A 119,137-nucleotide genomic window follows, 5' to 3' on the forward strand; every position below is an offset into this window, starting at 1 on the left:
CGGTTTGGGGAAGGACCACCGAGCCTGTGAGGACTCAGACCTCATTATTAAAACCATTCTTTGAATCCTTCAAAGCACTAAATCACTGCAGTTACAGAGAATATTTAAATTAAGTTTGAGAATGTTTCTGCAGTCATTTATTTATTTGTTTGTTGGCTTGATTATTGACAGTATTAGCCAATGCCACATGAAATTAATTCCTCTGAATACAGACAGTCTACACCCAACGGCTCAGGGAGGACACAGTGTAATCATTTATATACTAAGGTCTATTTATTTTTGGGGATGAATGAAGGCAAATTAAATATTGGGGGGGGGGTTCATGCCAACCCCTGTCTGCTAGTGAGGAGGTTACTCTTAAAAGAGCTTTTGATCTATAAGCATTTATCCAGCCAGTTCCAATGCCGTTGTGTACAATTTCACCTTTAATGACACATACCTTAGATCTACTCTGTATATTTATTTTTCCTTGTATTTAACTCATTACCTTACCCTATCCATTCATTATTACCTCTATCCTGTCAATTTCCCTGTTCCTTAATTCCTTTCAATCCTATTTTTCTCTCCACCTCATTTAGTCCTCACTCTCAATTCTTATCTCTGTTTCTGTCTGTCTCGTTCTTTCCGCCGAGTTCACTCGCTCCCCCCTCGCCCGCTTTCCCTTTCCACCTGCCGTTTCTGTTTTTAGTCGCGGGGAGTGCCCCTCCGGAGGCGGAGCTAAGGGAGCGGGGAGAGCTGTCTGCCGCGGTCGACACGGCGCGACGGGAAGTGCTAGCCCTGAAAGCGATCAGGGATTCACACAGCAGAGAGGCTGCGGGCCCAATCTGGCCGGAGAGAGAAGAACCGTGTGCCAACAGAAGTCTCATTAAGCCTGAATAAGTACATTCGCAATAAGCCTCTCTCATAACAACAGCTCATATGTGTACAAAGCAAAATTGTAGCTTGCAGTCATTCATTATACAATGCTAATATGGCAGACCCACTATTATGACCCTGATTATAGTCAGGATTAACGTGAATTATGTGACGAATATATAATTGCAGTGTTGATGTTTCTGTGGTGTGAAAATCGATCTATTGTCGAATGAAATAGCCTAATAAAGCTGGGAATTACCTCGGGACCCAAACACTGCAGGCAGAAGCTCAACGTGGTACGTCGATTCAAAACTGTCAGCTGCCCTCAATACGAGTCGTACAAAAACCGCGTTGAGGCAAGCATTCGACAGCCTTTCCCTTCCCCTTTCCTCAAACATAAAGGACACTCCAGAAACACACAGGAGTCCATTTCCCAAAACCACTAAGGTGCTCTTTGCAAACAAACCTTGGTATAGACGAGGTGAGGATTTCCACTTGAAGGGCGATGCACCCATCGCTCACTGAGAGCAGGGGAACAGATGGGGAATGGAAATGCGTATGCTGCAAGCCTAAGCGCCATTTAGAGCGATAGTGAGGGAATGCAGATGCACCTGCAAGAATGCAGCACCCAGACAACACCAGATCCTCCCAGCCAAGTCCTACGGAAGAATGCAGTGTGACAGAGAAAGGGGAGGGAGAGATGAAAGCAAGAAGAAAAGGAAGAAACCCTTCAGAAGAAGGAAGGGGAAGTGAGAAAGAGCAGATAGACATCAGACAAGAACCAGATCAAAAAGAAAACACCCAGGCAAGCAGGAGCAGCACTACTGCAGTGTTTGATCAACTTTTTTCGCTCCTTGATGCAGTGGTCCAAGCAAACAGATACAGGGGATGTAGCAAGAAAGACAGAGAGCGACCCTGTCTACAAGCTGCATGCAATAGGTGACAGAAGAAAGAAGACAGTAGGCTTGCTTTGGCTGACATCTTTGCATACAGGCAATCATCCAGGAAACACTTGTGTCCAACTGCACTCAAGTGACTCATTCTTTTCTCTAACAAGTGCATGCAAAGCCATGTGAAAAGCTGAATAAAAACAGCTCTATCATTAAGATTGAGGGTTCCAGCCTTTACACTTCCCCGATTAACTCCTTGGTTCTCCGCTGTTTCCCTCTCATTCCATCTTGGCATATGGCAGCATTATCCGAGCACAGCTCTATGACTATATTACACCAGTACAACATTGGGTTTGTTTATGTTTGTTCTAGTTATGTTTGTGTTTGTTCCAGTTATGTTCATGTTTGTTCCAGTTATGTTCGTGTTTGTTCCAGTTATGTTTGTGTTTGTTCCAGTTATGTTTGTGTTTTTTCCAGTTATGTTTGTGTTTGTTCTTTGGCAGAGCCAGTGCATTTAGGGTGTGTCATGTCTTGCTGTGCATTTTAAAAGAAAATGGTTCGGCATGAGGAAAACACAGTAGTGTGCATTTAAGAGCAAGGTAAAGGGTTATTGCAACAATTTCTGCTGTCAGTTCACCCATGATCAGTTTGTTTGTTGTTCTTACACAACACTGATCCACAAGGGCGGGCTGTTCCTGTGGACAACGTAAAGCTGTGCTCTAAAGCAATCTATTAAGAAATTGCCTGGCTTTCAGGCGTCATCTAGTAATTCTGTTCATATTGAGGAAACAAACTTCTGTCTGTCACTGTCAAAAAATATCTCTGATGCTCCTCAATGTTTAGCCTAGAAAAAGCAGAGTTTTTTTTTTCTCCTCACAAACACTTGTTACCACTGTGAAGATTAATTTTTTTCTCAATATGGCAAAACACAGAGCAAGACACTCATGCTCTTTGGAAAACCACATTCTCCAGACATCCTTAGTAGAATATGGACCCAATAAAAAGCCCATACTCAGTGTTACTCCACCCCCACATTTAATGCAAAGCATGCTGGGGTGAGGGTCAAGGGTCACGGTGGGTCCAATGGGGTGCACAGTAAAGGGGGGGGGGGGGGAATGTTAAAACCACTCTGAGGGAGAACCATTGAAATCAACTGAACTCTCTCATGTCTCATAACTCTGCAGATTTTACTCATCTTTAATGAGATCTAAAAGACACTAAATGATATCTTCACCTGTAAAGCTTCCCTGTCTGCTATTGAGGAAGTTACTCTTAAAAGAGCTTTTGATCTATAAGCATTTATCCAGCCAATTCAATCAGCTCTGACAATATGGTTAGACTAGCCCCCAGTCTCCATGCGGGTGGCCATAACTGCTGATCTTACCCATAAACCTTCATCTGTAGCAGTGACTCAATCTCTGCTGGTCCATTCGCCTCCCTCCAATGGTCAGGCTATAAATACCCTGATGATTTTAGAAGCAACGCCAGAGCAAAAAAAAAACATTTTGTTTTTTTTGTTTTTTTTCTTTTGTAAAGCCAAAGATTAATACCAGAATGATAATGAGAAACCCCGCAGCTGTCACTGGCTCAGAACCTTTTTATACTCGCTTTGTGCCACCACAGTGAGGTAGAAAGGTGCATATGTGTATGTGTCAGTATTTTGAGGGGTGCAGCTACGTGGAGCTTTACGGCACAGTCTGAGCTTGAAATCCCATTAGCCGTCCTGTCAGAGTCCGATGCCTCCAAGTCATGAAACATAGAAAATTAATCCTCTAATATCCTTTCATACCTTTTTAAACCTGAAACAAGGGGTTGGAAGCTGAGCGGGGAAACCAGATGAGGCGTAAATAAGGGGAAGAAAATAGATAAAGGCTGTTGATGAAGAATATGGAGATTGATGGCACAGAAAGGGAAGTATCTCAGGTGACAAAGGGGTGGGGGGCGTGTCATATCAGAGGGGGGGGGGGTAGGGAGCAGGAGGTGATTAACAATGGATGAAGGGAGGAGGGTGAAAGGGGGGAAAGAGGACTGGGAGAAAGGGAGGAGACAATGGTGGCGTGAAAGACAAGAGAGAGGATAAGATGAGAGGTAGAGAGACAGATGAGAGAAGAAGAGAGAAACACGACAGATGTAGTGTGAGGGGCAGAGAGGGGAAAGGACAAACCAGCAGGTCCTCGCCCACTGGTTCCAGTATATAGGGATTCCAGCTAAACCACACCAATGTGTATAGAACAGAACCCCTCTGCAGTGCTGTGCAAAAGTCATAGGCAATCAAAATAAATGTTTAAAGTGAATTATCTGGGTGGTAAGTCCACATTTGCTCAGATCAGAAAACAATATAGCATTAGAATATATGCAGATTAAGAATAGCACAGTAAAAACTAGCAGGAATTTCTTCTGTTCTCCAAAAAGTTACAGACACCTAGCTGGCTGGATGGAAACTGCTCCAGTTCCCAAAACCACACTCCAAGGTGCCCTTGGAGTGTGGTTTTGGGAACTGGAGCAGTGTCCATCCAGCAGTCATTCCGTGTATATATTACATTTCACCACTTAACTCACTTAATTAATTGATTAATGTAATTAGTCCAAAAAAAAGTAAGTGCGATAAGAACTAGCTATTCAAGGTGTGCTAGTGGTCAGGTTAAAAAGTACATGGGTGTATTGATGGTTGCTGCAAGTACTGGAGTGATTTTAGCAGACGTTTTGAAATGGTTAAGCTGACACACTTTGACAGGCATAATAGCAGTTTTGCACCAACATGAAAAATCATTTAAACAACATTTTCTTTGCATATCTATGACTTTTGCAGAGTACCGTACATCTGTGCTGAACTGCGCTATGCTGTATGTATGTATGTATGTATATATGTCAGCTACATTTATTATTGCCCCAAGTCCACTCCAATTCCACTGGGAACACTGGAAGGGTGCAGCCTCTTTGACTGGTTCCAACATGACCACAAACACTTCATGCAGCTTATTTCTGACTCTTGCCTATAGTCTGACACAACTAAATTACCAGTTTTTAGAGTAAAGCTGAATCAATATATATAAAAATCAATATTTAATGGTGTCTGTACTATAGCACTGAAAAATGTTTTAAACATCAAAGAAGAATATAAACAGACTGATTTAAGCCAAACAATAAAAAGGAATACAGAGCAGTTATATCATGTGCAAGAACGAAAACAATAAAAACTTGACCCTAGAACTGATCTTATGGCGCCGTTTGAACTGTTGCCAAGCAGCCTATCAAAAGAAGCACGGAAAATTCTAGCTGAATATTGTTTACTCCATCAGAACTCTGTGTTTCCATGGGTTCATTAAGAGCTGTTTTATAGCCCCAAGCAAAGCAAACAGAGCAGGACAGGGACACCATGGAAACAAGATAGGGGTGGTGGTGTGGTGAGGGAAGGGGAGGGCAGGGGTGGAATAGAGCAGATTAGGGTCCCGGTAGGTTGTAAAGTGGACCCGTAACAGCGTTAGGGCATGCAGCTCGCCAGAGTATATCACACGATAAATACCTGGAGCAGATGGAATGTGCAAACATGGTGACAAGATGTGGACACTGGCAGAAGGACTGGGGAGTGTACATTGGCGGGGGGAGGGGCACAATATTCATATCGGATCTCCTTTAGATTTGCAAAGGAAAGATGGCAGAAGAGGATGTGAGCCGAATGATCAGAGAGACCATTAAGGTGTAAACTAACCAAGCGTTAATGGTACGTTTGATCCCAATTGACTCATATGATATTCTCTGTTAGAGTGACATCACAGGACAAATCGGGGCTCTCTACAGAGGGTCTGTGCTAATAACCATGTGCACCTGGCCCCACTCCCATCAGCGCTACCCCTTCGCTCTCAGGAAGTGGTCACATTAAATTATTTTCTAAATGGAACCTTGGTTTTGCTCTCAGATACACAGGATGAGGGCCCGGTATTAACCAGAAACTACAGACGAGTCAGGCAGTCTCATCAGACACCAATATCATCGAGGTGTCATGAAAACCAGCCAATGAGCATCCAGCTTTCATGCACAAAAATGGATAGCATACCAGAAAACTTATACTTAAAAAAAAAGACCAACGTCTACCTATCATTTGTTGTTTGTTGTTAAGCATTACAGGGCATATTTTAAAAAATGAGTCACATAAGTCCATTTAAAACAAACTGTTTGCTGACTTCTGTATAAAGATACATTTCTCATTACGTTGTTTTAGGGTTATTTTGTTTCTGTAGTAGATTCTGAGGAAATGTGTTTTTTTTTCGTAGCCCTGAAATAATGGATTTTTGCAAATATGTGTTTTTCGCTGGACAGAGACAATGTAAAGATCGGGGGGGAAGAAACGGTTGAAGCTACTGAGTGGGCTGGTTACCTAACCTTGCCCTTGACCCAAGATGCCCCTGCTGTCCAGCTTCTGACGCTGGTATTGACCAAAGAGAACGATCTGGCACAATGCAGGGAACATTCAAATCATTATTTATCAGCATCTTTATTCCCGCCCCCACCCCGCCCCCACAGACCCAGCATGGGGCATTCTGGGTAAAACCTGATTGTGTCCCAGGTGGAGCCCTACTGTGGTTGGCACTTAATCTGAACAGGCTTTTAAATGGGCAAGAAACGTAAATTACTTTTCATAAAAACACCAGCTAATCAAAAGTATAATAACTTGTCTATGCTTATTTTAAGGGGACGTACCACATGTCATTGGAGACAATGAAGGTCCAGTGTTAAAATTAAAAACAAAACGCAATGCACACAACTATGATCTTCGCGGCTGCCGCCTTCAAAACGGAAAGCAGGATTGTGTGTTCACGTTTGAGCGTGATTGCCTGTCCCCACACTGCACCGGTCCCCTTGGCTATTACAGCTGGTGTAGCTGTTTATTTGAGCTCTGCGGATTCCGCAATTTCAAAAAAGCAATTTTATGGAATGTTATGAGGGTGTTACACTCTCATTGACAGAGTCCTCTAATTTGACATTTTTTTAAGTGGCGTCAAAACAAAAGGACTTTGAAGGTGATTGACTTGGCATGTAATGGTGAGAAAGGGCACAACAAATTAAGCTTGTTAACAATTCTGCTTTGGTTTGACTCTTTTTATACTCACCTTTTAGACGGGGGTCTCCGTAAGAGGTCCGGCCCACTCCAGAACCAAGCGCAGGAGTAGGCGAAGAAAGGAGCTAAAACGGGTCATTTTCCGTGTGATATTGCGAGAGAAAAAGATTTTTTTAATCTAGCGTTCAGGGGTGCTGGGAGAGACACAAAATGCTCACATGGGGCAGAGAAGGAGGACATCTGTGTTTTTCAGGAATATTTCTGTGTAATGTGTTCCAGCAGGGCTGGGCGATGGGGGGGGGGGGCAGCAGGCTCCATTTAAAAACCATTAGGAAATGTCTTGCTGAGCATGTGACCAAAACACAAATGTAATATCGCATGGCAGACATTCTCATAGAGAGCAGAGAGTTCAGAGTAATCTGAAACTGTACACTAGGACAGAGTGGGCAGTGTGGGCTGGGTTGGGGGGGGGGCTGGGGAGCGGATTGTTCCCCTGCATCTGAACGTCAGCCACCCGAAGCAATTTAGCCTCCCCTTATAATATGAAGTGAGGACACATTTGCCCCATTATCGGAAAGTAACTTGGGGTCCTTGTGCGGATTGTAGACACATGCACTGAAACGGAGAGCAAGCCATTGACAGAAACAGAAAAGGGTGATGGGAGAGCTTCTGAGAAAGAAAACGTTCCCAAACGTTTTTCTCAGGACTGTGCGCTACGATGAGTCAGGAACAGACTATGAAGAATAAAACAGACCGCCAGAAATTAAAGAGGACATTCAGAAGCACCATGGAAAGACTAACTGAGGGCTGAGTGCAATACAGACTGTAATAGATGATGGAATCTAATGGGTGAGGATGGTCAAACTCCGGACGTACAGCCAGACCAATTTGGCTGTGACTCCCAACAGCAAGAAAATCAAAAGGCTGCAAGGTCCATTCCAATGGATGGATAAGACAGTTCGTTCTAATTGTGGAGCCTGAAGAATGGCGTTTCTCATCCATTTGGCATCATCTGCTTCCACTCAGGTGGATCCGAACTTGTGCCAGTTGCAAATGTTGGCATAAAATCAAAGATTGTAGCTTTATATCCATGTAGCATGTCATTGTACTGAGCACCAATCACGTACATCTTCAAAACAGAGATTATTTTTCAAATCTTTCTCCTAGTTAAAATATTTGACGACACTTGCCTATTTTCTTATAAGATAGAGGCATGGCCTCAATGGGGAAATAATTCCCTTTGATTTGACGGGAACAGCACTGTTAATCAAAGGCTAAGGTAACGGCGCGCATTCGGCTTGATGCTTTTGTCTCTGGTTCTAATTAAAGCCCTGATGCTAATTCACAGGTGTTCTCCACTGCTGGTCTCCATAGCTACACCAAGGAATCCCATTTCGCTCTGTGTCTGTTTACAGGGCACTTGCTAATTTGGACAACAGCAGCAAGAACAGTGACAGGAACAACAGCATATGAGCTATTGTATACGTTAAACCCTCCATTTTCTGTGGCTACAGTGAGCTGCAATTAGTGATGGAAGATCCCATCCATCTGGAGGTTTCCCAAAGACCCCACTCACGTTGTCAGGTCAGAGCTGCAGATACCCCCCCTCTGGCAGGATGTTGTTGGCAGGATCATGACACCAGGGTAACATTGCATTGTTATTTACTGGTTATTGATCCGATTAGGTAGTATGTTGCAGTGAAGCAATTCAGGTCAAGGATTTCATTCAACTTGGGTGTTTCTCAGGACCAAAAATGCAAAGATCATTCTTGTGATACTTGTGAGCGTTCTTGCTAATTTGTCTCCCAAGAAGGAACTCGGGACACAATGAATCATGGGATTGTTCTCGTTTGCCGAGGATGCATCTGACGCATCCTTGATATTTGGGGATGGGCAAGAACAACATCCAGGGCCTCTGTACTTTTGTTCTTGAGTATGGGAACGGTACTTCGGCAATGGAAGATGCAAGAACAAGTGTGGTCAAGAACACATGTTGAGAAAATCCTTTATGAAAGCAGTGGCCAAGGGTCCTTTGAAGAACAGGAAAAGTTAGAGTAAAGGGGTGTGTTAGGATGCGTCAGTAGCAACCATCCTTTTACAGGAAGCACAGTACATGGTGCATACAGTGTTCAGCATCTATACCAAATGAAATAAATAAATAACAAAATGGCTATAAAAGGATAGTGAATGACTTATTGAACCAAAGTCATTACAATATGGATGGCTTCAACCAAGGACCTTGAATGTAAGTATTTTGCCATCTTTTACTGGACCAAAATGTAATCAATAATAAGCACAATTTATGATATCCATCCATCCATACATACATATATACATACCTACATTCATCATCCATCCATCCATCTACATTTATCATCCATCCATCCAATCATCCATCCATCCATCCATCCATTTATCTATCTTCCAACTGATTATTCAGTACAGGGTTGCAGTAAGCTTGGTCTCCCAGGAAACCAAGGATGCAGGGGATTCCCTAGTCAGGATGCCAGTTCATCACAGGGCATAAAGTCACACACTAGGGGCAACTTAGAAAAACGTAGGAGAAAAGCAACACGGACATGCAGAGAACATGCAAATCCACTCACACAGAAGTGGGCGGAAATGGAACCAAACTCACAACCGTGTAGGTGAGAGAGGCCAGCATGCCGGCTATGTTTTTGAAATGAAAAACAAAATCCAGTATTTGTTTTGTTTTGGGTATTCTACAAATCAAACCACTGCACTGATTTACAGTGTTGCAGTTTGAAGTCGTGTCACAGCAATGCACGGTGACAGGGCTTGGGGACGATGTAAGAAAAACAGCACCTTCACTCACACGATGCAGACAAGGGGGAAGTTACAGCTGGCTCAATTTTTACATGACATTCAGGGTAAAAAAGATCAAAAGTGATTTGAAGTAGAAGAGGTATCGTGATCAGGTTATATGAGTTTGCACGGGAACCAGAATATCAGAGTAAATATTCCGTGCTTCACATATATTCACTCAACTCATTGAGTGACAGGAATAAACAGTAAGTTGGTTTTATTTAAAAATGGAAAGATATATATAACAACCATTGCAAAGAGCAGGTCTCCTTAGATTTCAGCAATCAAAATCGGACATGAAAGGACTCCAAAGCCACCACAGAGCAGGTCTGAATAAAGGTTGCCTCAGTCAACATTTGTCTCAGAAATGGCGTATTTGTCTGTGGCAGAGCAAACACTCCGGGGTGTATGTTCACTTAACAAGTGTGTCGCAGTTTCTCGGTCACCGCAAAACAGACGCACACACTGATAAGGGCCACTAACATGCACCATAATTGGACATTGAAGATGCATCATTTGAACCAGAACCAGGACAAGAATAAAAAGCAGACATATCTATCCAATTAAAATCAAGACAGAACACTCCTTCTACTATTTTCTCACAAATTAAACTTGCCGCATGTGTTAAGATGGTTCACCTCAGGGAGTGGTGAAATTTCTGTTGGTTTCACAAAACACTCTCTGCACTCGTCCTCAGCTAATTAAAGACATCTTTGTTTAAATCCTCCTTTTTATCTTGGAGACTTAATCATACACATTCTGTGTCATTTTCCTGATAGCTCTCTCACTATATTTTCTTTGACAGAAGCTAACGGTAACCAGTGGGAAGAAACCGCTTTATGGATATGAAATTATCAGCAATAGTGTACATGCTAATGTAACAGAGTATTCCAAATCATCACTGTTATTGTTGTTGGAGGGCAGCTTGTATTTTCATGCAATTCCATGCCTCTTAATTCCCAGATCGAGCCTTTCGAATTCCAAGCAAACTGTTTATTTTTCATGAGTGTGATTTCTTTGACTGTTTTTCTTCATTTGACATGAGAAGATACCGCCAGGCTGGAGAAAAGCCTGTTGATGCTGATTGTATCATTTGTTGCATTTGTCTTTGGTTTTACACACCCTGCAATCATCAATACTCCCAGACCCGCCTTCATCTCTGTTTTCAAAGACCCCCGGACAGATGAAGAAGTCTCAATCAGTGAGAGGCCCCATGTCAACCTGCTGCTGTTCCCCCCACTCCCCCTTCAGTGACATACAGACAGCAAATTACTACCCTCCAATTTTCATCAGCACCACTGGTGTAAATTTAGCAAACTAATAGAAGAGTGCACCATAGCTTTGATAGAAAAATATATCCTGAAGATTGCAACCTGGCACATCCTGCACGCCATGTCCACCTGACCCTCCTCTCTACATAACCCTAACAAGCCATGCCTATTACTCATTTGCCCATACATATCTGTTACTCTTGTCCCTTGTGTTAATCACTCCCAGCTGCCTCTCATTAGCTCCCTTGTTAGTGCAGTATATATGTGCTTCCCAGTCCTGTGTTCCCCAGTCCAGTCATTGACATTTTACCTTTTTGTTGCCCGTGCCCTGCCTTGTTCCCTCACAATCCTCTTTTTTTCCCAGCCTTCGTTCATTGAGTTCAATAAAACCCCTTTTTGTGTCTCCACCACACCTACCCTCGAGTCCTTCGTCCTGTCGTTCATGATAGGACCAGCGATGACCCTACCCCTTACAATGATTCAAGCACCTGAAGTTATACAGTTTCTCATCCATTTCGTGAACATTTAATTTTTCTCACTGTCATGACACCTGTTCCAGTTGTACCTTTAACTTTCCTCTGTGTACTTAGGAATATTTTTCACCAGAATTAACTCTGCTAAATTTGTCTTATTTTATTTGAAAATCAACTGTTATAAACCTATAATTTGTAACAGGAACTACTATGTGGAGAATCGTGACTGAAAAGTGCATTCACAGCATGTGTGCTATACTTTTTCACTTACCAGAATAAAAAAATACCTTTCAGACAGAGCAAAATCCTTTACTTCTATCTAATGCAGTGCACAAAGGTATGAGACCTCCTACTTCTCTAGAATTATACTGACAGCAAACCGTTTAAGCTGCCACTGAAGTGAACCTTTAACTACAAATTTCCTGGGGGAAATTATTTTTCCGTTCTCCTGCATCTGTTGAAGTCCCCAAAGAAACTGTCAGGGAATTTCATCCCTACTAATGAAAAGTAATGGTGATCTAGAAGTTTGCTCGGACTTTCTAAATGCAGGATTTATTTAAACATGTGTATGTTCTGCAAGTGGTCAACTACTCTGATTTGCCCTCTCACGCAGTCTACCAGAAGGCAACAGCCCTTTGGTTGTCATGGTAACATCTGCCACTCTGAGATGTAGCTCAATATAGTGGCTTGATGCTACTACTGCCTCTGGGGTCAATAAAGTTTGATCTTTGGCAATCTTTTCTATGGCAGGGAAAGATAGGTTGATCTCACAGGCCAGTAAGAAGCATCTACGTCTAGAACAAAACAATGAGATACGCTTGGTAAAGGGGAACATTAAGCAGAATTATTATCCCAAAGCTTAGCTACAGTACATCTCAGTTTTTATTGTGTCTGTAAGGTCATTTCTGTGAACCAGTGAATTGGGACATTCAACAGTTACAAAAAATAGAGAACCATTGTGTTTAGTTCCATTTATCCTTCGCAAAATCCTGCACAGCAACAGAGATGAATGCAAATGTCTAACATGGAAGTTAAGTAATCTGTAAGGTTGTAAGGCAGGCGTGTCTAAGTGGACCCATCCCCAGTAAGTGCCACCCTGGGTCTCAGCACCTTTTTGGGAACCTTGTTGATGTGCTTTAAGACATACAAAGCGATGGAACAGCTCAATTGCTGGTTCATGATGTAGCGGAATTGCAGTATTTCTTTGGCACAGAGAATGGGTCATGAGTGATAGTGGCCATCCTTGTGGGGGTGGGGACAGGTTAGTGTGATTAGGTGTCCCTAGCAAGAAGTACATCCTTGTCCAGAAAAAAAAGGCTAAATAGCTGATAGCTGGCAACAGTCTGTAGAGATAAAAGGTGTGGGTTTGTCGAGCCAGGGTTTGGTGTAAATTTCATTTGTGATCTCCCCCTCCAATTGTGTAGCACCCAAGATGGATAATCGTGTGTTCCATTTCAACTGGGAAGTCGGAATGAAGTTGGAGTTCCGACTCGGAAAGTTGGAGGAACCTCTACAACCCTGACCCCAGAATTCAAGATGGCTGCACCCTTCATCAACAGGAGTGAGACCTGTAGTTATATACTGTTTATTAGCATTTCTGTACACACAGCAGTGGTGGAATGTAACAAAGTATTTGTACTTCGTTACTGTACTTAAGTACATTTTTACGTATCTGTACTTTACTTAAGTAAAAATAATAATGCATACTTTTTATTTTACTCCATTACATTTTGCGGCAATTATCTGTACTTTCTACTCCACTACATTTCTACAATTTATGCCGTTAGTCGTTACATTTTATGAACACAATTTCCTCAAAATCTTGCATGAAAAAATAGCCTATTGCGTTCTGGCGTTGTTTGCCATTTCCTACCAATCAGGTGGCTTTATTAGCTCCAATGATTGCAGAGCGCGCGTCAATTGGCAGCACGAGCTGGTAGACTGGCTTGATTTCAAGAAGACGACATTCAACATGGCGCCACCCCACCACTAGTGTTTGGTTACTGTTGTGTTTCCCTTTTACTGCTCTTAACAGATGTGTTGAATAGTTTTGCAAGTACATAAATGATTTAAAGATATATCATGTCCTGATTGGTTTATCTTAATGGTATATTAGTGGGTAATACCTAGTAGATAACTTGTCATCCACATAATTCTAAGTTAGGGTACACACAGTATTGCAGAGTGCATGCACAATAAGCACACAAAACCTTACAATACACATATACTGTATAGTTGCTTGTAATTATTACGAGCAATGACATCGGTAGAGGCGTAAGTCAATATATCTACTATTCTTTTACAAAATGGCACACCCCAGACGTTGAGACAAACCATTGTGTGAGTACTTTTACTTAAAAAAATACTTTAAAGTAAATTTTAAAGTAAGTACTTAGTACTTTCACTTAAGTAAGATTGTTGATGTAGCACTTCTACTTTTACTTGAGTACATATTTTGTGGGATACTTGTACTTTTACTTAAGTACTAAGCTTCAGTACTTCCTCCACCACTGACACACAGTATTGTCTAACTTTGTTCTGTGCACATGTTGCTATGGTGTTTGTATGTGCTAAATACCACGTAATGCAATGTTATCGTATTGCTAACAATGGCGAACAATGAAGCTGGTTAGAACAGCCATTGCTGCGGGTTAAATCGGGCGTGATGTTATTCCTAGCTCCGACTCGCAAGGAAAATGGCACGCAAGGGCAGGGGAGCACTGTGACGATTGGGTGGCTTTAAATATGAACAGAAGGTGGAGATTCCTCTGGCGCTAGTGCTCAATCCCCTCTGACAATGTTTCATTCTAGGAATGTTTGCTGAACGTTACAATCCAGCTATGGAAATGTTCAAAATGTCCAGTTTTCTTGATGTTCCCAGAACATTATCCCATTACTACAACTAATAATATCAAAACCAAGGAAGGGTATGGAGGAGCAGATGGGCTGACATGGTGGTCCACTGATTAGCACCATCACCTCATGCATCTGGGACCAGGATTCAAGTCTCCACTAGGGTTCCGCGTGTGCTTGCTTGTTCTCCCCATGTTCTCAGGGGATGTCCTTTGGGTACTCTGGTTTCCCCCCACAAAAACATGCAGAGGTTTATTGGAGTTACCAAATTGCCTATAGGTGTGCATGTATGAGTAAATGGTGAGTATCCTGCATAGGGTTGGTGTCCCATCCTGGGTTGTTCCCTGCCTTGTGACAAAAGGCTCCAGACCTTACAGTGGTTACAGAAAATGGATGGATGGTAGAGCAATAGCTAACACTGTTGCTTTGTGCCTCAAAAGTCATTGGATCAAGAGTGGATGCTGTTTGCAGTATATACATATAGCCATTACGTAAAATCATATTTCATTATAAAGCAATTTTTTTCGACGTTAATTGCATTGAAAGAATGTAAATACGGAAATAACGTTCCACTAACATCACAGTAAGAATGCCTTCTGTCACCTTCGAGAAGAACCTCTACATTGTGTCTGCTGAAGTCCTGGGGACGTTCCCAATTAGGTGGGACGACGATGCTCTATTAAGGTTTCCGTGCCAACTGGCATGCAAATGGAACCGTACGAACGAATGGGTTTAACTAACCACGCCAACAGGACAACAGACATTTTTCCAAACAGGTAAGCGATCAGCTGCTCGAGGCTCTGAATTTTTGTAAGTGGGCGGTTTAGAAAGACCATTTTTTTCTGCGCTGAGTAGGATAGCAATCCGATTTGTTTAGTTCTTCTCGTTTTTCCACAGTTATGTTCAGGAAAATACAACAAAATGACAGTTATCTGGTGGCATTCCATTTCTTTGCAATGATTACATTAAACTGGTTTCTCTGGGTGGGCTGTCACAGACAAACACACACAGGTAACAGGGGGAAGTGAGAACAGAATAGGGCAGTGAAGTAACAAAATAGTTTGCAGAAGTGACACTAAAAAAAAAACTTTTTTATGTTTGGGGAAAACAACAACTCAGTCTTATGTGATTGATACTAAGGCAAATGTGAAGCAGTGAAGCAGTGTTTGTATATAAAGATCCAGTGACTTAAATAAGGTAGGAAGATTTTTTTAGCTCCTAAAAATCAACCATCCAGATGCGAACAACCCTTGGCAAGTGAGTGGCTGGAGGGTGGGGGGGTGATTTAAGTGCTCCACCCCCAGAAAACCAACTTGAAGATGACTTTCCGGAAAAAGAAAACTGTTAACAGTGCTGGAGAGTGCAGGATGGTGGAAGAAAGGAAGGAAGGAATTAAGAAAGGTGAGAAACGTGGGCATCCTCTTGGAGCGGCAGTGTTCTCACGCACCTGCATGTGTAATCCGTCACTCTACATGCAAATGCAGAGGTAGGGTTAGTGTTAGTGGTGTTCCAGTGAATGTCCATCATGCAGGACACATCGGAAAACCCTCGGAAATTACAGTCCCACAGAGTGAGGACCTGACAGAATAAAGCACATTGAAAAGAATGGGATATTGTGATGATTTATTTAGTATGGATTCTTATGGCAACTAGTCACTGACTGTCATTAATTGTCACTTTGATAGATGAATGCAATACGCCTCAGATTTCTGAAGAATCACCAACCACTTTGGTTTTTAATTACATGTTTAGATAGAGAGCGTGACCTGCAAAACACAGGTGGCCTAATCTGTGCAATAGATTTAGGTATATTCTAATATCTCTTGTTAAATGTCTCATGAATTTTAAGTTGCCTTAGATAGGGATGCTTGGCAAACTATTTCAGTTCATTATCAAATCATCTATCAGCCTTATGTTTCCTGTCAGCGACGATCTCGCCTCTTTAAAATATGCCAACTGAACGGGGGCATGGAAGTCTATGTGGACCATGCAAAACCACACCCACGTGGAAATTGATAAAATACCACTCATCCTACATCACATAATGATCCCTTGCTAAGTAGACAAACACCTCCATTTATTTTCTAGCTCTCTGGTTGCCATAGCAATCTCTCAGCCAATCACATCTTACAATTTTCACCCTGTGCTCCCTGTACCCAGAAAAAAAAAAGAGATGAAAATGTTACCCCCTTTCTCCAATTGACTCTGCCATATGAAATCATTTTTCAGCTGTGAGCCCCTCAGGCATTCAACTGGAAATCTCTACAGAACCTAGAAGGTGCTTCATAGCACATTTCGGTAAATATCTGAAATCTGTAATGACTTGGGCTAAATGACTGAGAATTAAATTACCCACTGAGGGATGTGGTCCATAGCCAAGGCATGTTAGCCATGTCAGAGTAAATGTCCAGTCTGATAGATTTCCACATTGCTATGCTAAAACATAGGGTTAAAAGACTACCGGTAGATTGCTCTTTCATGCCTTGTAATTAACCTTGTAATTCCTTGCAAAAAATACAGAGATGAAATACAGTATCTTGTTCCACGACATGAGCTTCAGATATATGGTGATGGTCAACCAACAATGATATCATGGAGGAAAAAGAGTGAGGGATGTATATTAAAAAAAAACAACACCCCAGTGAGTGAAATATGGATCATCGAAGCACCAAGTTATTGGGAATGACCCCAAGGAATGTCAAGCCAGGCTTTATACTGGCATTTCCTTTGACTCGCCCTAGAAGGCGTTAATTCCAAGCCTGAACCTGAGAAGATCAACAACGGGCTTCAATACTTCCCACCAGTCTCGGAGTTTCTCAAAATTATGATCTCAGTGGTTAAGATACAAGTAAAATACAAATTACAAATAGCTTTCAGTTACAATATATAAGTAAAGTTATTTTATTTTACACCTGGATCTGGTTTACAGTCTATGCCAGTAATATTAAGACATAAGAAACCTTTATCGTCATTGTACAAAACAGAAAATAAAATTCTGTGTGGCAAAAAGGCTCATTGGGTGAGAATGTATCTAAAATGCATAGATAATAGTGAGTAGAAATGAATTACAATGACTGAAATGGATAGTAGCAGTATTCAATAGTTAGCAGAAATGGGTATTATAGCTGGTTAGGATAATTTGGAGGTACTTCAGTCTGTCAGTGCTGTTCCGAAGGTGCACAGCAAACCATAGTAAATATGAGGATTATTCTATCATACTGCATTGTATCAAATAGCGTAACACAAAGGGAGATTAAAGTAATTTGCTACATTTTATTGGAATTATCATATCAGTGGTACTCTGCGAAGCATTTTGCTGTAAAAGACAAGCATCAATACACACCATCCTCACTAAGAGGTGGGATCTTTTCTGACTTTGTTTGCTTTCTTGTATTTTTGGAAATATTTTCTGTCAATCGGCTGTATGTATATTTGAAGATACCAAAGCTAATGCTGATGCTCTGGGAAGCAGAGGCTATGAGATTTGAGCAAGCATAGAACATGTCTATACATTCCGAGTAACTCTTTAACGAAGCCAGCCACAGGGCTTCAGGTATGAATTTAGATGAGTATTTCTAGATCGAGGAGCAACTCTCAACACTCCTGGAAAAAAATGGTGTCTTAGTTTATTTTGAGATGCATAGCAAGTATCTCAGAGATAGTTAAAAATCTTAAACCAAGAGCATGCCTAGTTGCCTTTAAATAGTCTCTTGTACTGCTTTAAAGCTTATTGTAAAGTATCCTGCCAAGTTCACTTTCTCTGAAAATAAAGGAACTTCTTTATTCTACCTTACAATCCGGCTGTCTGCCCTTCTAAGGTGGTGTTTCCCAGTCTGGTCCTCAGGGACAGACAGATGGTCCGTGCTCCCTCCCAGCTCCCAGAAAAGGGCAGAAACATGGACTGCGTGGAGTGCCAAGGACCGGATGGGGAAAACAGTTCTAAGGGAACTACTATGGATTTAATAGTGTAACGAAAATTTAGTGGAAAAATGCAAGTTCTTGTCATTGTCAGCTGAGTCCTACCAGGTTGTAAACAGCTTAGTAATGATGTCTAACACTTATTGTTTCAAATACATGCTCAGGACTTGAACCTGATCCCCTCTACAGATGTATTTGTATGTGTAAGGTATAGGGACGGCTAAGGGTATCATGACTTTGCAGTTTACATTTATACTGGGTACGTCTTGATTGCTCTTTGATTTGGTAAACGATCATAAATGAACAAGACAAACGCAAGAGCTGTTTATCTATGTTTCTATCGATTAATATGATGATTATTCATTACATTTAAATTTATCTGAGGCTTTTATTTTTATCTCTTTAAACAGATATTTTATCAGAGCTGGAGACAGGATATTCCTAGAACCAACAACCTTTTGGCTTTGTGAGTTCATTTCTGCAGCCACCGTCCCACCTGCAGCTGTGCTGTCTGATATATGTATCAGTCACAGACACTGTGTTTCTTTGACTGCAATGATCTGGTACCAGCAGGTTCCATTTCATCACCTCCATCTTCTAAGTGTTCTGCCTCGAGCCAAGTAGCCCCCTATCATCATGGTAAGGTAGACCTGAGTCATACAGGGGCACAAGCATCAAATTATTCATGTGGCTAACTCTGGGAAGCCATATTTAAAATATGTATCAACCAGGAAAGCAGAGGGTTCTCATGCCACTGGTATTACGGTCGGTTCACAGAACTTTTTTCACAGAATCTTTCACAGAACTCTTTCACAGAATCTTTCACGGAACTTTTACTTTCCACACATCCATATTCAATTCATTTGCACAGCAAAGAGTAATACGCAGAAGTGTTGACACCATCTCTTATACTTGATCTAACATCATGGAAAGGCGCTCTCGGGGGTTTTTCGGTGAACAGGCACTTCAGTGCTCTTAACATTTAGCGCGATCAATAATCCGAAAAAAGATTCCGTTAAAAGTAAAGATTTTTTTTTAATGATCCATCCACAGCTGTTCTGAGCAAGTGATTCACATTCAGGTGAAAGTGCAAAGGCCTCTGAAATTCTATTTACGGTATTAATTTTATAGTATGTTTTTCTTACAGGACCTACAAAGTGGCATCAGTGTGGGGTCGAACGTTGCGGAATTTTATTTCGATTTTATTTATATTTCGGTGTTTAGACTGGATGTATCAAGCTTTCTCTTCTGAAGCAGCTGACAAGTCAAAAGCAGCAAGTAGACTTTTTATGGCACTGAGATTGCGTGAGTCCTGTCTGTGTCATTTAACATGTGATGCAATCCTTGTCAATCTGACGAACATCTATACCTGAACAACACTCAGTCCTTGTGCAAAAACAAGTGTCAGTGAGATATCTAACAATGAAGTAAAACACAAACCCAGTGGTTTAGATTTGACAAGCAAGTAAACAAAAGAAAAGGCAATGTAACCAAATGAACACCATAAAAACAACTTCCATCCAGCCATCCATTGTCCAACCCGCTTATCCTAGTGGGTCGCGGGGGGTCCGGAGCCTATCTCGGAAGCAATGGGCACGAGGCAGGGAACAACCCTGGATGGGGGGCCAGCTAAAACACAACTTGACGTTCAAAAATAAATATATTTTGTTAGAGTAGTGCCTCTGTGATATCTGCTCACCTGCCGCTCCAGCCACCTGATAAGAGGCTTCACACCAAGTGCAGCAGCAAAATAATTGGTAGTTGGATTCAAGCTCCACCCCTAATCAACAACGACCTAAAGGTAACTGATTAGGAAGGCCAAGAACATAAGGTGGAGGGTCAGAATGAAGGCCAGCAGCCTCAGAAGGAGAAGAAAAAAGCCTGTCCGATGTTAGGGTGCACTCACACTAGGTGATTGGTACCATGTACGAGCATGTATGATGAGGCATGACGTGATGTCAATGATGTGACTCGCACACACATGCACATATGTACACTGCACATGAACTGGACCCAGAAGGAATGGTTTGCGAAGGCTGTACAGATGGGGAAGCAACAAATATTCAACAAACATTGCAGCAAAGGGATCACTTTGATCTATGGCAGAGGTGCAGTGTTTGCTTAAAATGTGGGCTGATGAGAGTATCCAGGAGCAACTAGATGCAACATACAAACACCCGTAGATATTTGGTAGAATACAGCACTATCTTCTTATACGTGCAGCACGATAAAACGAATACCATTGCATTGCATATTCAGTGAATCCATAAGAGGACCATGTGTCATCGTGCCCAAAATGACTCCAAATAAACCACAAAAGAAGGACATTGATCATGAATTCCATCATGATGTTTTCTTCAACACAAAAAGTTGCACAGTGATGATGAAAGCATGTTCCGGGCCTGGAACGTTAATTGCAATGCGAGCGCAGACCAGTGGGGGAGTGAGGAATAGCTGCTTGTCCTATTTGAGGGCACGGAGGGCCCAGAGCCTGTCCTGGAAGCTTTGGGCAAAAGGCAGGGAACAACCCAGGATGGGGCACCAACCCATTGCAGGGCACACACACACCATTCACTAACACACCATTCACTCACACACCAGTCGCTCACACATGCACACCTACGGCTTTTCTTTATTTTCTGGGTTCTGATTGACAGAGCTATAGACCAATAAAGGGCCGAGACCCATTTTACTGGTTCTGGGTAAACGGCGCCATGTTTGTAGTCCCCAAGCGGCTTCACTGAGGGCAAAATGTCAGCATGAACCAATCATGGAATAGGACTCCTCTGACAGAAACGCTTATATCTGGCAAATGGAAGACCATTGAAAGAAAATTTAGTCCAGAGACTCCAACCTTCCCCAGTTGGGTAAGTCCTAAACATCCCCACATAATCACTCCGTTACACTACATGGACAAAAGTATTGGGACACACCTCTCAGTAATTGAATTCTGTTGTTTGATTCAAACCCATTGTTACAGGTGTATAAAATCAAACCCCTAGCCATGCAGTCAGGTTTATAAACATTTGTGAAAGAATGGGTTGTTCTGAAGAGCTCAATGAATTCAAGCATGGTGCTGTCATAGGATGCCACCTTTGCGAAAAGTCAGTTTGTTGAAATTTCTTCCCTGCTAGATATTCCACAGTCAACTGTAAGTGGTATTATTGGAAAGTGGGAGCATTTAGGAGCAACTGAAACTGAGCCAGGAAGTGGCAGGACACGTGAAGTAGCAGAGTGGGGTTGACGAGTGATGAGGCACATAGTTCATAAAGGTCACTGTTGACTCAATAACTGTTCCAAACTTCCTCCAGCATTAACCCCAACACAAGAGCTGTGGCCCGGGATCATCATGGAATGGGCTCACATCACCAAGCCCAATGCCAAGCGTTGGATGGAGTGGTGTAAAACACGCCGCTACTGGACTCTGGAGCAGTGGAAACGTGTTCTGTGGAGTGACGACTCACGCTTCTCTGACTGGCAGTCTGATGGACGAGTCTCGGTTTGGCAGATGCCAGGGGAACGTTACCTGCCTGACTGCACTGAGCCAACTGTGAAGTTTGGTGGAGGAGGGATATTGGTATGGGGTTGTTTTTCAGGGGTTGGGCTGGGCCACCAAGGCCCAGTGAAGGGAACTCTTTTGGACAATTCTATTCTTCCAACTTCGTGAGAATGGTAATTGGGAAAATCCTTTTCTGTTCCAGCGTGACTGTGCCCCAGCACACAAAGCAAGGTCCATAAAGACATGGTTGGGTGAGTTTGGTGTGGAAGATCTTGATTGGTCTGCACAGAGCCCTGACCTCAACCCCATCAAACACCTTTGAGATGAACTAGAATGAGGATTGCAAGCCAGGCCTTCATATCCAACATCAAGTCCTGACCTCACAAAGGGTCTTCTGGAAGAATGAGCAAAAATTCCCACAAACCCCCCAAAATCTTGTGGAAAGCCTTCCCATAGGCTTCAGTGGCTCTTGTTAAGGTAAATGATGATAATGAATTATGTATCTTGATAATTTATTCCTGTTAGTCAGAAGGTAGTGTGGCTTGGCGGGCTAAGCATCGTGGCCTGTATCCAGAAGGTGGTTAGTTTGAGGCTGGCTTTCGGCAGATTAGTCACATGTCTGAAGGCCCTCAAGCAAGGCCCTAACCCCCCCCCCCCCCCCCCCAGTTCCCTGGGTGCTCCATATTGACTACCCACTGTAACTCCCACGATTGCTCTCACCTGCATGAAGGGCAAGATGGGACAAAGAGAATTTTCCCATGGGGATTAATAAAGTATCTCTATTCCATTCTATCACAAACCCAGTTTTCTACAGCTCAGAGGCTGAAACTTGGCTATAGACTGATCTTTCAGTAAGACAAAGATCCCAAAAATATGTCAAAATCGGCATAGAAATTGCTGTATAGGAACACAAATTCAAAGTTTTGCAATAGCAGTCTCAGCCTCCAAGCATGAATGTTATTGAAAACCTGTGGTCTGATTTGAAAAAGGAAGCCCGCTAGCACAAGTCAAAGAAAAATGAATTTTCATAGAAAATGTTCTGTATAGAGGAGTGGGGAACGCTTGATATACTGTTATCCTGTCCGGGGAGAGCGGAGCTTCGGTAAATATTAAGTGGAGGGGGCTCAACAGCTGTCTTAGTACAAAAATAATGTACTATGCAATAAATGTTCGGCATTTGAAAAATAGTACTGATACACACACACACACACACACACACACACAGTACTATGCATAAGTCTTTGGCAGTCAAAGAAAATGATGCTTAAATGATCTTCATCTTGATTAAGTCTTCGATATTATGCTTGTCAAAGTGTGTCAGTTTAACAATATCAAGACCTACCCTAAAGTCACCCCTGTATTTGCAACAATCATCCAATACACCCATGATTTTTTTTTACTTAATCACTACCTTACCTTATTAGGCTAATAAAAAAGTCATCAAGTCACTTAACTAATTAAGTTAATTAATTAATTGAGCTGGAGGTGAAATTTAGCAAATACGTGGAATGGCTGAGGTGCCCCTGAGGAGAGGTTTGGGAACTGAAGCGGTGTTCATCTAGCCATCCAACAGGATATCAGTAACTTTTTGGAGAACAGAAGACTGTCTTCTTAGCATTTGTTGTGTTACTGGTAATTTGTATATGTTCTAATGTTAAATTCTGGTTTTTACGAGCAAAAATACACTTACTACCCAGATGAATAGCTTTAAACATTTCATTTGGCTGATATTAACATATTTAATTCCATACTGACATGTTTCTAAACATATGATAATCAGTGTTCTCATGATTGACTGACGGAGCTGAGTTAACCAGCCTTTTGACAAGAAAAGCTCATGAATCAGGACCGCTAAGGTGGTCCTCGTGATGTTGAAGCAGCATGAATAATAATCCATAACCAAATGTAAACATGAACCAAATGAAGCTCTTGTGCTTACTGGGATAGTCTGCAGGCTCCTGGTGAACTGGGAGTGCGTGAGCAGATAAATGACGGGCAGATGCAGCATAGCATATCACTTGTGTTAAAGTGTATTTTGATAATGTTTACTTATGTTGGTCTTACCCAGAGCAAGTTGTTATTTTGTGCATTTATGTGTATCGCTATTGTGCTGAAGAAATTCAGCTACACCATGATTTTGAGAAACATGATAAGTCATGGACACAGTAGGGGTGTGTATATCTTGTTTTTTTTTTGGGGGGGTGGGGGGGGGGGCAAGGTGATGTTTTGTCATGAGGCTTGGATTTCATGCTATGCCTCTGATGACAGAAATGACAGAAAAAACCACCCTGGGACTTTACGTCTGTCCTTAACCACCATGCATGTGCTGAAAACTTACCCAAATATCTCACTTGAAGCCAGTATGTCTGCATTGTTGCCCAGTTTGTAATATGCAGGCCAAGCTTTCAAAGGCAATGTTTTATTGATCTGCATAATTTTCAGTAAATGACAACATACCGTTAATAATCTTTTAGCACACATCAAACCCACTAATAAACTCGGTTTTAATCAAAGCATCTCTTCCAAAATACAAACACGTACATGACTCAAACACACTATCCAATCCATCGTTTTCGACAACACAGAATTAAAAGTGTTATAGATGAAAAAAAAAAAATGTAACCCATCACTGATAAACACAAAAGGAAATCCGGCATCAAAGAAGAACTGACACTTCGTTTTTAATAACCTGCCTGAACTTCAACACGTCAGTACGGCATGATTAATCTGTTCCGGTGAAATATCATCATCGGAAACCGTATCAAACCACCCCCCTTCCCCCACAACGAGCCGCTCTATCTCAGTCCGTAATCCGAAGGATTTCTGCCAATCAAGGCCTCTCACCCCTCGGCGTAATTAAACCGCCGTACGACTTGGACTAGCGATGGCAAATTAATGGGAAATTTAATACCTGCAATTTGACAGTAGTTTAATGAACGCTAGAAATAGAAATTGTAATACCTTAATTAATGCTCGCAGTAGAGGGGAAAAATCATGTTGGAGAGGCTCCCGTATGAGATGTCTGAAACAGAGACACCACTGGTTAGCGGTCTGCCCTTTCATTCATCTCTCGGATAAGAAGGCTTCTGTTCTGAGAGGCAGTTTTGCCATGAAAAAATAACTTGATTTAAAATTACCGAAACAGTGGCTGCTTAATTCCCCATCTTGATATAAAACTGCGAATTACACTGCCTGATTACTTGTTTGGTTGATGATGCTGAGAAGAGGAAGACCTTTCGTTTGGACACCGTGTCAAACGTTACATTCTGGGTATTAAAATGTGCAATTTTGAACAGGTCAGCGAACAGTGTTTGCATCGATAAAATATTCAGTGCATATTATTGTAAAGCTGATGTTTGAAAATGACGGGGAATACTAGATGAAGAGGACCGTAAGTACCTTCAACCTAAAACAACAAAGAGCACTTAAAACAATTTCGCTGTCCTACATATCTACTGCTAAAATAATTCACGATATTTGGTAGGTCTACTCTGGCGATTAAAATGGAACACAATATTTATACCACTTCACGTAGCCTACTTAAAAATCTGTTAAAAATGTCAAACATGAAGTAAACGTTTTTCTCCATTCAGATGGACAAACTGTATTAGCCAATGATGGAGGGGGGGGGGATTTCTCGTCCCCGTTAAATGAGCAGCACTTATAAAAACCAGTAATATTTTAAATGTATTACAGTGCACTTCAAGAAAACTTCTGATGTACATCTGAAACATCGGGGTGGTGACAGTCATAAAAAGATGATAATACATAATATAATATAATAATATAATACGCAGATGGAGCCCATAATTGAAAACGTCAAGTGAAGCGCTAAATGGGCGATGGGATCTTCTGTTGGGGAGTTTCGGATCCCCGGACACCGCGCGAATACATAAGTGCAATTACACACCGAAACACACTTGGTTTCTGTTTGTCGTGAACCGGAAAATCCTGAGCACAACAGCGCGGTCTGTACAACAATATCATGCAGCTTCAGTTTTTTTAACACAACATAGTATATCTTGTGCAGACATGCAGAACCTGCAACGGATGCACAAAAAGAACACTAATATATATGTATAAACACTGTTATACTTGACAATTTTGCGAGTTTGGGACCCCTACTTCAATAACGCTTATAAATCTTTTACAAAGGGCTCTAACGTCAGCCATTCCGCACGCGCGACAATACTCCTCCAACGTTTTAGCAAGTGAAGCCACTCTTTGTGAAACTTTAAGTGTCATAAATTGCTTAATAAGGCTTGTGGGTGTCCTTTTATGAAGTCATTCGCTACACAAAGTAAAAGCTCATTATAGGACCGGAATAAAGGCAGCGGTTTTGAATAAACACCAAGAGCAAGCGTCAGTGCAGCGTATCAAGATTCGGCTGGCGCTGACAGATTCGCGGAACGTTATAAGCAATCTCTGAGGAGAGCAATTCTGCAGCCAGGGCATCCTCTCAGTTGTGTTCATTTGCATTTCAGATTATTAAATAATACAAAACTGGCACTGCAGGGATGATTAAGTGGTTGATACCCAAATAAACTGCATTCATAATATAAAGTCATACGTGGAAGCACGCATGTACACACATCGGCTAAATCTGTTGACCTGAATCAAGGTGAATTTAAAGTTCGTCCAACTGGAAGTTGAGTTCACGGGCCTGTGAGATACAGTGGGGACCAGTAACAGAGACAGCAATGGCCACCAGGACAAGAGAACTCTACTTTGTGGACCTGGAGAACATAGTGAATAACTGCTGTTGGGTCATGACACCCTCTTTGCCAATGCTGATATCTCCTTCCACGAAACAGGAAGTGACCTAAAGCCCAGTGATCAGCTCCCTGAGAGGGATCTCTCTCTCTCCCAGCAGCACGTCTCTCTTCAGGCTGGTCCCTTTGTTAACCACCTTCATCTTCACGGCCATCTTCTTCGCCTGCACAGAGGGCAACGAGTCGAAGAAGAAGTCCTCATTGAAGATGGGGTTGCGGCTGTTCTTGACGATGGTGCTCCTCTGTTTCTGCACCTTGCCGGGGTTCAGGTACAGGACCACGCAGCAGTTGGTGCTCTTGAGATCATAGGCCAGGTCGTACAGGTCCTCGGCAGCTAGCACACGGATGCGCAGGCGGGAGGAATCCGCGTCGTAGTGCACGCGCAGCCGCAAGGTGCCCCTGCGGTGCAGGTTGACAGTGTGCTCACGCTGCAGCCGGTCCGCAGTCCCGGCCCCACTACCGGCGCCGCCGGCTAAGCTATGGGGACAGCGGAGCCGACGCTGCAGGCTGGGACTGGTGTCCGCTGAGCTGCACTCATCCGTGGAGAGAGAGCTGTGACGCGCAAAACTTCTCTTGGCCTTCACTACCTTGGCCTGAGTCTCGCTGGTGAACATCTTGAGGAGGGAGGCAGAGCGGGAGAGCAGCGGCGAGCTGAAGGGCGACGACTCGGCCGAGGAGCAGGTGTCGCTCTCGCCGCCGCTGAAGTAGCGGTACGGGTTCATGTGTGAGGCAGTGCAGTCAGCCGGGTTCAGGTGGTTGCCCTCGGTCTTTTTGCGTTGGGTGTTGGGCGACGTGATGGGACTGGTGTGCTCGCTGTGGAACAACGACTCCTTGCGGCGAGTGTGGGGGCTCTCCATGAGCGTGGCGAAGCCGTAGGACGTCTGGGCTTTGGGTACGTACGGCAGCGACATGGCCGTCTGCGACTGCGGGTCGGCGTTGGTGGCCGCGAGCTCCCCGATTTCTCCCACCGTCAGCTCGTCGGCGCTCTCGATCTGGATTATGTGCCGGTTAGCAGCCTTCAGGAGGTTCTTGGTGTCTCCACTCAGCCGGCCTATGAGCCGGGGGCTGCGGGGGCTACGGGGGCTGCCCGAGGGCTTCTTGCTGCCGATGGCCTGGTCGGAGCTGGAAGCTCGGATCACCGCCTGAGGCTGAACATCAGGGGGCTCCCCCTCCGGGGGGCAGCACACCAGCTTGGGGGGGATGAAGAAGTCAGGGATTTTGTCCGGAGTGAGGACATTGCTGTAGGTGGGGGCCTTTCCCTGCTTCTCCCCGGCCTCTGCCTGCCGAGACGAGCTGCTATCAATTGACCCGCGGATCTTCTCCAGGAGCCACATGGTTCATCTGGACGTGTCCAGTGCAGCAAGAGGATGTTACTGTGAGTTAAAAGGGGAAACACTAGTCACTGTCATAATGTCACAATATTGGGTACCACTTTACAATAAGGCTCCCTTTTGCCACTTGTAAATGGTAGTAACTCATTAATAAAAAGGAAACTGTATTATAACGTTTAAAATTGTCTATTAATAATTTACAAAGTGTTACAACCTAATTAATAATCAGATTATAAACCATTAATATGTGGGTAGCCTTATTGGCGCTGAATTAGCTGCCCACTGCTATATCACGATATCACATATGGGTTAAATGCAGAGGACACATTTTGTTGTTGTGCACTGTGTGCTGTGGTGTGTCAACAATGACCACTGATCACTAAATTTATGTTAGAGGCTGATGTTCAACAATTAGGCTCCATTTCCCACTGCCACTAAGTGGTATTCAGACCTGGAGTATCGCTGCCGTAATGTAGTTATGTCTGAAACTTTGATAAATGGCGTGTTCTTGGTGTCAGACGATGACGGACTGGCTAACTGGGGTTCCACGACGAAAATGCAGGTCACGTAGATGGTGATGTGACGAGATTCAATCATGAAAAATGTGGTCCAAAGATAACTGGTGTTTATGATGCATGGAGATTCAATAATGCAATTAAATATAGACAGATTAGCCCATAAACATTCGATTTGCTAATGCATTCATCTGGGAAGCTTGTTACGGCAGGTTGACTGGCAGGTGTATAATTCCATGTTCACCTCTTATTAATATTTCAGTGCGTCTGTGCCTGTGATCTGAAAGTCGCCGGTTCGAGCGCAGCCACGCCAAGTCTGCGGGTCCTTGAGCAAGGCCCTTAGCGCCCAGTTCCCTGGGCACCGCAACAGGTGGCTGCAATTCGCTTCCAGTTTGCTCTCACCTACAAAGTGCAATGCAAGTTGTGGGAGGCGTAAAGAGAATTACCCCTCGGGGATTAATAAAGTATATATTTTTATTATTATTATTATTATTATTATTATTATTATTATTATTATTATTATTATTATTATTATTTTCCCAACAGCATCGCTTCACTGTGCCAAAATAAATAACCGACCTTTCGAATGTGAAAAATCGAATGGAGCACTGATTTCCGTTTCGAACCATGAGTAAAACAATCAGTTATTTCATTACCCGTTACCACAGAACTCGTAAATTTCAATGGCATTGGAGAACTCAAATAAAAACTGTGATTTTAAAATAAAATGGTAATTAATGAATATATAAAGTAACTTACAGAACATATTCCGAGCAGAAATTAGAGATGACACAATCTATAGATCTATATCGGTCAGTTTGTAAAGGGAGCTGCGTTATGTTTTCGTATTTATGGGGAACAAGTTACACGGCCAGATAAACGCGGTTTCAGACAGAAGATGCGAGAGGCGCAAGTCGACTGCCTAGCTAGCTGTGCAACTTAATGAAAATGTGAGCGAATATTTCTCATATGGTGTTTTATGGTTTCTTCCATGACCATTAAAGCTTTTTGGTACTGCGATATAAAAGGTTTAAAATTTGCAAAGAAATTGTTTTATTTACTCGTTTAACAGTTAAAGTTTATTGCAATCAGGTATCAAAGTGATTTTAAGCTCTGTATATACTTCGTAAAAGGATCGACGATGTAGCCGGATATTTGAAGCCAGCCGGTAAGACAAACGCATTCATCTTCCATTCATCCGCAACGACTAATTTTGCCTTATCCTCCTTCCCAGTCGGTAGCACATTTGCACATTTTCCGGCTAAATAAATAGAGCAGTCAAGTAACTCTTCGTTAATAAATATTATTATACTGACTACATTTTACTACAGTTTACATTAATGTGTATAGGCTATTACATTCTCCACCTAAATCCCAATTTACCCCAAATATTTGGATAAAGTAATTATTAAAACCACTTGAGGTCCGCAAAGTATTTGCTGTGCCGTGCACCTGTTGAATTTAATAAACTTACCGGTGGATTGATGGGTTGCTGGTCGGCTCCAGTAGGAGAGTAGCGTGAAAATTTGTCAACAAACGTCTTCTGCCCGTCTTGGCTTTTCGCGTGATGCCTCTTTCATACCAACTTTTCCAGTCTGAACTGTGAGCCGACGGTGCCTCTACCTGCTGCTCATTTATACGGGCACCGCGGTCGCCTTCACTTCAATCAGCCAATGGGGGAGTCGCCTTACTGGACCATCCAAGCTTTTTTTAAGCTCCGCTGTCACTATTGACAATTAACGGTTTGCAATCCTGCTTCGAAGCAACCTTCGATTCATCTTTTGATATTCGTTTTGCTTGGATAAAAAGACGGATCTGTGTCCCGAAAGTGCAACGAAATCAATTATTTTCTTCATCTAAATTCTTCACTATACCTCCCTTAGCGGTTCAGATTAAAAAGAAGTTTAAAAAGGTCAAAGTGTAGCATATTCCTACAATATTCGTGCAGCTGAAAAACTTAACCTTGTGTGTTCACCTGTTGCTTGAATGTCATTAAAGCACGTATTTATGTTGTCAAGCAAAATTTTAGTATGTTTAATTTTAGTATGTTTAATATTAAAATGTTAGTATCGAAATGTTTCGCCCAACAAATCTCACTTTTAAATCGGTTTAATGAGGGCATTATCGGGTTTTGTTAGCCTAAACTATTCACACGACCTCAGTAACAAAACCTAATGAGGATGTTTCACATGAATGCTAAAGTTTACCGTGTAAAGCCTATTTAATTGCCGTTGGCTGGAATAATGTAATATAATTTCGCTCTTTGGGTCTATTCTGACCCTCGGTTTCCCTGGAAACCAGGAGCTAAGGCAACAAGTATATTTATTTCGCGATGAAAAAGAGGGGGTCTTGGAATGGTGATGTGATACCAAAGAGATGGGAAACATCATATAAACATATCGCGCATGAGTAACAGTGACAACCGAAGTGTTGCTGAAGTCAGTTAGCTTGTAACAGTTTATTATGAAATATTATGACAGTCATGTTATTTGCTATTACAATGCAGTTTCTATACTTGATATACATGAAATTTTAATTGGGAACATTCAAGCAAACCGGAAAGAAACAATATGCTACATGATGGAACGATAGCGTCGGCATAATCATTGAAAAATAGAAGCAAACTGCAAGCGACGTTTGTTTATCTGCAGATCGTGTATTTTCCCCTCTATATGCTCCAAGCATGAAGCACAAATTTATTTTAAATACCCGAAATATTACATTAGTAGTGGGTTTGCCTCACCAGTCTGGTCGTATTTTATTCAGCTAAGAGAAATGGACTATAACATAGCCTCTTTTCCTGCGAACATTAAAATGCAATTAACTAATTGCCAGGAGAGGAACTGCACATTACAATGGTTGCAGTGCCCTGGTGAGCACATCTAGTCTAATTTCCCTGGCTTCCGGTAAGTCACGGTTGACTGGCACGCTCGCTAATGTATCAGTCCCTCGCTTATTGTTGCGGTGAATGACGACTGCAACCAATCCCAACTAAAATACTAAATAAAATGAAATTTATTCAGATTGTTTGCGCGGTAACAAATAACTTAACCTCTACCAGGAATGTAATAAGGATTGAATATCCAAATCGAACGGGACAGGAGACATCTTTGAAATTCTTGATACCAAGGCTACCAGGTAGGATGGATATATTGTTCTTGATTACTCACTCACTCACTCACTCTCAATCTTTCTCTCCCCCCCCCCCTTCTCTCTCTCTCTCTCTCTCTCTCTCACACACACACACACACACACACACACACACAGACAGACACGTATGTATGTCTTTGTGGGGACCGTCCATTTGTTTTTGTTTTGTTTTTTTGTATCGGAAGAACCCAAATGTCGACAACCTGAGCCCCTATCCAGCCCAAGCTTAACCATAAGTAACCAAACGAAATACAAGACTTATGGCTTTTTTTAGGTTTTTTTTTATTGCATTCACAAATTTTTATAAAATTGAAGTTATCCTTGTGAGGACCGAAAAAATGTCCCTACAAGGTAAAAGGTTACAGGTTTTTGTTACACTATGGGGACATTTGGTGCCCACAATGTAATATATACAAGACCCCTACAACACACACACCCAAAAACATACACACACACACAAACGCGCGCGCACAGTGCCGCTTTCCACAACGTCAGGGTTTACAAACTTCTCGGAGGAGAGTGGTCACTTTCTACTGCTGAATGCAAAAAAACAGACACTATGGTTTGTCCACCGCCAGCTGGCGACACTGTCTACTGCAGTTTCCAATTGATTGCCGGCATCGGACCTTGCCTCATGCTTCCAGATGGACACGTAAGCGTGGTGTGCCCGGGGGAAAACTACTTGGCCTCGATTCTTCGCTATCGAGAAAATATCCACTTCGGCTAAGTAGAAAACTGTTGGTGTGATTATGGAACATTGTGCGATTTTCCTTTTAAATGTTACAAAGGCTGACAAAAAAAATACCACAAATAAAAGTACATCTGTTTGACATTTCAAGTCCTACATAGTGAAATAAAAGCAGGCTTACGCAAAATTACCCAACAGATGACTATATCTGTGAAGTGAAAAAAGCAATGCATAAAAACAATACACATTGAAATCGATTAGTGTAGATAACTGACTAGGAGGTGCTATGCAATAACGTACATGTATTTTTAAACAAGTCTTTAAACAAGCGAACGCACATTGAATAAAGTATTGTCATAAGCTTGCAGGGCTTTCTGAACTATTCCACGCGCTGAGACTCCCCACTTGGAGCGCGCGGGGCGTCCGCGCGCCTTCCTGACATCCCCCGTAAGTTGCGGGCCGGGATGGAGCAGACGTGTGACAAACGCTGCGCCATTCTCCTCACTTGTCTCTTTCCAATCGGTTTCCATAGCGACGAAGCCACAGTTTTCTGACATTTGGCAAGAAGTTTCCCCCACCCTCCCCTCCTTCTCCACCTCATTCCCAGCGTGAGGGCGCCGGCAGAACTCGCTGCCCGCCGCACGCCGCTAGATGCACCCCGCTCCCCGCTGCGTCCGAGGCCAGGGCGAAGACTCTTTTTCACCAGACGGCAGTGCCATTTCCCTCCATAAAGATGGAACACACCCCCACTTGTCCCAGGAACTAAGCCAACCCCCTACGTATAATGAGCAACGCAACTTGAACAGAAAAACTCCGTAAAAAAAAAACAGTGAACATAACTTAGGGGCGAGGAGCCCAGCTGGCGTTGGAGCACAATTACAGTGCAAGTGTGCCAGTAAAGCAATGTGGCCAGTCCCCCGAAGATTGTAACAAATAGGCTAAACGAATGTCGCAATTTACCCCCAATCTGGTAATTCCGAAACATACGACCAACCCTAGATTAACTCTCAGTTCGTACACAGGCTAAGCACAGAGAGACTCTAATATCTCATGTGACAGGGTCTGCACAATGGTCAATAAATGTGTCCCATGACACTAACCAGAGAATGAAGGCTCATAATGTGGGGTTTAAACCATTTTCACCAGTATGATAACAAACTTATATATAGGATATTGGGTTGCTTAACAATCACTGGTAGTCACAGGACTTTCTATAGTTTTATATATTTGTCTGATTAAGCTTATTGTGACCATTCTTTCCGGTCCAATAGGACTGAAACTGGAAGCCTTCATTTTATAAGTCTACTTCCATATCCAGCGAGCCGCAAAATCCACTACCATGATGCACAGAGGTAGGACCTTGCTGGATTTCAAACACACAAATGTCATTTTCGATTGGACCACACACCAGGCAACGGTAAGAAGCGCTATGGTGTGGCTGCTTATTAACTTAAAAATAAAAAAAATCCCACACTGGATGGTAAATTTCATAATCTGCACTTATATTAACAAACGTCCAGGCTGACTGTCATCTGCCTGTACATAGACCTAACAGGACTGTGGATGCGGGCAGCGGACTGCCTCTGCTCATGGCGATTGGCCCGCTTGCCTGGTGGGTTTAATGAAATTTCAGGTAACGAATGAGTGGCGCGGTAATTAAAAGCAGCAGAAGCTTCACTGCCATCGATTGGCTAAAGGGTCAAATTCCCAATCTGGGAGACTCCAAAACATATGACGGTAGGAGGTAGGGGGGCGAAGAGTAACAATTGTTCATCTTAGATGAGTAAACCAATTCCCCTGAACTGAGTAGGCGAGGAAGGCATCAGGAAATCCTTTACTCGGTCCCCTTGATCGGGTGCCTACAGAGTACAGATCTCCTCACGCGCCTCCTGTACCCAACAAAGCACCCCACATGTATTTAGCTGTACTTAGACCAAGACTAGGACTGGTACTTTTAGTGTAAGTACATCGTTACGGCAAGTAACTGACTAAGGTGATGTGGGACAGATGCTTGGCAATCATAAAATGTCCACAAGACAGGAACGACCTGGAAGAGAACAGAGTATGGTTTGAGTAATAATACCCATGAATAATTCTGAGCGCTATGCGCCAGGCCTAAGGCATCGTCGATATGTACACGGGTTTTTTTTTTAAAAACATAGCTTTTTCTATGCGTTTCAGCCTTTCGTCCACAAGCAAACAGTGTTTCAAGTCACTGAGAACAGAGCTCTCGCAAAAACCCGTCCGGGGTGAAGATTTTCAGAAACTCACAATGTGTAGACAGGGAAAACGGACCTTTTGGCATGTAACGTCAGATTGTGCGCCATTGTCTACTTTGAATGTTAGCGCGCGCACTGTTCACATTAGCCGTTTTTAGCCCAGCAGAACTGGTAACAAAGCCTCTGATTGGCCAACGCGGCTTCACGGATAGTTTCATCACTGCCTGTTGGTTTGGCATGCTCTTGGCGGCGCAATTTAGCATTTCAAGTGGACAGATCTTTTTTTTTTTTTAGTAATGGGAGGGAAAAAATCACCATTTTTGAAAAACACCCATGAACATGAGGACAAGGCCCAAGACTCAACACAGAGCACATAGAGCCTTGTGTACACTGGCCTTAAACTCCCCGGGGCAGTAAAATAGCCTCATTAGGAACCTGACATTCATGTTTGCGTTTACCTTTAAATCCGTTTTAGCTCTCAGAGCTAATGAAGCGAACATGACAGTATAATTTAGCATGTTAGAAACCAACATAGAGCAAAAACCAGGATGTGGATGGGTTTCTTTGAGAAGACAGTCATGATTCAGATCGAGATAAGCAACACCGAGTGCGATATGCACGCCCAGCCCTACAAGGTCACGTGTACCGGTCTCAGGCATGCAGAGCTTGGGAAAGGATTTAACTGTCCTTCGCAGCTGCGATACGCTCATCAAATATCTTCAAAAACAGGCAGGTCTTACAAGAACTTCACAAAAATTGGACACAGCGATGCTACCATTTAATTCACAAAAACCTATTAAAAGGTTATTTATTTCAGTTTTAAATACATTTACAAACCATAAGAAAAGTGATCGTCAGCATTTCAATGTGTGCATAAAGATTGTAAACAGTCTGCAAGCAGAGCCTTGGAGGACCTTCACAGCTGCCAGCAGACTCTGTGATACTTGGGAGAGAAAAGGGGGAGAAGAAGAATCCATTTTCCTTTATTCATCCTGAGATTGTTTTTAAGCTTTCAAAATGCTCGAGTGTCCTTGCTGATGCTTTCACCCAATTAGACTGAGGGGGGATAACATGATCATGAATCACGACATTAAACCCATTCACCCGAACAGAACACGATATCCTTACATTTTATATTTAAAACCAAGACGAAACCAGAGCAATTTGGACAACCTTTTAAAGAAATCCTTGAAAAGAAAAGGGCCTAAAGGAAAGATATGAGATGCACAAAATACAAGTACATTCCATAACATGGGTGATCTTACCAGCTGGTTCACCTACAGCTGTACAGACAGCAGAGTCCTACTGTATCAGCACGTGCCTGGAAGGCTAACAGGCCTCGGCTGGTTTGCATCGACACCCAATTCAGATGGATGACAGCAGGTGGAGCCCTGTTTCTATCAGGAGCTTTACCTCTTGTGCACAATTAGCATTTCAGTTGTTCTCAACTTATTCCTTGAAGGTCAGGAGCCATAGTACAGTGGGGCTGCATACAAAGAGCTGGCTGTCACTGGCATCTAAGAAAACTTGGAGGCTGAATCGGGAGTACAGAAGAGGCCTGGCACACAAAGGCGAAACAAAGACCGATTTTTCACCAGGATGTACAAAGGATCACATGGCGGGTGGTATGAGCTACTAGCTACAAGGTAGCCTGTGCCTAAAAAAAAAGGGGGGGGTAACATTTACATGCCAACCATGACTATGAAACCTCACACACACATTTATTGCTAAGCTGGTTGATCTCTTCCTTCCCATGTTCTCAAAACCCAGGGAGTAAAGAGAAGGGGTGGGGGGGTCACTAGGGCTTTGGCGATTTCATTCAGAAAGGAGGGGCTTGAAAGACCAGAAGCCAGAGCCACGGCCTGTTTAATGCGGAGAAGTCTGGGGGCCATGAGCTGGGGGGGGGGGGGGTCACTTGGTATAACTTGATCTGGGTTAATGAACATACACATCCGACAATGAACACAAATCTAAAACGTTTGTAGTGCTTCCAAAAACTGATTTGTATTTAAAAGGGGGGGGGGGGATGCAGCCGGGCACTCTGAGCTGATCTGTGAAGGGCTGAGATGGGGAAGGGAAACGAGTTTAGCGTCCGTCGGGCAGGAAGGGCGTCACGAATCCTCCGTTCCAGAGTCATCCTCGTCGTAGCAACAATCTTCGTCGGCCTCATCCTCCAGCTCCTCGTCATCATAATAGTCATCGTAGAAAAGGTCCGATCCCTCGTCGGGGGGCGGCGCGCGCGTCCGGACGCAGTACTCCGCCAGCGTGGTGGGCACCTTCACGCCATCGCGCTCTGCCTCTGCTTTGGTAGCCTGCACCTGTTTCCTACACACAGAGATGCACAGACGAGTCACAACCCCCAGGAGCAAATGCCACCAATGCTCACAATCCACCCCCATCAGCACCGTCCAAGGACGAGCGACGCGGGCACCTGATGATCTCGGTGTACTCCCGGTCCTTGCCCTTGCTGTCCCGCCACTTGCGGTACATGACAGAAGCGTCTACGTTGGCTGGTGATGAGGTGTTGGGCTCATTCAGCAGAGAGATAACGCTCAGAAGAATGGTCCTTCAAGTGAGAGAGAGAGAGCGTCATCTTCTGTGCAGGCAAACCAACATCGATTTGTCAAATTCAGTTAAGAAATAACACTGGGCCAGCCAAGGAACATATTTGCAACCACAAAAACCCAAATATAGCCCTGGCGATACGAAGCACCACCGGTACTGGACTTATTCAAATTTACAGCAAATAATTCGAGAAGCAGCAAGATCAAATAATCTGAGACAAGGGATCCACAATGAGGGGAAATGCAGATCCTGACAATCTGAGGTAAGGGTTTTGTTTAAGGGGTATAGAATGATAATGGGGGGGGGGGGGAGAGACAACAAGCCACACAAATCACATTCCTATGCAGAAATAACCTGTTTTCACCTATTCTGAAGGTGGATGTTAACTTGAACACTAGTGACCAACAGCAGAGAAGCAAACTCCAAGATGACCATACGGCCATAACTCCGTCTCTTATGCCAGCATGGGGCGCTACCTGACATTCTGCGTGGGGTTCCATCGCTCCGAGGGCAGCTCCCCGCTCTGGGGGTCGTCCACTGGAGGGTGCAGGATGGAGATGCAGACGTCACCGTTCTGGAAAACATTCATAGCGTCAGGGCCGCCTATGCCTGCAGCCACATAAGCTCTTAGAGACTGCCTGTTTGGCGAAGTAGGCAGAGTGAAAGCTTCCTACCTCATAGATGTTTGGGTGCCACATCTTGGTAAGAAAGCGAAAGGCCGGTGGGGAGTATGGGTAATCGATGGGGAACTTGATACGAGCCTGGAAACACAAATGAGAAAGTTGTTAACAGGTCTACTCAAGATCACTCAAAGATTTAAAAAGAAAACAAAAAACAAATACTCATTGCTCAAGATAAGGTATGTACTTTCAGGTTAAAAATAAATCCAACCCCATTAGAAAGACCTAGAATATTAAGAGATGCCTTCAGCTGTCACCATGACAGACCGACACTCCTCCCCTAACATACCGCTCTTGCTCACAGATCACCTGCCCATGCCTGACCGTCATGTACACCATCTGTTCCAAGTTCATCAAACCTCAGTAACAGTGCCCTCCCCCCATGGATCAGGAGAATCTGATCAAAGGGGGGGGTACATTGTTAACCCCCAAGTCAGCACCCACAACTGGAAGTCAAGTCTGCACATTGAAAGTTAGCATGGTGAAATGTGTGTATGGATCCGAGTACCTGCTCGCCATATACAATACCTTTAATTCCACTTAACACACTCACCTCATGTGTGCCTGCATCCTACTACTGCAAATAAAATTAAGCTCACCTGACAAGACAGCCCGTTTTTTTCCCTCCTCATACAAGTGGCTTCATTAAAGTCACCAAAAAAAATCCCTAACAGTAGTATTATTGCTCTTCCACCTACATACTACAAAAGCATTAAACTACAACTAGGCTGGGTCTATAAAAAAATAAAACAGATGGGGTTAAGGAGTCATACTGAGTAAAGATTCCTAACAAGGCTCTTTGCAAACTAAGTACCGACCCTACATATCATATATAGAGATTTCTGAATCTCGAGAGATCCATATAGAAGCCATACAAATTTCACACACTGTCCATGCTTCCTAATAGCTCCTCAAGCACTAAGGGCCAATCAAAAACCACAGAACCAAAGAAAGACGGCACATCTGGCCGCATGTTTACACCCGTCACAGGAACGGGTGCCAGCACATCAAGTGGCAGTGCTTCTCTCTGAAAGCACACGTCTCCCTTTTCACATCACACACATTCCACTTCTGCCTCTCTAATACTATAACAACCCCTCTTCAACCAAGAGAGGGAGTTCCCCCCTATTCCATAACACCCTAAGCAAATAAGCGACAGAAGAAAGATGAGGATCCACATCAGTAAATACTGAGTGGAGTGGAAGACAAAGTCTGTTTATGGTAAAGATGCTTTTGAAAAGTTCTGCTTAAAATGTCTCATGGATAATGTAAGTGTTATATCTGGGACGCCAACTGCCTGCCAATCAGAAGTGTCCAATGATTGTGACCCAAAATCATCTGCAGCAGTGCTGGATGGCAGAACACAGAGCAAATGTGGACTATGGGCACTGGATAATACCAGACCAGCCAAAACAGCAAAATTCAAAATGTCCTCCATCTTAGAGGGAGAGGGCACCAACAAACACTTGACAGAAAGTAAGAGTCCAAGAATCTCCAGATCACCTGATTAGTGACACTTCTAGAGCAGAGGGCAGGCTGTAATCTGACACTGGGTGGCTCTGGGTCAGTACAAGTGCCTCTGCACCCCTCCAAATCTGTCTAGCAGAGAGTGGGATGTTTTCTCCCCATCCCACTGGACAGCATTGCTCTGGGACCTGGAAAACAGCCTCTAATTTATCCGGATTCTCTTGTATATCCTGCAGGTTTCACACTCCAGCTGCAAGCCTGTGTGTACAAGCACAGGGCCCTAGATACCACTGTGCAAAGCGAAAAAAACAAAAAAACAGCAATTCTGGAGATCCCACCCACTGGGCACTGTCTCTATGCACTGCAGTTCCATTGCAGTAACAGGAGACAGTAGTGAAACTCCTGGCTTAGTAGGCCGCAAAATACAATGGCCCAGAAATAGTAAAAATGTACTTTGGATAATTTTAAATAAATTAGAAGTATACCTGGAATAAGACCAAAAGGCCACTGTATCCAACCCAGAGACATGAGGCACCCAAGGTGTAAAAAAAAAACAAAACAAAAAAAGTAGTGTATCTGTGTAAGGTCACTGGTGCGTAAATGGACTGCTCCATAAAGATAGGAAGTGTTCACTGACGCATGACATAACCGGAGTCTGATGGGATTCGTTAAGCAAAGCAACAGCCTCAGTGTTGCTTGCCGGTCTGTTGGGCTGCCACTAGCAACCACCCAATGGCAGCACAGAACCCAGGGCCATCTCAAAGCTCAGCTAAAGTACACCACAAGGCCTAAAGATCTAAACAACGCTTCTACAAATCTAAGGCAAACAGTCAGACGCTAGGTGCTTAACCCTTTTACAGCCAGACATCACTGCTCGCAATCCTGTGCTATTATTGTTCCTGTGTACGACTCGAAGCACCTCTATTTACAGCCACGATCCCAGCAGGATCATACCGTCCTGGGAGTAAATGAGGGAACCACTGAGGAACGAAAGCTCCAGCTCTACCATTGAAGCTGTGTGTTCATACAAATTCTACCTCGCAGGTAATAAAATTATGAGTTTAGTAATACATTAGGCTACCAGATAGGCTTCGTCACGAAAGTGTGCGCTCTTTGGATATACAAGCTGCCAAGAGGACTGCTTTCTTTACACACTCCAATATACCTACACAGAAGCAACTACAGATTCTTCGTTTAATAAACACATCGACTACAAAGCAGACGTCAACTTGATCTTTCGCGTGCCGTTTCCAGCAATCTCGAGCTGATGCACACGACACACGTTTGTTTGGGACGTGATTTATTAACGTCATCGCTCCACCAACAACCCCGCCTCACTGACAACTTGATCTGCGATTTTTTCTTTTGAAGCAGATCAAGACTTCATGACAACCAGTAATCAAGATCACCAATCCAACAAATAAAACAACACAGCTATTTAAAAGAAACTGGAAACTGGAAAGAGCTGATGGGCTTTGTAGAGCAGAGAGGACATAACAAAAGACAATGCAGCGATGAGTAAGGCAAGCCGAAAAGGAAATTCAACATTCAAGAGAAAAACCACAAAGTACAGGTTAAAAAAAACTTCCCAAAAGTTAGAAATAACCAGCCATGTCACCACACTGTCGTTTTTAACAAATCTGCGAATAAATCCACCAGCCCTTTCGATTATAGGGTAAGTACAAACACATAATCGATAAACCAGTTCATCAAAAAAACCAACAGAAAAGCGACACTCAACGTGTATAATATATATATGAATTATGCGGTGGTATTTAGTTAATCAAGTAAAAATATGCATGCCTGTTTTAGTCATGAGGTGACACTGAGGGGGGGTGTGGGTATATTGTCACTGACAGACGAAACAAAAAAAAGAACAAAAGACCACGGAGAAATGCGTTTCCACGTCTTACACATTATAAAATGTAACTACATACCAACGACGTATTGATGTTCCGACAATTTTTTCCCTCGATTGTACGGAATATTAACGACAACAAAGGAGAAATGCGACGGTAAATACACCATCGATGTCGAGGACACTGAACAAAGCAACGATACTGGTTATCGGAGGGGCCGAAAGCGGATCCGAACATAAAGAAGCTACGGGCTACGGGAACACATTTTAACTTTAAATATTCAAATAATCACAGACGACACTAGGCAGAAACCGGAATGGTTCCCAGTCGCGGAAACGGACGTCGGCTCCCCTCACCTTAAAATATCCGCCTTCGTAGTGGGTGTTCGGGGGTCCGAAAATCGCAACTTCCCAGTTGTACAGGTCGGCTTCGTCCACCAAAGTTATCTTAAAGCCCTCGACCGGCTCCTCCTGGAGACTCTTCATCTCTAACATTAACGCCTTTTGGGAGCTCGCTACATGTTGTCCATGCTGAGCCATATTCCGCCGCAACCCGTTTAGCTTCCCCCCGGCTAACCAGTTAACCAGCTAAATAGCTCTCCGAACCCCCCCTCCCAAAAAAAAACGGACAGAAACTAGCTATCGAGTCGCCCAAGTTATCGAGAAAGGGTCCTCCTTTTGTTTAACCTCGATAACAACACTTGTTCCGTCGTAAATTATTAGCTTTAGCTGCTATTTCGACAAGCCTCCCACACAAACAAAAACAAAAACGTCGGGCTAGCTAACGGCGTTCTAACTGGCCGAACAAGTAACCGGCTCTCCCGTATCTGTGTAACTGGAACACTAACCCACTCACAGCTTAAAAAGTCGGACTATTTCGACCGAAACCAACGCAGTCACCCTCCTTTGTTTGTTTCTTTCCTCTTTAGTTCTTCACTACCAAACTATCAACCATTAGCCGTTTCATCTACCTAGCTAAACGCACCCCCACCCGATGAGCTAATGTTAAATCAACGTCGGAACAGGCGCAATACAAATAAAACACTGACCAAACTGATGCTTTTCTATACCAAAAAATAACTAACTTATCCAACATTCAACCGCTCGAGCAATTCTATCCCCCTTCGATAACTCGCAGCTGTTTGCTAAAATGTGTCGTTCTAAGGCGGTCTCTAAAGTAAAGGCCAATCAGCGGGGACTGACGCAAGGTTCTCTGGGAAATGAAGTACTTGGGAAAGGCCAAAATTGTAAGAAGCAAACACTCTAGTGAAATGAAGTACTTGGAAAAGGCCAAAATTGTAAGAAGCAAACACTCTAGTGACATGTACGTTAGCGTTGAGTAACTATGTTGTCTTTGTATGTGTCATTCGACCTCGTTAGATATATATTCCTGTTGAAACGGAGTATCAGCTCATTTTCCATTCGAAAGTGCATTCGTAAAACTTCACTTCCCATATTCCCGGAGGTCACGCTTGAGCACGCGTTACGATGTCAAAATGGTAATATAGTCTGGGCTGTTTTTGAACATTTGCGTAATATTATGTCATATGCGTCATTTAAACGGAATATGTTTTGTTTGTTTACACGACGTTTTCCATTTGTTTCCTTAATTTGCTTGTATACAAATCAAACGAAATGCAAATTATATAGCAGTGCGGTCATGATCACCTACCAACGACAGGGAGTGCTGTCTGTTCAGTATTGAAATTTGGTATAAACCTCTGAAATAAAGCCCGTCAGCGCGGGCCTGGGTTTGGTTATAACATTGCCAGGGGCCAACCCCCCCGTAAACACCCATGTTACTCCCACAGTATCGGTAGCAATATATCCATACCATGCATACCCAAATCTACACCCTTGCCTTCCCGTGTGGGTAATAATATAAATTCCTTGGTGCTAGAAGAACCAAAAACTGGTTTTAATTTGAAACTGCTAGTGAAGTGTATATACCTTTAACATATCTGTGAGCTTGTTGATTAAAATTTACAAACAACAAACACTTTGATTTTTTGTTTTTCTCCTTTGGAATGTATATAGCAAATATTTTTCTCATTTATTGATCAGTTTCACTTAAAATCTTTACATCATATTACATCATACAGCTGAAAAACAGGAAGTAATCATACCAGATTTTCTGAATTGACATATCCAACAGGTTCAACAGCCTAAAATGCACCAAGAAAGAAATTTACTATAAGTCGACTAGAATAAAACTTGCCGCATCTCTGGTAAGTTTGTTTCAATTGCACTAAACAGCACATTTCGAGTGAAGTCGATCCTGTGGTACCTTCACAAACATCTCAAAAGCACAATGGAACCCCCATTATTGAAAAATGGTGCACATTTTAAAAATGACATTCCAGGAAACAATTTGATTTGTTCATCTTCATAACAAACATTGTATGATCAAAAGTACTCAAACGCACGCAAAAATCCTATAGATAAAGGAGATGAAAAAAAAAAAATCATGGAATGACTGAAGGAATTTGTGTGCCTGCATTGTAGGTCCATGGGGAAGTTCAACCATGTGCATTCCTTCTCATGCACAGTACAATTTATTTCCCCCCAAATACTCAATATATTTAGGATTCTTAAAAACTCATTCCTGTAGTCTTGCATTAGTCATATCCCAACAGGACAGGATTTAATACTCAGAAAAGTAACAACTTTAATTACTTCAAATGTAGTGCTGACGCATGGTTAAAAAGACACTGCATGACTCAAAACACTCTGAGAGGTACAGAAACAATTACAAGAAAACCAGGACATTCAAGCAAGTAAAACAACAATGCCAGCTGAAACATACGCCTAGATGTGGCAGATCCAGATTCCGGGATTTATTTATTCGTTGTCATTTAAAACAGGCGGATTATGTCAGCGATGATGGGATGGATGAAGGCAGGAGTGGAAGCAACACACCTTTTCAGACTCACGCTCAGTGTTGAGAGGCTCAGTACTTTGAGTACTTGGATGAGGTGAGTACAGACAACAAGCCACAAACATAAGCAAACTAATAGTAGATCAGAGCAACAGTGTCGACACACGCCAGTTTATCAAAGGCCTCCATCCCCTTGCCAGTATCTTAACAGGTCTGTGAAACTTTCAACGTCATACTCTGAGCGGTATGAGTGATTCTGAGCGCCAGATATGAAACCTAGGAGTAACACTGTACCCAGAGATATTTGAAATAGAGACAGGAGATCAAAAGGGTGTCAACATATGGGCAAAAAACCACGCTGCATAATCTCTTTTGCCTCCTCCTGCTCCATTCTAGAACTATGGAGCTACAGCAGCGCTTCCCCGGAATGAATCGGCTTGCCACCTCCAGTAAAATCCAGTGCAGATGTCACTGCAGCTGGCCTGTATAGTGTAGGCAGTGGCACTGCCCAGGCTGCTTGTTCCAGTCCATAACTGGAGGTTTTCCATGGACATCCCAGACCCAAGAGGAAACGGGTCTTTTTCTGTCATATACCAAATTACAATGTAAAGTTCCTGAAGATTTCAGTATCTGGTGCCCCTTGAACTTTTAAGGCTCACTCTCACTGTCGGTGTGGATGTTTTTCCAAACAACATTAGTGTCTTTGATTCCCAGCATTACGGCATGTGTCACATGGGAGGGGCTGGGCTACGCTTAAACACGAAACAGTGTGAGTGTGACGAATCATGGGAGCATCACGAAGAGCAAGGCCAGTGAAATGTCGCAGACCATCAGACATTCACAGTGAAACAGAACATAAAGGTGCAGACAGCCTTAAACAAACCCCTAAGTGTAACGAAATAAAAACAAATGAAACAAAACAACATACAAGTCAAACAAACTGCAAATTCCAGTTTTAGGGGTTGGTTTAAAAAAAAAAAACATGGAGTTAAATAACGAAACACAAATAAAACAGGAGACCTAACACGACCGGAGGTTATAAAATGAATTTTTGGAGCCGGACAGACCATTGCATCAGGACTACAAATAAGTCAAAGGCAGTTCAGTACATTTAGTACAGAGAATTGGATAGACAACTTTTCCTGTTTAGAAACAAACAACACGTGGGCAAGGGATAGGAGGAGGTTAGGGGGTACCAGCCTATGTATTGTACCTAATGATTTATTGAAGAATGTATGTCAGTGTTTCGTTGGGGGGGGGGGGGGGGGGGGCTCAGGACTCAGTCAGGACTGAGAGAAAGTGAGCTTAATCTCATCCAGCAGGTTCCCCAGCAAAGACGACTCGTCACACTTGGCGTCGATCGTCACAGTCTGATCGGTCTGGAAGAGGGAGGAAATGAAAGGGTGTGGGGAATTTACACTTTGCCACATTCATTTACTCTTTTCCGATGCTGCAATTTATATTCAATTTCACTTTAAGACATGGCTCTTCTAATCTGGCCCTTGACTCTAAAAATTCAGGCCTTGTTTTCAGTTCTCCAAGGCAATGAGAATTTCTACTCATTCTGATTGGCCAGAGGCTTCACACCTGGCTCACGGGTAAAGGAAGGCTGGAAAACCAGCAGTGCTCAGACCTTGGAGGAATAGCCCTGCTTTAAGGAGACAACACATTGTAGCATCTCCTTGACTTCCATTTTGGGTAAACCAGGTTTGATACATCGGATGTGAACAGCCACATCAGTATCCGGATGGGTGGTACTCAACACGGGAACCAAGTTCAGATCAGGACTGTAGACGTCAAATCAGGACAAAATCTTGCCTTGGCCAGAACTATTAGGCAACAAATGATTGGCTGTATACATGCTGCATGAAATGCAAGTGAAGCCAGAACTTACATATTTAACCAGCAGGCAGATATGATGACCCTGGATTGATCTGCTATACAAGGAGGCGCAGGAGTTGATTTTCTCTACAACTGGGGGGGGGAAGAGGACAAAAACAGACATATTCATTAACAACAGTCATCATTTGGCTCATCCAGGCTAACAATCTACCCTGGCCACTAGAGGGCGCCGCTCCCCACCAGCATCCCATCTCCCCCCACAGCATACCTGAGAAGTGGTGGTGGAAGCAGATCTTGGCCAACAGGTGCTGGAAGGGCAAGCCGACGCCCTGCAGCCGCGCGGAGCTGCCCTTCATGTCAGCCGACTCCAGCAGCTTGGCGTAAGCGTCGCTGCGAAGGGGACGACAGCAGTGACCATAAGGCCGACGAGCACCGACCTCCCTACCTGGCTTTTCTTGTAACCATGGTAATTTCCTCCTAACGATGTACACTAATTGGCCAAATCTTGTACGGGGTTAAAGTTTTTAAAACAATATATTACAGTGGTTCCATTACAATAGCTCAGACAGGCGGTGTGTAGAGTCATAGTCATAGTCATAGTATAGTATAGTATAGTATAGTATAGTACAGTACCTTTACGGTAATCCCTGCTTGGCATGTGTGTGTGTATATATGTGTGTGTATGTCTCTCTCTCTCTCTGGGCACACACTTCTGCAGCAGAAGCTCAGGTAGCCCAGGCGTAGAATGGAAACTTGCCAGATATTCTATACGGTGCCGAGAGAGCACCCAAGTGCGTCACGCGGTTACTATAGATAGAGCGGCTCCGGTGGGTGCCATTCCGGTGTCTTTTTGCAGCTGTGCACCGACCTGTAGCAGGGCGTGGTGGTCAGATACGACGTGCAGGTGAAGTGCAGCTTGAAGTCCAGCTTCTCGTGACTGGAGCCGTCGTCCGACTGGGGGAGAAACAGAAGAGAGACGGGGGTCTTGACCAACGGCGGGTCTACGTTTCCGGGCAGCTATGCTTTACCTTTAAACTGGGCGCAGAATGCAGCCTGCGGATGGCGCAGCAGTAAGGGAATGGCATGCAACTCGAATGCCGTGTGACCGAAACTGGGATCAGGTATTAGAGTGAATATTAAATACGCAAGTTGATTAAGTCTGTGCCTCTCTTCAGCTCAGATCCGCAACCAGCAAATTATACATGTATTTTTGTACACATGGCTGGGCACAGCAGGCAGCTGGGCTCACCCACCTTGACGATGAAGGTGAGAGTCCCCTTTAGCTTCTGTGGCATAACGATGCTTTGAACGGAGAAGACAAACCGCGCCTCGTTGGAGACCCCTGTAGACAAGCGTGAATGTTAGAAAGGCAGACAAAAAAATTTAAAAGATGCATGGTGAAACAAGACACTGGGCTTCCTCTTCCACTGGAGAGATCATCCAGATCACCCTGTCGGTGCCTCACCGGGGGGCAGCTGGAAGGGCACGCTGAGGCTGTCGTGAGGGCCCGCCCCCTCTGGCCGCTGCAGCTTGGCGTTGAGCGAGTCCAGCACGTTGAACTCCATGGACTTGAGGAAGCTGCTGCTTTTATTCTCGAAGATGACCGAGACCACGACCCGGCTGGAATCCTGCAGGTTTCCCTGGACGTCACACACCTGAGCGAGACAGAGATACATAGGTGACGGTTAGAAGGAGAAAGTGCATAGAAAATAAAATATTATGCTCCACCACATAAAACACAAGCATTCAACTCCACCACAGTTCCCCTCTCGACCCCACACACCCTGGGGGGAGGTGTGTGGCTCAGCGAGTTAGGGCTCTGCACCCATGATCAGAAGGTTGCTGGTTCAAATCCCAGGACCAGCAGCCTAATGCCACCGGTGGGCCCCTGAGCGCAGCCCTTAACCCCCAGATCCAGGGGGGCTGCACACTGGCTGACCCTGCGCTGTGACCCTCCCCCCCACCACCCCAAGCTTGCTCTCACCTGTATACATCTGTGAGAGTCTCATGGAGAGACAGATGGAGTAAGTGAAAAGACAATCTCCCCATGGGGATTAATAAAGGATCAATATTATCATCTCACAGCCTGGAGGTTGGGATTCGACCACAATCACTGGTGTGGTGACCAGTGCTACAGGGAAAAAAAAAAAAAACTAGGAACAGGTGCAGTGCATTTTTGCCCCATTTTCAAGGGAAGGCTGGTCTTTTCCCACCCACAGCACAGCAAAGCACCCCCAGACCTACCTGATCCACATCCTCCTTCATCTTCAAAGCGGAGGAGAAACAAATACAGACATGTGAGGTGAAGGCTAAAGGCCGCGCAGAACCACAAAGACGGCAGAGCGGCCATTTCCAACCCTGCCAGTTCCGTCAGGTTATAACCACCAGCAACCATTACAGTTACAGCGCTCAGGCCACTGGTCAGAGGAGTCACACCCAGCACGGTCACCGCGCTTACAGTAAGTTCAATGCTCAGCTGCCTATCCGTGTAGCAAGGACAACACCCTCAGTGCGATCTGGTATCGTTTTAATTGCAGGGTTTTGTGCAGTATTGGGTGTTTTGTAAAGAAAGCAAAAAAAAAAAACAAAAAAAAACAGAAAATAAAAGTTAGCACTGTACATTTTCCAAAATGCAAAGGTATCTTCCTGCTCCATACCGTCCCCCCCCCCCCCTCCGCCACTCACCATCTTGATGTAGGTGTTCTCAGCCAGGAGACAGTAGTTGGACATTGGCTGAAATGAGAAAAATGTGTCTTATTGGAGGTACCAGAAACAACAGTTCCACAAATCAAGCTTTAAAGGAGTTTGCCGTCATTGATGACACTACAAGCAATGAATTCAGCACTTAATCCTGGGTTGATCTATCAGAAACAAACACACAACTGAAAAAAAATATGTATGTTTGAGTATGTGTGTGTGTGTGTATAGGAAGGCCAATAAATATGTTAATTTTAATTATGGGGATTGGGGAGGGGAGATTTCCCAGCTGATATAGACAAGTCCGAGATTCTCAGGTTTCACAACAGAATTCCATGGTAACAAAAATGAAATTCCAATTCAGCTCCTGGATATACTGGTTCACCAGCCTCCAAGTCATCACCTTCCTCTGCCTGGCACACCTACTATGCATCACTGAGGTGTGTCACGCTCACCGGAGCTCACCGGCGGTGGGGTTTAAGTGCTTACCGGCAGGGGGTCCTCCTCTTCCTCTACTGTGCCGTTCTGCACGGACTCCTCTTCCTCCTGGTTGGGGACACGGTGCTGCTTCTTCTTTTTCTTCTCCTTCTCCTCTTTCTCCTTTTTCTGCTTCTTCTTCTTGTGTTTGGACGATTTCTGGGGCATAAAGGGCATCGCAGGAAGGTCACGGGCAGTGACCCCGAGAGGTCCGAGCAGAACATCTGGGAAACATCTAAGGCGAAAGGAACTCACAGCATCCTCTATGTCGGACCCTTGGCCGGGATCAGCAGGCTCTTCCGTGGTGGACTTCGAGGTTGCTACAACAGCCTCCTGTAAGACACACCTCTCTGAGTGATGAGGCGGGGATCGTTATGGAAACACAATGTAGCAGCGCGCACAGTGACTCAGTGTTTCACGCTGAAGTAATTGAGATTCCCACTGTCCACAAAGACCAGATTTACTGGAAAGGCTCTCATGAATCTTACTTCTTGTGAAATTTTTTAAGGGAAAAATATCAACAGCACCTGGGATATTTTTAAAGGCAACCGAGGCTCTTATTGTCATGGTTACCATTAGTAGTTTTCGCAAACATCCGTCTAGGGGGACGAGTTGGAAAGGCAGCAACGATTTCCAGCTCAGATATTTTGCTCATTATCCAGAGCAGAAAACCAAAACACTGGGCACTCGAGGGTTTCTTGGAGACTGATGATCAGCAGCGAGACTCAGAAAATGCAACGTGTGGCAAATGGGCTCATCTACCTGAGACTTCGATGGTACCGGTTCATTCGAAAGCCAGAAATCCAGATCCTGACAAGGACAGTTTGGGTTAGTGGGTCAGGGAAGATATTTAAACAGAAATCAGAGTTCCCTCGCTTCATCATGCATTCAGCACCCATTGTGACATCATACCTCTGCTGGTGCGCTTGCAGGCGGGACTTCCTGTTTGGATTTACTAGGTGATTGGACAGCTTCCATCTCTGGAGCAGGTGGTGGTGCTTTCTCCTTTTCCCCTGCGGGATCCTCCTCGGCCTCATGCCGGTGTTTCTTCTTTTTCTTCTCTTCCTTGCTCTTCTGCGGGAGAGATATTGACCGACACATTCACCAAACATGCCGCTGGTGACTTGGACCACGGACCAACACGTCTCACAAGAACAAAAGGCCTCAGGAAGTCACCTGGCGGCCATTTTAATGGAAATGCAAGTCTGGCTGCATTTCAGCCCGCAGCAACAGGGGTCCCCAGCCTCACCTTCTCTTCCTTCTTCTCCTTCTCCCGCTTCTCTTTCTTGCTCTTTTTCTTGAGTTCCTGGGGGGCCTCTGGCTTCTCACCGTCTTCCGCCGGGCTTTTGACGGGGTCGGGGGCACGGTGTTTCCTGACGGGCAGCGTCTCGCTTTCCGCTAGGGGTCTGTTGTTGGCAGAAATGCCAATTAGCAGCTTCCCCTTTAAGCAACATGGACAGCCAATGAAACACGCCAGAGGTGCCACACTCAGGATGCCACTGTGATTTGCCGATCACATCACACAATCTCTGGCATCCCTCCCAGCTCTTAGGAAAACTTCCCCCCCTTTACATAATACCCATGATCCTACCAACCAACAGGACGGCCAGGAGACCCCAAGCCAGTTGGTCTTGCTGGGCCAACGTGACCCAGCAGTCATTTAACTGCAAACCTGTACTGTTGACATAAGAAATATATTCAAATCACAAACAGGATTCAAGACGTTCTCAAGACGCAGAACCTGCTGCAGGACATGTCCTGAGCTCCTCTCGAACCCGTCCACTGTGGCCATACCACTTCCTGTGTCAGCCACCTCCCAAAAGGCTTTTCCAAGGAACACTCAGAGAGCGGCGGAGAAGAGACTCTCCCCAAGAGCGAGGCTCTGGCCTAGTTTGTGCTCCTTGGCCGAGATACGGGAGACTGAGCTCTCGCCGTGTGAGTTTAGGAGCCTGAGGAGCTGCAACACGTTATAAGGGGAGACAGGTAGCTGTCACCACAGGAGGTTGATGGCAGAGCAGAAAAAGAGAGACATTCCGATACAACAGCACACAGAACAGAACGTCTGCTGCTATTTATATTTCCATACTGAGGCACTGCAAAAAGGGTGAAGGGGATTGTGGGTAAGAAAAAAAGCCACAAGGAGGAGGATATGATGAATTTAAGGGAAAGGCAGTTGTAACTGCTCACCTGTTCTGGCCTTCTTTGGCCACCCTGTGTGTGTGCATGAGAGAGACACAGGGAGAGAACCATCGGGTTCGATGACCACACCGTCACAGTTAAGGTCACCCAGGGTAAGGATGCTAAATAAGCTAATGTCCTTGCACAGACACATGCTTTTTATCAGGGTGACAACTTGGACACATTATCACTTAAAGATGTTCAGTAGGTGCTTCAGATAATCTCCTTACCTTCCTACAACTTATTACACCTTCAGTAGGTTTTTTAGTGCAGAAGTTCAGCTCATTTAAGGGCACAACAGTAACCACCTGACTGAATAACTTCATGGTACATACGTCTATCACAATTTTAGTTCCTTGAACATGGCGCCCCCTGCTGAGCAGCCCCCTGCTGAGCAGTCATAAAACTGCGAATCAGTCCGGCTCTCCAAAAACCACAGCATACTGCCCAGAAGAACACGGAACGTCTAAGGGTCGCTGGGTGTAGCACGTCTGTTACAACTGTGCTACAATTTACTCTAGAACCGGTCAAGGACTCTGCAGACAGATGCGGGAGTTCAGTGCGTTGATGTGCATCCATGATACGCGACATGAAAGAAATTCAAGAAGGACCCTCCAGTATGCAGTGCATAAATATCATGGGGGGTGATGTCTCATGCTTAAGAAAAATTTACGACCCCCCCCCCCCCCAGTCCGTAGTTCAGTTGGTTAGGGGCACCTAGCTATGTCCTGTTTTTATTTGGGGGCTTCTGGTTTGATTAACCCCCCCACTTTAAAAGGTTCAACCTGGTTATCATTTAAAAGCAGTTCTGTTACAGTCAGCGGGGGGGGGGCAGTCAGACTCTGAGGTACCCTGGAGATTCTGAGGTCAGACCACAACCCCCCCCCCCCCACCCCACCCACCCCACCCAGAAGGACCTGCTGAAACTTACTTGTCCAGGTCAATGTCCAGAGCTCTGTATGGGTCATTCGGGTCTCTGTCCTCGTCATCGCTGGGTAAGGCATTCTGGGGGAGGGGGGGGGCGGTGCCAGGAGTTAATAATCCTGTTCAGAAGCACATCACAGAGAAAGCTCTCACATCCAGAGTTCCCAGGCCGCACCTCTGGCATCTCCTCGGTGACGATGTCCACCGTCTGCGCGGGTCTGATGTCCTCCTCACTCTCCGGGCCCGACTCATTGCGCCGATCGCCCCGGCTTCTCTTCTCCCGCTTCTTCTTCTTCTCCTTCTTTTTGCCCTTCTCCGCCCTGTCCCTCTTCCGCCGCTCCTCCTCGATCTTCACATACTTGTCAGACGTGGCCATGCCTAGAGGGGCATTGAGGAGATGGGGGCAACCAAGCTCAATGAATCTCCTGAACCTGGCCGACTGACGTGTGTGAAGCTGGTCTCTCGGGTCCGGATAAAGTGGAATTTTAGTCGGGCCACTACAGCATAGGGTGAATAAATCACATTCGAGGCTCAGACACAGAGCCAAACGAAAAAAAAAAGCCACATCGCCCCCTGCAGGCCTGACTGGAGGCTAGCATGCACAAACGCCCACCTGGGACTTTAAGGGGCACGCTGAGGTCAATCTGAACGACCGGAATGTGCTCCACACCCATCGTGTCCTGGTACCCCTGCAAGCAGAGAGATGTCAACCTGAGGCACGTCAAAGAGACACAGGCTGCAGAGGTCGGCCCAACCTGCTCAGGGAATCCCTATTACATTATGGATTAGTGCCGGGTGAAAAGCCAGCCTCTCAGGATGGGGTGTGGAGCTGCAGATGCCGACCGGCACGCTCCATCGAGCCGTCCGGGACCCTACCTTGGGGGCTGGGGTGGAGCCCTTGATGTAGAAGGGATTGTTGGCCTGCTCCTGTTTCCGTTCCTCCCGGCGCTAGAGAAACGAGGAGGAAGGCAGCGTTAAAGGACTCGGAGACCCATCCACTGGCGCGTCGGAAGGGGCACGTGAGAGAACGACAAGCGGCACGGGAAAGATCCTACGCTGCCGTGCAAAAGGCAAACCGCTGCGATGGCATGTTTTATCAAAACTGAGTTATGAGTTTTCAGACATTTGTCACGGCCTCCGCTGCCTCTTTATTAAGATGATGAAGATGGTATGTGTACTACGCTGATACTTGTAACTATCTTTAATTAAAAAGCTGCTCACAAAAATTAAAATCGAGTTATGATTGAAACTGGGTCTGGTGGGTTCCGTTTTACAAAACATCTTAATTCACTTCTACTTTCTCATTTACCTACCTGCTACACATATGAATGGACAGTCAAAGAAACTTCAAAGCCCTGTCTCAGTTGTAGTGTAGTTACCGCGTTTGGCCTTTGTGGGGCAGTGTGTTTAAGGCAAAGTTAGCACCGCGCTAATCGCACCGCCGCTTCCGCCTGCGAGCCCTTGGATTATCGTCACCCTGAAAGGTGCACGGCTATGGCAAGGCAGGCGTACCCTGGCCAGCTCCTTCTCGTCGACCTCGCGGTGGCGCTGTCGCGGCTGCTGCGGCTCCTCCTTGGCGAAAGCGGACTTGGATTTCTCGTCCTCCGACTCGGGCTCCGACGGAGGGTCGTTGATCCAGGCGTCCAGATCCAGCCTGAGGACACAGCCATGCATTTCCAGCACGATAACACCAGGGGGCGGTATCCACAACAGCATTCAGTAGAAATCATTAAAGAGCTCGCGTTAAGGAGCGGGTTCTGACCCTTCTGGGACAGGTACTTTCTTCTGGGCCTTGGGGGCAACAGGATTCAACTCTCCTGCGAACAAGGCCGTGACCTCCTCACCAACGTCCACATCCTTCTGCTGTAGCTTCTGGATATATTTTACTAGCTGTAAAAAGCAGGAGGCCTAGGAGGAGAGGTGGACGGGAGGAGGGCGGGTGAGGATCAGGGTGATTGCAGACCAACCCTTAATGTTCACCGTCCCACTCCAAGGACTCCCGGTCTTGCTCACCCGTTCCTGCACCTCCAGGTCGGCGCTCTGCACGAAAATCGGCAGCTGGTCAGTCAGCAGCTGGATGGTCTCCTGAACCGCCGCGCCCTCTTGTGACCCCTGCTGGCCGTTACGCAGCACTGCGGCGAAGAGCTTGGCAGCGTTCTGCACGTAGACTGCCTGGATGTGCCCCGGCAGGGTGGACACCTTGGGCCTCAGCATGGCTTCCAGGGTCTGGACCGGGTCCTCCAAGTACCTAGGAGGGTTATGGTAAATGTTTAAGGCAACATTCCATAAGAATGACCAAAAGTAACAAGTCGACAAATAACATCTTTCAAAGCTTGCAGCCCGACAGACAGATTTATATCCACGGGCGATTATGGCTCTAGGGATTTTCCTGACTGAGTTGCATCTTCACTCATTTATCTGACCCTTTTATCCAAAGCAAGGATTATAATTTACATGTGCTCATTGGGATTTGAACCCACAACCTTTGCATTATTAGTTTAATGCTTGTTGAGCTATAGGAGCACCATACAGCATCACAGAGTCCAAATCTGATTGGTCCAATGTCCATGTAGCAGTGGGCATGGGGAGTGAAGGGGATTATGGGTAGGATGGGACTTACTCTGAGAACTCGCCACAGATCCACGCCGCGGCATACAGCACCTCACAGATGCCCTTGCGCTGCATGTTTCCAGACAGCAGGGGGGCGCTGTCGAGCAGGAGGGCCATTTGGCTCACAGCGAAGCCGCGGATGGCCTTGACACGGACAGCCACGTCCAGCATCTGAGAGGCGATGAGGTGCCCGTGCCGGGTGCCCTCCAGTCGGGTCAGTTCCACCAGGATGCTAATGTACCTGAGGGGGTAAAGGGGGTCATGCTTTGGTCACTGCAGCTGAGAAACCTGGATGGAACTTGGAGGTCACAGGTTTTCACTCACCACTCGAAGTTGGTGATGTACTGATAGTTGCTCTGGCTGCAGATGTCGATGATCTTGGTGAGCAGCTCGTCCCGGTAGGTCGTGCCCTCGGCCTTGTCCACGTGCAGCATCAGCTTCTTCACGATCTCCATCAGGTTCTTTTTGGACACCTATAGAGACACACACACACACACACACACACACCGGGGCTCAGGAACCATCAGAACTCTTGAATGGGCGGCCCATGTTCTGGTGACAGTTCTGCGTTCACACCCACGCTCTCGTGACAGAACGGCGGCCACGTGTGCAAGCCGGTCAGCCTGGCACAGACGCGCATGACGCAGAGCCAGATGACGTGTGGGGCAGGCGGTGCCATGGCGAAGAAGCCAGCGAGTTAAACGTGTGACATTCGCTGGAAAAACGTGCGACAATCCTCACGGACGACATGGAGAGTAACAGCTTAACGCTGAAGCCTGAACCCAACAGCCCCCACCTTTAACTATCGTTAGATTTAAATGTCATCGCTCTCGTCGCTGTGGGGGCGCCACGCGGCTCGGCGGGTAGGAACGGCGTGCCTGTAATCAGAAGGTCGCCGGCTCACATCTCAGGGTCGGCAGAGTGATTTCACCTTTGGGCCCTAAAGAGCCCAGTTGCTACAGTCAGCTTTCTGAAAAAACGTACATCGCTATGGATATGAGAGTCTGCTAAATATTATCTAAATGTAAAATCCACAGTTTCCTGAAAGATTTATTATTATTAATAATTAGTATTAACAATTATTTGTATTTCTTCTTAAAAAGCCATATATATGAAACATGAGGAAACTCGAGAAGAGTGTTACATATGACATATGATCCAGCCCCATGTGCAGACAGGGTATGTGTGTGTATATGTGTGTGTGTATGTGCGTGTGTATGTGTTCCTTACCATGCCATAGAGCAGATCCAGGGCCCTCAGGCGGATGGACTCGTCTTTGTCATCCAGACACTGCAGAATCAGATCCTTGTGGGACTGGACTGACTTCGGATGAGTTTTCAAGATCTTGGACATGGCCAGCAAGCCCAGGTACTTCACTGAGGGAGAGAGAGAAAAGCAGAGCCTCACACACAAAGACGCACAGACTGACAGACCGACACAGAGACCCGATGAGCCACTTACAGTTCTGATCCGAGTCCTCAATCAGGATTCGGAGCTTCTGCACACAGAGCTGGGGGTGAGCAGAGAGAGAAAAGACACAATAGAATATCGACTTATTATACTAACTATATTCCAGATATTTGCATAAGCATCCATCCATCCATCCATCACAGGGGGGTGGGGAGCCTGGAGTGTATCCCAAGGAGCATCAGACACAAGGCAGGTGACACCCTGGGCAGGAAGCCCCCCCTCCCTGAAGTAGATGGGGCTGAAGGTATTTCAGCCAACCTAGGGTTGGAGGAGTGACTTACCTGTATACTGGCGCTGTGGTTGGGCATTCCAGTTGAGAGTGAGATGAGCACTGGAATGACAGAGCCAAGCCTGAACACCAAGCCTGAACACCAGGACTAATTCTCAGAAGATACTCTTCACAATATTAAGAGCAGAGAGTTATCATCAAGCAATGACATTTGAACTTAACTCTAATTTGTAGGGACCTGCAGAGGGAGGGGGGCTGGGGGTGTGCCCCGATACCAACCCCGGGACCCTGCTTCTCCCCCAAGCAAGCACCCTCCCCTCAAAACCTCTCATCACTGCATATTTGCCTATTTCAGGATGATGCAACACTTTTGTTGCAAACAATGTTAATTTCTGCAGCACAGTAGCAGCAGGAACCAAAGTGTGAACTGACAGTGGAAAACCCGGCACCGACCTGCAATCACGGTGTTGACACACTCGTAGAGCAGAGACATGGCCGACGTGCTGAAAAGGACAAGCAGAGAAAGTGAGCGTGAGAAAAGAGCTCCTGCCGGGAGCATCTTCAGCTGCGCAGGCGCTCAGGAGACCGGCCAGCCGCCCATACCTGTGGATGAGGTTGGTCAGAGGCTCGATCAGTTTCTTCCCCAGACGTGGCTCCAAGGGGGTCAGAGCTCCGAACTGAAACCCAAGGGAAGCGGTTACACCCGACTACATTGTAACGCACAGGCAAACAGACGCAGACGTAACCGTGCAGGGAGACGGCAGATAACCAACAGCTTACAAGCTTTATAATCTTGATGAGGACCCAGTTGTTGGTGGACGAGGTCATGAGTTTGAAGAAAAGGGGAGCCAGGGACAAGTAGTTCTTGGGGTTCCTCCTGGCCAGCTCACAGATGACGTTCACCGCTGCGGACTGCACCCCTGGAGGACAGGGTCACACCCCAGGATTTAAAGCCCACTGGTAAGATGAGGAATGGCACTAGAGACAGTCAGCGTCCGGCGATACGCAACCCAGATCCACATTCTAGAATAGGCACTCGCCCACCAAAAGTTCAGGAACCTGGTTCCTGGGCCGCCTTGACCAGATTTTTTTTAGTTCCCAGCCACTTACGTGTGTCGCTATCCCACCACACAACGGGAATCGGGACCTTATGCCTGAATAAGCATAGGAGATGCAAAAAGCTTGTAGACTAAAACTTTCATATGAAACTACACCAACACGCCAAATCAATAGAGGATAAGCAAGTCATTTTGTTAGTTATCTGGTTGTTACTGGGGGTTCGATCACACGATGTGAAAAAAAGGATACAGGCTTATTTATATGACCCGTGACATGTTTATAAGTCATTATTAAACCTTGCACACAGATCAATCATTCGTTTCCCATAGAAGAAAAAAAATGATGTAATGTTATTCCACTAATAAGCGCTGACAAATTTCACCGCCAACACCACTGATTAGACAAAAAGTATAATCAGTTATAGATTGAATTTTCCAATGCAGAAATATGGAGATGCATGCAAAAAGGTTTTCATTAATGCATCATATATAATTGAGACGCACAATTCCATCTGCTTATTTTTGGCTACATTACTTCTCTCTCTTTTATATGCACTTTCCCGTGCAACCACTGCCTGTGGCTAACCAATCAGCAAGTTCATCGCTAGAAGACCCACCCCAGTGGTTCCCGGAACTACATCAAAAGAACTACAAATCACACCAGGTTCCTGCGGTGGGAACGAGACAGAAGTTCCGGGTTCCTGAGGGGCCTGAAACTCAGAACTCAGCTACACTGTAACCACTGAAGAAAAAAAAATAAAAATTTCTATAGCTATTTGAGCCAGCAGGTGGCGGAGTCCACTGGTGATGTCATCTCAAATGGGTAAATGGCATTCAAGTCATTCCAGCTGATTCAGATCAACATCCCTGATCGGTCCTGAACCTTGAGTATCTCACCAGGGTCTGGGTCGTCCAGCTTCTCCTTCAGCCGGGGGAAGGCAGGCCGCAGCGATTCAGGGTACTTCAGGAACACTTTATACATGATGAGCACAGCCTTTTTCCGGATATAGGGCTTCGTGTGAGACATCTGACCGGGGAAGAGAGGAGAGCATGAGGGCGGGGCGGGGGGGGGCGGGGGACAGGGCAGCGGAACGATAAGGACCTGGGAATAGCCTCACCAGCGTCATAATGTCATTTGCCAAGTCACGGGAGAGGTCAGGGGTCACGAAGCAGGACAGGCCTGTCAGAGCCACGCCCGTGTCGTACTGGTTCGGACTGTTGAGGTCCTGAGGAGAGAAGACAGGTCAGGCCTCTCCTCCAGCTACAGAAGCCGGCTAGAAAGCCCAAAAAAAGGGCAGTCGCTGACCTTGCGGATCTGATTGGTGGTCAGCATGATGACATCAGTGCCGTCGTGGAAGCTCTGCGAGGCTGCCAAGTAACCCATTCTCTGCAGAGGAGAGAGGAAGCAGCAAGAGGCCCGTGGAAATGAGGAAACAGCAGCACAACGAGCAAGAACAAGGGCGAGAGAGACGTGGGATTCTTCAGAGGAACGAAGCAGAAAGACTTCGTGGAGTGAAGCTGTAATGAAGCCGATTCTGCTTCCGTGTGCGAAGCCAGAGGGCTTCACGAGGGAAGGGGCATCTCACCTTGTATGTGAACTTGGAGGAACTCATGACCTCCACAATGTTGAAAGCGGCCCAGCTGATGTCATAGCCCAGCATCTGCAACTGTGGAGGAGTTCACATCAAAGTGAGAGGCTTACTGTGCGCGCAGAAGGGCTCAGAAGCAAGCCCAGGCTAACCAGTATATGTCATGGTACGAGACCACATGGGCACAGTGGCTGAAGGAGCCACAGCATCATGTTGTGTATGGTGCAGGCGAAAGCCGGCCTTACGTAGGTGAGCTTGCACACGGCGTTGGCCTTGACCGAGATGTTTTCCTGCTTGAGCTCCTGCTTGATTTCATCAATACAGGTGGAGATGTACTTGGCCTGGAGGGGAATGGAGGACAGAAATCAGTGTGTGTCAAAGGGCCCCTTCACTTACATCTGCTTCAATAAACTACATATAAACAACAGCTTCTATTCTATCTCCAGAGTGAATACACAAACATTTTGAGCTGGCTTTTCGATCTATATATAATTCTGTCTCTGTTTTGATGACAATCGCACTGCTGCTGAAAACATTAGACTCTTATTCATAATTAATAATTTCATTTATCTGCAATTTTGTTTATTATTCATACAAAATCCTAATGGCATTGTTGTCATCGTGAATAACAACGTTTAACAATGCTTATTTATATCAAAAGGTTAGTACAGCATCAACCCCAAATGGTAAAAATAGATTTTTGCAGGATAGAATATACGTCCCACTAAAGGGGGATGCTGGGATATATCATAGCAGAACCATGTCTAAAAATAGCATTTCATCCAGGACAAACATCTCAAAAATATCTGCACCTCATAACAGAAACATTCTTTGATTTAGAGATTTTACTCAATACGAAACTCAATGAAAACATTTTTACACGTAAAAAATAACATGATTAGCTCAACTATCATTTATGTCACTCTAATATTATGTTCTTCACTTGTGTACAGATATAATACTTTTCTGTTCTCCAAGATACGCACAGGAGTTGAACTAAGAAACAAGAAAAGCTGAACTGTAGAACTAATGTTACTTGGCAAGTCTGCCAAGAGATGCTGAATGACTCTCACACACACGGCTCTGCGATTCAGAGTTTTTTGGTCATGGGGCACGAGTCATAAGGTCAGTGACAGAGGCAGGATAAGCGGATGGGGCAGTAGGGCACCTACAGATGCCCCGACACAAGAGCTCCTCTACCATGATTCTGAATGAGACAAAGCGTGTGTGTATATATGTGTGTGGGGGCAGAACCCCATTTCGCTTTTTCAGTAAACATTCTGATACTTTTCTTCAAGACTGTTATGGTTAAAAAAAAGAAAAAAAAGTCCAGTGTTCAGAAACAAAACAGTGAAGTTCATCTGTCCATCCATCCATGGTCTTTTTCAGGGTTGCAGGGGGTCCGGAGCCAATCCCAGAAGTTACAGACGCAAGGCAGGGAACAACCAAGGTGGGGGCACCAGCCCATCACAGGGCACACTCACACACCATTCACACACACACACACTCACACACCATTCACTCACACACGCACACCTACTGGCAATTTGGTAACGCCAATAAACCTCAGCATATTTTTGGACTGTGGGGGGAAACCAGAGTACCCAGAGGTAACCCCACGACGATACAGGGAGAACATGCAAACTCCACACACGTGGAACCATGGTGGAGACTCGAACCCTGGTCCCAGAAGTGTGAGGTAAGAGTGTGAACCAACACACCACCCTCACAACTGCAAAGCATGTATAAATATGTCATTGTGAAATGAAGAGTCCTGCAGGGTGTCAGATGAGCAGAGACACACTGCATTGTGCACAGCTACTGGCACGGCGGTGTTGGATTCCTGCGTTTGAATTGTTTTTGCTAAATTTATACTTTTTAAAGTTATTTTCGAGGCGGGTTTCTACATCAGTTGCTTAGTGGGTCTTATATTAATCGAGGACTGACACAGCAAGTTAAGTGGCCTTTGAAGTGGAGAGCTATCACCCCTCTACTGGATCCCCAAACAGTGTGTGTGTGAAACAGGTGAAGATAGACTGTGAAAGCAGAAGTGCTCGAAAACCATGCGCCCTGATCCTTGAGCCGACAATGCTGTACTCTGTGACTATTACAGTAAATGCCTCAGTCGTGACAGAAAATGTCAAGAGAGACAGACGCACACGCACACACAAAACACGAAGACACTGAGAACATGCATTGCCAGAAGCCATTAATATTTCAGTGTACAGCTCCATGTTGCCTGGGAAACAGACATCCTACCTGGATGTGCGAGTTCACAGAGCAACACTGACCCAGCAACCTGACTCAAGGGACAGAAAGAACCCAGCTCTACAGTAGCCGTTTCAGTGCTAAACCAATATTTCTTGTCGAACTCGGAATTTAAATGGAAGTCACAGACCAATTCCTTTACTAATGGTACCATTCAGTCCTAGTGTAGCATTTTATCAACACCTCTAACTCGCAGGAAAGCTGGATCACTTGTATAGCGGCCTGACTACGCAGAGGCTGCGTCTGGAAAGCGCGACACGCGTGCACGCGCCCTTAATTGGTCACGGAACGTGAGCGCGCAGCCCGAGGGCAGAGACCCCACTGCCTTTACATACAATGCGAAAGCATCCCACAAGCAGTCAGTAATACTCAAAGCCAACTAACCACAAAATATTTCCAAACAAGTCCTATCTGTTACATGATGAGCAGAAATATGCATTTTAGATATTTATTAAACGTTATATAACGTATGTATAAAATATATGTATAGAGCAATTAGAAAACTAATCGTAATAGTAGAAATATCGACCTGTTAACGTAAATACGACTAAGTAAAGTTTCTTATAAAGTCGGCACTAACTGGCCTGAGTTGTCTGTCTGTGTTCATTAATAGGTCTATTACACAAAATACATAGGTCGACTACCACACGGTAGGATCAATTCACATTCAAATATAATATAAACGCAATAGTTACACAGCCAGAGCGAGATTAAGCAAAACCACAAACGCTAGGTTTTTCCAGGTTGAACACGAAACTGAATTCAGCGCTGAAAGGCAGGCATCCTCACGCCAGTGTGATCAGAGGGGTGTTGGGGGGTGTGGAGGGTTTGGGGGGCTTGCGTGGAAAAGGCAAACGCTGCACCACTCCCAGAGATGCTGACACGAAACAGAAAGCGGATCCAAACGCGCTCCATCATCATGCACAGCGCGGCCACCATACTGGAGAGGCATCACGCATCATATCACGCAAATATCCCGAAAATGCGGAGCGCAGACACAGCACGCAAATCACATTATCAAAACTGCATAAACGTGAGCACTGTCCTTCTAGGTACCGACACCTTGTCTAACGGTTTCTACAAATAAAAGACTATTTTGGAATTAACTTTCAATAGAACCCTTTTTATTTTTAAAGAAGTGGAGACAAGTAGTTAAATTTTATCAGCCTACCAGTGGATATAAGCAGCATACATTTCAGAATCGTGGCTTTCAAACTATACATGGCGATTGCATGCAGCAACACATGAAAATATTCTAATAATTTTCATTGATAAAGTGGTCTGGATTATAATAATGATTTAAGCCTAAATGAACACCAGTCTCTCTTTTCCATTGTACTGCCTAGTTCATAGAATAACGAGTTCTTTGAAATAAATGTGCATTTATACATGTGTATTAGTTTGAATAAAAACGATAATCACCTTTACCTCGTCATCCTTGTGATTCCTGATGCCACGTACGAGGTCCTGGAGGTTTTTATCGAATATCCGATCGATGCTCCCTTTAACTTTTTTCAAAGCCATTGCTGCGGGTTGTACGTGTCACTTTGCTGCGGGACGGAGCGGCGTAAACCCGGCTGTTCCCCCGGAGCGGCTTGACCGCAGCAGGACCGCGCCTGTGCCCAGCTTACCGGCCGGCGTCCTGGCAAAGACAACCTGCGCTCCGGTCCAGTCTACCCTGCCGTAGTCGAACGCCGCACAGAAACGCAATCCGTGGATGCAGCCAGGAAATGGCTGACAAAATGGCTTCCAGGTCAGCTGACTGTCAGTGACTGCATGCATCCATGCATGCGGGGGGGGGATGACAATCCAGGCGAGTTATAAAGGCGCTTTTCACAAGGAAGCGCTCACAATGCGGTCAGATGACTTGTGCCAGGTTAAAAAAACGCAAAAAAATTAAAAAAGACAAATAGACAAATGAATGGGGTATCATCGTTGTTAATGAAAAAACATGTATAATGAAATATAGACACAGCAACTTTATCCAGGAAAGCTGACATAACTTTATACAGGATGTTATATGGAGTCTATAGTATACTCATGCAGGTTTCGCGATATATGGATATAACATAATACATGTACTTTAATATATAATATTTATGCACTTTTATATAAATATATTCAATTTGCTAAACATGGTATTTCTCCTTCTTTATGGCTAAACGGTGTGAAAATAATGCAGTAATACAGAAACTTCGGGACGCTTTGCTAACCGTGTTGTAATTCAGTGAGACCTATCGGAGGAGTGTAAGGTGAATAAGGACCCTGTTTTAATATCATCGGGCAGGTTCTCTCCTTGGTAACTCTGGATGTACCTGCCCCCCACCCCCAAAAAAGTGTCTCATACATTTGTGTTATCCTGTATGTATGTATGAATGTCGTTTTTTTCACATGTTGACCTACTGATCCCGGTCTATTTTGAGTTTATTTCATCACAATGGTAATGTATACCCGGACTTACCGCAGAGCTTAAGGCAGATGGCACAATATTTGCCTCTATATTATCACAATTGTTTTTTTTAAGCAAAGCATAAACAACACAACGATTTTCACTGATGTTAAAAATAAAACAACAAAACTGTTTACAGCCTATATTAGCATGAAGTTGACAGCAAATATGAAAATTGTTTTATCAAATGCTAAAGCAAATCAGCTTGATACCTTGGTAGGCCTGTTACGGGAATGCTAGACTATATTATGAACCACTAAATATGTTTATTATACAACCACAGTTTAAAATAATAATGGGTACAATTCATGTGGATATTCTCTCCACGTTACCGTAGCGTTCCTTCCACAGCCCAAGCCACGCTTGGCGTTTTCCGTGACAGATGTCTCACCCTAACACTAACTGAATAAGCGGCCCTCAATAATGCATGAACGGTGTCAAGTATGTACATCGTAACAATAGAGCAGATCACATAATTTTATCTACAAAAAGACTTCAATCTCTTATTCCAAGCAGTATTTTACATACTTAGACCATGTAATATTTCACAGTATGTAATTAGACGAAGTAACTTGACAAAAAAAAAATAGTTGGACCCCATCAGAAACCAGAGTCGCATTCATCTGGTTCAGCACGATACCTGCTGCCATCATCTTAATATTTCAGTAGCTGTAAATATCAGTTATGCATAGTTAGGGTTGCAAAATTCTAGGAATATTCTTGTTAATTCCCATACTTTCCCGTTAATTCCCATGGAAAGTTTCTAATGTGGAATATTTCCAAAATTCCCCAGTTTAACTTCCCATGGAACGGAAAGTTTCAGGAAAATTTCCAGAAATTTTCCAGCCCTTTGCAACCCTATGCATAGTAGCAATTGGTCAGTTTTTATATAATTAAGGTGGGCAGCAAAAAGTGAAACATTTACTGCACTGTTATTGGTGAAATTCGCACTAGAAATTCAATTCAGCGGCAAAAATTTGTCCATTAAATCTCTGAGCAGAGTAATTTGTCATACAATATACTAATGCAAGACATTTCCCATATTGAATTCTAAAGACATCTCAGAGATTAATGGTGGTGGCTTTCTTGGTAATAATGTACCAGAATATTTTAAGAAATTAAAGTCTTAAAATGAATTTCAATAGGTCATTACCATTGTAAGTTTGGTGTTAAAAGTAATCTAGACAAACTATTTTAAGGAACAGATCATCAGTATCAGGTAGACAGAGGCAAACCAGGTCGTCAGCGATGACAGAGACGAGCAATAAAATGCTGAATATGTTGGGCTATGAGCCAAGGCAGTGAGTAGTTTTACAGTAGTTAGTTATATAACACAAGGGAAACACCAATGCTTAACGACCTTTGAAACAACGAACACTGTTGCATTATGATGGTCAATATTTTGCAATGTCAATGAATATCCATAAATCAGGCCAGGAATCCAGATGCTGAGTTCAACTTAGGTAGGTCAAAAAGGAATCCGGATGTAAAACAGTTCATTTACAAACACTAACTGTATCATATAGTAATTTAGTAACGTTTATAATTTATCAGCAAATTCAAAACTGTACGCAGGCTAGTAAATGCACCCAGAATACACTAAAGAACTTGACAGTCAAGATCTGGAATGAGGGACTCTCTCCCGTTAAGGGTATCCCCCTGCTTTGTGCCCTAAGATAGATACAATGACACTTCAGTAGATAAGTAGCTAGAACACAGAGGGCAATTTATGGTGAATATAGAAATAAAACATCCATTCCAGACGGCAGAACCACTGTGTTGACGTTTTTATTCAACTAGCATCTACCTGTTACTTTAAAAATCTTTTTTTGTGCTTTACACTGCACTTAAAACACCCAGTTATCATATGCAAAAGATTATGCCTATTTCAAACAGGCTTGAACTGAATGTTACAATCGCGCTTGAGATGCTGAAACACTAACTGAAAAAGATCATACGAATAAACCCTATATGTGTATCTGTACAGAAAAAGTACCTTTCTCTAATTAATAAGTGGAGCAGTAAAAGTTGAATGAGGACCAGACAACACGTGTACAATACCTCTGTAGTATTCAGCAAGTAACCAAGAACTGTATGCAGTAATTGTTTAAAGGTGTATTTTTCAGTTGGGGAAAAAACAATTCCCATTGACAGACTATCTTAAGTGGGACTGTCTTTTTTCCAAGAAAACCAAACAAAAGAAACATTTAAAATAATCTCGAAGATACAAGTTCAAAACAAAAGTTCACAATTTTCTTCTTTCACTACCCAATCAGAAGAGACTCTTGGCTCCTATTGGTGGGGATTATCCAATCAAGGCAAGAGACTAAGGTTCTGATGGGACCAACGCAGGGGCCAGCACAGCAGCTAAACATCTCTCCGGACATCGTACAGCTCCTCTCCGATCCTGTTCAGAGCGCTAAATACGCAATTCCTTTTCTTTCTTAAACACACACCATAGTATGAATCCTTGATGCTGAGGACAGGTAGGTTTAAAAGGGAATCGGTGGATCTTTCATATAAAAGTCAACGAGAGTACGAGAGTAAGCACAACAGGCAAAAGATGACGCCGGCAGATTCACAGGGCTCCAACGGCACCGCCCTGTCCAGCGCTGGTCACGAGTGCCTCCCCAACACAGCCCCCCCCCCACCCCGCCCCACACTCCCCCCCCCCCCCCCCTTGCATTTTTCCTTCAGGTCCCCTCAGCTCTCCGCGGTGGCGGTTTCTGTCTCCGCAGCGTTCGCGTGGTCCGGGTCGTCAGTGGGCCACCTCGGTTCCACTGGGCTTTTAGGGCTGAAGAGCAGAAACAGCCATTGGGTCAATCAGAGGAATTTAACGCTCTCCTCAGTCATGTGACAATTACATACATTCTACATCCAGCACTGAAGCGGACTTAACTACTAAAAATGCAGATATTCTCATGGTAATATGTTTGTTTGCTTGTTAGAGCCTAAAACTTGTTTTCTGTTTGATGCAAAACTATGAAAAACTTACATCTAATGAAAAATTTCCATCTAAGATTAGAAACCCTTTGCTCAAAGGAGAAAAAAAATATATACAAAAGCACTCACGTAGCAGGGGGCGAGGCGGTCTGGTTGTGGTCATTCTCCTGGTCCTCCTCTTTGGGACTGTAGGTCCCATCATCGTCCTCCTGTTTCAGAGTGTCAGACTCCCCATTTACCGGTGCTGAATCTAAAAACAACCAGACCGATGTAAAGGAAAAAGAGCTCAGACCTCTCATGCAGGGCGCAGAGGAAACCAGGCAAAGATTCCCGCAGCCTTACCGTTCTTGGTCTCCTTTGCACTGTTCTCTGGGTCCTTGTTTTCTGGCTGGGATTTTAGCGCCCCCTCTGTCTTGCCTAGGAACTGCATTTTCAGCTTATTGTACACCTGGCTGGCCTTCTCCATCACTTCACTGCTGGCTTTATAGCGGCGAATCTGAGGCAAGTGACAGGGAAGTTAGGGGCTGTTCAACAGACAAGCAGGGCTATACATACAGGAAGATCATTAATAAACCTGTTTGGATTAAAACCCAAGCATTTCAAGTCATACACAGACATAAGCAGAGGGATGCAGCAACCTTCTTCAGCGTGGCAATGACATCGGTGTTCTTCTGGAGGAGATGGCTGGTGACCGGTACAGAGCCCAAGTCCTCTAATGCCTGCAAGCAGCGTTTGATGTCCTGGGTGGGTGGGGAGGCAGTCAGGCAAACACACATTTTACAATGTAGTAGAGCATTCATTGGCATCACAAGGTCTGTGTTGCAGGGTCCCCGATTGGCCCATTAGTGAATGACAGCGGGTGCAGAGTCAAAGGGGATTGGCTGTGCCAGTCACTCACCGGACTGTCGACCTTCAGGGCAAACTTAATGTCAGTGTGGAGCTTCTGCAGTTTCTCCTCTGGACTAGGCTCTGCCAATGGACACATGGGAAGAGAACCATATTTTCACAGACATCAATGGAGGAAAAAAAAGGGGTACAAGAAGACAAAGAAAAAAAAAAGTGCAGAAAACTGTGGCTTAAAGTCACTTAAACTTCTTGTTTGCTTTGGTTTGCATGGAATTATTAGCTGCATAAGAGTAGAGATGGTAATGCATGTGCGGGGGGGGGGGGGGGGGCAGGTTACCTTTTTTCTTTTCCACCTTCTTCTCCGGGAGGCGCTCTGACTTGCGTTTGAGTTTCTCCGGCTTGGTGTGCCTGGGGTGGCAAAAACATCATGAACAGACTGACCCACGGCGGTGGCCCCCCCGACAGAATAATGTCACAGGAGGACGGCCCCTCCCTCCCCCCCCCCACACTCCCTGTCCCCCACCTGCCGCGAGGCTTATCCTCCATACGCTGCACCTTCTTCTCCTTCCTCTCCCTCTCCCTTCTGTCTTTGCCGTCTTTCCCCGACCTGCCTTTCTTCTGGCTGTCCACACGTTTGGAGGCCTTCTTCATCTGAGCGGTGGGGGGTTGGTAAACAGATTAGCCATAAGACAAAGGACCTAGGGACAATTTACCTAAGCCCCCCCCCCCCCCGCCCACTCGGCATGCTGGTGACCCACCATATTCAGGGTCACTCTGAAACCCACCTCAGTTGGGGGTGAAGAGTCCGAGTCCGAGGGGGCGGGGATGGGGGCGGGTGGTGGCTTCTTGGTCTTCTTGATGGGACGATCATCGTGGTCCTCGTCGGACCTGCTGCTGCTACTTGTCCCGCCTCCACCTCCACCTCCTCCCCCTTTTTCTTTCTCTCTCCTTCGCTTCTCCTCCTCCTCACGCTCCCGCTCCCTTAGCCTCCGCAGCTCCTCCGCCTCCTCCCGCTTGCGCCGCTCCTCCAGCTCCCGGCGCCGCTCGTCGTCGCGGCGCTTCCACTCGCTGATGCGGTCCGGCTCACTGCTGCCGGAGGCCGACGTGACAGGCGCACGTGAGCTCACACACGGAGGGGAGGGAGACGGTGTGGAATCACATGAGGGAGGGTGGGGCAGCAGGGGGGCACAGCACCCACCTTTCGCTGTCAGAGGAAGAGCTGGGTGCTCGGACCGGGGCAGGTTTAGGCTTTCGTCCACGTGGTTTGGGAGGGGGCTTCTCGGCTATGATTGAGAGGTGGCAATGGGACATTAGCACCCTCTAATGGCTAAAATGGCAATAGCCACAACAATATTCCAGAAAAAAAATTAATTTGGTGACTCAAAGTCTGTCCTGTGATCAATGTGGTTTAATGTTTTGCTCAGAGATCCCCAAAGAACTGCCTCCTTACCTTTCTTACGTGCTTGTGGAGTCTTCCTTGGCGGAGGGTCAGACTCAGAGTCAGACTTAGATTTGAACCCAGACCCAGACTCGGAGCCGGACAGCGCCGGCCGCGGCTTCTCGTCTGGTTCGCTGCGACCCCCGTTGTCGTCGGAGTGGGACGCGGAGTCGGAGTCTGATTCGGATGCTGGCTTCTGAAGTAGCAGAAGTGACCAAGAAACAAACAGCAGGAGAGAGGGAGGGAGAGACATTCAGGGACCGCTTCCTGCTGCTGGTGCGGTATGGAGCGGTATGGAGTGGTATGAACAGTTTTTCCCTTACTTTTCGCCTTCCTCTCCCAGCTCCTCGCTTTCCTCCTTTGGGTCCTGCCTTCTTCTCCGGAGTGAAGTCCTGGCAAACAGAAACACGTCAGCCTGTTGGCTTTGTGCCCAGCACCCCAGGGCTGGGGGGGGGGGGGGGGGGGCACCGTGGACAGTTACCTGGTCGCTGTCCTTGCTGAAGTCCGAGTCCGAGCTGGGGGATGGCTCCGGCTCAGAGGGGGAGCCGCTCTCCTGCTCGTCCTCCTCGGCACGCTCCGGCTCGCTGGAGGAGCCACGCGACCGTTTCAAGGGGGGCCGCTGTGAGCACAGGGACATGCTCAGGTACAGGCAGATTCTAAATTGTACTACAGTGATATTAAATTCAGATACCGGAACTCCTTCAACCTCCTTATAAAAATGGCATCTGTTATAGGGCTGGGCTATTAATCAAATTTTAATTTCAATTAGGTTTTGGGCTTCCAATGATTATCAAAATGAAATAAATAGAGATAAAACGATTATTATTTTATTTGCAATGACGCTCCCGTTTTGTCTTGTTATGTATTCAGACACCCCCCCTTTCCACCCCCCTTTTGTTTCTCAGTTGAATTACATTTAGAGTTCAAGAATATTTTTTAAAAAGTTCAAGAAATGCATGATATTTCCAAAGTCAATGAGTAATTGTGTTAATCATGATCTCAGGACAGACGGAAACAAACATGATTATAACTTTTTTCTCTCCAGAATCAGGCAGCCCTAATCTGTAACGCCAGAATGATTAAACATGGGCATAGTTAAGCTATCAAGTGATTCCCTGTCCTCAGTTATTCTTTTGTTGTCAAATCTCAGATCCCATGAGACAGTAATGGTGCACCTGTCTTTCCAAAACGATAAGACACCAACCTTAGCCGTGGGGGCTTTCCGCTTCAGCCCCCCTTTCCCTCGTCCTCCGTCCTCACTGCCGGAGTCGAACTCCTCCTCGCTCCCAGAGTCGGCCTTCCTTGGGGCCGCCGCTTCCTCGGCGTCACTCCCCGCTTCGTTGGCCTCTGCCTCACTCTCCGAGGAGCTGGCCGGCTGGGACGACACGGAAACAGGAGAGCTACATGCAGCAAAGTGTCAGGGGACGCATGCGACACACAGAAACGCAGCCTGCATGTTTGCGGCAGGTCTTGGAGTGCATTTCATAATCCATTCATTCATATGATATGGCAAGAATATGCAAACTCCACACACACAGGTATGGGGCAGAGACTCGAACCCTGGTGCTAGAGGTGTGAGGCAACAGTGCTAACTGCCAGACAAGGCACACCCTCCTTCCCCCACCGCCACCCCCACAGCTGGAACAGCAGGTCATGTAATTTGCTCTTTAAACGACAAAGCGACACCCTGTGGTTCAGGGATGAGGGTTTGGCTGCCACAGCTTATGCAGGCTACTTTAGCATGCAAGTAAGTCTACGAAGTGAGAAGCTCAGGTTTTCGTCACAAGGTGAGACACAAAAAAATGAGCCGCACAGTGCAAGCCGTCGTGCAAGTGTGTCTTACTGCAGGCATGCTGTAGGACGCGTGTGGATTGTTCTGGATCTCCCACAGGCCCTCATTGAAGCCCTTCCTCTTGTTGGGCTTGCCATAGCGGTCGCGGTACTTCTCGTAGGCGAAGAGGTCCTTTGGAGCGAGGAATGCACTGGGGAGAGAGAGAAGGCACAAAACAGCCAAAACTATATTTCAGGCAATAAAACATTTTCAATACTTATAATTTTTTCTTGTCAACATGGTGGTGCTATTGCATCAGCCACAATTATTTGCATATTGGATGAAATTAGAATTAAACCTGTGGAGAGCAACATTAATATAGTAGATGCTGCATTATTCCTGATATGAAATAGTACAGTAACCTATCCATCCATTTTCTGTTTCTGTACCCACTTGCCCTATATAGGGCCTAGGGGGTTTGGACCCCATCTTGGAAGCAATGGGAACAAAGCAGGGAACAACCCAGGACGGGGTGCCAACCAATCACAGGGCACACGGCACACACCCACCATTCACAACTACAGGCAATTTGGCAACTCCAGTTCACCTTAACAGGTTTTTAGACTGGGGGAAAACCCCAGGGGGACACAGGGATAGTATGCAAACTCCAAACAGGGAGCGATGGTGGGGACTCGAATCCTGGTCCCACAGGTATGAGGCAACAGTACTAAGCAGCACATCAATCCGAACCACTGTGGATTTCAAAGCAATGTTTCTCTGTTCACTAATTCTAAGAATGACAACAACTGTTAAAGTTTCTTTCACAGATGGTATTTTTTGCTCTATTACTAAAAAAAAAAATCTAAACTTAAAATTTCAGATTAGATACTGATGACATATAGAAGTTATCAATAAAGTCTTGTTTGGTGCCACCTAGCGGTAATCAAAAGTAAAGTAAGCTCGCATCTGCCATTTTACGAATAACCTTAAACTCATCGTATTAAAGCACTTTAAATACTTTACAACATCAGCTCCGCCAAATATCTCATTTTTAAGAGAGGTTTACAAGACTTAGCAGTATTACCTAACTGCATAGACAAAGTCCATTCCTGATACTGGCTATGAACTAATACATGTATGATAGATACCTCACATTTTATAGGACAAAAATTTGCAGGAAAAATAAAACTTCATTTTGAATTAGTTTGTGTCACGTGTACCAAGACTTTACATACCTTAATTCAAAATGATTGCTGACATAAAATATAGATGCATGTAAATGAAAGTCACAGGAGTGACGGGATAAATGTGAATGACTCTGGGCCACATGTCAGTGGCTCAGGACCACCGCCTCCCTCACTCACGAGCTGTACTCACGTCTCATGGGTCCCAAAGAAGAAGATCGGAATTTTATTTGGTGGAGGTTTCACTGCCCCGTCAGCCACATCTTCGATCTGGGTGGAGTGAAAGGAAGAACGTGACATCTTAAAAGATAAACCGAAACATTGGAAAGAGCTCCTCATCCATTACTCTCCTGCCATGCACGAAGGCATCCTAATATGTTAAAATGGTGAGCAGGAACTCGTAAAGGAAATACTCCTTATAGTGCCTACGGCCATAACATCTGTTCTGTCTGTATGAATACTGCCAAGCAGAGTTGCGCAGATCGGTTTTGTTTAACAGTCTTTCACGCTGCATCAATAATTAACAATTCTTTAATTGGGGAAAAAAACGAATTCTTATTTTCTGAGGGATTTTTCAAAGTATAACGTAACCACGTGCAGAATTCTGGAGTAAATTATGAGTAACATATGACAACTGCTACAAAAACTACATCTACAAAATTGTAAAAAGTAACGCGATCATTCACGTTGTCAAAAAAATTACAATAAAGTTTGCATTTCTTTTTTGCAGGCTAAAACCCATAAAATAAAAGACGATAACTGTCGTTTCAAAGCCGCAGACGTTGATTGGGCTAGTTATTTTCCACTCAAGACTCACTGTAAAACTTGGGACATTCTGCAACCCTGAAGCCAATAAGGAAATGACCACAGAGAGCGACTAAGATGAAAAACATACTGATTTCCATGAGTTCCAACATACTGAAGATAACACCTTGCAGAATTACACACAACTATCAGCTGACACTAACATCTCAGCAACATGCAATATCTAAAGGAAGCCAATAACTATCGTATACTAAACAGACACGATTGTTCGGTCTGTGTCAAACAGAAAGCCTGCACACCGAACCCCCCTGGCGACGCAAACGCCCCCCATCACTAAAACCCCGCGGTGCGGTGCAGGCTTACCCGGGCCGGCCAGTGGGGGTACCCCTTCATTTTGGCGAACACCAGGTCCCCAGGCTGAAAATTGTGAGGCATCTCTCTGTCCGTACGATCGCTCTAAGCTATATATCCTTTCTTCTGGCGTTTTATGCGTCTCGTACCCCTCAGGTTTGAGGCCGACACGAAACCTGCTTCTCACCCCACAACACAGCGCGAGACGGCGGCTGAGTTGGACCGTAGCTTCCTGCAACTCTCAGGGTTACAGACAGGATGTCCCGCCCTCTTTTAACATTTCTATTTGCGAAGCGTCCCGTCATTCACAGTCTCCCACGAATGGTACGGCGCGGTGTGTAAACTGCAAAGAGAATCCGGCCTATGATGTCAATTAACGTTATTCAATTAAATATGTTTTTTCGTTAGAAACATGATTTCAAACAAATTTATCTGAAAAGATTTTTTTTTTCCAAAACGCAGTATGTATAGTGATTACGTCGATATTCTAAATTTAAGTTAAAGCAAGCGACTTCGCGTGCGCAACCAGATAATGAATTATGAGCTGCTTATATAATGCTAGGGGGTACTGGAAATTATCTTTAGGTTAAACAGATTACAGGCAATCAAGATGTTTTAAAATTTTAGCCCTTTGCTGGTTTTAGCCTTTCGCGTGTTTTGTGTAATTGACCCTCTGTAAAGACACAAAGCGCATTTGTTTATTATTCATCCTTATTATGGTCTGTAAACATCCATTTTAATTTTAAACCATCTTCTTGAATGTAGTACAGATATCATTAATGTCATTGTGCTTACCTGACATGGATAAAACTATAGGCACAACTGCTACATAGATGTCACAATTAATATTTGCATTTCTGATCAGAAACTCCTCTAAGTATGATGTCTGTTTCACACCCTAAACAGTCAACGAACTTGTATCACAAGTCATGTACAGAACGACCTGATAACATATTACTACAGTATAGTACATGCAGGATCGTTAGGAAAAAGCAGGGGTATCAACAGATGGGATCATAATTAAATAATGTATTGCTGCATGATGCCATGACATTTTTTTTGTACAATGCCTTCACTATTCCTTATCAAACATTTAGTGTCTTTCCTTACAGTCTACATCGTTCTATTTTTCTCTCGTCTGCTAAATCTTTTCTGTTCACCTGTTTATGCTGCAAATAAATTCTGGTAACTTCAGGTAACTTGTGCTATGCTATGAGAGGATCTTTAGTTTCAAAATGTTTTCGTTAAAATATGGATTATCTATATTTTTATATAGACTATTTACTATTTCTCTCATCAGATATTGTAATTTATGTTCAAACGCACCTTACGTGCACGTCTTTCTTATTCTACCCAGTTTGTCACACTGCATTAGGCAATTCAGTTAATTTCAAATTCAGTTATTTGATACAAAAGTACAAAATCCGGGTTCACGTTAGTGCTAAAGAATATTTAAAAACCAGGGGTATAATGAATTTAAAGTGTTCGTATTTGTAAGATGTTGTGAGTCCATGTCCAACATCTCCCGACACGCCTTCTGGCAATTTGCGCTGGGATTTGTAGTTTTCTGACTTGTCCCCGCTAGGAAACTGGAATCGGTGGGACCTGAATAAGAACTACAAATCGCAGCAGGCCGGAAGTCACCTTACCCCAGCATCACAGACAGGGGCGGGCGTATCCCGAGCTGGAGTTAGCGGTCCTCTGGTAATTATTTCTGAAAATGTTTTCTTTTGTTTTTCAGTAATAAAAAATTATATTATTGCAAAATCCGCTGGGTACATATACCGCATGGCTTCTCTGTTGTTCTCAGTGAAATGGAAAATTTGGACTGGTTAGTCAAATCATCATGTGCACAAAATCATTTTTGAATGGAGTGATGCTCCGTACGTGTGGCCGATGAGCTCGCTAGCTTTACATTTGATACAACAGCTTGCTAGAAGAGAGCTTGCTCATATGACTGATTTGCGTGTTGTATTATTTATGACAACTTGTTTAAAGCAAAACAGTTTTAATTTACGTAATGTCCAATAGCCTGTTTCTAATTTTACTGTCGCTTGATTTGGGTAATTAAAGGGTTGTCTCCTGTAGTGCAAAACCTGTGTGTATATCTGAATTGTTTTTCTAGCAAACACAGAGAAGAACCACTTCCCAAGATATCAAGCGTTTCAGTGATTAATTCGACGACACGCTCAGCAGTATTAAGATGTTACTTTGTCCCGCTTGTAGTCCCAGCTGAACATGGACCTTAAGAAACCTACGTTTTTTTTGTAAGCCACTTAATGGTTATGAACCAGTTGACAGCCTGTCAGAGTCGCTATGGAAGACAAAATATCTGCATTATATTTGTACAAAAAATAACATCGTGCAACATGATCACTGCAGAAAATTCAATTCATATCATTGCTTAGACAACATTTCACTGAAATGGGAAGTTCACTGAATTATTTGTTTGTGTGTACAGTGAGACTGGACAGCCGAAACGATCGCCATAATGCCAGGTGAGTCTGAAGTTAAGTTTCAAATGACCTGTCCGTCCCATGTCTGCAAAGCACGTCCTCGTATAAGCACACTTTTCTTGGTTCTGTGTCTGTGCGCGTAGAGGGTATGAACAATTTCCCCCTGCTGCCCTGGTTCATACCCATCAAGCCCTGCTTCTACCAAAATATAGAGGAGGAGATCCCTGCACAGCACCGCCGACTTGTACGTCGGGCGTACAACCTTTGGATCTGTGAGTAGAAGGGCTTTTAATGTGATTATACGATTTGTTTTGTCTGAATATATTATTATTTTTCTATGTTCTACTTCACTGCATTTTTTCAAATTAATAACAACAATTCTCTTTTGGCCTTTCTCCTTGCCGCAGTGTATTCCTTAACATTATGCGTGAACGTGGTGTCCTGCATAGCCTGGTGGGCTGGTGGGGGCAGTGGGGCCAATTTTGGCCTCGCGCTGTTGTGGCTGCTGCTATTTAGCCCATGCAGTTACACCTGCTGGTTTCGGCCCTTGTACAAGGCATTCCGGTAAGTTCTATTCAGGTCCGCATACACACTACAATTTTTTTAAAAGCCAGCCTGAATGTCCTGTTTGATCCATCATTATACACTCAATATCCTAAAAATAAATACATCAAATACAACTCACAATATTGGAGCATTTGATAGGTTTCCCTCGTGATGTGCCAGTCAAAACAATGTGCGCCACAGAGCTGCTATCGTACAAGTATGTTGTGTTAGGTGTTGCTGGGCGATCATGTGGTGCGGGCCAATCGTGCATTTTTTTTAGAGATTAGTATGTAAATAGGGAAAATGAGAAAACAAACCATTCGAGAGAAAACATATCTTACAGTGTGTGTGTGTTTGTGAGAGAGAGAGAGAAATTCTATGGGAGATACACTTCATTGTGCTGTTAGTGACGCTTCTAGATTTTGGAACATCTTCATTGAATTTCTTTGTACTGTATTTTTTTGTTGTACGCGAAGCTAACTTTCAGTTGCTCTTTGAAATATATCTTGCTTGTTTGTGGGAGGAGATGCTTAATACCATGAATCGTTCTTGCTTTTTAATTTGCAACCAAACGAGTGCGTTACACATAAACCCGAGGGTGGCGTTAACTTGGCACATAGCCAACATTTATGCAACTTCTGACTGGTGGATGAGACATGAATAAGGATCATCACTCAGTGCAATAAGAAGAAAACAAAGACGTCGGCCTTACACAATAGGACGGAAATAATAAGACCCGGTGTTCTTTTCCTACAGGGCGGACAGTTCCTTTAACTTCATGACGTTCTTCTTCATCTTCTTCCTCCAGTGTGTGATTGTCGTCATCCAGGCTGTAGGAATCTCTGGCTGGGGTGCATCGTGAGTGTAGGGGAGTTTTCCCCCAAATTATCCATATTTTTAAATTTAAAAAATAGTTTAAAAAGTTATTCTGGGGGCTGACATTCTGCACTAGAAATTGGATAGAAAACTCCTGACAGGTGACCATTGAGCAATCAGTAACATGAGTCTAACTCCACCCCCTCTTCCTTTGCCCCTCCTCCTCTCTGGCCCCAGTGGTTGGGTGGTGACGGTCCTGTTTTTCTGCATCAATGTTGGCTCTGCTGTGGTGATGCTCCTCTCCGCTCTGCTCTTCACCCTGGTTGCAGTACTGATGGGCCTGGTTCTCATTAGGGTGAGGATTGTACATCTATTAATGCGGCTATTGAAACAGACAGAGAAACAGACAGGCTCTTTGAAAATTATTTATGGCAGCCACATGCCCCGTGTCAGCGTGAATGTTTATTAACTTGTTTAGGTGTTAGTGTGTTTCGAACTGTGTCTGACCAAAACTGTCCCTTTTATGGAACATAACAACAATATTAGGATATTCACTAAAGTTAGGCTTAATTAGTCTTGCAAGTAATGAAAGTTACAGTCATATTAGAGTGCATAAGTATTTAACATGCAGGCACAGACACAGACCAAACACTTAGAAATCTATCTTGACAGGTACACCGCCTGTATCGGGGTAGTGGGGGCAGTTTTCAGCATGCCCAGGAAGAGTGGAGCAGTGGTGCCTGGAGAAATGCTCCCGTTAAGGAGCCTGACTTCAATGCCATCCCCAGTGGCCCAAGTCTGCCTCAGTACCCAACTGCAGTGCCCAGCTACCCAGACAATGGGCCGTGGTGATACCCTGACTGTACAGCAGAGGGAGCCCTAGTACAGTCCAATGTTTTTCTGGTGAAACTACGAACTGGGTATAGCTTCTGGGTAAACTTGACACATTAGTGTCAGGACTATGCTGGAGGGAAATATTATATTAAAAAGAAAAGCATTCGAGTTACCGCCCATGTATATGCCATATTTCAGTTGGCCACACCTTGTTTTGGACAAATGAGAGGAAAGCATTCTATTATTTCTTGTGTAAATTGCTTGGTACAAAAAAAAGCCTTTATAGAATTTTCTGTTTTGTAATGTACATATTATGAGGCTAGAGATATGTGCGGTTATGGAGAAAGAGAAGCATCTGGAATTCTCTGTGTACGTAAAGCATTTGCAAAGGTTATTGGGAGTAGGGTAGCTGATTGATGAAGTCAACATTGCTAATGTCAAAATCTCATGAGATAATAGCGACAGTGAATTCATCCACACAGCTGACTGAAACGTTGGTTATGAGACAGTAATAATAATCGCATGGCTTCTAGCTTGTTGTGTGAATATTTGTTTTTTAAATGCTAGCAAGCTATGGCTAGAATTACTGTAGAACACCGTTTGTTCATAGTAATGTAGCAAACATGGTGTTAGCCAACAGGACAAATAATTTGCCAAATTTTTTATTGCTCTTATTTACTTTGAGTCCTCAAAAAAACACCATCTCCTACTAGACATAGCGTCATACTCGCATGATCATGCCAACATGATTCACTTCACATTACTCAGTCTTAGTAAGAATATTATTTGACAAAAACAGATAAGGATTTTGTTTATCACGTGTTCAAGACCAATGCAAAACACATACCAAATGTCTCAGCTCAGAATGTAATGTGTAAGTTAAAATGTTTTAAACGGAATACAGCAGTTCATTTACTGTTAAATACTACTGAGCTGCAGGAGATATATTTTGCCATAAATCCAGGTAATAGTTACACAGCTTTTCTGTATGATTATATGTATATAGCTTGACCCTCTTACTCAGTAGCAGGTCTTTTTGTGGGTTAGACATAGCCTGAGCATATGTGCTGTAGGTTTGAAGCAGCAAGCATTACATGGGGGCCGGTGTTTAGGCCTCTGACCAAGCTTGAGGTGAACAGACTGAGGAGTGGAGCGTTGAAAATGTGCCTGAGTTTACGACACTGAAAGACAAACACAGGAAATGTGCCTGAATTGTACAGAGACAGACTTAGCAAATTTGCAAATTTAGCACCTCAAGCCCCCCCCCCCCAGTCTTGCACATTGCCTTAATTGTGATTGTCTTCATGGTCCAGGGGGGTGTTTTGGAAGCTGTTACACACACCTGACATAGAGCTGTTTAAGTTTGTGTTTTTTTGTGCATGGAATGTAGAACCTGGCTTTCTTCCATAACCCAAATTCCATGTTGTCTTTGGCCTAGTTGCTGTTCCATGACGGTCTCCCTTGACGTGTCTTCAAATGTTCTGTATATACAGCCTTATAGTCTGGATGGAAAAACACCTGTGTTTTGCATTTCTGAACACTTGTTTTGAAAATGTGATATGTTCTATTTAAAGTTGTGTTTTTCTTGTGTTTGCACTTCACAGATGTTCTCGCAGGGATATGATCTATATTGCTCTGGATACGTACATATATTATTTAATGCCATTTATAAATGATGTATGCATTCAAATATAACTGCGTTATTGTTTTTTTAATGAAAAATTTTCACGAGAGTTTTTAAAATGCAGCTATAATTTTCATGCCTGCATAATTCACTGCCTGATTTAATGTTATGTCAATAAAACAAAAATATGTGATTGCATTTCCCTGTGATGCCCATGGGTGCGTATATTTGTTGAAAAATTCACAGATATGACATGAAACATAGTGTTAAGGTATTATTGGTACTATATCTCCTTAAAAATGTATATTGAGTATATAATCTATCTAAATGTTCATTTTCCTTTTATTTTAATCTAATAACAAATATGGATTAAATACTGCACCTGTTATTATATTACTTTCGGCCCCAGACATTTGAAAAATGTACCCCTCCTGTTGTACATTATGTTGCTATGTAGGAGCTGGGAGGGAGCAACAATGCGGACTGTCTGGCAGGGAGTTAGAAGGAAGCAAAAACGTGGACTGTCTGGGGGTCCCCAAGGCCCAGGTTGGGAAACATTGGGGCCACACACAAATACATGTGCCTTTGAACTGTGTTAGAACATTTAAACTTTTAAGACAATTTGTTGGGTACTCCTTTTGCGTGTGCTCTAGTCATTTTCGTGCTCTACCACTGGGTGGCGCAAAAACAAATACGTTCCAATGACACGCATGTTATTGCCTCACATTTTCAATCACTTAATTCTTTAACTTTGAAATAAATAAGGGAGACATTGAGAATAAAGCCAAAGGAGAGGTTTTAGTCACACTGTTGTCATGTGGGCAGAGCCGGTAGACCACATGCTGAAACGTGAAGTGAGCCGGGAGAGCACACGCTAAACTGACACCGATTCTTGTGAAAACCAGCAAAGGTTGAGGTGAGACCACAGTGCAAGTTAAACTTCCAAATAATCATAAAGTTTTAACCCTTTGTTTGCCAGGGATTTGAAGTTCCATGACACATTCCACACAGATTTAAGTGCCGTGAAGGTTGTGGGACGGTGCATTGAAAAATCCACTTAATGGCAGGCTTTAAGTCGATCCAGGGAGACGTGACGGGATTTTAACATATCACATGCAGCGCAGGGCACGAGCCAGGGATACGCCCATTTCATGTATTACGTTCTGGAAGACTGAGAGCCAAATTTTTTATTGCTCTTATTTACTTTGAGTCCTCAAAAAAACACCATCTCCTACTATGACTGATTTGTAGTCATGACTGATTTGTAGTCCCCGCCCATCTTATCGCTAATATGCCATCAAATGGGATGCTTATCACTTATTTCTTAAAGATAAAAACAGAATATATGAAATAAAATATCAAACTGAATAACCAAACCTACTGACCAGTTGCAGGGACATCCAGGACGTAAATTATTTAACTTAGACAGAAAGTTTGACGTGACTATTCAGCATTCTCAATCAGTAAAGAATTTCAAGAATTAAGCTTGACAGGCCATCGACTTTGAATTTAACGCGTTTTCATTTTTTAAAATAATGTGTCATTCCTTCTTATACAGTATCACGCAACTCACCATACTCACGTAAAATGCGCTTCTCTGAGCCTGCGCAAAACGAAGAAAACACGCATGTGCAGTTTGTGATTTTGTCAGACTAAGTCCCATTTGTGTGGCCATTTTTAAGCCTGATTTAAAACATTTAACCTGTAGAATTTATTAAATCAATTAAACAATATTAATTTTGTTCCAAATATTCAATAGTTACTGTTTGTTATTTGACTTCCCAATCAGTTATATTTAGATATTTTATATTGAAATAGTTCACAGTGCAACATTTTATTTACGCGACATCATTGAAGAAGGCCCCCTTCGTTGGTCTGTTCGTCATGGGTTCGAGGACACACAGCCGATCAAGATCCAGGTCCGGGTCTCGATCTCGGTATCGACTGAAAACGAAAAGAGAGAAAAGTCGTTCTCCTGATCGGAGGGGCGATCGAACTTATTTGGGAAAAACGGAAGTTGAAAGGAAATCCAGGAGGAGAGAACGGTCCGACAATAGCGGTAGTAGAGAGAGGTATCGCTCCGGTATCGGTTCTGTTCATTCACCACACGGCTCCGGCACAGACTCAGACAACAGCGACAGGAATTCACGAAGCCGCGGAGAGCCCGATTTGAGTAGAAGACGTGTATCCAAGGATAGGTCTAGGTATGTGAGTGTACCTGAGATCTTACGGTGTTGGTTCGGCAATACCTACCATTTTGTTATAAAGTTGTATTTGTTTTTAAACATATGCATTTTAACTGCTTGTGCTAAGTAGTACTCAAAGTATTGCCGTTATAATTAGCAGTCGTAAACTTAGAAATGTTTAAAGCTTGTTGTACATTTTAGGATTTCTTTGATCTCAATTTATTTCCCCAGCTCTGCATCAGAATATGATACAGAAGAAAAGAGAAAGAAAAGTAATAAAAAGAAAAAGCCCAGGGATGAACACAAGGAGATGAAACAGAAAAGAGAGACCAGAAGCATCTCACCGCCGGGTATGGATTCCAGCTTGGAGAGGAGGAGGAGGAGGAGGAAGAGCAGCGAAAGGAGAAGTCGGGAGAGAGGAAATAGGAGCAGCAGCTGGGAGAGAGGGAGGAGAGAACGAGACAGGGAGAGGAGAAGCCGAGAGAAAGAGAAAAGAAGCGGAGATAGAAAAGCAGAGAAAGGTGAAGGAAGGGAGCGAAGAGATGACAGAAACAGAAGACGCTCCCAGTCAAACTCCTCGGTGTCTTCCCAGTCTTCGGGCTCACAGGCGGCAGACAGGAAGGGCTCCCCAGGGCCAGATGACCATATGGTAGTCCTGGAGGAGAAGAAGAAGAAGAAGGAGATGATGAAAGCCCTGGAGACACCTGAGGAGAAGAGAGCACGGCGACTTGCTAAGAAAGAAGCCAAGGAGAGGAAGAAGCGGGAGAAGATGGGCTGGAGCGAGGAGTACATGGGCTACACCAATGCAGATAACCCGTTTGGAGACAACAACCTGCTGGGTACCTTCAAGTGGCAAAAGGTGAAGGTGGAGAGTTAAAGGTGGAGAGTTAAAGGTGGAGAGTTAAAGGTGGAGAGTTAAAGGTGGAGAGTTAAAGGTGGAGAGTTAAAGGTGGAGAGTTAAAGGTGGAGAGTTAGACTGGCCAAAATGTGAAGCAGAACTGCTCCCTAGCTAGTATCGCAGAAAGCAGGATAAGTCTGTAGGTCAGCTAATGTTTCTAAACCTTTTTATATATTTGTAATCCCATTGATTTACCTTATGGAGAATCGGGACCTTGAGTTATCTAATAGGGCTCTTCCGTTTACCAAAGTGTGTTAATTATGTGTGTTGGGTGTCGCTCCCTGAACGCTGCGTGTGTGTTGGTGGCTGCGACAGGCTTTAGAGCTGAAAGGTATCGGCCACCTAGGTGAGAAGGACCTGAAGGAGAGGAACAAACACATCCAGGAAGAGAACCGGCGAGAACTGCAGAAGGTAAGACCACGCGGCACTGGCTGATGGTCACGTAATACGGCTGCTTGTGGACCTGTCACGCTGTGTGCTAATAATAATAATGGTAGTAATAATAATAATAAATAACTAATAATGGTTTTTTTTGAGAAAGTAAGAACAAGGAACTGGGGATTATTTCCTTAATTATCAGACAAACCAAAAGAAAATGATCAAATATTTATGTAACACATCAAATACTTTTTCCACTCAAAATTAAGCCATTCATGATGATAATTTAGTTATCTCTGAAGTGATATAAAATTTTTCTCCTAGAGAATAGATGTTCTGGCAGCTTTTTCTGCGATAATGAGGACAGTGAGTCATAAAGTATTTTTAAATCATTACAAAAATATTTAACGTTCAGTGGGCATAAGCCTTGGTGCACGGTGCTCAGAAAGTCTTGGGATGCTTGCTTAAAAAGTTCATTGGCAAGCAGTCCCATTGGGTGCTTCTTAATTAGTAACGCCTTTGCAATAACATAAAACACCAAACATTTGTGTTTAGTATCTCTTTGGTAGCCAATGCCTACAAGTGCATTTAATGGCAAGAACAGAACTGAATGAATCCGTTAAAAAAACTGACAATAAAACATCTGTGTGGAATATATGTGCAGGTATGTTATAAATTGCATGTCAATGGACTTTAGTTGTAAAACCAATAAATTTGCATTTTTGCAGAATTAACCAAGTGTCCCAAGACCTAAAGACTTTTGTATTCTTAACTTGAATACAGTCTCTAAACGAGGAGAGGATGTAGTGCAACAAAGGACTGAATTGAAGTGATGTGTTGTGATGGGTTAGGAAATTCTAAGCGGGGGAGAGGTTAGGCCTACGTAGGTTTTTTGAGGAGCTGGATATCTTCAGAATAGAAGCTGCACATGAGATGTGATTTGAGTTGCATCTCTGTGACGGGAGCTTAGCGAAGACATCAGCGAATTATACAACATTCCGCATTCTACAACGGATTCTATTTTACTTATTGAATTCCGTGATTCCCTCTGCGTTTTCCACATCATAGGGCCCTCCACGTGGTACACTGGCATGTGTTAATCTTTCCTGTGTTCAAAGCTAAGTATGTGGTAAACATGCTACAGTGTTAGTGTGCACTCCTCCGTGTGCGTTAGTGCAGTACACGCGTGTGGCCCCTCTCTCCCAGGTGAAGCAGCTGCGTCTGGAGCGAGAGCGTGAGAAGGCCATGCGTGAGCAGGAGCTGGAGATGCTGCAGCGCGAGAAGGAGGCGGAGCACTTCAAGACGTGGGCGGAGCAAGAGGACAACTTCCACCTGCATCAGGCCAAGCTCCGGTAAGCCTCCTCCCGGGCCGTCTTGGGTGTCGAAACACTGTTCCGAGATCAGATTCCTGGCTGCAAAATCAAGTCGTTGGCTGTGTCCTCCAGGTCGAAGATCCGGATTAGGGATGGCAGAGCCAAGCCCATCGACGTGCTGGCCAAGTATATCAGCGCCGAGGATGATGACCTGGCGGTGGAAATGCACGAACCGTACACCTTCCTGAATGGCCTCACTGTCACAGACATGGACGACCTGCTGGAGGACATTAAGGTGTGTGTGTGTGTGTGTGTGTTTTGACAAAATCACTCTACTCAGATTGTAACCACTAAAAAGACCTTGTGTACACCTCTACAAGATGCACATCCCACTTCATACTTTTTTTTCCAACCTACTTTTCTGCCTTTATTCAAAGGAGTGTCAACAGTTTGTTTTTTGGACCTATTTGATTGGGTTAGCAAAAGCCAATTGGGAGACTAAGATTACGATTGATTTTCTTGATCCTAGGAGGAAATTCTGGTGCATACAGCAGTGCAGGGATGAACATGCGTGTTCGTTGTACCACCAAGTAAATGTGGTGGCAGCAAATTTTAAAAAGTACACAAATTGAATATCCTGAATATCGCAGGGTTGCATAAATATATATTTTCAGGTAATAATCAATTAGTGATGGAGGAGTGTGTCACAGACAAATTTGTGGTGCGCGTTTGCCCGCCGACCGCCGAGTGACGTTCCCGTGTTCTGCAGGTGTACATGGAGCTGGAACAGGGGAAGAACGTGGACTTCTGGAGAGACATGACGACCATCACGGAGGACGAGATCAGCAAGCTCCGCAAGCTGGAAGCGTCGGGGAAAGGGCCAGGTGAGGTAGACGTGGCACCGCTTGCTATATCCGCCCCAAACCTTTAAGCTTTCCGCCGACAGCAAGGCTGACCTCAAACTGTCCTTGCTGACTGAACTCCTCACACTTAACGAGCTGTTTACCGTGCATTCAGGTGACCGCCGTGAAGGCATCAACACCTCCGTCACCAATGACGTGCAGACCGTGTTCAAGGGCAAGACCTACAGCCAGCTGAAGGCCCTGTACCTCAACATTGAGAGTAAGATCCGGGCAGGAGGCTCCAACCTGGACATCGGATACTGGGAGAGCCTGCTGCAGCAGGTCCGCGTCTATATGGCCCGTGCACGGTCAGTATCGGCGCACTCGCCTCATTGTGGGCATTTTTATGGGCCTCTGTCTACATGCACATGTGTGCCAGTCACCTTTAACATCGTGCGTTGGTGTTCAGGCTGAGGGAGAGGCACCAGGATGTCCTGAGGCAAAAGCTGTACAAATTGAAGCAGGAGCAGGGGGTGGAGAGCGAGCCGCTGTTTCCCATCATCAAAGAGGAACCCCCAACGCCGCAGCCCGTGTAAGTCCCGCCTCCTCTGCCAGCTCCACCAATCAGCTTGCCCGATTTAACCGATCAGCTAAACGTCAGGATCTCTTTTAGCTACATCAGGAGAGCGAACAGCTGGATTTTAATCATGCAGTGGCTGGGGCCTGACTAACACAGCAGTGCACCCTCAGATTCATCCCTTTTAGTGTTATTAACAGTTGAGATTGCCAGGATGATAGTAGGGGAGTGTATTTAACACTGTAAATGTAGCCTTTATTATAGCCGGGGAGCCTGGCATGACTTTGTCAGTTTGTCCGTTGAGGTTGTTAGCCTTGCCTCTCGGGGATGAAATCTGAGGAGGTTGGTGGTGACTGCAGGCTCTTACCGGTGCTCAATTAGCATGTAAAAACTACACACGCCTCACTCACTGAGCAGTTCATTAGGCACGCTTCCCTGGGGAGGGCCTCTCTTTGCTCTCAGGACAGCCTCAGTTCTTCGTAGCATTGATTCCATAAGATGCTAGAAACATCCCTTTGGGACTCTGCTCCATGCTGACATGATTGCATCATGCAGTTTTGGAGTATGTGTCAGCTGCACATCCCTGCACATTCCCGTTCTACCACAACCCAAAGTGTTCTGTTGGACTTGGATCCGGTGACTGGGAAGGTCTCTGGAGAACACTAAACTTATTGTCATGTTCCTGGAACCAGTTTGGAAAGAGACTTGCTTTGTGACATGATACATTATCATGCTGGAAGTAGCCATTAGAAGATGGGTAATTTGTGGGCATGAAGCGAAGCGCACGCATTCGAGCAATGGCATTAACGGACCCAGAGTGTGCAGAGAAAACACCAGAAATCACCACCAGCCTGGACTGTTGACACAAGGCAGGATAGGCCCATGGATTCATGCCGCCGATGCCAAATTCTGACCATATCATCTGTGCGCCTCAGCAGAAATCAAGATCCATCTGACCAGGCTGCATCTTTCCAGGCTTTAACTGTCCTGGTTTTGGTGAATCTGTGCCCACTGAAGCTTTCAGTTTAGGTTTTTGGCTGACAGGAATAGAACTTGACGTGACCTTCCACTGCCGCAACCCATTTGCCGCGAAGTTAGACATCCTGTGCATTCTGAGACGCTTTTCTGCACACCACAGTGCACATGGTAGTTATCAGAGTCACCGTGGCCTTTGTCAGCTTGAACCGGTTTGATATGGTTCGCTTCTGTCTGCAGGACTGCTGCTCACTGGATGTTTTTTGTTTTTCACGCCATTCTGAGTGAACTTTAGAGACTGTGGTGCATGAAAATCCCAGGAAATGAGCAGTTTTAGAAATACTCAAACCAGCCCGTCTGGGTCCAATAATCATACCATGGTCAAAATCACCAAGATCTAATTTTTACCCCATTGTGGTGTTTGATGTGAGAATGAACCAAAGCCCCTGACCTGAATCTGCACCAGTTGCATTGTGCTGCTGTCACATGATTGGCTGATTTGGAGATTTTCTTGAATAAGTAGATGTTCATAATAAAGTGGTCAGTGAGTGTCTAAGCAAGACGGGAAGTGAGTGCACAGCTCCGGAGGCGACGTCCTCTGGGCCACTGTACTGGCCTCATTCGCCAGGCTTGTTATTCTACATCTGGGTGATCTAGAAAAATGCCAAATCGCCACAATTACTGGCATAACAATGAGCAAGTTAATTTTGTGTTGAAATTAATCTGTTCTCATCACTCATTCAGTAGCTCAGAATAATTAAGAAAAACAAATTAATTTATAAAGGAAGGAAAACACAAAGGCTTCCAGTCTTGGAAATATCTTTATTAATCCTTTTATGATTAAATGGCAAAATACTTTAAATCATTTTTAACAGAGTCTGTTTTCTGCCGTGACTATAACGCACCCTTTAGCTGATCGCTTGATCACGGTGAGGTGTGAGCAAGGTGGGAAATCCGCTCATTGTGTAGCCCCTCCCACCCAAGTGACATCATCACGCTGTGGCGAATTCATCATGCTCCCCTGTCACATCCGCAGGACCAGTACAGAGGACAGGAACACAGAACAGCCTGGGCCTTCCTCCTCCTCGTCTCCCCGGGGTACCAAGGAGGGAGAGGAGGCTGGGGAGGAGGGGCAGGGGGATGCGGAGGGAGAAGGCAAAGTGGAGGCCGTTCTGACTGAGGAGGACCTGATTCAGCAGTCCCAGGCGGAATACGACTCGGGTCGATACAGCCCCCAGCTGCTGCTGCCCTCAGAGCTGCCCCTGGACACCCACACAATGGAGCCCGAGGAGGACATGCAGCGGCTACACCTGGCCCGACGCCAGCTACAGGTCACAGGTCAGTGCCCCACACCCTCCTGTCCAATCAGGAAGCTGGAATGACCAAACTGAACACCTAGAATCACTCATGAATCACTCCTAGCATAAGCTAACCTCGTCATCTGTCCGCATCCGTAGGTGACGCCAACGAGAGTGCGGAGGACGCGTTCGTGCGGCGCGCCAAGGAAGGCATGGGTGCCGACGAGGCCCAGTTCAGTGTGGAGCTGCCGCTCACCGGCAAGATGTACCTATGGGCCGACAAGTACCGGCCGCGCAAGCCGCGCTTCTTCAACCGCGTGCACACGGGCTTCGAGTGGAACAAGTACAACCAGACGCACTATGACTTCGACAACCCGCCACCCAAGATCGTGCAGGGCTACAAGTTCAACATCTTCTACCCGGACCTGATCGACAAGCGCTCCACGCCACAGTACTTCCTGGAACCCAGTCCCGACAACAAGGACTTTGGCGTCCTGCGTTTCCACGCCGGGCCGCCCTACGAAGACATCGCCTTCAAGATCGTCAACCGCGAGTGGGAGTACTCTCACCGGCACGGCTTCCGCTGCCAGTTCGCCAACGGCATCTTCCAGCTGTGGTTTCACTTCAAGCGATACCGCTACCGCCGATAGGCCCACCCCGGGACCCTCCCCATTTCGATTAGCCCAGAACTCGTTATGGTTGTTTTTGTAATGTTCATTTTTAAAATCCCAGAGATGTGCTGATCATTAAAGTCATTTTGCCTGGGACCATTTGTTCCAGAAACAAGTAGTACAGACTAACAGGCCTGTTTTTATATGAGTACCCACCCCACCAAAACATGTTTTATAAATTAAACACTTATTTCACACAGTGCTTGTCTCCTTGAAATGTGTAAGCATTCCCTAAATAAATGCAGCAACAATGAAGTCACACCCCGAGGAACTTGATCATTTCAATATGTAAAATTACAGCCCCACCTCAACCCTCATCCATAAACTGGTATGTGTAACATAAGTATATTTGCTCGGGCTAGATAAGACGTGAGAGATGGTTATTTGGCACTCCTCTTCCCAGGTTGAAAACAAAGGGAACACTAATAAAATGAACTGAAAGTGAGAGAGAATTAACTGAAGGAGCTTTGAGATGGATTTGAGTCTGGATGATAGTGGCCTCTTTCCGTGAAGGCGCTCCTTGCAATCCTACAAGCCCTGCACTCTTACTTTCACCCATGACGGGTGTTTATAGTTACCGTGCTGCGGTTGGGTGCAGCTAGCTTTAGCAAATGGACCTAACGGCCTATATGAGTCAGTGGGTGGGGTGACGGGGGTGTGTGCCCCAGCTTTACAGTAATGGAGCCTCCATCTTTGTTTCCTTCTCTCAATAGTCGCCTTCAGCCCAATCTCAGAGCGACTGAGCCTGTCGGAAACGTGGCTGAACGCGTGATCTTTTACATCCTGTCGTTAAGGCGGAGGAGTAACTGCTACCAACACCAAACAGCCTCCCACGCCACAGCTGGACTGAATCCAAAAATCAGCATTTTGTCTTGAATAGGGCTTCTCCCAATGTACCAATACAGTAACTACAATGGTACTGAAACGAAGGAAAAGGGTGCTTGGTTTTACTGTGATTTTTTAAATGCCGTTTCCTTCAAAACTGAATAGTTGAACTAATATTTAGTCACTAGGTAAAACAGACCATAAGAGACCCGAATTTGGTCATAGCCTAAGTTTGATAAAATATGCAGTTACTGTGTTTTGCCTTTGTAAGACAAAAACTGCGTGAAGAAAAGAAAAAAAGTCTGTACATTGACGTACAAAAAGTAATTTTAACATAAAGCATTCTTGGTTGATAATAGTTCCGACAGCTTACACAGCTCAGAAAGCCTGACTGAATATGAAAAACCGAACAATAGTTTAAAGGAACATCCATTCACTGGCGTCCATTCAATGAAAACCGGTCTTATTTTTGTTTTGTCCAAACTGTTGTGTCAGCAGGGTGGAAGAAATGGGCTGAAACAGTGGCTGAACAAGTTTGATGGTAAAGACAGGTCGAATGGGAGGAGAGCAACATTGATGTTGTAGTGTATAAAAGTATCAAAATATCAATAAAGGACCGAGGATAGAGAGAACAGTGCAATTAATATCCACAGCTGTTCAGTCGATGGAAATTTATGGAAAGAAACATGTCAGTCTCACTGAAATTGGTCCCAGCCTTCGAGTCCAATAGCAAAACTGCCAAAAGCCAGCATCCCTACAGAAATGAATACAGCTTCAAGCTACTTCAATGCGAGTACCAGCGAAACTGAGACCACTTTCCCAGTGCGAAGGCAATGGAGCATTTCACAAAACGTAAACATGCTCCAACAGCGGTGTTTGAAGCCAGAGCAGCTCTGGCTGATATTAAATAATGAGCAATGAGAGGTCCAAGGGGCTGATGCAGTAACAGGAACAGGCATGCTGCGTCCCGCTTTGCGATTTCCAGTAAGATGGCAGCTCTGTACAAAGCCTGGGGGTGTGTACGCAGGACAACACGTATCGCGCTCGAATAGCATGTAAACAGGCGACCTGGCAGGGTTTGTCACCTGTATAGTCTTGCCCAGGAAAGGCAGCGAGCGTTAAGGCATGCAGAAATGTTTTTTTTTTTATTAACTCCTGCCAAAGGAACGCAGTCTCAGCTCCATACGAAAACAGGAAACCAACAAACGTCTTTTTTTTTTTCTTTTTTAGGCGAAAAAAAAAAAGCCTGTAATATTTTTTGAAAAAACAATACAAATGTTGGAAAACAATAGCAGTATCAGAAACCAAAAAGAGTCTTTGGGGAAAAATGTTATATAAAAAAAAAATAAATTAAAAAATACACATTCTGGACAGGTTTCTCCAGGCAAACTGATTTCCAGCTTCAGTTCAGTTTCGTTTTCTCTCCCGTTGTGGGGCGGGTTTGATCCATGCTTCCGAACCTGACAGTCATGCTGGGCAGGGTTTGCTTTGGCCAGCGTCTCCAGAAAGCTACAGCAGAAGCAGAAGATTCGACTTTCACCAGGTTCCTCACTGGCTGACCCGAAAACTGGTTTATTCGCCTTAAAAATTAACACTGGAATGAAACATGAAAAAAAATGCAGCTGTGTTTACGTGCCAGGATGAAGGTTGTCTCCCTCTACGGGGAGTCTTCATCAAAGTACAGGGGGGGCCAAACTGCTGAGAATCCTGTGGACTAGGCCCCCACGTCTGTCGCACAGTCCAGCTGCCATATGTAGCTCCGCCCCCCAAAGGACAGACTGACTCATCAGGCTCCCCTCAGATCTCAGACTCGTCGGCGATGAACTGGGGGTTGAACATGGGGCTGCCGTTGGACCTGGGGGTGCCGTGTGCGTCTGTGGGGAATGGGAGGCCGCAGTGGTTGTTGTTGGCACTGCGGTTTGCCAGTAGCTTGATTTCGGCCGGCCCTTGGTGATACCCCTGGTTGTGCAGGGGTGGTGGTTGGGGGTTCCGGCGCAACTTGATGCACCACGGCAGGGAGATGTGTCCCTTGCAGAAGTCCCACACCAGTAGCATGGCCAGGAGCAGACTAAGAAGCGCCACGGTCACCTTCAGAACCACCGTGTTGCAGGCCTTCTTCTGCAGCATGGGTATCAACGGGTCGGTGTTCCCCGGCTGCAGCAGGTATGTGGCCATCTTGGTGACAAAGCCTCGCTCCACAGACTGACACTCGTACAGGCCCGCTGCCTCCAGTGGGTTGCCGAACACCAGCAGGCCGTCGGCGTGGACGTGGGCCATGTGTGGAGCATCCAGAGGTTTACCATCCAGCAGCCAGACTGTCTGAGCCAAATTGGAGCCCTGCTGACAGGGCAACTTCACATTGGTCCCCGCATCCAGTGTCATGTTCTGGGTCTCAATGCTCTCTGGGAAACAGACACACAAATGCACTAAGTAGAGCTGCAAAGGAAGGGGGGTGATTTCCAGAAACTTTCCATTCCATGGGAAGTTAAGCTGGGGAATTTTGGAAATATTCCAAGTTGGAAACTTTCCATGGGAATTAACAGGAAAATTCCCAAAATATTGCAATGCTAACAGTTGTGGGAGTAATTTTGCCAGAGTACTCTTGCCAAGGTAACGTCTCATGTGCTCTTTCTCCTCCCTGTTCCCCATGCTACTTAAGACCCCACTTTTACACATCTTACCGACTTTCGGACATAAGGAAGCATTCCCATCTTTCACTCTCTGAATCAGCTCCCTAAGAGGCAGGAAAAAAAACTGTTTAGCATCCCTGCAGCAACCTTAGTGTACATCCTATATAACCAGAACCCAATGTATTATAGCTTGTGATTTAGCAGCAGAGTAAACCTGGATCAGGGGCACCTGCACACCCTAGGAATTCGTCATGCCAGTACTGGTGTATACATTCACAAACAGCACTAAATATGAATGATAATTTGTAATAAAGTACATTTAAAGGTCAGAGAAATAGTGCCACCCAGTACTGATTAGTCAGTAAACTGGTATTTACAAAATGTGCAATGTGTTCAAATCCAGCTAGATGTGCAAGTCTAAATACTGCCTATTAATTAAGTAGAGATGTACATATTTATGTAGGACACAGAATTCAAAAATGTGAAAAAATGTGTGTGGTCAGAGGTTCAAAGACATGCAAATATTATGTGGAATTAAAGAAACACGTAGTTGGCTGATCTCCATCAGAAATGGGCCGATCGGCCCCCGTTTCACTGCCTTCATGCCAACGTGGCACCGGTTTGCTGGAGGAACAGAGTACGCTACCTGTCGGGGGAGGGTTCCCCCGGCGGCACGGCCACGCAGGCACCCCCTGTCGTGTCCCACGCGCAGTACGGGTCCCGGGCCAGAACGCAGTCCAGACACGATTTGTAGCGGCTACACCCCCTCAGGGGAACCTGCATGATGCCGCTGGCCGAGCCGGCGTAGAGAGTACCCTGGAGCACAAAGATCCAAAGCTCTCACACAGACATGTCACCGAGAGAAAGGGGCCCGTGGTTACCGAATTCCGGGCGTTACCGTGGCGTTAGAGAGGCGGAGGACTTCAATGGGCACGGCGTCACCGAACAGATGCAGCTCCTCGACGATGACCACGTCGCTTCCGTAGTTGACTGCCTTCAGGACGGACCCGTTCTCTGCAGAAGGGCGACTGACGAATCACCACCACGCTCACCAGACCTCACGCGTCACGTGACCGTGTCGAGCACTGCCTACCTGTCCCGATGAACATGACAAAGTAGAGGTATCGGTCCAACGCTAGGACACTGTCCACCGCGATGCGGGTGAAGGCAGGCCCCCGCTTGATGAGCTGCGGCCCCCCATTCAGGGGCTGGACCACTGTGTCCATGAGAGGCTGCCCCCTCAGGAACTGCAGGGTGCTGTCAGGGATGTCCAGCGACTGCTTCACACCCAGGCTCCTCGCCGCGTCGTCGATGCACTGCAGGCAAAAACCCCGACCCATTACAAAGTCCCTCAAGCCCAAGCTGAGACCCGACCCGGCCGTTTAGTGGTACTCACCGCTCCGGGGCGTGGCTGGGGCAGCTCCCCGCCATACGGGACCCACTTGGTGTCGGCGTTTTCCACATTGATGGACTTCTTGTACCTTCCTTTGGAGAACACCAGGCTGATGTCTTCCACCTTGTACGCACAAACCGCCGACGTGTTCATGGACGCCCTGCTCGCGGTCAACAGGAAGCAGGACTGAGTGAGCGGCTCGGGCCACAGGAGCACACACACGCACACGCACGCGCACGCGCACACATCAGGTATCTGTATCTTTGTGGGGACTCTACATTAATTTCTATGGGCATAACCCTGCTCCCAATAATGATAACCATAACCCCTACCCAGCACTAACCTTAACCATGAGTAACCAAACAAAACACAAGACTTCGGCATTTTGAGTTTTCTGACTGCATTCACAGATTTTTACAAAACTGAGTTTCCCCTTGTGGGGACTGAAAAAAAATGTCCCCACAAGGTCAAAACAACAGGTTTTTAAATCACATTGTGGGGACACTAATATACACATAACCCACACACACACAAACATTCCTCTTTGTGTTGCCAGTGAACAACTGGCCATGGAGCATACAGACAGCACAGCCCCCTCCCCACCACCTCTACTGAATGACGGCGCCCCCCCCCCAAGGACGGGGCACAGCATCGACGGGACTCACAAGGTGAAGACTGCATAGAAGACGCTTGTCTTCCAGTTGTGGTCACGCCACAGGAACGCGTCCTGGAGGATGAAGGGCATGCTGTAGTCCAGAACAGGACAGTCGAGACGGGCCTTCAGGAAAGACGTCCAACGCTTCTGTAGGGTCCGCTGGCCGCCCATATCACCCTGCAAAGACGGTCATCACATCACAGGTATGAGGTTCTGTATGAAGCATGAGCGGATCCTTATCATTTAATGCAGTGTTTCTCAACCCGGTTCTCAGGGACCCCCAGACAGTCCATGGGAGATCTAGGGATCTCCCAGGACTGGGTTGAGAAACACCAGATTAACTGGAATGGAAAGGAAACCAGGGCCAAATGTGGTCCAACATAAACCCAGCCGGACACGGGGGGGGGGGGGGGGGGGGGGTGTTCTGGAGATCCTTACCTTGCAAACACGTGCGACACGCGACACCACCAGCTTCTTGTAGAAATCGTACTCTACGGCGGCCTCGCTGAAGAACAGGTAGACCTTATCGTCGTCGCCAGTCGAGCTGCCCAAACTCTCAGGGACCTCGACCATGTAGACGAACCGGGGGTCTGAAATCATACCGCGACACCCAGCACATTTACACAAAGGCAGCACGATTCAAGGACGAAAATACACAGGCTAGCGTGTGAGCTGCTGAGCCGTGGCGACACCATTTTATCTGCGGTGTGGTTAATGGTTAACGCTACAAACTGGCACGCAGCAGAAACGTCAAGGGAACACCCAACATTCAGCTCCGGATCATCAGCCCTGGTTCTGACCCTCATGTGGACTCATGCATTACTCATTATTGTATTACTCATTAATGGACCAAAGTAACCTTCCCCTGAAGTAACAAACTCGATTTGCGGAAAGCAGGAAATGCTGATACATGCCCGATCCTAGGATCGAGCGCCGCTGTTGCGACTTCAGACCTCAAAGGCTCTGGAGCCGAATGGCTACGAGCATCTCACCAGAGAGCCATGAGTCCTGGATCTCCGTGCTCAGGTGGGTACGGGAGTTCCGTGTGAGGGCCGAGTTGGAGCCGAGGAAGTTCAAGGTGGTGGCAGAATACAGGTCATCACCTGGAGGTGGGGGGGGGGGGGGGTGTGCATAGCACGACAGAAAGCAACTTCGATTATGGCAAAAATGCAGGAAAAACAGCAGTGCCGCTTTATTCCAGAATCTAACATTCATTATCAAGGAAAATGAAAATGCTCGCAGTTCCGCAATTTTAGTTTCTGGATTTTCAAAAACCAGAGCAGACTGACTTTAGTGCCTGGGTGAGCACGGGTACGAAAAAGAAAAAGAAGAAAAAAAAATCATCCAGTGCCATAGTTGTGAGCCATTTGTACAGCTGAACCCTTCACTGTCCACGGCTGAAGGGTACAACAGCAGTTACTTAAAATCCCATTAACTAGTAGTCTTCCCATTGCAAATCAGTATTTGGAACACTATACACCTGCTGCCCTAGTGGGAACCAGCCAGAAACGGCCCTGCCTCCAGCAGAACACAACTGCCACAAGTCTCCCCAGCGCACGCAAGCATGCCAACGTACCAACCATGAGGGAAGCGTATCTCTGATGCGGGTCGAAAGGACACTTCCCCTTTCCATCCTCCTTCCAGCCCTGCAGCTGCAGCTGCCCCTCGTCGCAAGTCTGCAAACGTGCAGCGCAAACAATCAGGTGTCAGACAGCACCAGTAACCTCGCACTGCGGTGCAGCTGAAGCGGTGCAGCTGAAGCGGTGCTCGACAGGCTGGGCTGATATCATGAAAGAGCCAGTATGGGTAACAGGCATCAGGAGTCTCCAATACCAGGCTTGTAGCTCCCCCACCATGCAGCCACATATTAAAATAACGGGTTTGCAACCCCCCTCGGAATATTTGTTACCAATCAGACTCTTAGCTAGGTAGTAAAATTACTCAAGTCTAAACCCCCACCATAATCTACAGAGGGCCCCCCCGCCTGAATTTTTTAGGACCAAAGCCCATCCCACCCCCAGGCCATCAAACTGACCATATAGGTGCAGAGTGGACTGAAGGCATTGGTTCCACACGCATAGATCCGGCCGTCGTGTACCGTGTGCAGGATGCGTATGTAGTTCTGACAGTCGACCTGGAAACGGCGAAGGACAGGAGCATTAGAGTACCTGCCATCCGGCCTTAAGCGAGGTCGTGTTTCTGCATGCAACACACATATATATATAGATATATATATACACACACACACGCACGGAGGCTGTGATACCTCAGTTTTTCCTTTAGTCATGCACATTTCCTGTTCGTTTTTTGTGATCGCCCATTTAACCTGCAACATAAATATTAATCATGGGGTTTGCATGAGGGTGTATGTCATACAAATGACATCACAGGAATACATGTCACTGGTAGAGTGGGCGGGGACAGTTGCTCATTAGTATTACCTTGATGGGGTGGGGTGGAGTTTGGGATTGGCGGGAAAAGGGGCCAGGGGGTGCTTTACCTCAGATTTCTTCCTGGAGACATCCTGCATGTCCAGTGCATAGATGACATCTCTGGCCCCGACCAGAAGCAGACCCAGGTCCTCTCTCAAGAGCATGCAGGAGTAATTCGAGACCCTCTCCTCTCTGAACAGACGAGCATTATCATCTAGCCCCAGGACAGGGAAACAAAAATATATATAAACACCGTTCTCACGAAACACAATTCCATGGGAACAATTGCATCTAGTCATTTTACAGATTTTATTTATTTTCGCAGACACTTTTTTTTTCAAAGCATGGAACTTTTTAAAAAAAGCAAGGCCACACAATCCGTGGAGCACTTGGGGGTTAAGGGCCGAGCTCAGGGGCACAAGTGTGACATCACTATGGCAAGTCTAGGATCTGAACTAGCAATCCTCCATTCTCAGGTACGCCGTCCTACCCCACAGAGTCAGACGCCACCCCCCTGACAAATTTAGCCTCCTGGAGCACAGAACAAAAGGTGAGATGGAAGTGGGCGAGAGGAGAGCTCACCGAGGTGTGCTACGGTCGTCCGGGGCACAGCTAGGGGAGAACTGAGCGCCGGCACGGCCAAGAGACTGCGGAGGAAGAACAGGGTCGCATACAGAAGCATCGCTCTGGGCTTGGAGGCGTAGGAACACGGTCGTGAATCAAAGTCCTCTGACTGCAATCACACAGCAAGTGAAGAAAACTCTCAAAAAATTGCTCAGATCCGACTGTAGCTCCACATCACTGGCCTGGCAGACGTCTGTCTCCCATACAAGCAATGTCCTCGTTTCTGACCAATCTTGAGTCATTTTAGCAGAGGTTTCGTACTCCGAGGAAGGAAGACCAGCTGAGCAGCCTGCATCTGTGGGCTAGACGAACACGAAATCTCAAATGACCTGTAAAAGGAAGTGGTCATAATGACATCATAAAAAAGTTCCTCAATTGTTTGTGACCAATCTACAGTGACTAATTCTACTAAGCTTAGATCTGAAATTGCACGCACCGCTTTGCCTACTGTCCCTACAAATTCTATAATGTTTTTAGATTGAATTATCCCTTGTATATTCCAACAACAAGCAAATGTTAGCCAATCAATGCTAATTAAACTGAGCAAGCAGCTGCAGAAACTTGATGCACCTCCATCTCTGTAACTTTGGCTTCTTTGTGTTCTTGCAAATGAGTACAAAAAAAAAAAAAACACTTCACTTTGATCCATCTCCTTCTATTCACCTTTGCTTTGATTGGCTGGAATGCAGCAGGGAATGCATTCAGGTTGGGACATGCATGAACACACCCCCCCACAGGGAGTCTGTATGATTAGGAGTTGAGTTGACATAACTTTAAGTTGTAGAGATTGTAAGAGCCTCCATGGTGCCTTTCAGCCAACTGCAGAGTTCCTGCTGGGGCTGAAGACTAGTGACTCTTAGCCTCTCTACTACCTGCCATGCTGAGCAAACTTGTATGTAAATTCGGTCACTGACAGGGATTCTGATCTGCCCATTTCCGTGCCTTACACGCATCTGAGTCACAATGAACTTCCTCCATGTGTCACACTTCCATAATGCAATAACTCAGGATGTCATACATCTCATCTACTTGCGGTTTATGGTGTCTGCACAAAAGTCCGCATTTTCAAAAATATAACAGGTGCACTACACTAGGCACTATTTTTGGGTTGATTTTCTGGCATCATCTAGAACTCTGCATACGGCAAAAAAAATGCAGGAAAAAAGTATTGCCACTTTATTCCAAAAACTAACATTCACTATCAAGGAATATCAAAATGTTTGCACTACTACAATTTGAGTTTCTGAATTTTCTCAAAAGTTGGAGCAACATTAGGATCCTTAATGCCTGGGTAAGCATGTATTTGGGGCAAAAACTGGAACGGCGAACACAGCGATGGATTCCATCAAAAAATGTACATTATGTTCCAGCAACACGACACCAAGTTTCGAAGTACACGATGGATTTTGCCTCGGTCACTGGCTGAGATCTGAAAACCCGCAAGTGAAACATCAGTGTCTCATCACCCGACACGCACACCTGGACACTGCAAGTTGTAGGTACACGCACACCTGGACACTGCAAGTTGTAGGTACACGCACACCTGGATACAGTAGCTACACCACATGGATCCTGTGCATGTTGATCTCTCAGGGCTCAAAACAGACATGGATTTGATTCTCATGTATTGATGTAGAGGATATCAGCATGAAGAAATTAATATAGAAACAAGTGCAGCAGCCATGTGGTCACTCAGTGGGAAGCACTATTGTGTCACACCTATAGGGAGTGAGGTATGAGGCAGTGGTGACTATTGTGTCACACCCAGAAGAACATTAACATGGTCAGAGGCCCTTGGGCAGTTTCAGTCGTTTCAGGTCTCAGGTTCCCCTGAAAGTTGTTGACCATGGGGGGTGAGGGGGGTAGCTATTTGAGGTGCGGGTGGAGTGTACATGGTCTTTTTGGGGTGTGTAGCTTTAAAACAGCTGGAAGACAGACGGAACTAACGCGGCTGTTATGAAACCAAACAGTTAAAGGGCTTAAACTAGCTGGTTGTTGTTGCGGCTTTTGTCCAGAGCCAGGTGTAAGGAAACACCGTGAGACTGTAAGAGCGGGAAGACAGAAGACTGACTGACCAGTGTCATTGTTCATAAAATCAATTAATAAAAATCATAACGCCCGCGACGCTTCCCAATAAAGAGATTAGAAAACATAAAATACGCTGCAAGAAATGATAAAACGTAACCAAACAACATCCTACTATAATACGTATACAATCTCGCAAACCAAAAAAGCCATTTCTAGCCGCGTTTTACCGTTTTATATGACCGAGCACACAGTGGATTCGTCGAAATCTTTGTTTGTAATTATTGCCGCACTTCATCAAAAACGCAGGATGACAGATGTTACGTAGTTTCACAAAGAGTCCAAATGTAACACAATTAATACCAAAAATTATGTTCAATAAATACCTACCAGCTAGCACACCCTTTCCTTAAATTATAGTAGATACAACTTCAAGATAGCTGCGTACTTTCTAATTCAGTGAACATCAGAAATGCAGGCTTACAAGCAGGTAATCAGGCATCCATTCATTAGCAAACGTTTGCACATTAAAGCAAAAGAAAACGAAACCGCAGGAACATTCTGGCGTATTGGTTTTGCCAGGTGAAAGTGTGATTTAAAATACAGGATTAAAATCGCGCCATTTTGAGGCGATTCGGGTTTACCTGCGGCAGCTGGATCGACTTTCGGCAGCGGCGAAAACACCTTTATCCGCCCCCTTATCGTCCAAGCTGTTTGAAAATCGCAACAGCCAGCAAATCGCACCTCAGCCTTTGTTCGATCATCAGAAGCGCATGTTCCGGTGTTACTGTAACATCCAATCTTTAATCTCACTCCAGCTGAAAACACGTGCCATCTTCTAAAACTTTCAGATGTTAAGGCATGGCGGTGGTACGACGTGAAATAAAAGCGGACAGACTCGGCCGGAAGGGTGGCTTTTAAAAGATGCCGGGGTTCTGCGCCCGGACAGCGCTGCCCATCCACCTGCCGACGGGCGCCGAGAGAGAGCGCCAGCAAGCCCGCTGTTAGCTGCTACTCAGCAACAAAACCCGCACTTTTTTGCACTGAAAAAAAGCAATATTACTAAAGCCAAAGTTAATAAAACCAGTTTATGCGTAATTACAGGTTTTTTCCATCTACCTCCGCGAGCAGGAAGAGAGCGCAGCAGACCGGCATTGTCTGACTGTGCGCGACAATAAGGGCGCGGCCGATCCCAGTCACCCGTGACACTTTATAATAAAGTCTGCGATGAATGCATTTACTATCCAGTGTGACCATTTGTTACGTTTTTAATCCTAAAAGGTCCTAGTCCCACGATTGTTAATTAGACCAATGTGACTGATTTTTTTTCAGTCTGCTGGAGAAAAAATGTTTAATTGTGTGTTTAATTAAATTGGTATTTTGATTTTGTATTAGAATCGCAAATACATTGTGTATTTCGTGTATGTTTTTACCAAATGTCCCCACAATGTGGTAAAACGTGTTACTTTTTAGCTTGTGGGGACATTTTTTTTAGGTCCCGCAATATAAACCTAAATTTTATATATTAAAGAATATGTGAATGCAATCAAAAAAGTAAAATAGCCAAAATTTTGCATTTTGTTTGGTTACTTATGGTTAAGGTCAGGGCTGGGTAGGGGTTAAGGTTGTCATTGTTGGGATTAGGGTTATGCCAACAGAGATGAATGGAGAGTCCCCACAATGACAGGAATATATGAACTTTGTGTGAGTGTGTGTTAGTGTTGCCACCTCAGTCCTGTAAAATCCTGGACACCCAGTAAGGGACCAAAAATATTGCACACAGCGACACCGTTCCAAAGGTTTGTTTAAGTCTGATAGGGAAATTGATAGGGCGATTCCGGGTCCCGTAATGAAATATGTTTTTTTCAAGGACAGACGACCAAAATCCACGGTTATCCCAGACAATCCTGACAAGTTGCAAACCTAGTGTGTCTGTGTGTGTCCCCTGATTCTGGCCCAGGTAACATAAATGTGGCACTCTTGGACTGTATCGGTGATTGTTCGATTTCACACGCAGCTCTGTGGACCCCCGCTGACAGCATGCGTAGTTGTAGACTGATCTAACCGGCCCGACAGAATGTGGCCAGTAGGGGCACTAAAACGTATGCAACCTGTTTCATGGGAGACATCAGTTTCACTAGGGGGTGCACTAATGCAAAAACAACAAAATTTTAAAAAGGTTTTATAGCCAGATTATGTGATGTTGTGGTAAAACATCACAAAAAGGGTTTGGCTACCTAAAGGATTATGAGATGTTATAGACCAGCATTCTCCAGCGTTGTGCCCAATGCTGCTTGGTATATAGGCGTTAGGCTCACTACAGTCGTGAACTGGACAGGCAGGAGGAAGATGGGTGTATGAATACGGAGTGTCACGTGACATTGGCTGAACGCTAAACAGGATAACTGTGTTAATCAAGGCTGTGCACAGTCAATGCATGGAGTAATTTTGCATTGGTGAAACATTTGTTACTTTTTGGTATTGGGGGACTGCAGCTTTTAGTGAACTAAATGGTTTAAGTCTTTGCTTTGAGTTTGATAAAGAAAACTGGTATTATTCTTACATCTCCTGATCATCTCACACTGAAACATGAGAAAAAGCCAGTCTTTAATTAAAATTAATTTAATTAAAGAAAAACAAACCGGTCATCAAGAAATAATTATTTTTTAACAAAGTCGTGTGCCACAATTATTTGTACCCATGGAAATTATAGTGAACACAATGTAACTGAAGCAAGTTTTCCATGTAAATTGTACATCTTTGAGTTGATTGGAGTGTGTAGGAATATTCAAGCTGCAATCCATAACTTCCTGATTAACTGGGGTACAAACATGAGGTGATACAGAGGTCAAATTCCGTTAGACATCCATCAACATGGGAAAGATAAGTGAACACACAAACCAAATGAGGGAGAAGCGTGTTGAGCTTCATAAGTCAGGGAATGGGTTTAAAAATAGCTACTTGCCTAAAATGCCCATTCCTACTGTTAGGGCAATAATAAAAATACAATACAAGGGGTGCCAATAATTGCAGAGGGCAATTTATTTATTTTTATTATCGCATCCCCACATTGAGTAAATATGCCCATCATTGAAAGAAATTCAGATGATGTCAGAAAATACGATTCAATGAGCAGCATAGAGCTAAACAGTGAGATTCTTCAATCATCACCTGTCACGTGAATTTTAACACACGTGAATTTTAACACAAATGTTTCCAATTTTCCCCCTATGGCTAAACAACTTGAAAAGTAATCCACTTCAGACAGGCATTTAATGCGTCTCATAAGTTTTACTGAGCAAGAGCAGACTCTGAATAATTGAATTTTAAAAGCATAAAATTTTAAATATATATCAATAAATGGTTACATTTTATTCCCAAAGACTTGATATGAATGACGAGATAGTAGTCCTTTGCAGTCAAACTGTGGTGGTTGGATGGGTTTAGGACAAAATGGGTTTCAGGATGCTATTTGATCTGAACACACAACATTAAGTCAAGCAGATGCTGGGTTATGTTTTCAGGGTGCTGGTCTGGACAGGCTTCTGCCCCCCAAGCTCGGCGAGGACCTCCAGGGGCTTGGTGCTTGGTGGGGGGGCTGAGCTTGACTGAATGGATGATGATGGGATGTTGGCATAGGCTGCATATTTTGTATAAAGGAAACACAAGAAAAGATCAAAGAGCTCACAGTTGGATCTCTTTGAACAGGTACCTCCAACTTTCTGTTATGAAGAATATTTTACTATAACTATGAACAATTCTTGAACTAGAACACTGGCCTACCTTCGGGCCTTTTCTTCCAGCAGTAGATGAACGATCCCAACATCATGCTGGTCAACAGAATAGACCACACTCCCACCCCCACCCAGATATTGCAGCCTGCACCTACAAGACATGACGGCAAAACAGGGACAATGTGAGGAATAAGGCGAGTGGGAAATATTCCATCAAACCGGCAGCATATCTGACCCACAGCTTTGGAAAACACATCACGTACACTGTGTCTAGGCTGCTTCTTAAACAGAGAAAATTGGGTAACAATTTACATTAACTGCACGTTCATAATACCAATGTTGCATGGACCCCTAATAATGGTATAATGTTTGTTATTAATGTATATTAAAGCTGTTAAGGTATGTTAGGATGCTAAGATATACTTACATGCTGCTTATGAATGTTCTACACTTTCAGAAAAAATTTGTACATTTGATTGCCACTGGAGTTGTACCCTCAAGGGTCTGCCAACTGTACCCTTAGCTGTAGGTAATTGTACCTGAGGAACATTTCTGTGACAGTGATGGTACCTTAATGCTGTTTGTACCATTGGGATGTTCCTCAATGCTCCTCCATTTCTGTACCTAAAAAGGTGTTTGTGTGTTTTACTCTTACTTTTCTAAGAGTGTGATGAATGAAGGTGCACTGAATGTTGTATCGATGCATCATAAAGGCATTATGAAGGTGCAGTTAATGTAAAGTGGTCTTATAGGAAAATGGTCTTAAAAGAAATGCACTTCAAAATCAGCAAGAATCAATTGTCAATTCAAAATAAATATATGATCTTGTGGTGTCATGGTGTGTCATGTGAAAAAATAAATGTTTCAGATCTTTCCTGTTAAAGAGCATGCATACCCTTCTGAGACCCAACCCATTCATTTATGTCCATTGCAGTGGACATTTTGTTTTTGCATCTATCGTTTCACTGATGTAAGGAAATGTATCTATTCCTGTTTACACTAAAGAGGACATGCTGTGAAATTAACAATAAAAATAAATTTGAAAAAAGATGTCTTATTTCCTCCAAAGACATAGAAAATCACAATTAACCTAAAACTGAAGGACACTTTTTTCCTTGGGTCTCAGGAGGATACAGAGCATACCCCTCTATGACCTCACTGCAGCCTTGTCTTCTCCTGCCGAATCGTGTGGACATACACACACACAGAGCACACAGGGAGCTTCTACTTTACCCTCTGCAGCTGCAGACGGAGTTTCTGTGGAGGGAAGTGGTAAAGGAAGACTTTTTATTGTAACTCTACGTTTACAGTCACTCTTTTGAAGCCTTGCCATTAATAAAACCATGATGTATGTGAGCTAATTAATGCACACCATAAATCCATGCAGAAATTAAATTAAAATTCTCTTTCACTCTTATTTTTGCAGTGTCACATATCACTACAACACATTGTGGCGATACTTTGTCTCCCAAATTACCAAATATAACTTCCGTTCCATTGGCAGAGCAGTTCTCCAGGGCTGGGATCTCCACTGTCACCTCACAGAAGTAGATCCCTTGATTGTTGAAGGTAGCATTCCTTAGAGTCAGTCTGGACCAACTGTATCCCGCCTCCTGGTACACCAGGAGGTCTCTGGGGTCCCGATCATCTGATACGTTTCTTCTATTGTCTCGAATACTGGAGGACACCAGCACACGGCCTGCCTGGGATCCATTACTATGAGACCAGGTCACTCGAACCCTAGAGTCGTCTGGCACCTGGAAGGTGCAGTTGAGTGTCAGGGAGTCCCCGTCGGTGGCCCGGAATTCCTGAGGCTGGGACACTGTGCACCAGCCCACAGCAGCTTCCACACACGCCAGCACTGTGACGACGGGGAAGAGAGGATATGTGTCAGAGTAGTTAATCAAAGAAAGAAAGCTGTATGTGCCTCTGAAATACAGACTTCTGCACATGGTGGAGATACTTTTTAATGATAAAGGAGAGAAACATCAATTAAACCACCTAGACATGCAGACCAAGAACCTTAATCAGTTTATAAATAACAGCCATTTATGTTAACTGCTTATAATCCCCTCTGATTCAGGTGATTACTCCATGTGTAATGCAGGTAATGATTTAATATTTCTTGACATTTAATAAATTAGACAAGTAAGACTGAATGTAGCCATTTGTTTGCAGTCCGTATCTGTTCCTGCTTATTCCAATTAAGGTTATTCAATGGCTGGAATGTCAGGGTTAATATTCAGACGCCTCTTATTGTTTTGTAGAAGCTAGATTTGCATATTTTTTATGCATTCAGAGGTGCGCTTTTGGTTATTCAAACAACAATTTTTTTGTTTAGGGTTTGGACTAGATTTTACAGGAAATGTTATGTTTGTTTTAATTAAAACAGAATAGAGAGAGGCAAGTCATAAGTAAAAGACTCAAAAAAATTCTAAAGAATATTATATATCATTTTCAACTCTTGAATCTCTTGCTGTAAATATGATATATAATTCAACTGCTGAACTACTTCCTACTTCCTGTACAATCTGAAATAATTAGCAAAAAAAAAAGTTTGGTGCATGTGAGCGTAACACAAATTATATAAAAGCGCTGATTGTGTCTTTACCTGTCATGAGTCCAACGGCTGTTTTGTGTCCCAGTTCCATTATTGCAGTAAAGACAAGTGACTTCACTCGCTGTCTCTCTGCATGCTGTGTCTTCCCCACACTGACACCTAGATGGGACATGGAGGGGAGGGGAGGGGAGATTACCACAAATGACACAAAGCCATTTTTTCAGTCATTAATACTTTATGCATGTTCTGAATATTATTTCAAAGTAATGCTGGGGTATAGTGCAGTAAAGTTTGTTTGATGGGGCATTTAAACTGGGCTTTAAAGTGGAGAGCTGGGGCCTGAATCACTAAGCTGGATTTCTAGCTTAGCCGCATAACTACAGTAGTTAGGTTTCAGGTACCTTTGTTTAAATGGACTTTATCTTCATTCACTTACATTTAGTCCAACTACAGTAAATACGACAAGTTCTCCGGCTAAGCAAGAAATCCTGCTTCGGCCCCTGGTTATTTTCCTTTGCTTTCCGAGTTCTGATTGACAGGGCTGTAGACCAATAAAGACCTGAGACCCTACAAGCGGCTTCACTCTGGGCAAAATGCCAGCATGTGCCAGTCGCCTGGAATAGGACAACTCTGTCAAAAGCGCTTATATATCACAAACGGAGTATCATTGAAAGGATGTTTATTCTGGAGAATCTTCTGAATCCAACGATCCCCAATTGGGTATGTCCTAAAAACCTCTAGTAATCACTCGAACCCTGTGGAACCAAACTGCTAAACAGGTTAGAAGTTCAGTTCTCTAGGTATGTTTTTAAGAGCTTCAGAGCCCAAAACCAAACCAAAGCTAAATTCATATAATGAAATTTAGCGGTTATCGTTAGCTTCTGCTAAATTTTTGAGTGGTTTATCGGTTTAGCGTTATCAAATTAAACTTTGGAATTAGTGGATTAGCGGTTATTGAAGCTAACTCTTCGGTTAGCTGTGCCCACCGCTGATGAACGTATGCAATAATTCAAGACTAAACTTCAGCCTCAGGAGTGGAGTGAAGTATAGGCCAGGGGTGTCAAACTCCAGTCCTGGGGGGCTGGAGCCCTATGTAGCTTAGCTCTTTCCCTGTTCCATCACAAATCTTTCAGCTCAAGAGCTGTGTGGTAATTAACAAGGATTGCAAGGAGTTGAATCAGGTGTGTTAAACAACGGGAAACCCAAAAAAGTGGAGGGCTCCGGCCCCCCAGGCCTGGAGTTTGACAGCCCTGATATAGGCTATCCTAGGCTAGGTGGTTAAACTTCTCAAAATTTGATCCACCAGCACAATACTCCCCTCAGCAAATTTTACCAAAGCCCCTGAGGATGCATATTGTGCAGGCCTAGGTATTGCACCGCAACTTTATGTGCATGTGGCCCTATGTACCTAGTCAGGGAACGGACATTTACTGTTATTTGTGCCTATGCAACGAACATCAGATCAGAGTTTCTGGCAATGTGGAGACTTTGGATGGGGTGCTGGAAGGTGCCCCCTTCTGGGGACTCCATTGATCTGCTGGGGGACTTTAACATTCACATGGTGTGATTGGGAGGAATGGCCTGCCTGATCTGAACCCGAGCGGTGCTCTATCATTGGATTTCTGTGATAACCACAGTTTGTCTATAACAAACACCATATTCGAACATAAGGGTGTTCATAAGTACTCCTGGCACCAGAGCAGTCCAGGCCGCAATTTCAATGATGAATTTTGTAATCATCTTCGGATTTGCATCCGAATATTTTGGGTACGCGAGTGAAGGGAGGAGCTCAGCTGTCAGCTGATCACCACCTGGCAGTGAGTTGGATCTGATGGTGGGAGAAGACGTTGCAAAGACATGGTAGATCCAAAAGCATAGTGAGGGTGTGCTGGCAGAGGCCCCAGTTTGGGAGATCTTCAACTTGCCCCTGCAGCAGAATTTGTCTTGCATGCCAAATCGGGATGTTGAGCCTGAATGGGCAATGTTCTGGGATTCCATTGCTGAAGCGGCTGTGTGGTGCTTTGGCTGGAAGGGTGTTGGTGCCTGTCGTGGTGGTGGTCTCCAAACCCGGTGGTGGACACTATCGGTAAAGGGAGCTGTCGAGATGAAGAAGGAGGCCTTCTGAGATTGGTTGTCTGGTAGGACTCCTGATGCGGCTGACAGGATAAGCAGAATACGGCTTTGGCAGTTGCTCAAGTAAAAACTCAGGTGTGGGAGGCCATGGAAAAGAACTTTCTATTAGCCTCAGCAAGGGGATGCCAGCTAATACCCATGCTGTTTGCAGCAGGGATGAAGAACTGTGGGCCTGTGGAGTGTGATGTGGGCAAGATGGGGATCAGCACGTCCAAGTCTGAGGCCATGGTTCTTCACCAGAAAATGATGGACTGCCCTCTCCTGATGCAAGATGAGTGACTGCCTCAAGTATGCCGGGGAGTTTAAGTGCCTCAGGTTCTTGTTCATGAGTGAGTAAGAAGGGAGCGAGAGATCGACAGGCGGATCGGTGCAGCATTTGCAGTGTTGAGGACGCCGTTCCGTTCTGTCAGGGTAAAGAGAGAGCTGAGCTGGAAAGCAAAGGTATAGATTTACCAGTCGATCTACGTTCCTACCCTTACCTATGCTCATGAGCTTTGGGTAGTTCAGCCAAAAACAAAAAGCTGAGGCTGGAGTTGGCACAGGTTCACAAAAAACTGGATAGTTAAAGCTTGGAAAAATACCACCTGGTCAGATGAATGTCAACGTCACACAGACGTTATGGTCAGAATTTGGCATCGGCGGCATGAATCCATGGGCCAAACCTGCCTTGTGTCAACAGTCCAGGTTGGTGGTGATGGTGCATCTGTTAATGCCAACCGATCATTGCTTGAATGCCACGGCCTATCTGAGCATTGTTGCGGACCATGTCATGCCATGAAGAAATGAAGCTGTTTTGAGAGCAAAGGGAGGCCTTATCCAGTATTTGTAAAGTGTGTCTAATAAAGATCCCAGAAATGTTTGGGCCCTGCGATGGATTGTCATTTTGTCCAAGGTGACCCCTTAACTTATGCCGTATTTTTTCTGGGTTGGACACCATGCTAACTGAGAGCCTGTACAGGATAAGCAGATTTAGAGGGTGGGTGGGCTAAACTTTTTATGAGGACATCACAACATGTCAGTAATTTCCACCACAGGTTCATTATCGCTTTTAAAGATCAAGCCCATGACTTATCGTGTTCACTGTCTAAATCTGGTGTCTCCTTGCAGGGTGGGGGGGGGGGGGGTGCACAGGAAGGAAGTGGAGACAGAATATTCAGCAGTTATTGAGCTACATGCCTTTCTTATTGAATCAAAACTAGATAAAAAAAAAAAAGCAACTGGAAGTCTCATGTGGACGTCTCATTTCCACTTGGGCAAAGGGACGCTTACAGCTAGAAGCTTGTTCACATTTCTTATCTACCATCCTCATAGGTAGTTATGTTCATTGCAGCTTCGTCACCACGGCTTTCATTCCTTTGCAGAGGATAATTTAAGTGTTCCTCTTGTAATGGCGTCTTACCTGGACTGCATTTTCTGCCCCCCCCCAAAATCATGCATGTTTCATCATGCACGATTTGAAACAACGCGATTAGCAAGCCACAAAAATTGCGATTTAGGATATACATTATACAGCACGTCGGACCCAGGGTTTAAAACTGCTGTAAGAATAGTTTTACAAATTCATGCCGCGCTCCCTGTGTGACAGTCATTCTCACCAATCACAAGCGCCGTGCTTCTCGCGTGCCAGTCATGCTCACCAATCAGAAGTGGCCCAAGAAGGCGTATAGGCCCACAAACAGCAAACACGTGAAACGCAAGGAAAATGTTGCATTCGCGGTGCGGAAAAATACTGATTCCGCTACTGAGCTATAAGTGAATGGCCTTCCTATTTCATGGTCCGAGATTGTTTCTGAAAGGTCCTATCATCAATAGAACCGGCGAACTCCTTTTAAACAAAACAAACAAAAAAATAGAATAGATCGCTTTAATCGCTATTACAGTTGGGTATGGGCACGCGGTCTTATTTAGAAAACATACAAAAAGAGACACAAATAATGTTTAATCATTCGTTTTGTATTTGTCCGAGTAACAAAGCAAAGGAATGATAAGCTGCTTCAGTCGAAAACTGCATTTTAATTACTTCTCATTTAAAATAAAATGCAGGGTTGGCAACTTTGGTCAGCTGCATGGAGTGAGATCTTCTGTTTTCTGTTCTGCACACACCTTTACATGTGTAGCCTGTATGATGGGTAGGGCAGTGCCATTTAATTGGACCCCGCCCCTTTGTGTCAATTAGTCCAGGTGGCAGAGGCGCTTTCCCTTTAAAAGCGTTAGATTGGGTTAAGAGAAGGATAGCACCTGGCAGGAAGTAATTTACGAAGTCGTGGGTACACATAGTGCAGCCTTCAGTTGTGGAGAAGGAGACTTGGGATGCACGGCCGCGATTGAACACGAGATCCCCTTGTTGGATGATGTACCGGTGAGGCAGCGTTATCGAAGGCTCCCCCCATCCCAGTATGATGTTGTAAAAACACACATTCAGGGGCTGTTAGAGCAAGGGGTAGTAAGGCCAAGTTGTAGCCCCTACGCTTCACCTATTGTGGTGGTTCAGAAGAAGGATGGGTCCATTCGCCTTTGTGTGGATTACAGACAGTTGAATGCAAAAACTAGAAAGGATGCTTTTCCTTTGCCTCGTATAGAGGAGTCATTGGACGCCCTTACGGGTGCTTGTCTGTTTTCTACTCTTGATCTTGCTAGTGGTTACAACCAGGTGTCTGTGGCAGAAAAGGATTGAGCAAAGACAGCCTTTTGCACCCCATTTGGCCTCTTTGAGTTTCAGAGGATGCCCTTTGGATTGTGCAACGCACCGGAGACGTTCCAACGGCTGATGGAAAGGATCTTTGGTGATCAATGGTTCCACTCTCTCCTCTTGTATCTGGATGATGTGGTGGTTTTTTCCTCCACGTTTCAACAGCATCTGGAGCGACTGGAGTTGGTGTTGGGCAGGTTGATTCAACAGGGTTTGAAGCTTAAACTTGAGAAGTGTCATTTTTTCCAGTCGGAGGTAAAATTTTTGGGACATGTTGTTTCAGCCTCTGGAGTTTCAACAGACCCTGACAAGATCAGTGTAGTACGGGATTGGAAGACTCCTTCGACTGTGACAGAATTGCATTCGTTTCTAGGGTTTGCATCCTACTATCAATGTTTTGTAGCAGGGTTTGCAAGGTACGCAGCTCCCCTCCATAAGTTAGTGGCAAAGCTACAGCCAACCCCGAAGAAGAAAAAGGTACGTCTTAATACCTCCTTGCGAGATCATTGGGACTGGGGTTGTGAACAATTTTTTAAGACCTTGAAGCAGATGTTGATTAGCGCCCCTGTTTTGGGGTATGCTGATTTTAGTAAGCCTTTTGTTCTGGAGGTAGATGTGAGTGGCTTAGGGCTGGGGGCAATTTTATCCCAAGAACAGGAAGGAGGGCTTAGACGACTCATTGTGTATGCAAGTCGGGGATTATGTCCATCTGAACGTAATATGAGTAACTATTCTGCAATGAAACTTGAACTGTTAGCCTTGAAGTGGGCGGTAACAGAGAAATATAGGGATTACCTTTTGGGTACTAAATTCATTGTTTTGACTGATAATAATCCCCTTTGCTACCTTCAGACAGCTAAGTTGGGTGCAGTGGAACAACGTTGGACTTCACAGCTGGCCCTTTTTGACTTTAAAATCGAGTACCAGCCGGGAGTGTGTAATAGGAACGCGGATGCGTTGTCCTGGTTGTCTGCGCCACCAACTCTGGATAAGGTGGAAGAGGCAGCTTTTGGAATTGCTGTTCCAGTGGAGGTGAGGAGCATTGCCAGGGTCAGCTGGCCGTCCTTGTGTGCTTATACACAGGCTACAGATGCTTCTCCGGTGCGCACTAGGGCAGACCTTCAAGTTTTGCAGTCTGAAGATCTAGTGTTGGGAGCCTTTTTGGGGTATCGGAGGAGGGGGAGTCCCCCTACAGCCCCGGAAAGGGGGAAAGAGTCACCCGCTGTTATAGAATTAGTGCGTCAGTGGACCCATGTGCAAGAGCATGATGGTGTTTTGTATCGCAGGAGCCATGTCCCTGGTAGTAGGGAAGAGGTGTTGCAGTTGCTGTTACCTCAGCAGCTTCAAGCTGAGGTCCTTACTGCATTACATGATGATCATGGCCATCAGGGGGTAGAACGGACCACAACACTTGTCCGTCAGCATTGTTATTGGCCGTTTAGGATATTGAGCATTGGTGCCATGAGTGTCGACGATGTTTGGCTGCCAAAGCAGTGCGGCCGAAGTTGAGGACATTCATGGGCAGTTTGTTGGCTTCTAGGTCATTGGAAATCGTGGCCATTGACTTTACTGTGCTGGAAAGGTCTAGCACCAAACACCAAACCCACCTACCTCCTCGCCCCTGTGAGGTCTCCTTTGACTCCAGCCTTGCGGTTGCCTGCCGCCCCTCCGGCTGATACTCCTCGCCCGCTGTGGTCCCCTCGGGCTCCCCATTGCCAACCTTTGTTGCTCTGTACATGATCCAGGTCTGTAAGATTCTAACAGGTTTGGATGCTGTTCAACCGAATAGTTACTTCAGCATTAGTTCAAATACAAGAACTCGTGGCCATAGGTGGAAATTAGCGGGAGAACATTTCAAACTGGATTTAAGGAAGCACTTCTTTACACAGCGTGTAGTCAGAGTATGGAATAGTCTTCCTGATAACGTAGTGCAAGCTGAATCCTTGGGTTCCTTTAAATCAGAGCTAGATAAGATTTTAACAACTCTGAGCTATTAGTTAAGTTCTCCCCAAGCGAGCTCGATGGGCCGAATGGCCTCCTCTTGTTTGTATAGTTCTTATGTTCTCATGTTCCTTCGTCCCTCCTGTTTCTGCTCCTCATCCCTCTGTGCCTCCCGTGTTCACTCCTGGCCCTTTCGCTCCTCCCATTGGTGTCCCCCTGCTGTCTCCCTTTCTGATTTGCCTGTCTGTCTTTCCTGTCGTCTGTCAAGTCCTATCTTACTTCTTGTCCCTGTTTTGTGTGTCCGTTCTGTTCCCAGTCTTCTGTTGATGTTCTTGCTTTTGTCTTCCAGGTCCCGTGTTCCCAGTTTCATCTTGTCCTTCGCCTCCCCTGAGACGCGCCCGGGGTGCGCGCCTTAGGGAGGGGGTTCTGTCGTGACTTTCTCATCCGATCCTCCTGTGTGCCATGCCCGCTTATTTACCTCATGTGAAACCCCGATTGTGACCAGCTGTTTCCTGTTCTGCATTCAAGTCTGTTTCCCCAGGTCTGTCATAGACGTTTTCACCGTGTTGTTCTGCCAGCAATAAAACCCCTTGTTTTGGATCTCCGTGTGTCTGACCCTGCTTCCCCACTTCTTGTTCACTCGGCCTACACACGGTCATCACAGTACTCACCCTTCTTCGTAAGTACTGCTTATTTAAATAAAGATATTACAAAATTACTTTCTGCCTTTTTCTGCTATTATTTGTACTATTGTGCTTGAATGACTTCCAGAATCCCATTTCTACAGTTCTAGATTTATATTGTAATAATGCTAAATAAAATTAAAGCTTTAGTAAATAATATTACATTGTGGATAAAAATACAAATGAATACTAGAGTTTCTCCTATATGAATTCTCTCATATATAGTATGATGAATAAAATTAAATTCTTGTGTAACCCTTTAGACAAAAAACACACCAAATCATATCAGATGATTATATACATTATATATTTTATTCATGCATAGATTGTACTGATACATGAAGTCCTGGAGACAGACAACTGGTCTCCTCCCCCCTCCCCACGCCAACGTTCACCAAAACTGCCAGGCTGTGGAGGTGGAGGGCATGGGCTCCTGCAGATGAGAGACAGGTATTTAGTGACCATTTAAACATCCTTCAGCAGTTCAATGATGACACTTGAAATTTTTTATACATGCACCCCCTTAACAGCACGATGCAACTCGGACTGATGGGGGTACAGCCCAGTTTTAATTTGACCTGCATCCATGGTATTTAAGCTCAAACAGGCAAAGTTTGAGGAACAGTGAAAGGCCTGTAGACCAAACCTATATTTTCAGTTCAGTGTTTGGGTGTCTGTGTGTGAGCTGCTGAATGAGGAGGTGTACTCACCATGTTTTCATCGTACATCTCTATGTGGTAGGAAGTGCTGGGTCTTGGTTCTAAACTTCCATCACTTGTACTTCCAGAACCAGCTTCACGTAAGAGTGGGAGGAAATAGTGAGGGTTATGCTCTCTCTCAAACACAGATACACCGCATGTCAAAGTGGTGAAAAGAAAGTACTGTACCTGAGTTGCTGTGCAACACGGAGCCTTGGCTCTCCACAATTTGCCCAGTGGTCCACACTTGCACATGTTCAACACCGGCCTCCCTCGGGTGGGGCGAGGCTGGTGCGGGGCCGACGTCTTCAGGATCTGAGGCCCGTGGAGGTGGACGCAGGCAGGCGTGGGCTTCAGGGGCGGCGTGGAGCAAAAGCAACAGCCAGGCCTGTACCACCAGCGCCTCAGCCCGCAACTGGTCCTCCCAAGTGGAGGACTGGCCAGGTGTCTTTTTCAAATAATAATAGTAGGCCAGCCAGATGGCCCACAGCACACCAGAGGTGCAGCTGGTGAAGAGCAGCCACAACATCCTGCACTGCATCTGCACCTGCCCCTGAGACGTGCCCCCGGCCAAGGTAATCGGCAGTGCTATCAGCAGGACCAGTCCATAAATGCAGGCCAAGGTGATATGCAGTGGCTGGTACTGGCAGACTGCTTGGCCTGGATGCTGCACAATTGCCAGAATCCACTCAAACATGGCTATAACTGGTACTACAGCCAGGCCTATCACCAGTGACGCAAGGGCCCTGAAGCTGGTGTGCCGGAGCAGTCGCACACCCTGGGTTACTTTGTAAGCAACGCTCAGGGCACACAGCACCGCCCAGAGCACGTGCCGAGCGATACAAACATCCTCCTGACTCTCAATGATGTGCGTAAAGCTGAGAGCAGAGAGCATGCAGATGGTGGCGAGCAGCAGGAGCAGCGGTGCCACCCCACTGCGTGCCTCAGGCTCTGTGATGCGCCGCAAGCGGCACAGCAGCACCAGGGCCAGGATCAGCGAGGCCAGGACCGCCACGCCTGCCGCTACTGTCACCACCACGCCCCACACTGCGTCCAGGTCGCACAGCGCAGTGAAGGGCCTCTTCAGGAGGGAGCCACAGCCTCGAGGAGGAGCCTCATCCTCCGCAGAGCTGTGGCCCACAAGGGAGAGGATGAGGAGGATAGGGAACATGGTAGGGAATGCCATTGCTGACAGAGAGAGAGAGGAAGAAATCATTTTATGGGTGGAAGAGGCATTAGTCCATTATTAACAGTGTACCGCTATGTAGGAAACATCACCTGTGACAAAGTCAGATCGACATGCTATCAGTGTTTAACAACTGCAAAAAAGTGTATTGTAAGATAAGCAGGTTTCTACAGTTTAGGTAAACAAATGGAGAAGCAGAAGGATACATCCAAGTCTTTCAAAAGCAAAGAGACAAGTGGATGACTTTATAGCCCACCCTAATTATCCCCCCAAGACTTTGATGCCATCTGATGACAAAGCAAAAATTAAAATATTTTTTCTTAATTCCCACAAAATTTTGCTACTAGCCTACTGGAATACTTCAGTCAAAAATGGAGTACAAGTCCAACGTGCTTTTCTTGTAATTGTATCCAGGTGTTTAGTGTTTTTGTACTCCACCTTCGTGTAAATTACTCAGGCCAGCATAATATTTAAATGACACATTTCGGATAGGGGGGGTACCTTGCCGATGTCTGTCGTATTCACCAAGTCTTAAAACACGACGTTCACCTGTGCTCATTTTCATCTGAATTCCCAAGTATTCTTTTAGCTATCTATCTATATGAGAACGCTTGTTATATAATGATCCGATTATTACGTGTTCTAGAACCTCATCAACGTGAAAACCGCCACTTTGAATACAAACAAGCAAAACTTAAATAAAAACAAGCAAATGTGTCGAATCCCACTTCCCGCTCTTAACGCTCCATTGAACATGTGAAAGAAGACTTAAGGGTGTTTTTTATATTGGGGTGGCTTACGATATATTCGTTTGTCGCCTGCTCCTGCAGAAGTTCCCCGATGTTTGCGAAAGGCATCTTTATCAATGTCGCACTGAAAAAGAGCTACCACCATTGCAGTTTATTCCTACAACCTTTCAATTTGCTCTCTAAAGCATCCATTTCATCTATAATTATAAGCATCTTTTCGTACCAATCTTAATAAGCTTTTCGGGGAGATGGATAACCGAATATATAATAACTATTACAAATGGTGCTAATAAAATATTAATCTGAAGTGGCTGCAAATAAAAGCTCAAAGTCTTTATGAACGTAAGATAAAGTCCATATTCCTAGTATTTCGGTTTAGATTTTTGTCAGGTGAAGGTGTTTATGAGCAGATATGTGTGTGAGAAATTTGGTGATTTTTGGTGGCACTTTAAGTCACGTTAAGCCTTTTCACATCAAGCGCTGTAGAATGTCCCAAACTGGGGATAATGGCGAACCATCCGTGGATCCCATACATATGTGATTTTCGTGCACTTAACAGTGTTGGGCGGTAGCGAAGTACAATTACTTCGTTACTCTACTTAAGTCCGTGTTTCACATACCTGTACTTAAGTAGATTTAGCCGTGGGCTCGGTTCTGTGGGAGAACAGAAAACTAACTAACATTTTTCAGATCCTTTTTTCTTCTTGGGCAATTCCGTGTCAAATCAATAGATCTTTAGAACATTTCCATTCACGTTGGGGGGACATATTTTAGGCTTTTTATACTTTAATATTTTTAAAATGCCCAATCATCAATCTGAACTAAATCTAGATGATCAATTTGGTTACAGACCCTGACCTCACCCTGGTAAGGACACCCCAGTCCGCCAGATGGGGGCGCTACAGTGACAAATTTTGTGTTTCTGCCTGTTTCTCCAGAACTGTCAAGCCTGCAGCTGGCATTTATTGCCAGGACTTTTCACAATTGTCCTAGGATTTTCGCCCAGTCTATGTAAATCTGGTATCATTCAAATCAGGAGACAGTCCTTATAAATAATTATAAGAAAAATCCTAAACTTTCCGTAAGGTACGGCCCATAGCCACACCCAGACCATACAGGTGCAATCATGACAGCAATATCTCAGGCCTGCCTCAGCCAATCATCACCAAACTTGAATATATCCTGTAGGACAGTACTGGGGAAGGGCCCTCCAAATGTGGTGCCAATCGGTCAAACAGGGGCTCTACAGCAATGTAATATGTCTGTTTAAACCTGGAAAACCAATGCAACTTACATTTTCCTCATTTCTGTTTGAGTGATACATTACTAGTCAAAATCTATAAATGACATATTCCTCCTACACTCCTACAATGTCCACCCCACCTAGGTCATTCTGGTGGCAGATCAATCAAGACACTGCCCTTATGGATGATTTATAAAAAATAACTTGACTAGATTTTTAATTGCCTGTCATTTCCCTGCCATTTGACTCATAGAAAAGTATCAGACTTCAATGATACTTTAGCCTGTGCGGACAAGAACAATTTCAATGTTTCAATAAATTGGCCAGCAGGTGGGGTCAGTGTTCCATCCATAAATGCCATTCAGTACTTTCAGGCCTTCTCATGTCTAAATGAACAGCCTAGAAAAAAACAAAGCATGATATCACTACTGTTACAGGGAGCAGTTCCCCACTTCAGCACATGATGCAACACAGCTGATGTTCACACAGCCAGTACAAGCAAACTTTAACTTGTAAGATCTAAACTTACCACATTAGGTAGGAAGGTGCCTGTTTCTACCAACTACTCAGACCATCACACCCAAACCAGAAAGGCTCAGGCACATGGTTCTACATTCTGTCCTACATCTACTGACCTGTCAGGCCTGCATTTAGAAATCTCTATCTAATAGTTTTATTTGAAATTTTGTTTGCATTCAAAGTAGCAAACAGACACCTAAAAATGTCCAAGGACTTTTATCTGTTTGGTTACTTATGGTTTAAGCTGTCATAGTAATAATGACAGGGCACCTACTATACAGCTAACAGCTTCTTCATATTTCATATCTGCCGTCCTCATAGCTAATGCTGGTTACAGCTTCATCACCACTGTGTGTTCATTCTTGTGCAGGAGATCATTTAAATGTTCAGCTTGTGATGGCGTCTTACCTGGACCTGCCCCCCAACATCATACATGGGGGGGTGGGCATACGATGATGGTGCTCGCATCAGTACAGTTTTCTGGGCCAGAGGATTATGCCGCCAAACTGCACACTTGGCTGATCAGCTCAAGGAACCAAATAAATTACCTCCCGTTAAAGTGGTGATGTCACTGCTTTAACTTGGATAATTAGAACAGGGATTTTGGACAGATCTATAATCAAAAGGTCTTAGAATTGGCTGTTCCGGTTTCACCCTTGAAAACAATTTATATTAATGGCTTCATCATCTAGCTATATGGATGGGTACAGTGTGAAGTGGAATATCTGGCATTTCCTGTTTCCTGACAGTAGCACAAACACCATAGTTATTAACGGCAACTGCTGAGGTGCGAGTGCTTTGCTGCATTATGGCATGTGTTCAAATGCTCATGCTAAAAAGCACAGCTGGCTTCTCTGGTCACGTTTCCTTGCGCTGTGAAAGCAGCCGCCTCAAATCTTCACTTCTCTTTACACTCCTGTGGTACTCCTATGTTAACTGACCTCATCGAAATAATAAGCTAGTTCCTGTTCTACATAAAACACTAAACATAATGCATAATGCACAGAACATTTTGGGTTAAAATGGGTATCTCAAGCTTTTTAATAACTGTGCTAGTTAATATGCAGAAAAATGTCTTTAGAGATGCACCAGTTGCAATTTTCTTGGCCGATTCCAGTATGTTTAACTTTGCCAGATAATACAACATTGACCTTTTTCTCTTTTTTTTTTTTGTTTTTACTCGTCTTAAAATAAAAAAGTCCATAGGTGACAAACCTCCAAAAAAAGCACCCAGATATCAGTAGCCAACAATGCTATTACACAAAAAAAAATCCATGGTTAATGCTATTGAATACGCACAATTGTTTTTACTGCACCCTCCCCCCAAAATATAAAATTCCTCTCCATGTGGTACGCATAAGAGAGGAATTTTCCCCCATTGTGAGAAATGAATTTCAAGCCCTGTAGCTAGTGCTAACGCTAGTTAGCAGGTAAGTTGTGCACCTTCGGCTAGCTAACTATTGCTAGAACAAGGGTATATTTCGTGTTTAATGTACCCTACCTCTTGTATTTGGATACCACTTTCGCACCTTCAGCCACTGAAGTGACGTGTAGCCATGCATGCAGGCCACACAGTGTTTACATTTTTGTGGTGCATCAGAGAGCAGGAAGTGAGGAGGCCAGGTGTAAATAGCCAAACAGAAACTATGTAACTATTTACACCCCGGGGCAAATAGACACTCCATTACTGGAAACACTATTAGTGTTGCCTTCTTGTGCACTGTGCTTTGTGTGTGCCGTGCTTTCATCAGCAGAACATTTCGCTATTTGCTGAGTGTGATTCCTAATGGTATGATGATACATTGTCTTTGTTGGGCTTATAGGGAGCCACAACTGAGAATAAAATGTAAAGCAGAGGCTGGCTTTGTATTATAAAGGACCTGCGCTATGAACTAAGGTGATATGGGAAATTTATTTTGGATGCAGCTGAACCAGAGGTGCCTATTTCAGCTCCAGAGAGTACAAATCCAGACCAAGATTTTGCTTCAACCAACCAGTTGAGTACTCTGTGGCTGTGACTCTATATGCTCAGCTGGTTGGTTGAAACAAAATCTTGGTCTGGATTTGTACTCTCTGGATCTGAAATTTCCGCCTCTACTCTTAACTGACTGTTGTTGCCACAGTTAGTGGTTTCAGCATCTTCCTGGCATT

The 119,137-nt window shown here is 44.8% G+C and overlaps 8 protein-coding genes across 17 annotated transcripts; 2 read left to right on the forward strand and 6 right to left on the reverse strand.

The window, feature by feature from the left end:
- Positions 1–24,044: 24,044 nt before the first annotated feature.
- On the reverse strand, positions 24,045–29,876 carry LOC111836588 (C2 calcium-dependent domain-containing protein 4C). The gene is made up of 2 exons (XM_023797991.2): positions 29,734–29,876; positions 24,045–27,786 (listed from the first exon to the last, which is right to left on the reverse strand). Exon 2 carries the CDS (start codon positions 27,745–27,747, stop codon positions 26,464–26,466), a length of 1,284 nt encoding a protein of 427 aa, XP_023653759.1. The 5' UTR covers positions 27,748–27,786; positions 29,734–29,876; the 3' UTR covers positions 24,045–26,463.
- Positions 29,877–35,093: 5,217 nt separating this feature from the next.
- cdc34b (cell division cycle 34 homolog (S. cerevisiae) b) lies at positions 35,094–42,074 on the reverse strand. 2 transcript variants are annotated; one of them, XM_023798051.2, is made up of 5 exons: positions 41,244–42,074; positions 37,556–37,642; positions 37,358–37,455; positions 36,748–36,882; positions 35,094–36,641 (listed from the first exon to the last, which is right to left on the reverse strand). In XM_023798051.2, exons 1-5 carry the CDS (start codon positions 41,424–41,426, stop codon positions 36,428–36,430), a joined length of 717 nt encoding a protein of 238 aa, XP_023653819.1. In that variant the 5' UTR covers positions 41,427–42,074; the 3' UTR covers positions 35,094–36,427. The 2 variants fall into 2 exon arrangements, with proteins under 2 accessions (XP_023653819.1, XP_023653820.1); XM_023798052.2 differs by lacking the exon at positions 41,244–42,074 and adding an exon at positions 40,966–41,213.
- Positions 42,075–43,529: 1,455 nt separating this feature from the next.
- LOC111836570 (AP-3 complex subunit delta-1-like) lies at positions 43,530–62,896 on the reverse strand. 2 transcript variants are annotated; one of them, XM_023797951.2, is made up of 33 exons: positions 62,535–62,896; positions 59,084–59,179; positions 58,836–58,916; positions 58,556–58,636; positions 58,368–58,475; positions 58,147–58,276; positions 56,972–57,111; positions 56,795–56,868; positions 56,645–56,694; positions 56,244–56,293; positions 55,954–56,002; positions 55,723–55,868; positions 54,817–54,965; positions 54,503–54,733; positions 53,896–54,130; positions 53,645–53,790; positions 53,395–53,536; positions 52,759–52,830; positions 52,496–52,571; positions 52,058–52,260; positions 51,890–51,963; positions 50,030–50,186; positions 49,693–49,854; positions 49,543–49,590; positions 49,036–49,113; positions 48,793–48,939; positions 48,292–48,339; positions 47,072–47,261; positions 46,860–46,948; positions 46,475–46,560; positions 45,875–45,996; positions 45,659–45,738; positions 43,530–45,143 (listed from the first exon to the last, which is right to left on the reverse strand). In XM_023797951.2, exons 1-33 carry the CDS (start codon positions 62,628–62,630, stop codon positions 45,048–45,050), a joined length of 3,732 nt encoding a protein of 1,243 aa, XP_023653719.2. In that variant the 5' UTR covers positions 62,631–62,896; the 3' UTR covers positions 43,530–45,047. The 2 variants fall into 2 exon arrangements, with proteins under 2 accessions (XP_023653719.2, XP_023653718.2); XM_023797950.2 differs by having other exon boundaries at positions 62,529–62,896.
- A 3,326-nt stretch (positions 62,897–66,222) lies between these two features.
- On the reverse strand, positions 66,223–73,093 carry hdgfl2 (HDGF like 2). The gene is made up of 16 exons (XM_023797981.2): positions 72,866–73,093; positions 71,931–72,007; positions 70,626–70,764; positions 69,987–70,157; positions 69,264–69,401; positions 69,106–69,174; positions 68,795–68,978; positions 68,543–68,627; positions 68,130–68,433; positions 67,868–67,995; positions 67,682–67,752; positions 67,397–67,467; positions 67,137–67,238; positions 66,841–66,994; positions 66,628–66,748; positions 66,223–66,349 (listed from the first exon to the last, which is right to left on the reverse strand). The coding sequence occupies exons 1-16, from the start codon at positions 72,935–72,937 to the stop codon at positions 66,259–66,261; spliced, it is 1,977 nt and encodes a 658-aa protein (XP_023653749.1). The 5' UTR covers positions 72,938–73,093; the 3' UTR covers positions 66,223–66,258.
- Positions 73,094–73,239: 146 nt separating this feature from the next.
- LOC111836616 (secretory carrier-associated membrane protein 4-like) lies at positions 73,240–79,549 on the forward strand. 4 transcript variants are annotated; one of them, XM_023798055.2, is made up of 9 exons: positions 73,240–73,314; positions 74,439–74,557; positions 74,979–75,120; positions 75,315–75,351; positions 75,453–75,581; positions 75,717–75,873; positions 76,612–76,713; positions 76,909–77,026; positions 77,344–79,549. In XM_023798055.2, the coding sequence occupies exons 4-9, from the start codon at positions 75,345–75,347 to the stop codon at positions 77,521–77,523; spliced, it is 693 nt and encodes a 230-aa protein (XP_023653823.1). In that variant the 5' UTR covers positions 73,240–73,314; positions 74,439–74,557; positions 74,979–75,120; positions 75,315–75,344; the 3' UTR covers positions 77,524–79,549. The 4 variants fall into 4 exon arrangements, with proteins under 4 accessions (XP_023653823.1, XP_023653822.1, XP_023653826.1 ...); XM_023798054.2 differs by lacking the exons at positions 73,240–73,314; positions 74,979–75,120 and having other exon boundaries at positions 74,507–74,557; XM_023798058.2 differs by lacking the exons at positions 73,240–73,314; positions 74,439–74,557; positions 74,979–75,120 and adding an exon at positions 74,558–74,684.
- A 1,286-nt stretch (positions 79,550–80,835) lies between these two features.
- cactin lies at positions 80,836–88,466 on the forward strand. Its single transcript, XM_023797964.2, has 10 exons — positions 80,836–81,333; positions 81,547–82,174; positions 82,529–82,624; positions 83,798–83,943; positions 84,037–84,199; positions 84,674–84,788; positions 84,922–85,114; positions 85,216–85,338; positions 87,335–87,636; positions 87,756–88,466. The coding sequence occupies exons 1-10, from the start codon at positions 81,014–81,016 to the stop codon at positions 88,244–88,246; spliced, it is 2,577 nt and encodes an 858-aa protein (XP_023653732.2). The 5' UTR covers positions 80,836–81,013; the 3' UTR covers positions 88,247–88,466.
- Positions 87,107–100,041, reverse strand: LOC111836629 (semaphorin-4E-like). Of its 5 annotated transcripts, none has more exons than XM_072704477.1 (15): positions 99,496–100,041; positions 96,785–96,935; positions 96,271–96,416; positions 96,037–96,096; positions 95,806–95,904; positions 95,347–95,446; positions 94,763–94,873; positions 94,209–94,360; positions 93,781–93,947; positions 93,119–93,275; positions 92,816–93,038; positions 92,621–92,736; positions 92,369–92,538; positions 91,774–91,826; positions 87,107–91,494 (listed from the first exon to the last, which is right to left on the reverse strand). In XM_072704477.1, the coding sequence occupies exons 2-15, from the start codon at positions 96,882–96,884 to the stop codon at positions 90,890–90,892; spliced, it is 2,259 nt and encodes a 752-aa protein (XP_072560578.1). In that variant the 5' UTR covers positions 96,885–96,935; positions 99,496–100,041; the 3' UTR covers positions 87,107–90,889. The 5 variants fall into 5 exon arrangements, with proteins under 5 accessions (XP_072560578.1, XP_072560574.1, XP_072560575.1 ...); XM_072704473.1 differs by having other exon boundaries at positions 96,785–97,128; XM_072704474.1 differs by having other exon boundaries at positions 96,785–97,155.
- Positions 100,042–112,899: 12,858 nt separating this feature from the next.
- On the reverse strand, positions 112,900–115,040 carry LOC111836594 (G-protein coupled receptor family C group 5 member B-like). Its single transcript, XM_023798006.2, has 4 exons — positions 114,977–115,040; positions 113,479–114,477; positions 113,302–113,384; positions 112,900–113,024 (listed from the first exon to the last, which is right to left on the reverse strand). Exons 1-4 carry the CDS (start codon positions 115,038–115,040, stop codon positions 112,983–112,985), a joined length of 1,188 nt encoding a protein of 395 aa, XP_023653774.2. The 3' UTR covers positions 112,900–112,982.
- Between the last annotated feature and the right edge of the window lie 4,097 nt (positions 115,041–119,137).

The sequence above is a fragment of the Paramormyrops kingsleyae genome, chromosome 21, assembly GCF_048594095.1.
Source record: "Paramormyrops kingsleyae isolate MSU_618 chromosome 21, PKINGS_0.4, whole genome shotgun sequence".
Classification (NCBI taxonomy): domain Eukaryota; kingdom Metazoa; phylum Chordata; class Actinopteri; order Osteoglossiformes; family Mormyridae; genus Paramormyrops; species Paramormyrops kingsleyae.

What these genes read in the sequence shown, in the direction of transcription:
- LOC111836588 (XM_023797991.2), bottom strand. Translation starts at nt 27,747, where the DNA reads ATGTGGCTCCTGGAGAAGATCCGCGGGTCAATTGATAGCAGCTCGTCT.
- cdc34b (XM_023798051.2), bottom strand. Translation starts at nt 41,426, where the DNA reads ATGGCTCAGCATGGACAACATGTAGCGAGCTCCCAAAAGGCGTTAATG. An exon ending in AACCCCACGCAGAATGTCAG is followed by an intron (nt 36,883 to 37,357) that starts GTAGCGCCCCAT and finishes TCTCACTTGAAG; the next exon opens with GACCATTCTTCTGAGCGTTA. An exon ending in GAGTACACCGAGATCATCAG is followed by an intron (nt 36,642 to 36,747) that starts GTGCCCGCGTCG and finishes CTCTGTGTGTAG; the next exon opens with GAAACAGGTGCAGGCTACCA.
- LOC111836570 (XM_023797950.2), bottom strand. Translation starts at nt 62,630, where the DNA reads ATGGCTTTGAAAAAAGTTAAAGGGAGCATCGATCGGATATTCGATAAA. An exon ending in CAAATGACATTATGACGCTG is followed by an intron (nt 58,277 to 58,367) that starts GTGAGGCTATTC and finishes TTCCCCGGTCAG; the next exon opens with ATGTCTCACACGAAGCCCTA. An exon ending in TACATCACCAACTTCGAGTG is followed by an intron (nt 54,734 to 54,816) that starts GTGAGTGAAAAC and finishes TTACCCCCTCAG; the next exon opens with GTACATTAGCATCCTGGTGG.
- hdgfl2 (XM_023797981.2), bottom strand. Translation starts at nt 72,937, where the DNA reads ATGCCTCACAATTTTCAGCCTGGGGACCTGGTGTTCGCCAAAATGAAG. An exon ending in TCTTCCTCTGACAGCGAAAG is followed by an intron (nt 68,434 to 68,542) that starts GTGGGTGCTGTG and finishes GGCCTCCGGCAG; the next exon opens with CAGTGAGCCGGACCGCATCA. An exon ending in ACCGCCTCGCCCCCTGCTAC is followed by an intron (nt 66,350 to 66,627) that starts GTGAGTGCTTTT and finishes TCTGCTCTTCAG; the next exon opens with CCCTAAAAGCCCAGTGGAAC.
- LOC111836616 (XM_023798055.2), top strand. An exon ending in CCCTTGTACAAGGCATTCCG is followed by an intron (nt 75,874 to 76,611) that starts GTAAGTTCTATT and finishes CTTTTCCTACAG; the next exon opens with GGCGGACAGTTCCTTTAACT. An exon ending in ATCTCTGGCTGGGGTGCATC is followed by an intron (nt 76,714 to 76,908) that starts GTGAGTGTAGGG and finishes CTCTGGCCCCAG; the next exon opens with TGGTTGGGTGGTGACGGTCC.
- cactin (XM_023797964.2), top strand. Translation starts at nt 81,014, where the DNA reads ATGGGTTCGAGGACACACAGCCGATCAAGATCCAGGTCCGGGTCTCGA. An exon ending in GTACCTTCAAGTGGCAAAAG is followed by an intron (nt 82,175 to 82,528) that starts GTGAAGGTGGAG and finishes TGGCTGCGACAG; the next exon opens with GCTTTAGAGCTGAAAGGTAT. An exon ending in CCCCCAACGCCGCAGCCCGT is followed by an intron (nt 85,339 to 87,334) that starts GTAAGTCCCGCC and finishes TCACATCCGCAG; the next exon opens with GACCAGTACAGAGGACAGGA.
- LOC111836629 (XM_072704477.1), bottom strand. Translation starts at nt 96,884, where the DNA reads ATGCTTCTGTATGCGACCCTGTTCTTCCTCCGCAGTCTCTTGGCCGTG. An exon ending in TGTCATGTTCATCGGGACAG is followed by an intron (nt 92,737 to 92,815) that starts GTAGGCAGTGCT and finishes GCCCTTCTGCAG; the next exon opens with AGAACGGGTCCGTCCTGAAG. An exon ending in TTCCTTATGTCCGAAAGTCG is followed by an intron (nt 91,495 to 91,773) that starts GTAAGATGTGTA and finishes TCTGTTTCCCAG; the next exon opens with AGAGCATTGAGACCCAGAAC.
- LOC111836594 (XM_023798006.2), bottom strand. Translation starts at nt 115,040, where the DNA reads ATGAAAATGAGCACAGGTGAACGTCGTGTTTTAAGACTTGGTGAATAC. An exon ending in ATACGACAGACATCGGCAAG is followed by an intron (nt 114,478 to 114,976) that starts GTACCCCCCCTA and finishes TCTCTCTGTCAG; the next exon opens with CAATGGCATTCCCTACCATG. An exon ending in AGATGTACGATGAAAACATG is followed by an intron (nt 113,025 to 113,301) that starts GTGAGTACACCT and finishes TCTCATCTGCAG; the next exon opens with GAGCCCATGCCCTCCACCTC.